This window comes from Eupeodes corollae, chromosome 3, assembly GCF_945859685.1.
Source record: "Eupeodes corollae chromosome 3, idEupCoro1.1, whole genome shotgun sequence".
Classification (NCBI taxonomy): domain Eukaryota; kingdom Metazoa; phylum Arthropoda; class Insecta; order Diptera; family Syrphidae; genus Eupeodes; species Eupeodes corollae.
Window position 1 is genome coordinate 29,962,295 of NC_079149.1, and position 121,896 is coordinate 30,084,190.

A 121,896-nucleotide genomic window follows, 5' to 3' on the forward strand; every position below is an offset into this window, starting at 1 on the left:
TTCCACTACCACCAGTAGCACCATTGCCTCCAGCACTTCCGTCATCGAATGAGTCATGTGAAGACGACGTCCTTCCAATTCCACCAGTTTCTCCTCTTCCACCAGTTCTTCCACTTCCACCAGTAGCACCACTGCCTCCAGCACTTTCTAAGATAGAAGAATCATGTGAGGATGATGTAATTCCACCAGTTGCTCCCCTACCACCAGCACTTCCACTTCCACCAGTAGCACCACTGCCACCTGCTGTTCCTCTTCCACCAGTTGCTCCCCTACCACCAGCACTTCCACTTCCCCCAGTAGCACCACTCCCTCCAATTGCTCCTCTTCCACCAGTGTCTCCACTACCACCAGTAGCACCATTGCCTGCAGCACTTCCTTCATCGAATGAGTCATGTGAAGACGATGTCCTTCCAATTCCACCAGTTTCTCCTCTTTCACCTGTACTACCACTTCCACCAGTGTCACCACTGCCACCAGTGGCTCCACTTTCACCAGTAGCACCACTGACACCAGCTGTTCCTCTTCCACCAGTTGCTCCCCTACCACCAGCACTTCCACTTCCCCCAGTAGCACCACTCCCACCAGTTGCTCCACTTCCACCAGTTCTTCCACTACCACCAGTAGCACCATTGCCTCCAGCACTTCCTTCATCGAATGAGTCATGTGAAGACGACGTCCTTCCAATTCCACCAGTTTCTCCTCTTCCACCTGTACTACCACTTCCACCAGTGTCACCACTGCCACCAGTGGCTCCACTTCCACCAGTAGCACCACTGCCACCAGCTGTTCCTCTTCCACCAGTTGCTCCCCTACCACCAGCACTTCCACTTCCCCCAGTAGCACCACTCCCACCAGTTGCTCCACTTCCACCAGTTCTTCCACTACCACCAGTAGCACCATTGCCTCCAGCACTTCCTTCATCGAATGAGTCATGTGAAGACGACGTCCTTCCAATTCCACCAGTTTCTCCTCTTCCACCTGTACTGCCACTTCCACCAGTGTCACCACTGCCATCAGTGGCTCCACTTCCACCAGTAGCACCACTGCCACCAGCTGTTCCTCTTCCACCAGTAGCACCACTGCCACCAGCTGTTCCTCTTCCACCAGTTGCTCCCCTACCACCAGCACTTCCACTTCCCCCAGTAGCACCACTCCCTCTTGCCCCGACTGCTCCTCTTCCACCAGTAGCACCACTTCCACCAGTTAATCCTCTTCCACCAGCAGTGCCACTCCCACCTGTAGCACCGCTCCCACCAGTTGCTCCTCTTCCACCAGTACTGCCCTTACCACCAATCGCACCACTAACACCAGCTGCTCCCCTGACATCTAAGGGGGACGCTTGTCAAGATCTTTCCATCGTCGCAAGTGATGATGCCCCTTGTTCTGCCCAAACTGATTCATCTGACGAAATAAAAATCCCGAAGTTGAAAATAACAGCCATGGAACCTTTTGATCTTGTTGTTAGATTCTGTACCTCCAAATGCGGAGCTGATCATAAGCACAACGTTCTAAGTGGTAAGTAAAATTATTAAGATCAATCATATGTTTTTATATAATTATATATTTGTCTTTTTTTATTCCTCAGGCAATAAAAATAAGGGTATTTTCATAGATTGGATAAAACCTAAAAAATCTACTTCAAGACTCTCAATTCGATCTTAATTATGACCTAGTATAGCTTAGGATTTCTTATGACTGGCGCTTTGGTTTCTCAACTCCAAAACAAGACAGTTAGACAGAGTGCGACAATGTTGCGTTCTACTGGTGAATCTATTTTATATTGTTTTTAGGAATGAGGTACATTGAAGGTACTTTTACCTGGCCATCATTTTATTGAACATTTGTGATACTACATTTAATATTTCCTTTTTTAACTAATTTTTGTATACCTAGTTTTAACAGTTTTTGTACATTTTCAATTGTAAGACGTATTTTATAAGTCACTTAATTTTAAACACGATACTAAAAATTATAATGATCCTAGTCCCGTTGCTTATCATGTTAACTTTAAGTACAGCTAGAAGCTTGAACAAAAAGAGAAGCCATGTATAACTGCTATGGTTTTTCCTTATGCCAATTCCTTAAATGACAGTTGATATATTTATTATTATATCAACTGTCAGTTTCCTATTATTCCTTTCCTTATTTCAATCTTTTTTTAGCTATGTATTTTTAATATTTTTTAATTTGTAAAATTAATAAAACCTAATAATTTTGTTTATTTTTCAAACAAAATAAAAGCTTCACTTTTTGATTTTTTTTTTTAATTTTGTAATTGTCTGCCTTAAGATTGTGCACTTATAATAATTGCATTCAAAAATTACACTTCTATTTATCATTTTTTTACTTTAAGATTAAGGCTATATCAAATAAAAAATAATCAAACCAAATATGTTTTCTTTTTATTTAACACAATTGATTTCTTCATTTTTCATACAACACCTCTTGATTGGTAGATCTTCCAATAACAATATATTTGTCAAACTATATCATTTATAAAAACTATCTACCATATTTGGTAAAGCAAATTATAAAAAGTGTCAGGCAACGATAATCTAAACTGAAAGTAAATTGTATCTGTACCCCATTATCAAACACCTTAAAATTTATATCATCCTACAATTACATTCAGATACATTTTCTTTTAAATTAATTCTATCACTACACCTTTGACCTACTGACAAATCAGCATTTTTTTCACTGACAGATCTGACAACATTTTAAGATCAACCAACCGTGTATACTCACCTTAATCATTGAATTTTCTGATAAAATATATGAGAATTGGACAGCTGTCATAAAAAGTTGAATGGCTTTAACTAGCATTTTGATACGTTAAGTTTTGTTCCATTTGAAAACTTTCGTGTATAAAATCTATCACACGTAATACGTAGTGAAAATGTATATGAATAACAAACTCAACGAAGAAGAATCACTGCCGATGTAAGGAGAAGTGAAATCCTGCTGTGTACAGAAATTTGATTTTTCCGACGAATATCTAAAGGAATTTTTCATTCTTACTTAGTAATCAAATTAACTTTCCATTTTCTTTGCACCCCTTTCGAATCAACATGATTATGTCATTTAAAAACTCAAAATGAATTTTGCATTTGCAATAAATTATTTATATGTAAATGAGCTTGAGTTGTGTTATTGATTTTTTATTTTGGGAAGAGTTAGTGTCAAAAATAACACTAGTTTATCACCGATTGCGCCATCTATTGAACTTGGATATTTACACAACATTTTACATAGACCATAATTAACGACCAAAGTCTTTTTTCAGTTCATATTTTATAAGAATCTTTGGCCTACTATCATTGACATACTATACATGGACTGCTTTTTCTGACATTGAAAGTATTGACATCTAGTATGATTTGTTGATGACAAACGATGCCATGTTTTTTTTTTTTGTATGTTATTGAAAAATTTTGACAGTTCGTGCAAAATGAAGCAGAAGCAGGCTGTGCGCTGTGCTGTAAGTATTAAATGTAAATTTTACACAATTTTTCCGCACAGCCCTCTCTGCGCTATTGTTTTGTCCGTTAAAAGTGGAACCATCGTGAATTGGCTACTAGCAGTCCATGTAAAGTATGTCAATGCCTACTATATATGCACATCGCTACTAGCCCCTTTATAGTTTTAGCGGAAATATTGAGAAACTTCTTAACTTTATGTTTGTATTTTGTTAAATTTTTTACACGAGTTATTCTAAGTTTCTTTGAATAGAATGAGGCAAAGAAATAAGAGTGGGCTTCTAAAAATACTATTCCTATTCTATTTTTTTTCCACCAAACCTTCATAAATGAAAGTATAGTGGAACTACTTTTATGAAACTTTCTATGTGAATGAGAATCAACCAGATGACTTTATCTAGTCTGTCAATTACTATATTCTATTATCGGGAAGACTCTACGGACGACACCAAGTAACCTTTGTTTAAACCTCAAACCACAACAGTGAAAGTAAATAAAAATTCCTCCATCCTAATACTACGGTTCTTATACATAAAATCAAAATTTAATTTTCAAAGTGGAAAACGGTAGAATCTAATCGAAATTAGTATTGTAAATGTCATGCCTTTCTCTCTACAATGAAATAAACATTAATTAATTTATTTTTTTGATAAGTCAATTCGGATTTCATTTAAAATATTTCTCCGATTGCATGAAAAATGTCATTTCAAACAAAAAGACCATTTATGTTGAATATCCTCGGTAACTAAAAATGCAATTGAGTGCAAAACAAACATACCTACTTTTATGTTTGCTTCTGGTCTGGCAATTCTTTTACTTGTGACAGCAACTTGACTTTGACATGCGCTAGCTTTCTGTCAACAAAGCAAAAAACATCAACAAAACGAAAACGTTTTGAAACTCAAACTTAAATCTTAACATTTCTAATAAATGGATCAAAAAATTAAAATGTATGTAAATAAAAAATAAAACTATAAACATTTTACTTTCAATAGAACCCATTTTAGTCTAGTAAGCGGCGATGTCAATGGCAATTTCAAACAACTATTTACCCGAGTCGAATCAATTAACAAAAAAGCGGGACCTTTCGATTTGCTTTTATGTTGTGGGGAATTTTTTAGTTCGACAAATAATGATGAATTAATTGCTTATAAAAATGGATTTAAACATAGTATATGATTGAACTAATTTAAGTGTTAAAAATGCTAATAAGAACATTATTTTAGTTCCTGTGCCAACTTACATACTCGGTCCAAATAATGAAGAAACTGCAAAGTCCTATGAGGCTATCGAAGAGGATGGCGATATCTGCTCAAATTTAACTTATTTAGGTAGAGATGATAACGTTCTTTTGTTGGCCATAGATGAGTAAATTGTATTAAATCCCTTTTAATAGGCAAAAGAGGTTTGTATACCCTTTCGTCGGGAGTTAAAATTGCCTATTTAAGTGGGGTTCAAGGGTCTGGGCCGAATACGTTCAACAAGGAAGATATCGTCGCTGTGCGTAATTCATGTTTGGTTAATAAGACCACCGCCACTGATTACAGAGGAGTCGATATTCTTATCACATCCCAATGGCCTCATGGAATCGACGAAAAACAAGTAAGCAACTATTGTTTAGTTTGAAAGTAAAATCATGACAATAATCATTTTATTATGATCACAGGAAAACACATCAAAGCTGATTTCATATCTGTCCAAAGAAATAAAACCACGATATCACTTCTGTGCTCTAAATGGTGTTTACCAAGAACCTAAACCCTACAGGTAAGATGGATTTTCTATCTTCCCCCGAACCTGAAGCTAAAAATATTGTTTTTTTTTTTTTAAAAAATAGAATTCCCGGTGATAGCACAACTCAATACGAACTTTGTACGAGATTCATCGCCTTAGCTAATGTCGGAAATGCGGAAAAACTTAAAGCAGTTTACGCCTTAAGTTTATGTCCAGTTGAAAAGATGAGAGTTCTTGATTTGATACAAAAAACCACGACCGAGACACCATGTCCTTTTATAGGCATGAATTTTGACGATTGTAAAGGAAAACAACAATTGGAAAGTTTTAACATTTTTCACCGCTAATTTGAAATTATAATAATTTAATTTTTTGAAATCACAGGATGATGGAAAACAATATTTCTATGACCTGAATTCAAATCCGAATGATAATAGAAAACGAGGACGGAAGGGTTTTGGACACGATGGACAGGAAAAACGACAACGACCCACATTCGATCAAGGTACACATTTAAATACAAAAAAAAGTCAAGGAATAATTTTGATTGATTTCAGAAAAATGTTGGTTCTGTTTATCATCGCCCGATGTGGAAAAACATTTGGTAATTTCTGTGGGTGATAGTTTCTATCTTGCCTTAGCTAAAGGACCAATCAATGATTATCACATCTTGATACTCTCCATCACTCATATACAATCGGCTGCTCTCCTGGCCGACACTGATTGGGCAGAGTTGATGAAATTCAAGGAGGCCGTTAGAGAATTCTTTAAAGAGCAAGGTCATGCGGTATGCTTTACAGAACGCAATTACAAATGCTCACATTTGCAAATTAATGCTTTGGGTATCGATGATGGATATGCGTGGAAAATTAAACATGGTTTTGAGGTTGAATTTTCAGAAATTTCATTAAAAAACAAAAGTAAACAATCTATAATTTTTTAAATCTAAGGATAAAGCTGAGGAGTACAATATAACCTTCGATTCGCTTCCCGAAATTAAAGAACCCACAGAACTTCCACAACGTGGACCATATTTTGTCGCTGAACTTCCCGACCGAACGACACTAATGACACAAAATATGAAGCAATTTCCAATACATTTTGCAAGGTAAATTATCTTCTAACATTATTATCATCTACGAAATGATGATCTATTTTCTCTTTCGTTTTTTAGAGAAGTCTTCTGCTCAGAGAATCTGTTGAATTGTGACGAAAAAACAGATTGGAAAGACTGCAGCTTAACAAAAGACGAAGAAATTGAACTTGTTAAGCAATTTCGTGAGAAATACAAGAAGTTCGATTTTACTTTATAATCAAAATCAACAAAAACAAATAAATGTCGTGTTTTGAAATCAAAAACCGCAATTTTGAGTTTTTGGGGTTTTGTGTATATTAAATATGCCAAAGAAAAATTGCAAGCATTTGGAAAATAGGGAGGGGTTTGGAGGGAGATGTCGGCTTACATTGCTTTTGAATTCTCGTACAATGCAATGAGCTTTGTTCAACAAAGTTTTCTTCACAGCTGAGATCCCATCCTCCTTTAAAAAGTCTGTAATATTTCCTATTCACAAAAAAGGACCTTTTGACGTTGTGGAAAATTACAGAGGAATTTCTTTTATGAATGTAATATCGAAATTATTCTGTGGCGTTCTTGTAGAGAGTCTTGAAAAGTGGGTCGACCGGAAAACTATTCTATCTGATCTTCAAGCTGGCTTCAGAAAAAAATATTCAACCATTGATCATCCATTTTCAAAGCGTTTCATGCCAGTAACAAAAAAGTTTACTCATTTTTTGTTGACTTTAAAGCTGCCTTCGACCTGGTTAACAGAAATGCGATCTTCTATAAGCTCTTACAACTCGGCATATCTTCCCATATATTGTTATATGTAAAAGACCATTTCATACTCTCTGAATTACCAGAACATATGCAATTAATGATTAATCGCTTATCGTGCTACTGCAAAAGATGGGGACTAACAATTAATACAGAGAAGTCAAAAATGATGGTGTTTGCGCGATATCCAAGAGTTCAATGGACTTATGATGGTCATTCTCTAGAAACAGCTAAAGAGGTCAAATATTCGTGAGTTAGACTAAATCCGGCTTTAAATTTCAACAAACACCTAACCGAAAAAGCCAATAGCTCTCAAAGCTTGCTTAATCTATCATTTAAAAATGTGTTTTCCAACAAAAGACTAATTTTATCTGCAAAATATGTATAAGATATTCAATGCAGTAGTTAAATCAACCCTTTGCTATGCTTCTCAGGTTTGGGGTCATATTACTACGAGGAAATTGAGAAATTCCATAGGAATTTCATAAAAAAAAGCTCTTCAAGCTACCCCAAAATACGCCTTGTTACGCTCAAGTCACAGGCTGACTTTATAATAAAGGTATGCTGTCATTATGAGGAATCAATGCTTTCAAGAAAACTACTTTTGTATAAGAGTATGTTTCACTTCCTTTAAAATAACGGTCAAAAAGGGTTAATTAAGAAATTGTACGACGATGTTCGAGTGACGTATGTAGATGAGTTGATGTTAACGTCACCAATCATTTTAGAAGCTCTTCTTTGGATGCTGTCCAAGCGGCTTTAGCAATCGACCGTTTCAGAAATGGGAATTACTCAAGTTTTAGACGTATGCATGTACATACATAGGTTTCGTAGCTTGTTACCAGATCAGTAGCTGAGAAAATTTCTTGAATTGTTTCAAACATCTTGCTGAATATTTGTGATCGTCGCACAGTGTCGTATTTTGACCTGAAACGTGGCCATAAATCAATTTTGTCAACTTTTACTCTCAGGATGGAGCATGTGTCCCATAACAGGTATTATATCCAGGCTACTGTTAGTCAAAGCCCTATTAATGATTTTTTCGAAAACTTTGCTGATGCTCGGAAGAAGACTTATCGACTGAAGATATGACGGGTTGGAGTTGTGATTTCCATTTTTCGGGAGAAGATGAACCACAGCGGTCTTCCAATGCACTGGATAACATGCATTATTCAGTGCATTATTGAAGAGCGTGGTGTAAATGTCAATTGCTTCCATCTGTAAATGTCTTAGTACAACGTTGGATATACCATCGGCACCTGCTGACTTTTTATTTTTTATTGAGTTGAAGTTTAGCTGAAGCTCAACCTTCGTCACTAACAAGGGACTTGGTCCCGATTGCTCGGCGATTATGGCATTTGCCAAGGAATCGTCATTGAACCGCATGAAACCGCGGTTCTCAGATCGCCGATGTGTCTTATCATTTCGGATGTAAAAGTGATTAAGTAGGGCTCTGTTTTCCAGGTCGTGGTTGGGGCGAATGCTAACATTCACCTTGTACACTTGCTGTAGCAGCTCCCACCGCCTCCACTTCGGATTTTCAATTATGTAAAAGTTATCGTCAAAGATGGCTTCCTCTGGATCTATTTGCGCTGTCATAAGTATGTCTCTGTTCTCTTCAGTTCTTTGGAGTTTCAGACATGGAAGGGGAACATACTAAGGTCACTGGAATTAACTGACCGGATCTTGCGGTCCCAGTACTTGGTAATTGATAGCCTGTAGTTCTCCTTAATCAACAGATTGACATTTTTTATTGACGACTTCAGTGTCCTAACCTCCAAGTCGTGTGGGTCTGTAAGTCGTCTGTACAAGTGCGTCAATAGTCGTGTTTCTGTAAGCGTCCATTTGGTGCCGTTATTTGTACTTTGGTATTGTCCGTTCCATCGTTCGTTTTATTGTTTCGTCCATCTGTTGTAAGTGTTGGTCAATTTCTGTATTTGTCAGGTTTCTGTTGGGTGTTCTTTCGCTCGTTCGTACTCGACAGTCTGCAAGCAGTTTCGAGGGTGATTACCCACTTTGTCTGTTACTGTCAGTCTGGTGTCGTACAGCAAAAGATCCAGAAAGGAGCCGTTTATTGGATACGATGGCTTTTCGGTAGCCAGCAGGTCGACGCCATATTCAACGCTGTAAAGATTCATCAAATTAAAAAGATGATTACCTTTGGGATTACTATGTTGATTTCCCTAATCTTCATGTTTTGCGTTCAAATCACCGGCCAAGATGAAATAGTTTTCTTCCAGGCTCAGGACGCCACCTCCACTGGGCTACCGATTGGTTATTATAAACGGCTGCAAACTGCCTCCTTAATTCTCAAACACTACAAATGCACTTTATTTAAATAACTATTTATTACTTCTTCTCACTTTGAAAGTCAATGAACGGCTGACAATTCAACGCACTAACTATCACGCTGCAGGTGCTAGGATATTCGTCGATGCTAATTTAACTGCTTGTCAAAACGAAGTGATTCATCAGACCAGCAAAGATATATATCCGTGCTATACCTACGTGTATAAAGCTAAACAGGATTGTTACCCACAAAAAAGCGTAAGTGAGACAGTTGCCGAAGTGAAGCTCTAAGATTTAGTGGATCACACAACATCACGTTTATATAAATATTTGGCACCAAAACTCCAACAGTGCCTTGAGACCAGTGAAACAGATTTAGAGCTCATATACAAGTGGGGATGCGATGGGTCTACTCAAAGCCAGTATAAGCAGAATTTTGAAGTGATGCAAATATATTTTTGAGTTCCCTTGTACCTCTTCGTCTCAAGTATGGGAGTCAAATCTTATATCAAAACATTCACTCTTCACCGAGATGGTGCAGACCAATGCGGATTCGTTTTGTAAAAGAAAGTTTCAACGACTTGGATTCTACAGAACCGGAGAATTCAGATACTTTAAGATTTGGGCTATCAATATTACACGCCAGGATTAGGTTTTTTGAATTTCTACTGCATCTGTCGTACAAACTAAAAGCGGAAGTGCAAAAGGGTGCCGTAACAAAAAAAAGTGACTGGGAAAAAATGCAAGCAGCCAAGAGACAAATACAAAAAGAGTTCCACGATAAAATGGGCTTACTAGTGGACATTCTAAAGGCTGGGTATAGGTAACACTAATGACGACAAAACCTCGCGAAGATTTTTTAATAGCCAAGAAGATTTATCATTGTTACAAAAATGTAAGCAAAATATTTGAAGTGATATCCTCTGGTTATGAGATAGATCTTCAAAAATTCACAAAATTTACGATGGATACTGCTACATATTTCGTAAACTTGTATCCATTACAGCCTATGTCTCCAACAGTGCATAAGATTCTAATTCACTCTACCAGTGCCATACCCCATTCATTATTGCCAATCGGCCAGTTGTCCGAAGAAGCTGCTGAAGCTAGAAATAAGCACTTCCGCCAATACAAGGAAAACTTTTCACGAAAATTCTCCAGGACAGATTAAAAGTTGCAAACAGAAGATCATTTATGAAAATAAGGAATAGAGTCAGACATAAAACGGAGCCCTGCGGTACAACATCATTTATATTGTATGTTTCAGACTAGATAACGTCCGAAACCATTTCTAATCCAACAAAGAAAGGTTTTTTCGATATCAAAAGCACTCATATTTGTTCATGTATTATGAGATCTTTTAGGACTCTCGCCACAGTACGCCTACGAAAACGAAAATTGGTTCCATACAATCATTATTGAGCCCAAGAACTGGGGAAGCCATGACACTACAACAAGCATATAGACCAAAGAAGAGTAAGGATTCCTCATACTTTTTACGAATGACAAAAACTTTTACTATCTTTGGGACATTGTAGTATTTTTTTTTTTGTAATTTTTGGTCATGCAAAATGTTGGTATTTAGAATATAGGCGTTAAAGATATTCTCTAGTTGGATTGGATCTAAAGCATTTGATGCTCACATTTCATGCATCTCAAAGCTAACCATAACCAAGTCTGGGGTTTGATACTATTAACCCAATTCGGGATAAAGGTTTCATTTAAAGATCCAGAAGAAATTATTGAGACCCTCCCAATTGGTGTCTCTTACTGCCAAACGGTTTTCTGTTGAGCTATTTCTGTAACTTGATTTATTTGACATGAGAAATTAGTAGATATTTCACTATGGCCTAGAGCCGTCAATACAGTGATTGTGAATTTACCAGGGACAGAAGTGAGAAACAAGCCTAGAGTATTGAAATCGCCCGTAGTAACGATATCAGTGTGAGTATACAGGGAGACAATTCTTTGGATGAAGTCAGACAAAGCATCAAATTCCTGAGAAGTCGAAACTCTGTCCAGAGTTGAGCTCGATAAATGAAACATTAGAAAAACAAAAGTCCAATAAAAAAATAACACAAAATATAGTTTCTTTTTTTCTTTCACATTTTTTTGTAACATTTTACAATGAGATTATTTTTTTTATTACAGAAAAAATTAAAAATAAATCTAAACAAAAAAATAAAGTAACTTAAAAGATAAACAAAATAAAACTATTAAATACATATTTAAAAATAAAACTCATGCATATGTAATAAAGGTTTGCTATTATATTATTTTTTCTTAACTATAAAAAATATCAAAAGGAGAAATTACAACTTATGTTAAGGTAATTTTTGTTTTGTTTCCTTTTTCATTTCAATCACAATTCAATTTCGTTTCATTTTTCTTTTCTTTAACTTTTATATTTTTTTTTTAAATCTAAACCCTTTCCTTTCTTTGTGTAATAAGTTTGATCCATGCAAGACTATTACTAACTTTTAGGATAAAAAATGGGAATAGAATAAGACTAAGATTATTTATGAGCACTTAAATTAGTGGGGGTGTAATACAGCTTAAATTCCGCCTCTTCTGCTGCTGTTTTTATTTATTTTTATTCATAATTATTTATTTATGAAGATTTTCAGTCTTTTTTAAGTTCGAAAATGTTTATGAATCCCTATGATAGATCTTGTTGAGAACTTGTAAATAGAGCTCGTGTGGCACTCCACGTGATGTTTGTTGAATATGTGTTTTGATCATGTTGTATGATTCTTCTTCGTAAGTCGCATAGGTGTTTGGTAGACCAAGTTCCTTGTATAGTTGCTTAACTCGAGCAATCTTAGCAGGATCTGAAAGAGAATACAAAAATTTCAAGTAAGTTAAACAATTCAACTCAAAATTCAAACAAAATTCTATTCTTACCATTTTTACCATAACATTCAGCCATGATTTTCTTTTGATCGTCGTTTGCTCGCTGCATGCAAACCACAGCTAACCAAGAACATTTATTGTCTTGAATATCAGTTCCTAGTTTGCCAGTTACTTCGGGATTACCAAAGCAATCGAGGAAATCATCTTGAACTTGATAGAAGTGTCCCATTTCAAGAAGAATTGTCTTGGCCTGTCTAAATGCTTCAGCATCTTTAAAACTATTAAAAAAAAGAAAAAAAAAACAGTCCTGATGAGTTTTCAGATCTTTAAATAATAGAAAAGACAAAAAAACTTACCCAGCTAAATGCATAGCCAATGCAAATGGCAAATAGAATGAATAATAAGCAGTCTTATTAGCCACAATCGACTTGTATTTGTCCATTGTGAAGCTAGAAATATCTTTATTGGCTGTTAGAAGATCCAAGGATTGTCCACATGTTGTTATGAATATCACTTCATGGAAGAGATCAAGCAAATCAGCATAGGCTTCGGATTGACGGAAATGATTCTTTAAAATCGTAAAAATAGCATTCTCAATCATTAGGGAATCATTGATGGCTGTCATGCCAACATCATCAAGTTTATGCCAACAAACTTGGCCACGTCTTGTGGTGCTGCCGTCCATGATGTCATCGGCAATGATGAACATGCTTTGAAGCTAGAAATAAATTAGAAAATTAAGTTTTTCCTAGAAACAATCAATTTTGTTTTGTAATTACCATTTCAACACACCATCCAAGATATTGTGCATTTTTTATGTTCTCCGGTGTCAATTGATCCTCGCTTACTAATTTCTTGTATGTTAAAACTGTCAAAAGACCACGATTTTTCTTTCCACGTGGCACATTGTATTGTAGTGCCTTGGCAAACCATTTTGAAGCTTGTTTGGCATTGTATTCGTTTGCTTTTTCAGTGAGCTCACGGACAAGATCTAAAATAGAAAGAAAAATACAAATTAATTGGAATTGAAACTTTCATAAGTTTGTGAATGGTTTTTGTACAAAAACAGTTAAAATTACAATACTAAGACTTCTAAACATGCAACATAAGTATAAGAAACTAAACAAGGTGGTTTGATTACACGTCAAGGCCTTCTTTAACTGTAGGGACGATTAAGAGTAGGAAACAATTCATCACCTTCTCTGTACGTGTACTGGTCTAGTTGAAAAAAGTAGGAATCACTTAGGGGAATTTTATGAGCGATTTCAATAATCTCAAGCACACGCGGTAAAAGATATAGATGGTTTCATGCTGGTCTCGAATGAGGGCTAACTTAGAAAACGTAAGGAACATTTTCCTTTCGTTGTAAACCATGTATTCTACAGCAACGTGCAACTGCCATGAATGAAGAATTATTTATGATAACGGGTCACGAACCCATTGAAACTATTATACGAAAGCGTAAGTGGAAGTGTATTTGACACACGCTTCGAAAAATTGAATACGCTCACTCAAGAAGGCCGAAGATTTGGGAGATTAGAATTACAATCCAGTCAAGAAGGCCGAAGAGTCGGGAGACTAGAAGCACAGACCACACAAGAAGACCGAAGACTCGGGAGACTAGAAGAACAGTCCAGGAGATATCGTCGAGATAGGGAAAGAGCTAAATGCAGCTCACACACATCGCCGGAAACAACACACAATGGAGGCGTTGGAGTAGTAAACCGACAGACTTTATAGGTCTGATGACCTAGTAGTAGTCATTTGAGAAATTTCAATTTCAGAGGCAAGTCCAAGAAATCCTACTGACTCGAACCCAATTCTGAAATATTGGTAGGCATCTCTTCATATGTATGTATGTAGGAATTAATCAATTCAGTTTTTGGGTGAGTGTACTGCTTGTTGTGCCTTTTTTATGCAGCTACCAAAAAATAGCTTTCTAATTGAGTCAACTTAATTGGATATTTGACTGAAAAGTTAGCCAAATCAGTTCCTCCTCTAATTTTATTTCTTTGCCCCAAGTTTTTCCTCCTTTAGTACATGAGTACTTTAAATTTTCTCAAAATGTGATCAGGACCTAAATTCTTAAAAAAATGCGAAACGAAAACGATCGTACGTTATTTTTGTTTAAACTACGGAAACTGTGCGGTAAAGAAGTATGAGATTCTGTTACATGTGCGATCGAATTAGGTAATTTTAGCTGCCTTACATGAAGCAAATCGCTGGCACAAGTTTAAACGTTCCTTGGTTTTTCCTTTACAGAATGTCACCTATAGCTGTGTCCAAAATAATAGGAATGCTTTTACAAAATTTGCTCAAGTGTTGATAAAACAATGAACTGGTTTGTAATTCATAACCGTTTACATTTGTAACCAGATATCAAAAAATCGAATATCTAAACGAGTTTAATTATTTAGTGGGCCGAAAAAAGCACTGCACCGACGAAAAACGGGAAATCATAAATAAGTTGCGAAATGAAGGAAAAACGTATAAGGATATAAAGTTGATGTTTTGTTGCTCTGACTCTGATCGCTGTAAAATATGAAAAAAAAAGTCTCGAAACGCGGGGAGGGAAACGAGAAACAAGTGAAACAGTTGTTACAAAACATACAACTTGTTTCTCTAACGTCAATGATGTTGTTTGTCTTTTTGTTGTTGACCTAAGGTTATTCAAACTTAAAATTAGGCAGCTTCTTAAACGTTTTTAGTTATAGTGTTTTATCTGCCATATTTCTGGGAGTTCTTTCGAGATATTAATATTTTTGTCTCTTTATCATTTTTGATTTATTTGTTTGCGTTTTCAACTATTCCACATTATTGTTCAGATGCTATAAGTACTTTAACATTTTCCTTAATTCCGACATGACAAGCTTACTTATGAAGTGTGACAAGAATTTTCTTCTCAAGTTAGCTCAAAGTGTTAGTACACTCCCACACTATTTTCACGCTATTAGAGCAGGAAGTAAGCGCGTTGAGTGCGACTTGACTATCTGACATAAGTTTTGGCAGTACATTTTTTTGAATGTTAGTCAATATTAATTGTTTCCATGCAGGATGGAAATGGGGAGGTTCAGACAACATAAGGGACTTGAGAGTAAGGTAAGTATCAAATATCTGCCTTCCAATTAAGGCAAGTTTATTGGAAAGTCAAAATGACAGCTAATCATAGTTTTCGATTCAACTAAAAAATGAACTTTATTAGCCTGTTTATTTATTTTCTGCACAATTCTATTTGATGTTTTATGTACAAGGGTTCTTTGTCAAATTGTAAAAGATATACATAAGTAATATTTCTTTAAAATACAAAATTAAGGAATTGTAGCTTGCCAGAGAGGAGTTTTGTAGACAATAAAGTTTTTTTTTTATAATAAACGGTCACTCAAAGGGTTGTTAATACCCTTAACATGTTTAAAATTTAAACACAGTGCGAGCATACCGATGCACATTGGTCTTAAAGTTTTGAATATCAAAATGAAAGGGGAAAAACAGAGCTGGGTAAAGCATTCTACATTCTCGATGTGCGGTTAAAAAAAGAATCTCTATTCTTGACAGCACGTCCGAAATTGAGCTTAAGGTTAAACTGATGTGCATTCCTAGAGGTACGAGTATTACGTCTGAATTGTTTGTTGGGGGGGGGGAAATGCAACTGGCTAATTCGACAGAACACTGTTTAAAAAAATATCGGTAGAACAACTATAGGCATGAAACATTGCGGCGGTGTTCAAGTGACGTAATTGTTTAGGTTATAGTTCTATCGCCTATCATTTTCAAAGCTCTTTTTTGGATCCTGTCCAAAGTACTTAAACTTGTTTTAGGGGCACCTGCCCAAATATGCGACTTATATTCAAGTTTTGGAGGCTTTTTTAATAACAGCCAGATCAGAAGGGGTGCAAAATGTCTTGCACCGTCGACAGGATTTTTGGCAATATTGTTTATGTGATCATTCCAAAGGAGGTTATGTGTGATACACATACCGAGTACTGAAAGTTGATTAGTTTCCTGGATGCAAGTGCCGCTCATGGATAGCGTCATCGAGGTGAGTTACGCTTTAACGACAGGAGACAGCATTGACTTTTCGAAGCATTCAATTCTACACGGTTTTTGATTCCCCATTGTACAATGCTGTCGAGATCAGAATTTATTGAGCTTATCATACGCTGCCGTTGAAGTTCCACATCCGAAGGACAAGGATGAGAATCTAAAAACGAATAGGAAAAGCTGAGGGTACTGTCATCAGCGAAACAATTTAGTGGGTTAGAAGTTTCAAACAAAAGATCATTTATAAAAAATAAGGAAGAGCGTCGGAGACAAAACGTAGCCCTGGAGCACACTAAGGTTTATGTTGTGAATATCAGATTCGAACCCGTCTAATACAACTTGAATTGAACGATCCGAAAGGTTTTTTCTAACCCAACAAAGAAGAGATTCATCAATACCAAAAGCATGCATTTTCGATAAGAGAGCTTGGTGCCAAACTCTATCAAATGCCTTGAAATATCAAGTGCAATGATCTTACTTTCTCGAAAACGATGAAAAGATTTGTTCGGTGAGATGAACTATGAGATCACCAGTGAACCTATTGCTACAGAAGCCATACTGCCGTTCATTAAGAAGCCTCCGTTCTTCGAGATATTTTTTAAGCTGATAATTATTCAGCGTTTTCATGACCTTGGAAAGAAGGGACGTGAGTGCTATTCGACGATAGTAAGAGGGAGAGGAGGATTTGCCTTTTTTAGGAACAGGCTGTACAAATGTTGTTCTCCATTCGCTCGGAAAGTTGGAAAAGTTTACGCAGTGGTTTTGCCAGTGTTGAAGAACACCTCTTCAGAACAATGGGGGAGATACTATCCGGACCAGCGGATTTGTGTATGTCAAGGTGTTTCAGTGCTCTTGCAACTGCACGAGTTCGAAAGAAGATTCTTCCCATAGAATAATTTACGCTCTTTAGAACAGGAGTACTCATGGCACTTTCCGGTAGCGTCGCATTAACAGCAAACTGCAAGCAAATTGGCTTTATGAATCGAACTAACATAGGGAGTGTCATTGTGGACGATCGTTGGAACCGAGGATGACGTGGTGTTTCCTACGTTTTTTACAAATGACCAGACATTTTTACTACCTTTGGGACATTGTATTTTTTGCCTTAATTTCTGATCATGCACAAATTTGGTTCGTCGAATGTGGCCGTTGCAAGTTTTTTTAGCTTGTTTAAACTTATTCTGGTTTTCCTCAGTGGGGTTGGCTTTATAACAACGGAAACTTACATCTCTGAACCTAATAACCTCTTTACAGCTCGTATCAAACCATGAGTTCTCTTTGGGTTTGATAGATTTTACCCAATTCGGGATAAAATTTCTCATTCCACAAAGAATTAAATTTGTAACCATATCTGCGCTGGAAGCCACGTAACTATCGACAAAGCATTCATTGAGACCGTTTCAGTTGGCTTTCTCATATTGCCAAACGGTTCTCATAGAAGTTTTTTCTTTAACTAGGTTTTTTTAGACAAGAATTTTGCAGATGCGATACAATGGTCTGTATGCCTTATAGAGGCGGTAATACACTGATTGTGTATTTATTAGGGTCAGAGGTAAAAATCAAGTCTACGGTGTTGGAGGATTGACCTGCAACGTCAGGGATTCGAGTTAATTGATTTAACTCAGCAAAGATCTCAACATACCTTCCTTCTGGTGTTGACTGGCCAGAATATCGAAGCTAAAAAGAATTGTGTACATTGAAACAGTAAGACAGTAACTTGTGAGTTTTAATATGTTACGAGCCTTACAACGTTTAAATGAGGTAATCTGTCAAATGTCATAAATCTTACAAATGAAATCGATTTAATTTTTGTTAGATTTGCCTTAAAACTATTTTGCATACGATTTCTAGCAAAAGCTCAAAAATTATGAGATCTGAGGCTGAGATAAAACTATTCGAAATACAATACATACGTAATTCTCATAACAACGCGTCCCTAACTAATAATTCATCTTGCTAATGTGTTCAGTTCAATAAGCTCACAAAAACAATAACCTACTGTAGTCAATCATAACATCCACTTGTCGAGTTGACTTCAATTATAAATAGAAAAATAAAATAGAAATGTTTTCCTACGAGTTACATGAGATTGTTTATCTCAATTTATTAACTTGCCTACAAAAATTGCAATATAGCAGTAGTACCATCCATCACACTATATTTCATTTGTTTCTCTATAAATAACTTTTCATCAACTAAACTATAATAAAATAAACTATAGGTACATTCGTACTGTTGTTATGTAAACTAAAAAACACAACAACAAAAACAAATCAACAACAACAACAACAATAACGATTGCAATTTCAACTAATTTACCCTCGATTTTTCTCGCACATTAATAAGAACCAACGATGCAAATAACAATTATTGTTATTATTTTATCATAGACTAATCATCATCGTGGTGCAGAGAAATGATTTCAACATTTTACATTATTACATTTTTGTAATTTAGATTACAACATTAGGCAAAACAGAAATAACAATAATAATATGAGAAAATACAAGCAATAAAAAAATGCATTTTTAACAAATAAAATAATTTCTGTATATTTGAAGTTTTGTTTTTGTTTATTTAGAAATGCATTTTTGTTGTTAACTAATTTTCATAGATTAGTTAATTTTGTATTCAAATAATTTACCTGGAAAAACAGCCATAAAATCTCGACTTTCATCCTTGGATACAGTTGCACGCGCTGCTAATGGCATTGAATAATTTAAAGTTGACAAAGTTCTAGAAAAAATAAAGAAGAAAAATAGTGTTATAAATATCGTTTTTAAAAATATCTTTTAAGGTAAAATGTATGTTAACTGAATACTGAAATGATCATCTGATCTCATTTTAAATGTAAATTTTAACCAGAATAGAATGAAACACGTAATAAGAGTGAAGTCTTTTAAGGCTTGACTTTTTTTTTTGGGTCGTCTTCTTTCTTTTCTTTCAAATTGACCCTGGGATGGTTGTAGAACAAAAGTAAAAGAGAAATTCAAGAATGTCTTCACACATTGAGAAATTGTATTAAACATTCATATAGAGCTTAAATAGTTATAATAGAAATCAATTTATGGAACTTGTTCTTCAATCTGATAATAATCATTTGATTTGTTGCAAAATAAGAACTGCGCCATTTATTAATTGAATTCTTTATAGTTTAGAAGAATAAGTTTAAATAATTAATTTTTTGTATTTCAAAAGAACAATTTATTGGATATCTGAGACATAAAAGATCGAGAGACGTACTTCATGTTTGTGATTTAAAGCTACCATTCTAATAGAAACAGGTAGAAGGTATGAAGGTAAAAGCTGATAACCGACTTTCAACTACTATGGAAATTATATCGGAGTCTGAGTTCTTTTAAGAGAAAATCTGATGGCAAGAACACGGGAACGATGTTATGAACAAAGTATGGTGTCAAAAACCTTTCGCGGGCTTTGAGAAGGAACGATGATGATAAAAAGACTCGATGTCTTCATTAAAACTTTATCATAGACAGGGCAAGGTATTTGTCTTTGACAATAGATGATTTGTTCATCAGCTTAAACTTCCTATGTGATTACAACAACGCAAACCTATTCGAACAGGTCTGGATCACAGAACCAGACCAATAACAACAGTACCGATATCAAAATGGAAATAAGTTTGGCCCAATTGTTGTGCAGAGTCTTATGGATGATTCGATATGTTTTTGGGTAATTTTTGATTTGTTTCGTAGAAGTAAAACTGAAAGGTCAAGAAAAGTTTTCAATTTAAATTCTAGGGGACAAAGTGTGTGGAGCATTAGTAAAAATTGTAACTCAGGGGGACTCTTTTTAGTTTGGAAGGATCCCGAATACCTAGAGAAGTTTGTTAATGGAACTTCAAGTTCATATAAAAAAAAGTAGATGAATTTCTGAAGGTCTTCAAAATGCAACATTTAAAAGTCAAAACCTTTACCTTTAAAGCGACAACGCAGAACAAGATCATGATTTTTTCGTTTTCCAAAATTGCAAGTAAAGAAGATGATCTTGTTGAGGCAATTTTTAACAGCTTTTTAACGAAATACGATGGGATGGGCCGGGCAAAAAGAGGATGAAAAACTGCGATATCTACTATGGTGACTGCTACCACGAAAACCAACAGCGCTTATTTGGATGCGGATTCGTCATCGGAGCCAGACTTAGGCAAGAAGTCTTGAGCTATAGGTGCATCAATGAGCGCCTCATGACCATACGCATCAAGGCTAAATTCGGCAACATTAGCCTGATATGCGCGCACGCCCCCACAGAAGAGAAAGACGACAACACCAAAGATATGTTTTCGAGCTCTTAGACAAAACATATGAGCAGTGCCCTAGCTACGATATTAAAATAGTCCTGGGCGATTTTAATGCCAAGCTAGGAAGGGAAGACATCTTTGGTGGAATAATCGGGAAGAACAGCCTGCACGACAACACTTCCGACAATGGATTCAGGCTCATAGATTTTGCTGCGGGGCGAAACGTCATGGTAGCCAGTACGCGTTTTCCACACCTCAACATCCACAAAGGAACTTGGACTTCTCCAGATCAATCTACCGTCTACGCCAGACACGCTTCCAGCATTATGGATGTACGAACTTTCCGAGGAGCTAACATCGACTCGGACCACTACCTCGTTGTAGTCAAGGTAGCACTTCGGATTTCCAGACCCAAGGCAAGACAGGGAGGTGCTGGGAGAAGATACAACGTCGAACGGCTACAATCGCCAGAGATCACCAAATCCTTTTCCGACCGAGTTACAAGTAACCTCTCTCGAAGTTCTCTGCCGCCAACACAATGTATCGAAAACCAGTGGCAACATTGCCAAGATGCAATCAGAGAAGCCGCCTCTGATGTGCTGGGTTTCAAACAGCCAATAACAAGGAACCCCTGGTTTGATGAGGAATGTCGGCAAGCAAATGCAGCCAAACAACAGGCACGCAAAGCGGCGCTGCATAAAAGGACGAGAGCTGCCCGTGAGCTCTATGAGCAGAAGAGGCGAGAGGAACGCCGACTTCTCAGAAGGAAAAAGAGAGGGCATGAGAAGCGTGCGGTCGAAGATGTTGAGAAGTATAAAAGCAGGAATGAGGTTCGAAAGTTTTATGAACAGGTGAAACGAAATTCACAGGTACATAAACCTAGAACCGAAGGCTGCAAAGACGAAAGTGGAAACATCATAGTGGAACCGCAGTCAATGCTGCTCCATAAAGGTTGGAAACAACTTAACAGAACCTTTTGATGTCAAAAAAGGCTTTAGACAAGGTGATGCGCTGTCATGCGATTTTTTTAACATCGTGCTCACGTCACGTCAACACTAGAGGCACTATCTTTCAAAAGTCTGTCCAATTACTGGCATATGCTGATGACATTAACATAATCGGAAGAACTCAGCGTGATGTCAATGGGGCTTTTGTGAGTATTGAGGCAGAAGCGGCGAAAATGGGTTTAACGGTTAATGAGGGCAAAACAAAGTACATGCTGTCGTCTAGAAAGGACACACAACACCCACGTCTTGGTCAAAACGTCACAATTGACAGACGTAACTTTGAGGTAGTCAAGGACTTCGTCTACCTAGGCTCCGCTGTAAACGCAGAAAACAACACCAGCGCTGAGATCAAACGCAGAATAACTCTTGCTAACCGCTGTTTCTTTGGACTAAGAAAGCAATTGAGTGGTAAAGTCCTCTCTCGAGGGACCAAAGTGTTGCTATATAAGACCCTTATCATCCCCGTCCTGCTATACGGTGCAGAAGCATGGACTATGACAAAAGCGGATGAAAGCACCTTAAGTCGCTTCGAGAGAAAAGTTCTCCGTGTGATCTACGGTCCCGTATGCATCGAAGGGGAGTGGAGGAGAAGATGGAACGACGAACTGTACGGGCTGTACAGCGACGTAGACTTAGCCAGAAGAGTAAAAGTCCAACGACTAAGATGGCTAGGTCACGTAGAGCACATGGAAACCAATGCTCCGGCCCGGAAAGTCTTCGAATCCGCACCCACAGGACAGCGCAGTAGAGGAAGACCGCGGATAAGGTGGCGCGCACAAGTGGAAGGTGACCTCACCCAACTTGGAGCGCGAAACTGGAGACATCTAGCTAGGGACCGAGCTAGATGGAGAAGTTTGTTGGGTGAGGCCCTAGTTCACGCAGGACTGTAGCGCCACCTTAAGTAAGTAAGTATAAACCTCAAACTCGGAACTTTACCTCACTGAAATCTACCTTCAGTTGATCATGCAAACATTACCAAAAACATAATTTTCTTCAAAACACTCCTCAAGAATGCTACAAGTCTATCTTGACTTATATTTAGTAAAGAAATATTACTTTACTCTGTTTTACATAAAACATCAAATAGATTTGTGCAGAAAATAAATAATCATAGGAAAATAAAGTTCAGCTTTCAGTTAATTGAAAAATTATGATTATTTGTCACTTTGACATGAGTCAAATTGACTTGATAATAAGATAAAGTTGTCTTAATTTAAAGGTGTTTTTTAGCAGCAAGTAAATTAGATCAGAGAAACTTTCCTAATTTTAAAGTCCTTTATGTCGGCGGACCCTGCGCAGTATTTTGGGAGCTGTCCAATCAGATGCTAGAAGTGTGCTTTACATTGGCTGCGTTCAATCTCAGACATATAGGGTATCCGGATACCTTTTTGTTAGTGTTTTACGTGTAAGATAACAAATAACATACTGATCAAAAACAGCTGAGATGTAAAAAAAGGAATCTAAAGGTATCCAAGAGTTTCTGGGGTATGTAGGTATCTGACAGAACAGCTGATTCAGCACATGGTTGAATTTCAAGGAACTTGGAAATTGATTTCAGCTTTTTGTATTTGTTGGTTAACAAAACGATACAGAATGTTAGTTAAAGTTGTATTTGAGGATGTTCTGTACATATTAGACGACGAAGAAGCTATTTGCTTCAGAATTTTAGAAGGTAATTATGATCTAGCAACTCCTGCTCATTCGGAAATGAGATCCATATTCTTCCAAACTATATCTAGGTATTGTCGCTTAATAGTAGTCCTCGTTTCTGTTAGGATAGTTTTCTGTTAAACGTTAATTTAAAACCGGAGATTTCGCAAGAATTCCAATTGAGCTAAGAGGAAATTTAGCATTGATTACAGATTAAGGTTATCTCTTATTTATTTAATTGTTACGCACCTATCAATTCATCAATATTCGACGAACCAGTTGAATTATCCATGTCTTATCTTACAACAATTTTGACTTCGAATCTTAAGTGTTTCTCTGCTTTTTGTAAACAGCTGAAAGTTGTTTTGGTTTTTTGACAGCTATCTCAATACAGCTATCCAACTCGTTCAACAAGGCATCTAAAAATCCACCTATCCAAGAAACCCTATCAAACACAAGATTCAGACGACATGAGGGACTTGAAAGTTTAGGCAAGTTTAAAGTATCTGATTGGCCAGCTGTCAAAAAATTACCTTCCAATTAAGTCAACTTTAATGGACTCAAGAAAAATCTCCCTAACTATTAAGTCAAGTTCTCTTCTATCAAAATGACAGTTGATCATGTTTTTTCATTCAACTGAAAGCTGAACTTTATAACTCTATGATTTATTAATTTTTCTGCACAACTTCATTTAATGTTTTCTGTAAAAAGGTTCCTTGTCGATGTGGAAAAGAAATAACTAATATTTCTTTTCAATACAAAATGCAAATCGTGATGGACTTTTAGCTGGCCTGTGGAGTATTTTATAGACAATAACTTTCTTGGTACTTTTTGTACTATGAACTTAAAGTAAAGGTTTACGAAGTAAAGTTCTGCATTTGAAATTCATGACACTTGAAAAACTAACTAGTTGTTCGCTCAAAATTAACGTTCAAAGAATGAAGCTGACTGCAAATGAAGTCCTTTACGTTGCCTGAACCTGCCCAATGACTCGATAATAAGAATTGTTCAATAAACTGGCTTAAATTGAAAGGTATTTTTTGGCAGCTGGTCAGTTAAATAATAGAAACTTGCCTTCTAGTAAATTCCCTTATGTCAGCTTTACTTTTACGTCAAAATATTTTCAAAGTTAATCGATACATTTTTCCATGCGTTTCCACCAATTTTGGCAAACGAAAAATTGTTTTTAAGCCATTCCCAATTGACTGTTCTACACGCATGTGTTCAACGAAGAAGACATATTATTTTTCGAGGACAAATAGCGGTTTTGATCAACAAAATGAGAGATTAAACGACCTTAAAAATTATGCAGTAAAAATAAATAAATAATAAATTGGGTGACGCAACAGTCCGTTTGAAAACTAGAGCCTAGTGACTGACAACTCTCAACCATTCCTGTGTGCGAGTACTGTTGTCAAGGATGGAAGGTACCTACAGTTTTAATCTGAATCCGAACGGCAAATTTGAAAAAGTACTTTTCATGACAGGAATTACTCTTGGAGAATTTGTCAATACCCGTGAAAAAAAAACAGGCAGGGATCGAACCCAAGACCTCTCCACGACAGTCCATCGCACTAAGCATCATGCAGTTATTATAAGTATATTCAGGCGCAGTGTCGTTTGTAAACCATATATCAATTAAATCCAATTTCGATATAGATCACTAGTAACAGAGACTGATTAACCAGTCTTATTTTATTTTCCAATTATGCCTTCAGTTCAAAATCCAAAACAATCAGTGACACATTGAGGATGGAAAAGCTTCAATTTTGAATGTTACAAACCCATCAAGGTGAAAATGTGCCACACTTCGCGACCATATTTTATATCTTCATATTCTTGAACTGCGCCGAAAAACTTTTAATATTTTTGAAATATTATTCGATAAAGAAGACACGCTTTTTTACCATTCAAGGCTTAATTTTGAATAACTCTAAACTGCCAGCAGTCGATTTTTAAATGGTGGAAATTTTAAATCTTGCGTTTATTTTGTTACATCCTTTACAAGTCTTAATCTCCCAGAATTAACATTTTGCATTACTATATCTATTGTTCCAGTTTAAACCTTTCTTCATTGCCGGGCCATAGAGGCATTCCAGGTAACTGTAAGGCAGATGAACTAGCCATAAACGGTACAGTGCAGCCCATACTGGCATACCAATTGCTCCTTGTAAACTATTGCTAATGCAAGACGCTATGAAGAAAGCAAACACGAGGTGGAACAACATCACCACTTGTCCGGTCACAAAATTAATCTGGCCAACACTAGATTTAAAGCTATCACGGTGCTTGCTATCATCTTCTCTGTACATGACCTGCTCTGGCTCAAAACCGCAAGAATTTTCTAGGAGAATTCTTCTTAAGCGATCTAAATCATATCTGCATAATCAGCTTCTGACGTTTCGTAAGGGACTCAAACTGGTTCCATATTGAACTTAGGAGGAAGCCTCAAGTTTCATGTGGTATCATAATGGCCCCTTAAAGTGGCCTAAGTGTGTCCAGTGTAGTACCCGTGGCATGATGGTTAGTGCGTTGGACATTCTCAATTAAAAATGGTCTTCAACAGGGAGCGGTGAATTCGCCGATTTTCTTCAGCATTTACACCAGCGATCTGATAGGTAGTCTTACAAAGGCAATTGCGTACGCCGACGGTCTAATTGCGTACAGAACGGCCCGAAAGGTTGAAGTTATTAGAATTCTCTTGCAGCGTGATTTCGACAAGATCCAGCGATATTGCGACGACTGGAAACTGAAAATAAATGTCCAGAAGTCAGAGACAATTCTGTTCCGGACTCCGTTGGCTAAGGCCACGAGGGATACGTGCAAGAATTGGCGCAAGATGGTCATCGTTGATCTTCACGGGCAGCCATTGGCGAGCAAAAGTGTAGTGAAGTACCTTGGTATCTGGTTAGATCAGTATTTATATTTCGACAGACATATAGTAAATGCTGCTCTGACCAGGGCCAGAGGAGCCTTCGCTCTGACGAAACGGCTGTTTTTTAGCAGTCGGCTTGACCCCAGAGTGAAGGTAATTTGCTACATGGCCCTTATACGGCCAATGATCGTTTATGGTTGTCCTGTGTGGTTCAACGTTGCCCCTTCCCAGATGGAGAAGTTTCGGGTGTTCGAGCGGCAGTGTTTAAGACGCTGTACCGGCTTATATCGAACAGCCGAATCTGCTTATGTGCATTACTATTCTAACGAGGTCCTATACAACAGGGCTCGAATCAACAGAATTGACAATTTCGTGATAAAACTCGTTCGAGGTCACATTGCAAGAGCTATGTCTTCGACCAACAATTTAATTTTCGGGGCGTTCTATCCGAACGACGAGTATTTTGAAAGTGCACGCTTGAGCGGCTTTATTCCACCAGAGGCATTCCTCTTTTTAGACAAATGCGGTCTGATACAGGATAGATTGGCAGTTCCGTTAATCTACCACGTCAGACGAAGAACCGTGGATAGGCGACTCCTGTACAATCGGGACGTCATGGCACAAGGTGGAGCAGAGCTCCTTCGGTTCAGTAGGGCTGTGTCCGAGCGGGACCGAACTGATAGGGTGAAGCAGGAGAACCAGTTTTGGTGGCTTCAATCGGCACTTGATAGTGGGTAGTCAGGATGGGGTTTAAGCCTTGGCCGGCTTACATACTTGTTTTATAGTTTTAGGGTTTAGTTTTAAGTAGAATAGGCATGGCACAAAAAAATACAAAAAAAAAAAATAAAAAAAAAAGTGCGTTGGACTGTTATGCAAGGGGTCTTGGGTTCAATCCCTGCCTGTGCCACCTTAATTAAAAAAAAAAAAAAATTTCGCGGGTACTGCCTCTTGCGAGGAATTGACAAATCCTTCAAGAGTAATTCTTATCATGAAAAAGTGCTTTCTCAAATTAGCCGTTCGGATTCGGCCTTAAATTGTAGGTCCCTTCAATTCCTGACAACAGTACTCGCACACAGGAATGGTTGAGAGTTGTAAGTCACTAGGCCCTGGTTCACAACGGACTGTTGCGCCACCCCATTTGATTTTGATTTGAAGTGTGTCCGCTTCCATCTTGGACAGCCACTTTAACCTAACCTAACCATCTATTGTTCCTGCTGGTCAATATTCCAATTTGTAAAAAAAATAAACTCTACCCGGTTCTATTTTTTTATGAAAACAAATCTTTTACTTATTGTAGGCAAAATAGATCGAGTTCAAAAAAGAGAAGAAAAATTTCTCTAAAATTTCAAACTTGTATGTGGAAATTAAAAAAAAAATACCTAAAATACTTAATTTTACCAAAGTCTGGAATGCATATAGAATCTTTTTTCCAATATTTCTGTTAATTTTCAAATGTACTCAAGCATTGTTTCGATTCTATTGGTCAAATCTATATTATTCAAGTTTATTCCCATAAATTGCACAGTCTAAACTTAGAAATAACCGCTAAACTAATGATCTGGAAACCAAATTCAGTTGCATAAATTTTAAAATGCTAAATTAGAAAGTAGATATTGTTGATTTTTGTTGCTAAATAGTTTTATTTACTTTTTATAAGTTCAAACGAAGCAAAAGTAAACACTTAAAGCCTATTCAGTCTTATTCACTCAATTATAAATTATAATATTCGCTATCTACTTGGCTCTATGATTCATTTGAATACAATTTAAATTATTATTCGTGTTTTGAAACTAAAAGCAATTCAACATATTTATAAATAATCAAAATTTGTTTATAAAATAAAAAGAAAACTGTGAGGAAGGTACATACAGTGAGCCCCACGACTGATCGGACACAGAGAAGAAAAATTTGAAAGGTTCAATTTATTTTTTTTAAAGTATGGAGGGTGTAGAAATTTACCTCTGATTTATTAAATAGAAACCCTAAAGTTTATTTTTTATTTATTTTATGGCCCTGAAAGGTAAATAGACATTTGTTGAAATACAAAAATTGGTTATAACGCAGTCAGGATAGAAAATCAGTACGAGAAATAAAAAAAATTGTCCAACGGAGCCATTCAACAGTTCAGGACATAATTTCACGTTTCAAAAATGAAGGTAGGATCCTTAATGTTAAAGGACAGAGGAAAAAGTTGGATATGTACGAAAAAAAGCTACTTGTTCGGCAAGTGAAGGAAAATCCTTTCTTATCCTCTGAATCTCTAAAGGTGTTTTTGAAGGAGAACAGGAGTAAGAAAGTGAGTAGCGAAATGATCTAAGAGTATCTACTGCGAAAACAAGATCTGAATGGGCGCGTAGCTCGAAAAAAGCCATTCATAAGTGAAAAAAATAAAAAAGAAAGGCTTACATTTGCTAGGGAACATTTAACTAAGGATACGTCATTCTGAAACATAAGGTTATATTTCCTGAATTTGTATTGTTTGCACATTATAACATCATAAAATAGGTTTTGTTCACGGATGAAAGCAAATTTAACATGAAAGGATTAGACGGACGAATGTTTGTAAAGGGTGATTTTTTTGAGGTTAGGATTTTCATGCATTAGTATTTGACAGATAACGCGGGATTTCAGACATGGTGTCAAAGAGAAAGATGCTCAGTATGCTTTGACATTTCATCATGAATAGACTTACTAACGAGCAACGCTTGCAAATCATTGAATTTTATTACCAAAATCAGTGTTCGGTTCGAAATGTGTTTCGTGCTTTACGTCCGATTTATGGTCTACATAATCGACCAAGTGAGCAAACAATTAATGCGATTGTGACCAAATTTCGCACTCAGTTTACTTTATTGGACATTAAACCAACCACACGAATGCGTACAGTGCGTACAGAAGAGAATATTGCGTCTGTTTCTGAGAGTGTTGCTGAAGACCGTGAAATGTCGATTCGTCGCCGTTCGCAGCAATTGGGTTTGTTATTCGACCACATGGAAGATTTTACGCAAAGATCTTGGTGTAAAACCGTATAAAATACAGCTCGTGCAAGAACTGAAGCCGAACGATCTGCCACAACGTCGAATTTTCAGTGAATGGGCTCTAGAAAAGTTGGCAGAAAATCCGCTTTTTTATCGACAAATTTTGTTCAGCGATGAGGCTCATTTCTGGTTGAATGGCTACGTAAATAAACAAAATTGCCGCATTTGGAGTGAAGAGCAACCAGAAGCCGTTCAAGAACTGCCCATGCATCCCGAAAAATGCACTGTTTGGTGTGGTTTGTACGCTGGTGGAATCATTGGACCGTATTTTTTCAAAGATGCTGTTGGACGCAACGTTACGGTGAATGGCGATCGCTATCGTTCAATGCTAACAAACTTTTTGTTGCCAAAAATGGAAGAACTGAACTTGGTTGACATGTGGTTTCAACAAGATGGCGCTACATGCCACACAGCTCGCGATTCTATGGCCATTTTGAGGGAAAACTTCGGAGAACAATTCATCTCAAGGAATGGACCGGTAAGTTGGCCACCAAGATCATGCGATTTGACGCCTTTAGACTATTTTTTGTGGGGCTACGTCAAGTCTGAAGTCTACACAAATAAGCCAGCAACTATTCCAGCTTTGGAAGACAACATTTCCGAAGAAATTCGGGCTATTCCAGCCGAAATGCTCGAAAAAGTTACCCAAAATTGGACTTTCCAAATTGACCACCTAAGACGCAGCCGCGGTCAATATTTAAACGAAATTATCTTCAAAAAGTATATGTCATGGACCAATCTAACGTTTCAAATAAAGAATCGATGAGATTTTGCAAATTTTATGCGTTTTTTTTTTTTAAAAAAGTTCTCAAGCTCTTAAAAAATCACCGTTTATGAAGAAAAGCAAATGAAGAATTCTCTCATAAACATACACGGGCAGCTGTGAAACATGGCGGTGGGTCGATCATGGTGTGGGGATGTTTGTCGAGTTCTGATGTTGGAAACTTACACTTTGTGGAAGGTAAAATGGATCAAAAGGGCTGCATCAACATTTTACAGCAACATTTGGTGTCAATTGTCAGTAAGCTTGGAATAAGAAACAATTTCAACTTCTACCAGAACAACGACCCCAAGCATATGTATATCTAAGACAGTAAAGTCGTGGTTGTTGTATAATTGTCCCAAAGTGCTTATAACACCTACACAGTCCCCTGACCTTAATACAATCGAGCATATTAAGAATTAATTGGGACATTGAGTCGCTCAAAAGAATTTTTGACATACATATCTAGGAGCTAAAGACGGGTTTTCAAGAAGAATGGACAAAAATGCCCCCTGAAGTTTGTTCAAAACTAGTTTCTTCAATGCTTCGACGCCTTGAGGCGGTAATTAAATCAAAAGGATACGCCACAAAATACTAAATGCAATGGGTCCGATTATTTGTAAGACATGAAATTATGCAGTTCTTTTAGTTTTTAGTTTCCTTGTTTTGAATAGTATTTTAAAATGTTGTTTTTGTTTATTTAAAATAAATATGAGTTCCCTTATGAAAAAATATGATGTTTAATCATAACACCCCCATACATTCTCTTAGAGAAATTGCCCTGCGAAAATTGTTCTTTTTTATGTCCGATTAGTCGTGGGGGTCACTGTACGTACGTACACAATTTAACCTACACATTACGCAATTTATTGTTACAACAAAATCAATCGAATCGAAAACATTTTATGCACGTGCCATTTTTGTATGCATAGATAATAATGTAACAACTTTTGTTCGTATTCATATATTGTTATGTTTAAAAATATTTGAAATGACGTGCAACACATAAAAATAGTCCGGTTCATTGTTTCCATAGGTCACAAAGATTTTCGAGGAATTATTCTCTTTATGAAAAGACGTCAAGACGTCGCATCTTATGAATAATTCGTATTGAAAAATATAACTTAAGATCTCCAACTTGTAAATAAAAACAAAAGCAAAAACATTTCCTATATAAGTGTGGTCATTTAACTCTTAACCTATTTTCAAAGAAACAAGTCCAGCTCCAAAAAGACAATAAATTAAGAAATTATGAAAATCATTTCCTACAAAAATTGCATAGCTCAAAATAACAATTCCATTAAAAAAATGTTTTCTTTTATTGTTTTTATTACGCTTGCCGCCTTCCTGAATTGTCACACCTTTTAAATGAATTTTTGTTTTCTTTTAAACATTTTCCTCGTAAATCGTAATAATTTTTCATTCCGCACAAGATCCCAATTCCAATTCAAAAACCTCACAAACAGTGCCTCTTTTCAGTGCCCACGTTGCGTTGGGGGCAAATGAACTTTATTTGTTTGAAAATTTCTATTTATAGAGACTACAACCAAGAAGAAGACGAAGAAGCCTCAAGACGTCATGCGTGGAATCAGGAATGCAAACCCAAACCTATCCACAATGTTCAATGATCACTTATGTAGCGCATGCAGAGTACTTACTCACTGCAAATACATTTTTCAAGATCATTAATTTCGAATGGAAGTTTTCGGCCCCACAATTAAAAAAAAAACACATAAATATTATAAATAAAAGATTATTTAATTTGTAATTGAATTTATAAATAAACAATCAAAAACAAAAAAAAGCATTGATAACAAAAAGTATTGAGTTTTATAAATAGAAGCTTGTTTGAAGATAAAATCAGAGATATTTTAATAAATGCAAACAAAAATTGACACCGAACCAACGGCAAGGCATGGAACTGATGGTTTTTATTAAGGCTTAAGTAGGAAGATAACAGTTTGAATTAGATTAGAAATACCCAATTAATAAATAATAAAGTGACTATAACTCGTGATTTAAACGTGATAAAACAAATGATTGCTTTAATTGCTTTGAATTGCTGTCCCTATTTAATCTTGTTTATTTTTGTACATTTTTATAATCAATTTAAAGAAAAAAACTTCTATCAGCATAGTTACCAGTTTTTGGAGCACTTATAAATTGATTGTACTTTCTCAAGAGCTTGCTTGTGGAAAGTTTGCAGGTTTTAGTTTTTTTTTTGTATTCACTTATCTTAAAGTTAGCATTGGATACTTTTAGTGCTCAGATTACCTTAAGACACTTTTAAGTGGAGCTTAGTCTTGGTTTATTTAGATCAATTTATTTTGTGTATATCATTAAGAAGACTAACATTGCTAATTAAAAGATCAGAAAGTTGCAAGAAGAAAGTAAGAACTTATGGTTTCCAAAATTTCACTTAAACCTAAAAACGTAATAAATTAATACCGTGTGTTTTGGCATTCTATAAATAGTATAGTAGAAAATTCCCAAGATAACGCAACTGAAAGAAGGGCTGAGTTCAAAAATGCAACTTGTTGCACAAGCCATGCCGACAAAATTCATGCAATGCATTAATGAACAGAAAAACTACTGCAAGAATGCGGCAGGTATACAATATCAAAAGCCAGTTCGTAAATGTCATGAAATAATTAAGTTTTTCCTGTGAGTTACGCGGGTTTTAGTTTATTAGTTCTAACAAAATTCTTTCAAAATGTCCAATAAAAATGTTTTATTAGAACTTATTTAAAATGCTTTGAATGGAATAAATTCGTTCATTCATTCATTTCTATGAAGTATAAATATTATATTTCAACTTATTAATAACAAATCATTTTATATTTTGCCAAAAATTGAATAAATATGCAAATATTTTACATAATCATCTTGTTCTGACATTTTACTACAGAGCGGCAACAGAAATAAAATGACTGCAGGTTTGATAGCACTTCAGCTGTCAGACTGTTTTTTTGAACAGAGTTACCGACTGCAGTAATGCAGTGTATTTACATTTATGAACGCTAATCTTGCATTACTGCTGCATTTTAACATTAATGAACTTACCCAAGATCTGTCAGAATAATAATAATAAAAAAAACACAAATAGAAGAAAGTTTTGTGAAAATCAAAAATTAAAATTAATTTAGCAAAAAAACTAATTAAAACTAATAAAATGGACAATTTTCAAGAAAAAATGTTAAGAAAATATTTGGAAATTGAGATTCCATAAAAAAAAGTTAACTCAATTGCTTCAATGAAGGGGTTTGTTGGTAGACTACTATATTAACATGTGGTGTTGAAGCGAGCTTGAAGCTTGCCTCAATTCTTTATATACCTGAAATGAACTTGATTCGACTTGATTCCGGTCGGGGTTTGGAGTCGAGTCGAAATTTGTGAAGAAAAACCTGTGTGGAGGCTCCCGGAAATTACGCCAGAATTTTTGTTGGAAAAAACGACAGAAAATTCTGGCTTTTTTTCCTAGGAAAAAATCCCAAATTTTTCTGGCAAAATTTCGGTATTTCAGGCATTTTTTCCTAAACATTTTCTGGCGTTTTTCCATTTACAGAGATGTAAAAAAGGCAAAAAAAAATATTTAGAAAAAAAGGCAGAAATAAAATTTCTGCCGTTTTTTCCTTTTCACGTTTAGGAAAAAACGCCAGAAAACTGTATTTTGTATAAATTGTTGTAATAAATAAACAGTTTTACTACACATTCTTTGTCTCTATCATCTATTGTAAGAATTATTGCTTAGTTGCTTTCGCGAATTCATCATTGACACTTGACGTTGTGAAATAAAAACACACACATTGTGTTGTTGCCGTGCAGACATATGAAAATATGCTCGGAGTGCAACTTAAAGTTGCAAGCTCAAGCAGTTGCAGATTCAAAGGAAAATTACAAATGTCCATGCTGCCGGGAAATCGTAGCAGACACTTTGCAAGTTTACATTTAGTAAAAATATTTTGTTCTTTTTTATTTTTTTTAAATAAATTGTTACAAATTAAAAAAATTATTGAAAAATTTAGTAATTTTTTGCGTGGCAGCCATAACCGCGCCGGCCCGCGCCGCGTCCGCAACGCCATGGCCACGCGCGCCGCCGTGCCCGCGACCGACCACCCCCCCCCCCCCCGGATGCATGTCAGGGTCTGTTTTTTCCTTTTGTGATAAAATGTCTACAATATTGACGAAGTAGCGACTTTTAAAATGCAAAACATTTTCTGGCTTTTTTTCAAAATTGATATTAGGAAATTAGGCCAGTATATATCAATTGGTTTTCTGGTCTAATTTCCATATTGGTTTCTGGTTTTTTTCCGTTTCTGTCTGGCACAATTTCTAATGTTTCTGGCTTATTTTCCACAAAAAATTCTGCTTCTTTTTCCAATTTGGAGCAGAAAACATTTTCTGGCGTTTTTTCCAAAAAAAATTCTGGCGTAATTTCCGGGAGCCTGTGTGTAGGAGTTGGTTTTACAGATAATGCATTATGGTCTATTTATTTGTATGTTTGCTACAAAAATATAGTTTTGTTTTAATCAATAAAAAAATATGTAGCATATTCTTACATGGTGCTGTTCAGTTCTTCATTGTTATACACCAATCAAACTATCTCACTTGCACTTCATAAGAAACATCGAAACACCATTTGCATTTTAGAAAGTGCAGTCAAACTTAATCATTTTTAAATCTTCCTGTGCGGTGAAAATACAATGAAGATGTATTTAATCTTAACTGAGATAAACCTTTAGTGGAAACATAGAAAAACTTAATTACCTTTTCTATTGTTTTCTCTTGCAAAATAATCCCAGTCAGTCAATTTACACTAACAAAACTAAATAATATTAACAGTAATATATTGATTTTTCCCCAATGGAAAACACACATGATTCTAAATGCTTAACTACTCAACGAACACAGCCAAAGAGGTACGAATGGAATATCAATCCTGCAAACATTTGAGAACGAAATCACATAAGATCCATTCGAGACTCGTATAAATGTCAAAAACCCATCCGTAGTGGGATTCTACTTTAACTTTTATCGATAGTATTCATACTACGGATATTGTTTTTGTTATTCGTGTACTATACTATTGATAGATTTTCCAACAAAACACGGGTATTAACAAAATAATTTATTTTTTAGTTGTTGTAGTTTTGAATAATTATTGATTGATGAGATATTGAAAAAATTGTATTTAAATTATAATTTATTAATCAAATTTTACGAAATTAGCATGAGTTGCATGTAAATAATTTGTATATTATCTTTCTTTATAACACTATAAATATCATAATCATTAAGTGTAATTATTCAAATTTTTGTTAATTAATAAGAACTCCACAAAGAGAGCAAAATTTGTTGTTTTACTGATTGACACGCAAATATTAACAAAATTTATTAGAATAGCGTTTTGTTGATTGCTTTATAAACATGAAATTTAAAATAAGAACTTTTTGGAGCCTTAAACGTGATCGACTAATTACGTATTGGAAGAAGGCACCCAATCGATAAGGATCCCCATGTAGTCGTTACTAAGCAGTTTTTTTTCTAAAAAAAACAAATACTGATTTTTGAGAAGTATTGGGGTCCTACGTAACTCGATTCTACAATGAAATTTCTCGAATTCGTCAATTTGGTACTTTGTAGAAAATTGAATAGTTCTAGTATTGCCAACTATAGCTGTTCTTATGAACTTTCGAATAAACGTGGAACTATGCAATTCGAAAGTAGAATTCAAAACAAGGCAAAATCGAAAATAATCACTCTGCATCAAATGTGTTTGCGAGCGAAATTTTTTTTTGTCAAATTGTAAGAGATGCTCACTCATAGCCGGGCGAATCAGTTGAATATGAGTTCCATCTACCAACCAAATTACACCGGGAATTCGGTGATTTTTGCTAAAAATAGCGTTTGGGTTTTCGTTTCTTTTGCTCTTTCATTTCAAAATTCATCAATCATTCAAAATTCATCAGTGGGCACATGAGTCTTTTGATTGAAGTCAAAACTTCATAAAGTATTTTTGACATGGTTTGCTGTGCAAGTCCAGCGTTCTTGGTACCACCGATTTGGTGTTGCCAAAAACTTCAATGCTGCTGGTAATTCCTTTGATCTCAGGGACCCTTGAGCACTAAAAGCTCTTAACTTCGCATATGTTAGATCGGTTTTGAAATATTGCTGCGTAGTGTGAAATGTTCATATTTCAAGAATAGAAAAGGTAAAAAAAAACTATGATGGAACATTGAAATTTATATTAATGTAAATAAATAAATAACATTAATAAACAACTTTTCTCGTACTCAAAGAACTTCCAAAGAAATGTTTGTCTGTTTCTTTGGCATGGCCTGCCCTGTGAACATCATTCCACATGAGTCTTTGATTAAAATCATTCAAAGCATTGATTGGTATATCATCCGCGTTACTGCTTCACATCTAACCTCGAAAGTATATTTCTTGGGCAACAATTTTGTATGCTACAATGTTTAAAAGTTAAAAAAATGCACCCTGTATCACACAATCAGTGATTGCTAATTCATAAATGTACAACACAATGCTCAGATAAAAAGAAAGCCTCATTAGCTGATGGTCTATCTATCGTAAAGTATTACAACTTTAAACATCCCTAAACTGAATTATAAACTGAAGAAGAAAAGATGTTTGTCGATCTTTCATAGATTGGTCCTAATTAACTGATGGTTTTAGTGCCTTACACAACTCGGTATCGATTATCCTCGATTTTTTTTTGAAGATTTAAATTGGATAGAAACAAAATATTTTAGAGGCCTTTCTCGTGAAGTAATAACAATTTTTCCAAAAAAAACCCTTGTTATATTGTGTAGACGGTCGATTAAAAGGTAAGACTCTTTGTGGAAACATTTTAAAACTTAAAACCTTAACATCTTGGAAAAAGCTACTTTTTTGTACTTAATGAGTTTTACCTTTGAAAGGATTATGATAAGGATATGGATTTTAAGTTCAATTAACACGCTTCTCTAACCTAACACTCCAAGTCATTAAAAGTCCTCAACTACATATCAATGCAAGAGCTTCAACTGGGACATAGTTTTTACCACTGCGCCATACTTTGTCCGCTGAAATTGAGTCTATTCACCCTACATTATTGTTTTACTCTAATTTTCTTTGATCAATTTATTTTTTCGGTTATGTTATCTAACGTAAAATGTGATCGTGTTGAACCTTTCTGCAACAGTATGATCAGCACGTATAACTATAGCGTCGATAGCCTAAAAGGTAACATTAGCAAATTCTGAAATAGATCCAGCTATGCCTTAAGAAGTTGCAAAATACGCGGTGCAACGTGCAAATAGGTAACAGCTCACCTCAGCTTTTCCACACATGCACAGGGTTTAGGCAAGTAGATAAGCTATCATGTGATTTCTTAACAACTACGTTGCTATGCGGACGACATCGATATCATCGGTTGCTTAAAGCAAACTGTTTTAGAAGCAGATATAGATAAACTTCAAAGCGTTGGCTTTGAAGTTAACAGGGAAGCAACAAAGTATGTTCTATGAACAGACAACGTCCCATCTGTCCAATGCCTAGCACAAAACGTCACAGTTGACGTAATAATAATTTGGAGGTAGTCAAGGAGTTCACCTACCTCACAAAAAAAATATATCAATTTCACGAATGACATATTAATGGAAATCCAAAGAAAAATCACCCTAACAAGCTACTGCTAATTCAATTTGGCTAAACAAATGCGTTCAAACTCCTTTCTCGAAAAAACAAATGTACACATTATACAAAATTGTAATTTTGCCGGTTCCATTCTACGGAGGGCGCTGATTGCTGGACGATAAGTAAAACCAAGGAACTGATACTGGGCACTTTCGAGAGTAAAATTCCTTAATGGATATTTAGAAGAAGAAGAAAATTCCATCGTGAACTGTACGAGCTGTATCAAGATGTGGATGTAGTCTAAAGATTCAAAATCAAAATTTTTGAATCCCAGCCCTCTGGTTAGAGACGACGACGACGAAAAACAAACATGCGGTACAGGGACCAGAAATATTACTGACGCAATAGCGCTTGGTCTCTGAGACCCAATGGATCGGGAGAAATTTTCACAAAAGGAAAAATTCAAAGAGCAATTCTTTAACATGCAATTATAACTTTTTCGAAAAAAATAATTCTTAAAACGTAGCAGCGCCGGTAGCGTTATTGTTAATGTCAGGCCATAGGTCTTGGGTTCAATTCCTGCCTGTGCAGTTTTTAAACAGTTACTGTTTCTTGCGACAAATTGACAATTTCTGCAAGAGTAATTGATGTCATGAATTTGACATAAGAAACTGTAGGTCCCCTTCATCCCTGAAATGACTCGCACCAGGGGAATGATTCAGAGTTGTAACACACTTTGCCCTGGTTCTTTACGAGCTGTTGTGCCACCTAATTTATTTTTAGTTGTTAATACGTATTCAACTGTTTTTCCACAATCATCCTTCGAGAAAAACAAAAAGATCTGTACATTAACACTGTATTCAATGTTTTTGTTTTCAACAACAATGAAAACTTGAATTAATGCATATTGTTCTTCTGTACAATTGAAATAACCAATCCTGAGATCAAATGTTAAATACTCCAGATCGTAAATCTTTTTGCATAACAAACAAATACAGTGGCTCACAGCTTATTTGACCCACCCATTATATATAAATTCAACTGAGTATAATATGTACTTGCTAAACAATAAAACTTATTAAAAAAGTACAAACGCAGGAACTTTAATTAAGATTTAATCTTTAAAATAACAATGCAACAGCTGAATCAAAAGCATGGGAATAACGGTGTTTATTATGTTAATCTCTAAGTTTTTTTATTTTCAAATAAAACTATTAGTTTTAGTTATTTATCATTAAGGCAGCACGTCTTTTAAACATGGAAAAGCGAACAAAAATTGAACAACATGAAAGTGTCCTGTTTCATCAAAGGAATGGACTTCCTCCGTTTTGTTTTTGAAAACCGTGTGAAAAAATAAGGGAAGAAATGCTCCGAATAAAATATTTACTGCATAAAATGAAAGATACATTGTGCGCCAAGTGAAGCTAAATCCCAAATTATCGGCACCAAAACTGACTAGTGAGATGGAAACGATCTCGGAAAGTCTTACTTTCCCAAAACCATAAGACTCATTTTGAGGAATAACGAGTTTAATGTAAAATTAACAACAAAAACCGAGATAGTCGTTTAAGGTTTATAAATGAACAAATTAGAAAGGATGCTAGCTTTTGGGAGCAAGTTTTATTTGCAGACGAGCGATCTTATGTCTGGCGCAAACCAAATACAGAGCTCCAGGAAAAAAACTTCAAAGCAACTGTGAAACATGGAGGTGGTCATGCAATGGTTTGGGCCTGCATGTCAGTTGGGGAGTTCATTGAGATGGATAAAATGGTGTATCTCAATATACTCAAAAAAAAAATTGCAGAACTATTGGGCATAAAACGCTAGTTTCGGTTTTATCAAGACAGCGACCCGAAACATTCATTAGGAATTGTCTAAACATGGCTGATTTAAAACTGTTCATCACAGTCTCTAGATTTGAATGTTATAGAAAATCTGTGCTCCATTTTGGATACAAAACATTCTAAAACGCCACATTTCAAACAAAAATTAACTCAAAACTGCATTGACTGAAGAATGGGCAAGAATCCCTCCAGAAACAACAACCAAATTGGTGGATTCTTATCAAATTGGCTGAAGGCAGAATTAGAAGAAAAGGGTGTTTTTTAGTGTTTATTTAAAATGAGTCAAATAAGCTGTGACTCTGAATAATTGATTTAATTTTGTTTTTGTTATCTTGTGCAATTTTAAGCTTAATAAAACAAATGAAGAGATTTTGTTTACTTTATAAACCTACTGGACCTTTTTGCGTTTATATTTTTCTGGTAGCTTTCCTCGCTTAAGAACTATTCTCTCATAAACTTGTTAATATACGATGGGTAAAATAAGCTGTGAGCCACTCAGGGCCGGCCAAAGGCAATCTTGCGCCTTGTGCAAGATTAGTAGAAAGCGCCCCATTTTTTATATTTTCACACATAAACTCATACACAAACATAAGCCTTTCCTACATTACCCAGGACGTAGACTTTTAGTTCCCAAGTAAGTCTAAACCATAAACTAAAACGCAGCGATTTAAGTTTAGTTTACCGTGACCGGGATACTAAATGCGGAGCAAAATCTTCAAGGTTTGAACTAAAAATAAAATTTAACACATCTAAACTTGAGCTTTGTGGTGTTAACAATCGGGGATATTACGGTTAACTCTTGAAACAATTCTCCTTCATCTAAATCTTTAAAAAGTACCTAATGTTATAACTTTCAGCAAATTAAGGCATGAAGCACGTACATTATTATTTTTTAAACATTCGCTTGTAGTACATAAAAATGAAAAATTGATATTTATATGTATCAAGCTGTTCAAACCTTTCTGTAATTGATTGAATGGCTTCATTAAGAATTTTGAAAAAAAAATCTACTTTAAATCTTTGTCTTTTTCTCCGTTCAAATCGCAATGATGAAGCTTCAGGGAACATATTTAGTATTTCTAGGGAACTAGCAATACGCTCGGTTAATTGAACAAACCTACCCATTAAAGTTTTCATCGGAACGCATTCAAATTAAACTGTTTTTTTGCATTTTCTTAAACTCTTATGCCTGTTGACAGATTAACGGACGGAATTAGCAAATATTTACTAGTTTTTTTTTTTATTTTCTAAAGCATCAAAACAAATTTACAGGCAGCAAATAAATGTAAAATCAAACATTTTATTTCCTAACGATTCTGCAATGTTTTTTGCCTCTTGATTTCCTATTTCCGTAAGGGCTTCATGTGTTTCTTCTAAATTTGTTTTAAAGACCTTAATGCTGTACACAGCCGTAGTATGTCTAATCTTAACATATGGTTTGATTGCGTGGTAGCCTGCTCTTAGCAAAGCCTATAATATTGATAAGCTAAAGAAGGTTCAGAGAACAGCTTGCGTGGGCACCACAGGGGCCATGCGTACTTGCCCAACGGACGCCTTAAACGTTATTTTGGATCTTCCAACAATCGACCTTTTTATTATATACATAGTTTCCTGCAGCGCTATTAGGCTGAAGGAATCAAACAGCTGGTTGCCAAAACCTTATGGTCACAGCAGCACAACGAAATTGATTCCCTAAGATATTATCTCGGTAGACACTGACTACTGCACTCCTACTTTGAGCCTTAGTAAGGGTTTTAAGGTTATTTTCCCATACAGATAAGATTGGGAGGATGACCTCGTATCGATAGGTTTCGACACAACCATCTTTACTGATGGCTCAAAGATGGAGTTGGTTCTGGGATCTTTTCTGAGTCCCTAAATGTAGTCAAATACTTTAGGCTTCCTGACTTTGCTAGCGTTTTTCAGGCTGAACTGCTAGCAATAAGGGAGGCATGTAATATACTTAAACAAAACCCAAACCAAAACCGAAATGCGGCTATCTTTACAGACAGTCAGGCAGCTGTCAAATCCATTAACTCGACCATATCCTCATCTAAATTGGTCCAGCAATTTCGCGATGAGCTTGCGAGCCTGAATATTAACATCGGTGTCACTCTGATCTGGGTTCCGGGCCATAGTATTATCGAGGGAAATGAACGGGCTGACGAGCTAGCCAGGCAAGGATCGGCCCTTCATAGCTCAATTGCGGAAATGGTTAACATTCCTCTTGGTGCTATTAAGGGTAAAATCTTTTCTATCTACCAAACCGAATCAAACCGAAGTTGGAGCTATTTACCCAACTGCATTATATCTAGAAAGATATTGCCCACCTAAAATAAAACCCGTACAAACGATCTTCTATGCAGGCCAAGGCAAGACATAGCCAGGATTGTAGCAGTTTGTACCGGACATCGGCCTATAAGAGTTCATGCGGAGAAGTTGGGTATCTCCTACAACACCTTTTGCCGTAGTTGTAGTGAAGAGAAAGTAAAACGATTATCCATTTCCTCTGCAAATGTCCTGCTTTGGTAAACACTAGAATGTTATACTTTGGAAAAGCATTCTTTCACGAACTTGATGAGCTATCTGAGACAAATATTAGAGACTCAATCTTTTTTCTCAATGCGACAATATGGCTCTAACATAATCGCTATGAAGCTTCTCAATTAATCTATCCCTTTCAATCAAAGGTTAAACCAGTTTTTGGTATCGAAACGGCGCACTACAGCGCTAATTGGATCTCAGGCTAGGTTGCCTTGAGATCGCCATTTCTACCTGCCTAATACTTCTAACCTGCTCTACCATCTAGTCTCCGAAAGGGGTTTCAAAGTAAGACTTGACATTTTTTTCTTATAAATATCCCACCTCGTTAAAAAAAAAAAGTTATACAAACATTGAACTAGATTACAGTTTCTTGGTCCTGGTAATGCGCTCCCAGAAATGTGCGGCCCGTGCATTTGCACATCTTTCACATATGCTTTGTCCGGCCCTGGAGCCACTGGATATCACAATTTAAATGCGTTGGTATTCAAAGAATGTTATGAATTTAATTTAATATACATAAGTTTTTCAGTTCAATTTGCATAATGGTTCAACGCTTTCTTGTGATAAATACAAAACATAATATTGTTACCTTTATTTTATTACTTTTTATCAATCAACAATAACAAAAACAAAACAAAAAATTCTTCAATCCACGCGCGCTTACAACTACGACTTAGAACGTAGTTGATTTAAAAGGCACCTACATAAAGTTGTTTTCATAACTATACCTAATCTCTATTTGTGACACATTACTATTTGGATCAGGTTTCTAGGAAAGAAATTAAGCAGTGTGTCTTCATAAACACACAAATGTAAGACGAAGATGATTTTCACGTACCTATAAGTCAAATTAAATCTATCAAGATGTTGTTGATGGGTCGCAATAAGTTTTCTCGCGAATGAATATCAATCAAATGTACAGTCACTATCAAAAAAAACCTAGGAAACATGTGTACGTATGTTTTTTGATAACTTGTCAATTTTAAAATATAACTAGAGTTGAAGTTAATCCTCTTCGGAATTTACCTAGAAACTTAGATTCTCAAAGAGGAAATACCTAATCCATCTTCGTCTTAAAAACTCCCTTTTTTAAATCTCATTTCATCTTCTTCTTTTATTACACCATGAGTAGTTATAAAACTATATTATTACATTGACAATAAAAATGAAAACAAGTAATGATGTGTCGCAGCTGTGGTTGGTTGTGTTTGGAAAAACAACACTTCGATATATTCTATTTTGTAAACAAAAACAATCCTTGAACTATAACGACATTAAACCTAGTTTGAGGAAAAATAACAAACAGAAGAGAGAAGAATAATAACAACACCATAGATACTCAAGTTATTACTTATACAAAACAAAAAGCAGGTAGGCTAAGGTACATAGAAATGGAGATATTTTGATTTTTTAAAACAGGTAGATTGTGTTTACATATTTACAACAAAAAACAGGTTTTATATTTCATCATTCCGTCTTTGAAAAAGAAAAACACGAAAACCAGACAAAACTGACAGATAGAGAGTGCGTTTTGTCGGTATTTTACTTTCCCAAGCCGGTCAATAACTTTGGTCAAAATACTTCAATCAAACCTTACCGTTCTGATGAAAAGACACATTTTCTGTGCAATATTAAATTGGTTTGGATTTAAGGCATAATAAAATAAAATATAGATAGCTGCCAATAATTAGTACAAAGCATTTGTAAAGGTTTTGTGTGTTCCACAAAACTGTTAGTCCTGAAAACAAGACATAATAAAAGGACTAAAGTTCCCATTAATATAGGGGAACTCAAACTTTTAGCTTTTCGTCCGCATAGGTATGTTAATCGAAACTCTTATGTTTTCTTTAATTATTTTAGTTTGATATTAGAAAACGTCCCCATATTTGTATTTTCATCAATAATCAAGATTTCAATAGAACAGACAGTCTATAAGTCTAAATAGTTGATACCACTTCTATCTCTCTATTCATTGTCCTTTTTTGTGTTCTACTTTTGCTAAAAATACGTACGAATATCAAAAACACATCCAACCAGACCAAGAACAAGAAGACGACGGCGACCATAAAGATGTCTATGATAGTGCCTTCCAATGATGAATCGATATGCTCAACCAGAATTCGGCGCACATCATCCGATTATTATTATCAACCAAGAAAGAAGAAAATAAAAAACAAAGAAATTGACTCCGTTGTTGCTTCGAGATTCATTTTGTTTTTTGTTTTGGTTGGGTTTCTCCTACAACACCACTGTCTCAGTGTCCCCGACTGTGCATTTCATGTCAGTGGAATTGAATATGCCATGGATAAAATATGGAATCTCGAATCTCTGTGTGCAAAACAAGCCCATGCGCCCAGCTAGGTATGAAGCGGCGTACGTGACCGCTATCAAGTTTCAAATGGAGGGATTTATATTTATTTAATATGAAGGAAAATATACATTTTTGGGATGATAATCAAATTTTGTATCTCTTAAAAATATGAATTATTTTAAATAACAACAAATAAATTAATAATAATATAATCAAAGAACTTACCTTAAAGTTGTCTTCATTTTCTTCTTGTTGACCAAATCACTTGGTAGTCCCCCAATTTTATCAATTTTCGTCATATGTTCCGAGTTTTGGGGATTCTCGGTCGTTGAGATGAGTTTGGTTGCTGCTGCTCCTGCCGTTGGAGCAACAGAGTTATTGACAATTAATGGACGAACTACTTGGCCCATTGGCAATTTACGGATTATTGAAAACATGTTTTCTTTTTGTATAGTTTTTGTCTCTTTGTGTATTTAAATTTTTAAGGAATTTCAAAGAAAAAGTGTTATGATGATTTGTTTGTATTAATTTGATTTTTTTTTAAATCAAGAATTTTAACTCATTTCACTTTGACCTCACACTTTGTTTAATAAGTCTTTTCACTTTTTGGTATTTTCTTTTTGAGTCTTGACTCGAAATTCAATCTTAAGAATTCAAATTCAACTTGTCCAACCAACAAAAACCAAACCGAACGATTCGACAGACAAATGATTTTTGTTGAAAAATTGAGGAAGGTGCGCTAAAGAAAGTTAATTCTGGAATTTCTATTTATTTTATTGTAGTTTTCTGCCGCTGCTGTCACGTAAACAGAGAGAGAGAGTGAGAGAGGTTAGTGTAACAGCTGTTTGTGCAGGGATGTTTTTTTTTTAATGTGAGGTTGATTAAAAATTGTAGTAGATTACTGATCCACGATTGATTTGTTAAAGGTGGCTGCAGACTTGCAGTTTTTGTTTATTTTAATCAGAATTATCTGAAACATTTAGTATTTTCTATTATATAAGTGGTATTTATGTAAGGACAGAAAACTTGTGCAGTCTTATTGTGGGTTTCAAACGGAAAACCATTCACAGGGAAAATGTTCGTTTTCACGGACTTTCAAAAGCTATTAGGAGTTTCACTCGAATAAAATTTCACATCGAATCGGAAATGACAGTTCGAAAAATAGACATGTTCAAAAAACTGAGACCTAAATAAATTTCCCTTCTCTATGATGGAAACAGAGACTGAAATCTTAATCATTTCTTCTTATAAATGAAAAAAATTCAAGAAATTAATGTGGCGCTACAATTACTTTTTAAAACTGTGCCCACTGAGTGCAAAAACACTCTTTAAATTCAACACTCATCGACTTATATGCAAACAAAAGTAACTTAACGACCACGTATACAAAATTTCCCTCTCCGTTTTAAAACATATGTGCACTGATGTTTTTAAAATGAACAGATCTTATTGCATGTTTATTTGTTTTTTGAAGACAAGTGCGAAACAAAATAAATTTAAGTTGTATTTTGATTATTTAAAACTATGAAAACCTTGTAAACACCTCAAGCAAGATTCAACGATATCCATTCACGTTGCCGAAATATCATTGAAAGAACAAATGGCGTCCTTAAAAACAGATGGCGTTGTCTACTTAGTGCGAGAGAATTGCATTACACACCGGCAAAGGCTATTAAAATTATAAATGTTTGTGCAGCGTTTCATAATATTTGCATACATTTCAAAAACGATTTAAATGTGCCTTGTGAAGAAGTTGAAAATACACAAAGTACCGAAGTAGGTTCTACTTATCTAACTTCAGGTCAGCGCATTCGAACTAGTATAACCAGTAGTCTTTAGTTTTGCAATAATTGTTAATCAAATAAAAACATGCAAATAAACAAAAATTTCTTAAATATTTTTTTTTTATTAAAAATAGGTTAAAATCAAAAATACACTTCATTTTATAACTAAGAAAATAAAAATAAATAAAACCTTATACATAAATTAAAGTCAATAAAATAATTAAAATAATTAAGTCAATAAAATAATTAAGTGTATAATGTTGAAAAAAAAATAAAAATAAATGCAAATGCACAGGTTTTTAAAATTATTGTTCACAGCTGAGGTCTTCACATCACAGATGGGTTTTCTTATCAGTTACACCCCAGTTTTCAGTTTTTTTCTTTCCATAACTCGAAGCTTGCACTCTTTGAGCTCTAACATTTTGGAATTTTTGTCTATTTTAGCTGCGAGCTCCGACTTGCGGAATTTTTCCATCTCCAAATTGTGATGCTTTTGTTCTTTAAGACTTTCCTTTTTTAGCTCAGTAATGCGGTCCAGTGAGCGGTATAACTTTTTAAAGCTACTTTGAACTTCTTTGTTATGCTCTCGCATTACGTAATTCCCTGCACTGAGCTCGGAACAATTTTTTTTTTGAATTTCCAGCTCCTCTGCGACGAATTCGCTCGTGCTCATTTGGACAGCCATTCTTTTTTTATTGATTTGAGGAGTCGGAGGAGTTGGTTGGTCATTTTCGTTTTAAGGAGTGACTTCAAGGTCATAATTGAATGGATCTGAAGATGAACCAGCCGCAGTTGGACAATATTCTTCATTCAAAACCATTTCTTCAGATGCAGACAACCCAAAACAGCGTGATTTGGAAACTCCTTCCACTGCTTCACTCATTCCAACCAGTTGGAATATAGTCTCTTCCGATGGTGAACATTTTTGGGTTTTAGGCGACTTTTCATTACTGCAGCATAAATTCCCTTCTGATTTTATTATTAAAGTTAGGTAGGGGTCTCAATAGAACCCTACTTTATTTGTATTTCGTATTTTGAGCCTAAAACAAGTTTTTTTGAATTGATAGTGCGGCGTACTAATAGCTAGGTATGTATGGGAGGAACATGATGCCGCCTGCAATCCCCCTGAAGGTATCACCATAGGATTTGGGGTAGGTGGAGTTTGGGTATATGCAAAGTCCTTTTTGCATTTAAGCACTAAAATCAAAGAAATCCAAAACAAAAAAAAAAACAAACATGGCAACATTGAATAAAAAACGGAAGAAATGTCAAAATCAAACATTTTTGCGTGTGTTGTATGTGAAAAAGTGAACTTTGAAAATTAACTTAAAATAAAATAAAATGTTTCCTCGCTCTAAAATTGCTATAATTATTCAGCCTAATCAGGAGTTTCACCCGAAATTGTTCCCCCGGATTTTAAAAAAACTATCAGGAGTTTCGCCCTAATAAAATTTCGCTTCGAATTTAAAACTGACAGTTCGAAAAATAGGAATGTTCAAAAAACTGAGCTCTCAACAAATTTCCCATCTCTGTTATGGGAACAGAGAATGAAATCTGAACCTAACTTTTTTTTTTAATATAAAAAAAGTATAAAACGAACGAGGTTGAGAAAGAAGAAGAGGCAACACTGCGTCGAACTGCTCGGAGGCAGGAGATCACTCTAATCCTTTGGTGTTACATGAACCATTGTAGAATTGAATTACATTTTCAGCTTTATTTAATCTCTAATAACAAACAATCTTTAGACTTCAACAGGTCTATAGAGAAAACAAGCCAGCTTTTACGTACTTCCTAGAGATCTTAACTAACGCATTCTTTTTAAAAGTACAATCCTTTGGAATACCATACTTCGTTAACCTTGCCACTTGTTTGTGTTTTTTTTTCAGAGGGTGGATACCAAAAATTTGTCGGTAATGATTACCACGTTGGATTAGCACAATCCTCTATGAGTGCCGTACTTTCCAAAGTTCTCGATATATTTGAAGAAGAACTTTGCCCACACTGGATTACTTGGCCAACACTGTATGAACAACGACAAACAAGCCAATTTTTTTAATACAAGGTGCCGGGATTTCTTAGATGCATCGATGGTATCCGTGTGAATATAATTTCACCTGAAGTTGATAAATTTCGTAGAAAAAGTTACATTTTAACGTTGTTGCCTTAATCTTCGCCGCCAACATTGAAGTGAACATTTTAGCTGTCAAGTGTGTGATATTTCGCGTGCATTGAATGCTCCTGATAAGGGGAATTTTTCGAACATAATATTTTTTTCGGGTGAAAATCAAAGTAAGGAAAAAGAAAAAGGGATTTTTTTCGGGTGGAAAGACATTCGGGCGAAACTCCTGATAGGGCTGATCATTTATTTGCAAATATCTATCCAATAAAAAAAACGCGTGTCGAAATTAGTGCTTCGCTAATGAAAAGTTGACCCAATTTGAAATGTTTAAACAAAAGTAAAAGCTTATTTAATTTTTCACAACATTTAAATAGCATTTTCAAACCAAACCGAAAACCAATTTTTTAAAAAATGGAAAATCAAACCTGAACATTTATACGTTTTCGTTTGGTAATTTTTCGCAACACCGACTGTCAAGTTTTGTATGGATGCAAAATTTGCTAAATGATGAGTATTTTAAACAACATTTCAGAATGAACCGCAAAACTTTTAATATGTTCTGCAATGAACCAGGCATTGGAAATGGAAGATACAAACTTTAGGAAAGTACTTCTCGTCTTTTTGTTTCTCTTCCATGTTTACTAGTCTATTGTTAAACATCAATTGTGTTCTTTACATTTAATTGAGCGCTGAATGCTTCGTAAGGTTTGTTTGTTTAGTTCATATTTAAATTGCTTTTATTTTATGATCGGTTATATATAAAACTTGTGGTTCGGAATTGTATGGAAAACTTGTGTTTTCGATCCCAAACCGATAATTCACTTAACACCGTTTTGAGGTTGGTGTGAAAAGTCTATAAGAATCATGTACTTTCTCAGACCTTTCATTTCTTAAACAAATATTGCTTTTTTTGACAAACAAATATCGTATTCGCCTGCCAAAACTGTCAATAATTCGAATATGTATCATTATTTCGACAGCTGTCACTTCTGTTATTATTTGACATTATAGTTTTCTACTGTTAGTATACTACTTATAATAAATCATCTATCGATTTCTCTTAAGAAATAATCGTTTTTTTAATAAAAAATTAGAATTCTTATTGAAAATCTCTATACTGTTGTTTCTGGGCAAAAGCACACTGCGGTGCTAAGGTGCACATCTACTTTTCAGATTGTATTCTCTTCCAGAAATGTCTTACGATGGTTATTCAAAAAGAAAGAAAGAAAGGGAAAGTAGAGCTAATTTTATTAGTTCTATTTCTATCCCATTTTCCTGCTCTGTCAATCTGAATAAGAACATTCTGACAAAAGTCTTAGAAATATTTTACTAAATATTTTTAATTTTCCTAATGTAAAATTTATGATTGTCAAGATAATGAGTACAATGCGTTTTATTAACATTTATGATTTTTTTTGCATGGCATTTGTTTATGAGAACTTAATATTTCCCGCAGTTTAACACAAATAAATATCAAAATCAGATTTTGTGTGCGATTGTTTAATATCACTTGGATTTCTTTTGAAACAGCTAAATTGATGACAGAGAAATCCTAAAATAAACTATGTTCTAAACAAAAAAAAAACACTTGGATCCACTTTATTATAATGGAGATTCCATTGGTACAACTAATCAATTTATCTTTCATCTAGATCTGTCAAAACACAAATTCAACTCTTTTTTTGTATTCCATGGGACAAAGTAAATTTAAGATTTAAGATCCAATCTACAGAACTGGATTTCTTGGCAGATTTACCCCACTAGATACTAATATTAATACAATTATAAAAAAAGTTTTAATGCGAAAGCTTTATGACACATAATCACAAAACATAAAAAAAAAACAATCCCAATAGTGTTCCATGCGCCATGAAAAAAAAATCAATTTTTTACAGAAATCTGAACTTACCCATTGAAGATCTCAATATCCAGGCTTTTGAAAATCTAAGCTTAATAAGAGATTTACACCTCCTTGCATAAACGTCTCAACTCAATTATACAATTTATAATATCTGTCACTTTGAATGACGTGTCAATTGTTCTATTCTAGAAAATTGCATTATAAGTTAATGTAAATGAATTTGTTGGCGCACAAAGCTCATTTTCTTCTTCTGTAGTAAAAACAATAGTTTTACCAATAGCATGACATCGTGTTCCATTGACATCGAAACGTTTTAGTTTTTCAATCTTAGTTTACAAATGAAAAACCATATTTGATTTGTCTTTGATTATTTTGTCAAACTATAAAATTAATATTAAAAAAAAACGTTAAAGTTTCAATACTTACAATTTCTCTTTATTTCTAAAAGACATATTTTTCAAAAAGTATCTTTTTAATTTTTGTTTTATTTTTTATTCTTTAGGTACATATAAACATTTATAAGCTTATTCTAAATCTTGATTATTTTTGTATTACAATTTTATTAATATTTACATATGTAGATATAGAATTATATACATGGGCTTTATTTTTAAAACTAAGCATTATATCCTACATTATAAACGACATTCCAGAACTTTTTAATATTTACAAATGTTTGTCCTTTATTGGGCGTCTTACGCTTGGTTTAGAATATATTCTACCTGTTTAAATACATCGAATACTTTGAACAACGGTTTTAGTTGTTTTATTTGTTCATTTCAAATAAATCATTAATTGAAATAAATAAATAATTGATTTATACTGCATTGTTAGCTTATTCACATTCTGAGACATTTAATGAGGACTTGATTATTTTTTTTAACTATAGTAACTTTGTCTTTTCAATTTTAAGATTTTTTTTAAAGTATCTCTAAAGAAATAACTTTTTTTGTTTTAAACTAAGAAAATTAAACTTAAAATTAAATATTCTGTAAGAAATATATCACATTCATTTAGTTTTATGTAGCATTGTTATATAAATAATTAAATTAGGTAAAATACATGTTTTTTTATCAATCATTTAATTTTTAAATAATATACTTTAAAAGAAATTGTGGTAGTCATGTTATGTACTTGTAAAGAAGTTTGCATTTCTATATAAATTATAATTTAAATGTAACAAATGTTAAGTTACCTGTTTGTACAACATTAAAGTTTCCTTATTTCAATTTGTATTTATATACACACATTTTTAGTAATCTCATATTTATTTTTTTTTCTTGATAACTAAATTATATATTTTTCATATTTATGCTTGTTATTTAACTAGCTGACCCATTAAACGTTTCATAGGCCTTTTATGTTTTTACCTAGGTGTGTGGCAAGGCAGGTATAATACACTTAAAGGAAAAATCAAGCGATGATTGGACATGCTTCCTACAACCTCTTTAAACGGTATTCATTTCTTTTTTATGTTAGCGTGAGAAGAATACAAGAAATTATTAAGTAGTTTCAATTAACCTTCTTGTTACAGAATGTTAAATACTTTTCTTTTAAAAAAGTCTAGTGTAAACGCACCCTTTCAAGTGTTGTTTAAATTTGAACAGACCTAAATTGTCAATTTGACTTTTGCTTCATTTCCTTTTTCTTTTATCAAAAGATAGACACTAAAAAGGGGAGGGACGCACAATAGTGTAAGAATATTTTTATTTTGCTTGAAATTGTCATAAAATACAATTTTTTTAACAAAAGTGATATAAAAATGGACATCAAATCAGAAGTATAATTACATCAGCATTTAAATTGCATTCTTGGAAAGCGTGTGGTAGCAATCATCTGCTAACCGCGCCGCACAGTGGTTCCGCCCCATAGGCCAAAACCTCAAGTCGTAAAAGTAATTTTTTTTAATGCAGTTATTATCTATGATAACGGGGCAACTAAGTGGGACTACATTTTTTTTCTAAAATTAGTTGTTAACAGTCAGGCACGTGGCAAAGTTGAGTGTTTTTCGCAATTTAAATAAAAACGTTGATTTGAAAATCGGACATTGCATTTTAGCTATTTTTTGTGTGTTTTTAAGGTTTTTTTCTGAAAAAAAGTGGTAAACACAAAAGAACAATGTATAAATATAATTATTACATATATATTTTTTTTTACATGCTATTATTTTATTATAACTGCTGTTGAAAGAAATGAATTTTAGTGATTTTTAAAATTTTGTGTTTTATTGATAAGCCAGAACTTTTAGGGCATCCATTTGCACTCAATAATTTTAGTGGATTAACGTAGGCTTATCTTCACTGTTTAAGGATATATACGTTTTTTTTTGCGGAAATTTGTGGAAATATTAAAATTTTGACTCTAAGTGAAACCATATTTTCCTTTTTTTTTCTAAGTGAAACCATATTTTCTTTTTTTTTTGTAGATTCAAGTAATATGATCAAACGCATTGATATTTTTCATTTGTGGCGGAAGGCGAAGAAAGGTCGCAATGCTGGAAAAATTGATGAGACATGGGTACTTTTTAAGGAAAAATATAACATTGAAAGCTTAGATTGTTTTGCTATGCAAGCTCTTCCTAAAAAAATGGAATTTATGTTCTCGAAGAGATGATGCCTTTCTATCAACATATAGTGCTTGGCTTGAAGAAGACTTCGGGCCTTACCAAGAAGAAGAATTAATTTATTCACCAGATAATCTAGGAGGTAGGCCAAAGAAGTCATTTTCAGATAGCTCTTCTCGAACTAAGCGGAGACGAATTGCTACAATTGCTGCAATAGATGAAGACATTGCTTGTGCTTTGAAGCATTGCCAATCAACAGACAGCCTCAAAGCAAAGCAATTGAATTCAAACGATGCTTTGAAAATTTTGGTTGAGGCAAAGTTAACAAAACACCAGTACCAAGTCATTAGGAACTTGGTAAACGAAAAGACCGAAGTTTTTCCAAGCTATGCTAAGGTTATAAAAGCGAAAAAAGATTGTTACCCGGAGCCTGAAAAAATATCAATATCCGATACTTCGGCTGAAGTTTCCCTTCAAGGTCTTCTAAACCATACAGCCCAAAGAATCGTAGAATCCCAAAAAGAAGTTTTTGAAAATTTGGAGATTGATTTAGGTAATACCATCAAATAAAAATCTTTTGCCAACAAAGCTCTCTGTTTCATTGTAACACTTGTCCTTTCTGTGATGTCTGTAGGTATGGTAATTGTGTATCGTATTCGTTTTAAAGTCGATAACCTTAATAATTTCAGTGTGACTTAAAATAATACATTTTTGATTTAGGTAATCTTACCCTTATTGGAAAATGGGGGTTTGATGAGAAAGTAATTGAGTTGCTAGATTTAAATCAAGCAGTTGATGGGATGCAAAGGTCTCTATGCTTCGGTGTTGCACATGAAACAAATTCAAATAGCCAGCTCGAAGACTATACAGAAAGTGTAGGAGCATCCGTGGTGGGCATTGAAAATGCTGATGAAGAATGTATATTTGATACTGCCGTCGACTTTGAAACAAGTCTGAATACTCAGAGGACTGAAAAAGAAAATATACCAAGACAAAGAATTACACCAAAAAAGCGACAAAATGCATTACTTGAAAATCAAATAAGCCATCAAATCGAATATCAGAACAATATGTTTATGGCTATGAGGGAAGTTAATGATAACTTAAAAAGTATGGTGAAATATAAGAAAAGAAACTATGAACTTAATGAAAAAAAGTACAATGTATAATACAAGTAAAATGTATTAAAAAAAAACTTTTGAAATAACTTCAATGGCACAACCTCTTGTCGCTGAGCTCCAATATATTGGAATTATCTCGTATCCATCTCCTTTGTATTTGTTGAACTCTTTCCTCATTTTCATTTGACTCCTCATCAAACCAAATTCCTACACTATCCATATTTAATTAACAAATAAAAAACTATGTTGGAATAAATTTCGCGCTTTGAGTTATTAGTTTTTCTCTTTTTATTTTTGTTCATGTAATGTCAAATAAATTCGAGCCTCGTTCGAAAATCGCAATTTTTCTAGCAATTCCTTGGCATTACTGGCATTCGATTCTACTTTCATAGGTAGTGCCACTTAAAAGTAGAATCGCAAATGATTTTCTAATAGAATCAAAAGTAGAATCGAGTTACATAGTAGGGCCCCTGGACTGATAGTTGATAAACCAAAACAAGGAGGTGGAAATTCAAATGACGGGAATACTGCGCGTAGATTTTTTGCTAATCCTACTGTATCTTCCCAAATAACGGGTGTAAAAAAATCAATAATCGAAAGATGTGCAGTCATTTTAAAAACTTTGGCTAGTTCTTTTCAATAAATCCGGACGTTTTCGAAAAGTATGCCCAAAATACTGCACGTGAAATTGTAGAAGAATATCCGTGGTATCCACTGCCAGCTTCGCTACATAAAGTTCTCATTCATTGAGGACAAATTGTAAAACATGCAATTTTGCCTATAGGCCAATTAACGGAAGAGGCAGCAGAGGCAAAAAACAAGGATGTCAAAATTTTCAGGTCCCACAATACACGAAAAACGTCTAGAGTCTTAACAAATACCGTTGCTTTCTAACGAAAGAAATTTAAAAAAAACCCACAGATGTTTTAAATTTATTGCAATAAACTTTGATTAAATTTGATAAAAATAAAAAATAAAGATTTTTAGTAGTGTTTTTCTTTTATTTTCAATCATTCTAAATGCAAATTTGAGTTTTTTTTTTCTACACTTCAGATTCTATGTTGTAGAGAGTATGAAACAATGTCAATAACTTCTTTTTCTGATAATTTTTTTCTTTACCTAATTCTTAATTAATATGTATAAAACTAATCTCAATCTGTGTGCCAAGTTTTATCAAAATTCGTTCAATAAACCCAGAAAATTTTGAAAAATGTCAATAACTTTTTTTTCATCATGTTTTCTTAACCAAATTTTCAGCAAATATGTAAAAATACAATTTCAACATCTGTACCAAATTTCATTCAAATCCGTTAAGTAGTTCAGATTTTATAGGGTTTTGACCACCTCTCCCATACAAACGGAACCACTGTGCGCCGGTTTAAACCCGCTAATAGAGATTTTTAGGGATCTTCCTTTTAAGGCTCTTTCTGTTGACTTTGACTTAACGTGTTTAGATGATGGTTCCTAACCTTTATAAAATTGTTAAATTATTCAAATAAATAAAACCCCTACATCGCCAAAAACTTTTAGGGACATGTCACAGCGACATCTTCCTGCATAAATTTTAACTTTTATTATTACAGCCCTTCTGGCAATACTTTATATTATTTTTGTTAAGTTGAAACACTGGAATAATAAAGCAATTTCAATTTTAACGGGATCCTAAAATATAAAGACGTGTTTTTCTTAGTTATCCTCAAATAAATCTTTTTTTCGTAGAATTCCTCTCACAGGACATAAAAATTAAAGTTACAAACTTTATATTAGGGAAAGAATAAGATCCAAATGGAACGTCGATGATACCTGGCGCCATCTGCTAACAAAACAAGAACTAAACATATGTTGCCACCTTAAAATTTAGCAACATATGTTCAGCACATCAACTTATTAGAACATCAGCAGTTCAGCAGTCAGCACAATCGCAGTTAAGCACATCAGCAGCTCAGCGACTCAGTATCTGTTCTTTCTTAAATTATCCATTCATTCGTTTCGTACACTTTATTCAATAAACATTAATTTATATTAAACTGCGTTTATTTACTACAGCTTCCAAAATGCAAGGTATTGGTGGGATACAATGCAAGAAGTTTGTAGCTCGTGGACTCAGTTGGCAGAAGGGTTGAGGGTTAATTTTCTTCAAATAAGCGAAATTGACATTCACAAACAAAAAAAAATAGATACCACAAACTTAAGTGTTCAGTGTTCATTTTTTGTGATTTAAATACACGAATTCTCATAGAGATTAGTTTGATATTAATTGATCAATAATTATTGTAAACAAGAAGACAGGCACTTAGAGCAGTTTACAGCTTACAACATTTGGTACCTTGGATAGCTGTTAAAGATCAATTGGTAAGACAGTTTGGTGTTAAAAAATCTTATCTTGAGTTAGTTACTGATATTACACTATAAGTTAAAGCAACTATTATTTAAAGTTAAGTAAATAATATTTTAAAGCTTTTGATATCCTAAAAAGCAATAATATAATTAAAAAAAATCCTGAACAAAAAAATACCGAAATGTATCAAAATTTGTTTTATTTTAATAAAAATTAAAATCATAACAATATTTTAAATGCAAATCCCCAAAACAGAACAAGACAAAATAATGTTGACAGTAAAATCTCGCTATGATTCCAATAGAATATCATCAGAACAGATAAGGCAAATTAATAACAGATTATTTGGAAACATATAGATATATACAGTACAGGACAAAATAAAGTACGCAAAGTTAGAATTTTCATGATTATGCTATTTTCGCATAAAATGTGTTAGGTAAAACGCCAAAAAATGTGTTGGAACATTTTTTTTTTAATTTTTCGACATTCTTCAAGCGCTTTAAATACTTTACCATTAAAATTAATTGGAAGGAAAGTAATTCCTTCATCAAAGACTCATTATATACTAGGCAAAAAAAAGTACGCACTTCAATTTTGTTATAATTGCAACAATAACAACAATTCTATTGCAACAAAAAGTACCTTATAAATTTGCCGTTATGTTGACAAACATCTTGGCACAGTTTTGGGACAGTTATCAACATTGCGTAAAGAGCGTGGGTGAAATAAATCGAAATGCCAAAAATTTCAATTCAAGTTAGAAATCTTGTTGTTTTAGACAAAAAAAAAGGCATTTCTAATAGGGAAATTGCTAAAAAATATTTAATTAGTGAAGCCTCTGTAAGAAAGATTCAAAAAAAATTTCAAATACTCGGTTCGGTAAATGATAAACTTGGTCGCGGTAGAAAGAGAAAGACTAGTTCCTATGATGATCGCAAAATTATACGGGAAGTAAAAAAATATTCAAGAAAAGACTGGAGTAAATGTTTCACAAAAAACAATACGAAGGCGGTTAAAAGAAGCAGGCCTCAAAAATAGTTTTGCTCAACGACGCCCTTTAATTCGAAAAGCGAACAAAGTTAAACGATTAGAGTTTGCAAAAAAACATATCAGTAAGCCGATTTCGTTTTGGAAGAAGGTTATTTGTAGTGACGAGAGCAAATTTGATCTTTTTGGACATAAGCAGCGCTCACGTGTTTGGTGTAAGCCCGGCGAAAAGCTTAACGACAAAAATGTTCAAAAAACAGTTAAGCATGGAGGAGGGAGCATTATGGTCTGGGGGTGTTTCGCATGGTCAGGAACGGGAAAATTGGTGCGAATCGAGACAACAATGACAGCAGATGTCTACATTGATATAATCAATGAAAATCTGGAGGAGTCGTTGCTGATGGTGGGTCTGGAAGATGACTTCGTCTTCCAACAAGACAACGACCCTAAGCATACGGCTAGGAAAACATAGGATTTCTTTCGTTCTTCCAAGATCAAACTGCTCGATTGGCCGGCCCAATCACCAGATTTGAATCCAATCGAGAATTTGAGGTCTATTTTGGACTCCAACCTCGAAAAAGGGGAAGTTACGAATCGCGACAACTTATTTGACACCATGCGTACATCCTGGGAAAATATTGATCCCCAACATTTAAAAAATCTCGTGGAAAGTATGCCAAGGCGTCTACAAGCTGTTATCGAGGCTAAAGGAGGGCATACGAAGTACTAAATAAGTTCAATTCCAATCTTTTATTGATTGCGTACTTTTTTTTTGTCCTATACAAAAAAATGAAATTTTTATTGATTTAAATATTTCTATATTTATTTTAATTTGTTTAACAAGTATTCAATTGGAAAACATGAAATAAAAAAATAAATTTTCGATATTTTTTGTTTTTTTATTATTAGCTTATTATTTGTCATCCATTATAGCACCAACACAAAAATTACATCGGTGCGTACTTTATTTTGTCCTGTACTGTATATATAGATTCGGATTTAATTATAATAATAATCAGACATCATAATTTAGGACATAAAACAGCACCAAGATACAAGTTTGACAAACTTTAGAATCAACACTCAAAGAACATTCTTAAGCCTAGAAAGATCAACCATACACTTGTTATGCAGATGTGCTATTTTGCTTTGCAGATCATGAACAAAAACAAAATGTTTATACCTAAATACATGTATTTGTATTCTTGTTCCCGAAACTAAGGTTTTTGTAATTCTTATTAACAGATCTTAACTTCATCGATAAACATAAACAGATCTTACTTCATAAATATAAACATTCCTAAATGCAGCTATATAGCTCTCACTTTTGGTACCAAAGTTTGCACTCTTCACATTGGAAATGTTACACCGCGGCGAACGAGAACGACAGATGCGACGATCGGTGCAAATTTTGTCCTCTAGTTAGTTGCATCCAATTAGCAAGCGAGGAAACACACTACACAGTGTAAAACAAAAAAGTGTTTTACACTGTGAAAAGTAGAAAATAATAATTAAAAATAAATCATTTTAAGAATTCGGAGCAAAATTAATAGAAGAGATGGCTGATAAAAAATTTGCAGAAGCAAATCTATCTGCAAACAAAAAGAAGGAGTCTTGGAAAACCGCTGGAAAACAAAGCCAGGAGTTGGGACACAAGCTATTCCAGTCAACAAAATCGCAGGAGGCGACCACATCATCCCGAGATGGAATACTACTGCGAAGTGACAGGCTGTTAGTTATGGGAGAAGGCCAACGAGCAGTTCCGGGCCCTAGTGGAAACCGCAGAAAAGGAAGCTCTAATGGAACTGGAGGAATTGATGGAGGAGTATTACGAGACAGCTGAAATCTTACGCCAGCATTTGCGTAAGACAGCCGAGGATGGCCAGAATACAGCAGGACCTACCACAGGAAGTGGAAACGGAAATACCCCACAGGTCAACGTAAGCCTTACACTTCCAATGGAGCAGCATGACCTAAGGCCTACATGGGGGAAGTTTGGAGGAGCTCTGTCCGATTGGTTGAGTTTCAGAGACAGATTCAAAGCTGTCATCCAAACCGGAGGTGTCTACAGCCTATAAATACTCATATTTAAGGAATTTAAGGCCTGGGAACGGCTTAACCAGCTTTATCACAAGCCGTACCACATTGCCAAGAAGCAATTAAGAGGCGTGGAGATGATTCAATTTCAACCCTTTTTTAAATCCTTTCATTGCAGTGGTGAGAATGAGGAAAAAATGAACGATAATCAACAATAATTAAAGAATGAAAAATAGAAAATAGTGTTTAATAAAACATTGTCGAACGCATCCAATAGAACACATCCCCATGAAACACATCACACAAACATGGAACGCACCTAGTGTGCATTTTATTTTTATCAAAGCAAATTGTATCTGTCTCATTATATCTATCTCATCACTCTTTTCAAATCTTTTCTTCAACTAACAAGTCACTTACATTTATTTGCTCAATAAAATACTTTATACTTTGTTGTAAACTTTTTCTTTTATTTCAACAGATAGACTCATACGAAAGTATGAAGGAACGAACAACAGCACCTTTGAGAGGTGTAGAGATGATTCAATTTAATCGGTTTTTTTTTTTTTTACAATCGATGAAGTGGAGAGTTGAGAATGAGGAAAAATTAAACGATAATCAACAATAATTAAAGAATGGAATATGGAAGATAGAATTACACAAAAAACCAGATTAGATAGAGGAGTGTCTCTCTATTATATTATGAAGAAAAACGAACAACGGGGGTTTTTAGAATTTAAGAAAGGACTCAATTTAATTGGTTCTTTTTGTTTACAATCGATTGAAGTGGAAAGTTGAGAATTAGGAAAAATTTAACGATAATCAACAATAATTTTTGAGCTTACAGACTTTCATTTCAATTCTAGAGCCCACAGAAGTGGAAACCCTTTGACGTTCACTTATATTTCTGATTATTGCTAAAAACAAAATTATTTCGGCTCAAATTCAAAGAATGAATATTATTTTCTATGCTATTTAACGTTTTTCCTAAGGTTGGTTGCCCTTGAACTAACTTTCAACATAGCGTACTCACAGCCATGCGAAAGCTTCGGGGAGTTCATAGACGTATATTTTTACCAAACCAACAAAGCCGCAACCAACTTCAAGATTCGTTCATTGTTGAAATTCCTGAAATCAGCCGAAAATGGCAATAAGCAAGTTAATAATCCGTAGTCTGCTATTAAAATATACTACCTACATATCTTTATTTAGTAGATATGGTAATCCTAAAAAAATTTATAATATAATATAATAATATATATAAATATATACATAGATTATAACCACAGAAAATACCAATAGAATTTTTGAATTCACTTTTAATTGCAAACAAAAGAAAAAGAATCAAATTCATATTTCACAATTGAAATTTCATTTGATGCCATTTCCTGTTATAGTCATTAAGATAAGTTATAAAGAGGAATAAAATGCTGACCATATAGATTATACAAAAATTAAATAAAGGTAATAAAAAGAAAGTACTTAAATGCAGCTGGCTGTGCTTCAATGTTCATTTCTGCAGTATGCCGAAGTTTTTGAAGAGGGAACGGTCGTCTGTCTTACGGTAGTTACAAAGACTACCTGGGTTCCATGAAACCATCAATATATTTCCGTAACTTTTTTTTCAGTGACTACTTTTTTTTATTGAAGATATTTGTGTGACCATGAGTCTAACGGAGAATTATCTGTAGTAGTAGTGGATATTTCTATGGAAAAAATAAATTCAAATCAGCAAAAACACCACCTCCAGAAAACTCCCGCGCTAAGAGCCATAACATAATTCGATTACCTTGCACGACTTCGCGCTCAAATTCTATTAAACGGTTCGATGGCATTCCAAAAAATATTTGATGAAGATATAAAAAAGTAGATTGATTGTTAAATAATCAAACAATGCTAATGTAAACAGATCTTTATGGTTCGGAAGGTAGTTCTGCTTCGGTCGATCAAGCAGATCTTTTCAATTGACAGATAAATTGGCGCGAGCCTTCAATGTAGGAATACATCTTATATTTTTTACTTTTATGTGGTACTACTTTCGCTTGGCATAATTTTGCACTTTTTGTAAGAACTCCGACCGGAGCAGGAGCCGCCTACCGCAATTTGCTAAAAATAGTGAGTATTTTATTTTAATATTAACACTTGTTATTTATTTGTTTTTAAACAGAGAATAAACATCGAAACTTCAAAATCTACGAAAGTTGTGATACATTTTTTTGCAAACAATACTCTTGGCCCGGCGTTTGCCTACAAATGTGAAGTTAGCAAATTTTATAAGGAAATACTCCACAAGAGCTTGACGCTTTTTTGGCCTTAATATTTTACTCATCTATTTTTAAGTCCAACCATGAAGCTATTTTATCACTTTTTGAGACCGAGATATAATTCAAAAGTGTATGTATTAGTAGCAGTAAAAAAAAGACCCCAAAGATGAGGTTTTTTTTTAAGGACTACCACAAATGTTGTGTGAGCCGCACTTGAAGGAGAGATACTACAACCGAAGTCTACCAGTAGGACGAGCATTAGAGCAGTCTTCAAAACTGCTGAATAGAAAAAGATGCTTTTTGTGTCCACCCAATAAAAGAGCAAAGAAGATAAAAATTCCGAAAAATGGACATCAAACTTAATGTACGAAAGTACAAGTACAAAAAGAATCGAATTTACGGAGAGAGGACAATTCGACACTTGAAGGAAACAAACCTATTACAAATATCAAATACATTCCACAAATGAGCTACAATATTTTCAAGTCAAATATCTAATTAAATGATTGTACGATCGAGAATACATCAAGTCTTATGACTAAAATACAGTTCAAAAGATTTCTTACAAAGTGGATTGCGTTTTTATTTCTTTGTCTTTTTTTTGCTATTTTTTGTATAATAAAAAACTTAGATGTTCCACAAAGCTTTTGTGCTTTCTCTTTATATCAATACTGGCACTTCACTCAGTATTATCTTGATGAAAAGGAATCAAGCAAAAAACTAAGAAACACAGGGCTGAAATATAGAAGTGTAAAGGGGTAGATAGTAGAAGAAAGATGAAACAACCATGCTATGAAAACTGCAAGTACAAATGTATATTTAAATTTTCGGAAGCAAAAAGACTTCATATTATTTTCAAAACAAACTGAAGTCTGGTGGGTTTGCATTGAAACAGAGGACCTGCCACACAGATTTCCTAGATTTAAGAGAGATGACTGATAAAACCTGTGTTAATTTTACAAAAAATAGTATTGGTGAAACATATAAATTCAATCATGTCTATCACAAGATACCTTTGGAGAAATTTTTCGATTGAAAAATTCCCAAATGAGTATGTTTATTAATGGCCTGGCGGCACTGTCCTTTCTGTCAGATTCATTCAGTCAAATTCATAATTGTCTTTTGTTTGTTAAACTAAATTTGAATTTTGAATTTTTTAGTTGTTTTTATAAATGGATACCATTGGAATTGTTATTGCTGCAGTTGATAAAGAGGCAGTGCAGCAACAGGAGATGAAAATACGAATAAGACGACTTAGGAACACATGCAATCCCTTTGATTTGGATGCAACTTTGTAAGTATTCAACTCCAATTACTTTAATTTTTCCACATGATATCTGTTGGAGATTTAGAAAGAACTTCAGGCTCAACAAAGACGCCTTCAAATACGTGTTGAAAGAACTTGAAGCAGAGCTGGAGCCAGATGTGTTATCAATATCGATGACAGCAATGTGCGTTGTTAGGATTTTTGGCTGAAGGTGGCTATTAGCTTGGCACTAGCAATGATTTTAAGATCGCAATAGCACATTCGAAATTTTCTACAAATCTCAAAAAAGTGTTAAACATCTTAGATAGAAAATAATTTAACAAGTGTATTAAGCTGTATATGGATGACGTTGTAACGATAGAAGCAAAGGGGAGTTTTTTTTCCAAGGCTAGTTTTCTGAGCGTTGTTATGTGCGTCGATGGAACCAACATAAACATAGTAGCGCCTGCTCAAGAAAAGGTCTTATTTTATAATCGTAAATTAAATTTTAGCCTTAATGTAGGGTAGGATGGTCTAAGAGTGCGCGGTCGATAAGAGTGCGCAAAGCAATCTACTACAATTTGAGAAGGCAAAGACGACTGAATGCACTCATTTTGGAGAGTTCTTAGTTAGGTTGGCCATCTGTTGAAATGTCATCAAAATGTGATCGTAAACAGAGGTGCTAGGTAGGTTTTAATTTTTGAGCTCTTTTTTTTGTTGATTTTTTTAATAAAACGAATTTAATTTTCAGTCAAACTTTAAGTTAAAACTATAAACAAAGTACAGATTGTTAAAAAGGCGAAAACAAATAAAACATTAGAGTAACAGGTAAGTTTAGTTATCATGGATGAGTACGCGTGCGCACTCTTATACGACATGGTAAGTTTTTTTTTTTTTTTTAGTTTAAAGAAGATTTTAATTATTTTCAGGATGTCTAGAAGGCAAAGGACATCTGAGCGAAAATTGTGCCTTGATCAGTAATTGAAGAGGTCCGAATTCGTATACAACAAGGGGAAAGTAAGAGGTCTGGGGCCGATCACTTGAAATTTCGGACTCTACGCTCAGAAAAAGACTAAAGTCCTTGAAACCGGCCACAAAACTGGGAAGGTTTGACAAAACTTTTACAAAATAAATGGAGCAAGACCTATGTAAATATATCAGGATGGTTGACGGGATGTTTTATGGCTTGACAACAAAAGGTATCAGACAACTCGCGTTTTCTTTCGCAACCTGTCTGTAAGCTAATAAAAAATAACATAATTTATATTCCAAAGATAATGCAAAAATGTACAAACCTTTGGCATAAGGTTAATAGGCCAAAAACCTCAGAGGAAATCATTGGAACTTTAGGATCACAACTGAAATTTCCTGTAGTGACAAGATGGAATTCGTTGTACGATTCCGTACGTGATTTGTTAAAGCACAAAAATAAGATCAACGACTTGTGTCAAAAGTTGGGAGTACAAAGCTTTTTTGATGTAGAATTTCAGTATTTGGAAGAGTTTTCCATAATACTGCAACCCATTGCCGAAGCTATTGAATTTCTCCAGCATGAAAAAGGTATGCTTTTGGATTTTTGCTACCAACTTTGGCAACCATTAGGACCAATCTGAGAAAATTGCAATTAAATACCAATTTAAAGGATTATTCCGATGGAAATTTTAACACAATTAGAAAGTTCTTTGGTGAAAAGATTCAAAGAATACTTCGAGTTATCACCACAAGTTAATGATGCCATCGTTGCATCAGTATTATGTCCCTCTGTTAAGCTGAGGTGGATTTCGGCTTTAAATCCTAATTTTAAAGAACCGAAAATTTGTGAAGTGAGCTCTATGGTATGATCTAAAACCAACGACCTTGCTTCTAAAGATATTCACAAACAAAAAACTTCAGCAGCACCCGAAAATTCGTACTTCGATTTTTTCGTGCCAGGTAACATTTAAAATTTAGATTTCATATAATTTGTAACACCATAATAATTAATATGATGTAACACTATAGTAATATGATATGAAAATTGACTCATGTAAATGTCCTATTATTTTTGTTTCGAATTCGAACTGTCAAAAAGGATCCGAACTATCCGACCAATGAGATCGCTCGTTCTATCTCCCAATAGGATAGCTCGTTGTATTTGATTCAAAAGAAATTGAAATAACGAGGGCATTCAAAAAGTGGAAGTCGAGAAGAAAAGTCATCTTTTTCATTCCTGCCGATGTACTATTTTTTTGTATAAAATAAAGGAAAATAAAAATTAAAATAAAATACTTTTGGAAAGTATTAAAAATTATTGATTTAAAAACTAACATTCATTAATAAAACTTACAGCTGATGTAGAAAATGCTTCATTCAGTAACATGACTGAACGAAATGAAAATGTTGACCTCTACCTTGCTCAGCAATCAACATCACTGGAAAATCTAAATAAATACCCAAATATAAAAAAAAAGCATTTATAAAATATAATACTCCGGTACCATCATCGGCGGCTGTAGAGCGCTTATTTTCGATTGAGGGGTTGTTGAATGCTCCTAGGCGAGCACTTTCAGACACCAATTTTCAAAATGATGCTCCTGAAAGTTAACTCCTCTAAAAATTAAAATAAAGGAAGAATTAAAGAATTTTTCCTTTATTTTTTAATTTGTTTTAATTCTATGAATTAACTTTTGTTGTGTTTTTGCAATGTTTTATTTATTTATTTATTTATTGTTGGCAATACTGCCACCACATCAAAAACGCCACCAAGCAGCGAACTTTTGAACCTCCAGCTGATATGAGGAAAAGCGACAAAACTTACCAGAGAAAGAAGGAAAATACAAAAATTGGTCCAACGATCTTGGCTGTTTCGATTTTGATTCTTTTTGTTTGACGAGACCACATGAGCGGAAGAAAATACGAAATTTAAAGTCTTCGTTTTTTTGTATTTTTTCTAAGGTAAATAAATAAGTCAAAGGTACAATTGCGAGTTCTATTATTTTTGCTAATTTATGGAATAGATTTTCAACATTTATGATATCCACATATAAATTGTTTTCGTTTCATTTATTTATATAATGTATTTTTGTATTTTTATTTTACATTTGGACATTTTTTTCAAATTAAACAAATCAATTATAAATTTTTATAATCATTAAGTACAAAACAAATATGAAACACACCATGGAACTCGCCACTTGCCACATGCCACACGGAACACGCCACATGTCAAATGCAACATGCCAAATGCCACATGCATCATGGCATATGCAAAAAGCAATGTGCCCGATTTAAAATGTTGCCTTTTGCAACAAACGCATATCATGCTTAATAAATGTTAAAAATTTTTGTATAAATAAAAATTTAATGCATTATGTACCTAGGTACCTATGTATGTATGTATGTATGTATTTTTGTATCCCACACACTCCGCCGTCTTCGAAGACTATCTCCCTCCCACCAACATGATTTATGATTTTTGCTCATTTTCTGTTAATTTGCTTCGATAAAAATATTAAGCCAACAAATACTTTCACGTTTTTAGTATGAAATTTTGAACGCATTTTAAAATTTTCTACAATATGTATTTCTATCACCTGTATGATTTTTAGATTTTTTTAAGCATTCATTAAAGATACACATTTTAAAATCCTTAAAAAAAATTACAACAAAAATTTGAATGATAAGTTCCATGAATAAATGAGTCAGTGGTCGACTTTTTTTTTTTGTCTAAGTATTTTAGTTAAAAGACTAAAAAAAAGTTAATTAACTTTGTAATGTATTTATTTGTACTATATAATGTTATTTGTTACTAATTTATTTTACTAAGAAATGTTAAATGTAATATGAGCCTTAAGCTATTCTTATACTTTTATACTTGAAAAAAGAAGAGCTGAAAAACCAACCGCCGTTGTGAATAGAAGCTTCAATAAAGAGAGATAATTAATTTGTTAAAACGAAAGTATAGTTTCATTTAGAGTTTCATTTTAATTACTCCATTATAACTTAAAGTTAATTAACTGCAGTTAAAAGACTTATTGACTAAAACCAAAACTGACCCTGAAGACTTTTAAGTGACTAAAAGACTAAAACCAGTTAAAAAGTACTGCAGTTAATTAACTTTTAGTCAATTAACTGCTTGCATTAACTGCACTGTTAAAATATTAGTACTGACTGCGACTGCCCGGATTACAGTTAAAGTCTTTTTGTAAGTTAAAATACTTAAGAAAATTAGTCTTTTTAGTCAATTAACTGCAGTTTTTACAACTCTGCTTCAAAGTGACTGGAATTTGTCTATATAATCACGATGTTTTTACAGAAGAGGATTTCTTACCCACAACTGTAACGGAAAGGCCGCTTCCGGAAGAGCAAGCAACATCTAATGCCGATACACTCACACCATCTGTCGTAGAATCCGCTGGGATAAGAAACACTTCACCAATCTTACCACCAGAAGATGGGAACTTTTCACCAATTCTGGAGCCAGCTGAGACAGTACCTAGTACATCAGCCTTAGAGCCTATGTTTTACCTATCAATTGATCCTGTGGACAATGCTGCAGAATTAGTCATTGGCCCACTCACAAATAAGCCTAGCGGATCCGAATCAATAAACGATCCCTTTTTATCGGTATTCGAAGTAGCACCCCTACCCCGTGGTGATCTTATAAAGTCAAACAGAAAGAAAAAAAGATCTGACATAATAAGCAGCTCTCCATTTAAGCAGCAGCTGGAAGAATCAATTCCTACCGAAAAGAAAGCAAAGACAAATTCGACAAAAAATAAAAAGCCAAACATAACGCCAACTAGAAGCAAATGGAACTGTCCAGGATGTCTGGAAATTTACTCCGAACCTTTAGTCGATGACTGGATAGAATGTTCGTCATGCAAGGAATGGTGGCACGAAAAATGCACTGTTTATTTTAAGACAGGCATTTTCATTTGCGATTTTTGTGATAAATAGCTCCCGCGCACTCTTACAAATCAAGCTGCGCACTCTTACGCAATACCATGAATAAGAGTGCGCAAATATACTATTATGATTTTTTGTTTATAACTAATGAATTAATTTTTTTTTGTTACTAGTTTTAAGTTTTTTTCGTTACTTAAATAATAAAGTAAAAAAATAATTTTAAAAAAAATGGAAAAATTCTGTTTGTTATTATTTTATTTGATGTTTTGTCTAAAGTGCGCACTCTTATACCATCCTACCCTAATGCTGGTAAGTTAAATGTTAAGTCATGTACGAACAAATTAGAAATAAAAACGCCTTATTTTAGATTTGCGATCATAAAATGAAAATAAGATGCGTTGATGCAAAGTACGCCGGAAAAAAAAAACTACGATGTCTAGATTGTTTTTTTTAAATATTCTCATTTTAAAAATGATATATTTTAAACTTAGATTTTAAAGTCTGAATTAATTTTAAAGTGACAATTTTATTTTGAAAAGTAATGTTCCTTTTTTAATTTTATTTTACTACCTCTAAAATTTTTAATTTTTATGTTTAATAAAAAAAAATTAAGCAGGCTTGCAAACATTCCGCAGGAATTGTGTATTCATTAACAGCAAAGCAGCAAATCATCAGAAAGGCGATTGTTCTAAAGATGTTTGACATTTTTTACCCTTTTATATCAATTCTAGACTTAAGTGAAAATTTTCTCATCAACCTGAGAGTTCAATAACAAATTTAATTTTTTTGAACATATTTTTATTGTAAACTTTTACAATACCTACTTTGGTATATAAAACTAATAAACATTTATACACAAACAATTGATGGTTATTAGCAGATGTCAGGTGTAAACATACCCGTTAAAATTATTATATCCACCCTGTATTATTTTTTTTCCTTGCTTATCGATTTTCTTAATTTACTAAATGTCAATCCAAGCACATGCTTAAATTGAACTTTTCCCGGTTTGCCATTTTTAAGTTTATTCTCGAATTAATTAAGTAATCATATTATAACCCAGACTCTATTTTAATTAAGGATTTTGTAACTTGAAAACACAAAAGATTGTTTCAGTTAACAAAAAGTTTGGACGTTGGCTCTCAGACCAAAAATGAAAAGTGCGCACTTCCTATGCTAAAACAAAGTGTAAGAATCAAAACAACAAAAATTTAGGTCAATAAAACAAAATTCTGTTCCTCCTAAAACGATCATAAGTTACATCCTTCAACAAAATTTTAAAAAAAGAACAACTAATTAATTTTCAATTTTAGTTTGAACCGGAATAAATTAACTCGAGAAATAAACAAATGCCCGATGATTACAGAATAACGATTTAACAGTACCAATAGTCTACTCTATATTACGAAAACAACCTGACATTTTGATAATGTTTTAGTTTAAAGAAAAAGACATTTCTATTTACTTTGGTTTTGTTTAAAAAGGTTTCAAACTTTTTACTTCACAATAAACTCTATTGAGTATTTCTATTTTTAGATCATCTTGCACATTCAAAGGCAGCTGAAGCATATAACTATCAAGAGTTTTGTAATAGTTTTCATTTCGACTTCTTATTGGATTATTTATCTCCGGATGATTAACTTCAAACCTGGTTTTAAAAAATCATTGCATTAGTCTTTAATAATTGAATTTGGCTTGATAACACTAAATTGATTGAATTTGAAAATTTTGCGTTACCATAAAGTAAAACCAACCTTTCATCCAAATCTACCGAATCAGTTCTGCTTTTCTTTTCATCATTTATAAACTGAACGAATGCCATAGGATTTGATGATGATATTTCGTCGATTTCTACATCCGAATCTTCTATCACTACCTGCGTTGGTTCTTCTAGATCTACTACCACCTTCTCTTCGTCCAATTTCGAAATTGGCGTTTCCGAACATTCTTCCTTCGGATATGTTTTGTTCTCTTCATGAGCGATAGTAGTATTTAATCCTGAGTTATTACTACACGACCCTACGTCGTCGTCGTCGTCGTCATCGTCATCCGTTATCGTTATACTGCTATTGTCATAACTACTGTTTCTAGGTAAACAAATTATTGATACATAATAATAAATAAGAAAAGAAAAATTAAAATATAAAAAATTTAAATCAAAATTACCGTGAATTTAACTGAGGATTGAGAAATGAAAGAAGACTCATATATTTCCATTTGCAATTTTTTGATTTGGATCTTACTTCCCTCACATATCGGTCACGAAGAGATCGCCAACGATGTCGACATTCATTTACTTTAAACAGGTAAAAATGCATATTTTCACATAAACAACAACAACAACACCAACAATAAAAGAAAATAATATTTACCATCGGTTCCCACATCTTCTGCCACTTTATACCATGCATTCCTTTTGATTGATTTTTTTCGATACGAGAGTGATTGCTTATTATAAAGACAGGTATGATTTTGTATCGCTGTGATTAATTTTTCTTCAAAACTCATTTCACTTGAAATATCTGAAACTGAATTATGCATTTTGAAATACTACTACGACTGTGAATGTGATTGTGAACCTTCTGAGCGCGTATCGACTTCAAGACTAAAAACATAATTTTCCATGACGCCGTCATGTATTTACTCGCAATGTAAGACCGAAACGTTTCATCGGCCATCGCAATAATCGCATCCGTCGACGTGATAGAAATGTATGTGTTCTTTGTTTTTATTACCGTTGTGCGTCTTTTTTAACCCAAGAGAGAATACATGCGCATTTTAATCAAGTTTTAAATTGAATCACAAGAAAAAAGAACTTGTGTATAGCAGATACAGTGAGGCGCAAAAGTAAAGTTATTTTTAAAAATACTGATTGAATTATATTTTGAGGGTAGTTAAATAATTAGAAAACTTTTTCAAAGTGAATTTACAGATTGCACTTATTACAATTTTTGTCTTCACTGGGGCCTATCGTGAATTTCCCTGGAAATTTGATTTCCCTCAGAATTTTTCTCTTTTTTGTCACTGGAAACAAATATCTCTCCAACAAAAATTCTATGCAACTACAGCTCAATTTCCTTGGAAAATTTGTTCCCGATAGAAAATAATTCCGAGGGAAACTTGTAATAACTGTGTACGTTCCCAATGTGCGAGATAGAGAAACTTTGCGAGGGAAAATTGTATACACGACAGCCAACAATTTATTTGCGTATCGCTTAAATTACGCGCAGCTCGTGTTTACACTTTTTCTAAAAAATAATTTTAAAATCAATACAAAACTTAAGCTTAAGCAAGGACAAACATTCTCAAAGACAATTAAATGTACCTTTAGTATGGTTTGACACTGTTGAAGCATATTTTATCTTAAGAGCACATTTTTAATATACGACGTGTTTGAAATCAGTTTCTTCTTTATAAAGCTCAAGGGAGCGTTCTGATGGAAATATAGTTTCTTATCCGTAAAACAAAGTTGTGTTATATATTTGTTTATTACATACATATTAACATGAAAGCGAACTGTTCACGCAGGCCTTTACTGCCACTAACAGCAGTTCTATATATGAACGTAGACAAAAAATAAAGCGTTGTATAAAATGATACCCTAAAGTTATGACAACGACGGCATTGCCGACAACGATGGACATGGTGCAGGCATTGAATTACAACTTGATGATCAGTAAGAATTACAAACAAACGAAAAATGTACCTAGAAATAGGTGGTTTACTTAAAATCATCCCTTAAATGATACAGGCAAAATTATTGTCGATTTTGATTTTTACCATAATCGGGACTTCAATTAGATGTAGCTGCAAAAAAAAACGTTCCAAGTAATGCGTCATAAACACCGTTGTTAATGTCGTGTTTGAAAGATCTATTTGAATGCAACTCAAAAACCAGTCGTCGCTCCTTTCACGGGTAGTTGTCCCTTTATCAAAAGCTGTCAACAGTGTCAAACAACCGAAAAGATATATTTGAGTTTTGATACTCACATTTTTTTCGTTTTAAATTGTGTAAATAATTACAAATTTCATTAAATTTAAGTTTGATATTATTACTACAAGATAAGTATTAGTACCAAAATAGCAGAATTCTTGTTTTTCGAAAAAGCACTTTTGACAGAAGGTGACAGTTCAATTGTTTAACACAAAAAGAGCACATATTTTCTAGTTCAAAATAAAAACTGATATAGGTAATAGTAAATAAGGTTTTTCAATTCACAAATAAAGACTCACAGGAAAGGAACAATTTTAATATACATTTTATATGTATGTATATTTATACAATTTAAGTATAAAATGTCTTTACTTTTGCGCTTCACTGTATTTACTTTAAACAAGTTTTTTTTGTTTTTGTTACACCTTTAAATAATTCAATATAATATAATGCGCAGGTATTCTCTTTTTGTATACATATATAACGAAGATGATAATAAAACAAACAAAAAAAAACAAATACATACAATCGAATTTCCACACAACGTAGAATGTTGCTGTGTCGACGGATGCGATGGCGACGGGCGACGCACGGCACGTCGTTATTTGTAGTATATAAAGTACACATGACGGCGTCATATTTTATGTGAAAATGTTATTTAGTCTTGAAGTCGATACGAATTAAGAAGGGTCACAAGACAAATATTGTTTTATTTTTTCCCATAGTATCTATTAAAATAAAATATGAAGCGACTTTCAACAAATTTCGATGAATCAACTGAAATAACTTTTGAAGAGAAATTAATCGCTGCAATAGAAAAACATTCTTGTCTTTATGATAAGAATGCAGTAAATTATCGAAAGAAATCCATAAAGCAGAATGCATGGGAAGAGGTTGCAGCAGATGTTAGATCAAATGGTAAGTTAGCATAACATTTTTATGAAAAATTATTAATCATTGATTTAATTTTTAATATTCACAGTAAAAGAATGTAAATATCGTTGGAGATCTCTTCGTGATCGATATGTAAGAGAAATAAGAGAGAACTCAAATTGCAAATGGAAATATATGAATCGGCTTTCATTTCTCAATCCTTATTTACGGTAATTTTGATATAAAATTTTATTACTGAGTTTGTGTTTTTATAATTTCGTTACTGTTTGTATTTTTGTTTTGAATTTAATTTAGAAACAGTAATATCAGTAGCACAGAGGAAGAAGTATCGTGCAGTGCTTTAGAATCATTTACTCAAACCATCGAATATGAAGAAGAGAACAAAAATATGAATCAGCAAGTAACTGAAACATCAATTCCCAAATCTGAAGAAAACACAGTGATAGATTTAGACGAAAATGTAGAACTAGAGATGGAAGACACAGATGAAGATGTCGAAGAGATACCAGCACCAGATCCGAAGGCATTTGTTGCGATTTCTTGTAGCAGTCAATTAACACCATTAACAACAATTCCAACAACATTTCAAAATGACGCAGCAGCAAAGAGAAAAAGAATGGATTCGGTAGAGAGTAGTGGAAGGTTTGTACACAACTTAAAATTTATAGATTTTTCTAAACGAGTAATTTGTATGGTATTGAATTTTAACAGGATTAGCATTGTGTCGGAAGCAAATAGTGCAGATATAGAATGCACAGCAAAGAGCCGAAATGAAGACTATTACAAAACCCTTGACAGTTATATGCTTCAGCTACCGTTGAATTTGCAAGATGATCTTAAAATTGAAATACTTAATAGAGTTTATTGTGAAATAAAAAAGCAAAAACCCTTTTAAGGGTCAATCTTTATATACAGCTGGCGTTCAATTTTTTCATTGATGATAGTTTTTTTCAAGAGAGTTTGGAAAGGGCCTTATATTCTTTTCCTTTCTTCGTTGCGAATTCAAAATATTCTTAGAATTCAATTGAATTCTGGGGCTCTACTCTGTAATGCGTCTTGAAAGCCAAACCGATTCGAATCTGATATTCGATTCGTTTATGAATTGGTACTCTGTAAAATGTTCGAATCGAACAAAACAATCATCTAGTACTTTCTCTATTTATAGAATAGATTTGCCGAATCTCGAAGTATTTCTCATGAGCAAAAATACAAAAAAAAATCAGGAACAAGACGAGGAAGTTGAAATTAATTTTTAAAGAGAAAATATAAAATTCAATAAAAAGTTAATAAAATGGATTCGGTTACGCTGTGGATGGATGAAGAAAATAGAGAAGATCGAGTTGAAGGTAGAACAATACGCGATAAATCTAATGTTTTTGAAATGTATGATAATGGTGGATTTACATTCGTCTTTATTTGCAGATCTGCGTGCAAAAGGGATATCAAACACTAAAAATGTGTGTGTTTTATAGAGAGAGAAGATGAAAATGCAGACATCTTCATTATAATAAAGTTATAGCAAAGATGAACATGTTCGTATCGATGTTATTTCCTATAAATTGTTTTTTTTTTTTCGAATGTCAAAACTGAACAAATCGCCAGATCATCCGTATTTACTAATTTTCAATCGCAAAAAAATTAAACTAAATCTTATTGACTATGGACGATGGTAAGTTGTTTTTATTTGATTTATCTAAGCTAAGGTATTCTATTTCATAACAGATTTCACGGACTACGAAGTTCTACATAATTATTATGAGGATGAAGAAGAATTTGCCTCAGCAACTCCTTCACCTTTTCCCGAACCAGTTGCCAATTCCTGGGAAGTTTCACAAGTCCAGGAGAAAGACCAGAGATCATTTCCCGAAGAAAAAACAGGTATGCACCAAACTAATTATGTTATTTTTTTTCTGAATCAGTCAGTTTATATTTAACAAAAACATAATCAATGTGAAATAAATTTAAAAAAATATTTGGTCACAATTTCATTCGTCGTCCAGAAGAATTGGGAACAACCTGACCAGACACCAAATCCACTTGTAACCTGCAGCGCAAAAGCAGATAAAATGGTTTGGAATTTTGGTAATAGAAATCTTCAATGTATTAATAACATAACCATTTTCATCAGACATATTAACATAATGTTCATATCTACCCTTGAACTCACCCAGGACAAAATCTATTTGATTAACTATTTATCATTTATTTTATTTCAATTTTTCTCAAATTCTCTAAAAGCACGTTTGCTTTGTTTTTATTTCCAAGAACTCTTAATTGAGACAATAAAAAAGTACCCCTCTCTCTGGAATATAAAGGATAAACGTTATCGGAATCGTGTCGAAAGGAACAGTGACTGGACTAAAGTATTGGTTGAAATCGGTAGGTGTTGAGTTGAGTTGCATCCATCATAGTCATTAACATTTAAATAAAAATTTTAGGATTAACTCACAACCATAAGGAATGCACTAGAAAAAGATGGAATTCCATTAAAACTAATTACACCCGTTCAAAAAACATTCCGAGTGGATCAGGGGCGCAAAAAAAATACAGGCAAGCGATTCTGCTTGCATTCCTTGATGACACTCAAACACCAAGAGCGTATGTTGTGACGATCTATTTGTATTTTGTATTTACTTAAAACTTTACTTTTTTGATCATAGGACAAAAACTGTAATGAATGAGGGCCGGGTAAACAAGGTGGTCGAAGGAAAAAAAAGTAAGTTATTAAATCATTATTTTAATTGCCATCATTGTAAGTTTCGAATCGCCACAACAATGTTTGCTTATTGCGCGAAACACTACTGCGAATTGATATTGAATTTCTACCTTTAACTTTGATTGTTTTACAAACTTTTATTTCTATTTTACAGATTCTTCTAATCAAGTTCAACAAAAGCTCCAGTCGGAAGCGATTTCTCTATTAAAAGAGATAAACAAACCTAGAGAAGAAAAGACATACGCAATTCTGACGTGTGAACTTGTGCGACAGGATATGGAGTCCTTGCCGGATTTAGAGCAGCGTGCTTTACGCAAAGAACTCTTTGAACTGGTCGATCGATTCGTTGCCCGAAATCGTGAGTTATTTTACTTTTTTTTTAAGGATTGCTTTTGTTAAGTTTTGTACAGAACTTTAGACTATCAAAAACTGCTTTGAATTATGTATTGAATGCTATTCGAGAGGAACTGTCCTGTGCAATGATTTTATGTATATTCTGATATTGAAAGTGTGTAGTTTAGGTGTTAAGGATTTTAATTTATTATATCATCATCATCATCACTCAGCTTGGACTTTAAGATGAGGTCATTGAAATGTACATAAAATTATCCATGTTTGTGACGTGTTACATCGTCAGATTACCTTAACCGTAATAATTGAACTAATAATTATGATTAGATGTAATCACAACTGCACAAAATCAAGGAAAAATTGACAAATTTAATTCTAAGACAAGTGGAGCCGCAACAAAACAAAGGATATTAATTACACATGGAAAAACCAAACCGTGTGGCCAGCTTTAAATCATCCGTCGACTCATAATCGTTAACAGCAGAGATGTTTAAAAGTAAAACTTTAATCATTGATTGATAATATTACAAAATAAAACCGTTTGAAATAAATATAAAAATTATTTTCATAAATTCCTTTTTAAAAACCTCTTACGGTACGAAAAAATTAGTTCACACTCATGAACTTGTGTGACGGAGGATCGACAAAAATAATAACCAAGAATTGTTGAGAAGTGTTATATGCCACAAAGATAAATCAGTTTTTATTATCCTTACATACAGGTCGTAAAAAGAGAACTGCAAAAGAAGTCTCGAAAGACCCAAAAGAACCGAAGGCAAAATGCCGTGGGTCAATCAATTTTTGCATTCTACAAGCCCGAAATTGCTGCTGTTCGTTGGAATGATAATTCAAAAGTGACAATTTTATAAAATCATTTTATTAATCAGCCAATCAGATAAGCACAAGGGTGAATTTTCAGGGCAACTAAAAACTATGTCAGTGTTTAAGAATGCCAAACATCAGTTAAATCACTCTTAATTATAATAAGAATACATTGGGCCTTACTAATAATCAAATTTAGTGTTAAGGTTAAAAGAAAATCTCCAGACTTTAGAAAATTCACATACCAATAACGAATTTAATATCCAGTTTAGGCGTTAGCAAAACGTCAAAATTTAATACACGGAAATCCATGTTTAAAGTCGAGCATTAAAAAAAAGTGTTGCCTAAGTGCTGTTTCATGGTACGTAAATTTGTATTTAATACTTAAATCTCATCTCAAGTTATCTAGTCGATTTCCATTGGTAAAGGTATATTTGAGGCTGTGAATGCAAAAGTGGTGTATCCCACTTTTTGTAATTGGGTTTAAATCGACTAAACCAAGCACATAAGGTTTGAAAATATTAAAGTTATATTTTTTTTTTTGCAAAAAATAGATATTCAAGAATATAAAACTATGTTTAAAATAATGCATTTCCCTAAGACAAAAATATGAGAGACAAAATAAGGTTATGCCACTTTCAGATTTTTGTTCTAGTACGCAGATCACGCTAAATTATAGCTTTCATACAAAATTATCTCAAAAATGTAGGTAAAGAATTTTGTATGGGAGCTAAAATTTAGCACGATCTGTGTTCCAGGCTTAAAGTAAAAATGAAGTACTTAATTTGGAAGTACTTTATTTATTAGGGGTATTCACAATTCGATGCAATTAATCTAGTATCATTGCAAAAGTGTAACGTTGAAACATTTTTTTCCAAACTGACAACGACACCAGACAAATATTATACTCCATCTTGCTAATCGAAAAGAAGTTCTCGGGACAGTTAAAAGGAGAAGTTACCCATGTTGTATACTCTTTTTTTCATTCCTACTGGAACTGAACAAAAAGCAACGAAACGCATCATTTGACTTAACTGTATTCGCTTATTTTCGTATTTGGGGCTTTACACTGCAGTATGTAATTTATATATTTCAAATGATCGAATATGATACTAAAAAAGGGCTATGGAGAGATTATGTAATGTTTGCTTAAATATTTAGTGCGTTATAGTATTACGTTCGTTGATTTTACTTTGAATACGTGGCTAATTTTTTGATTCCGTTTTATATATTTAAGAAATATATTTCCTTGTGAAAAAGATGGTGTTATAAATTAAAATTTAATTTAAAAGTCACTCCGACACTTCAAATCAATTGTCGTACCAGAATATAATACAAGTACTAAAATACTTCATGTTAAAAAGAACACGGCAATAGTGAACTTTGACAGTTTCTTCTTTTTTTTTGTTTTGTATTTTGTGCCTGTGGTTCTGAAATTTGTGCAGCGAAAAATAAATTGTTTTAAGAAAATTATATATATGTTTACTATGAATAAACAAATAAAAATAAAACGAGCCAGCAACTGGACACGTGAAATGAAGGAGCTCTTAGTTTCATGTGTAAGATCCCTCGGTCAAATAATCGACAGCAAGCTTAACAGCCTGCCTATGATTAAGGAAAAAAGTGAGGCTTGGGACAAAATTAAACAAACCTTCCAATCAAATGGGCATCAGTGTTTAATCAAACAATTGAGGGATCAATGGAACCGACGAAAACAATTATCGCGGAATAAAATATCATTGTTCAAAAGGGCGCAAGGGCAGACTGGTGGTGGATCTCCTTAAAAAGAACAAAGTGAAATGGACTACGAGATAGAGGAGATCGCAAAGGAAGACTTCTTAGAAGATTTTTCAGCGTACGACTGCGATGCCGATTATGGTTATGCACAGGAGGATATGTATGTATTAAATTTATAATATTACTCTTAAAAAATTACCTAAAGCATTTTCAATTACTTCCAGAGAAAACGAATCACCAAATAAAGTTAAACCGTTGGATGGTTTGGTGTTTGAGAAATTGTAAGTACTATGTTATATCCGATGGTTAGGAGGAGCATTAGGAGGATGATACAAAAATCTGTCGCTTGCATTATTTAATTATATTAATACTTTTTCTCTTTAATGCTTTAGGGATCTGGAAACACCAACAAAAGCAGATGAAAGCAAGATGGATAAAGTGACAGCACCGTAAAAACCAGTCGCTAACAGAAAAAGAGCCTTTCCGACCGTTGCTTCATTAGAAGAGTTGCTCCAGAAGAGGATACTTCAAATAGAAGTTGAAACAAAGTATAATAAAACTATATTCCAACTTAAGAAAAAAAAAGAAAGGTTAAAAATTCTTCTAAAAGAGGAAACTATCTCCTGAACATGCAGGTACGAAACTTTAAAGAAAGTTATCAAATAACTTGTCTGCATAACCATTTAATAATTTTTTTTTTGATTTTTCATTGTTATTTTTTTCGATGTTATAATTGTTTTTGAAGTCTTATTTCTTAAGTTTCTTTTGTTCGTTAATCATTTACTTAGTTATGTCGTTTTCCATTCGATTTTCATTCTGTTTTAGTTTCTGTTTGTTTGTTATATAAAACAAGGAGTGAAGGAAGTGTTCAAATGAATTTGAAGTCTGATTTTATGTTTATTTATTATTTTGTTATTTATTGTTATGTTTATACAAATAAAGTTTTGAAATAAGAATACTTATGAATAAAAATGTCTTATGAATTCGGTTCTATACCTAGTCCCACGTAAGGTTGTTGTTGAAGGAAATGTTTCTTCCTCAAGCTCGGAAGTATCTGGTTCTGAAGAACTCACAATTAATGCGTTGTCGTTTAAGAACCCTTTATAAGTAAGAAAATTTTTAAAATATATATTTTGCTTTTACTAAAAAAAAATGTAAAATCACCGTTTGAACCATCCTTATTGCGATAGCAACAATTGTTGCTTTGGCTGTTTCATAGTTGATGTTGATGCCATTAAAACACGCACGAAATTTGTTTTTGAGCTGACCAAATAGTTGTTCCACCGTTATTCTTGTTCGAATATGCGCTTTGTTGTAGCGCTGTTCTGCTGGACTTAATTCAGCCGATATTCTGAATGGTGTCAACAATATTTTCGAACATGCGTACCCACCGTCTCGCCCAAAACAACTCCTCCCCTTAAATCTACATTTTGCAACCGGTTTGCTTTAGCAGATTCACGCCATATTCTTGAATCATGAGCTGAATTTTGCCATGCGCGTCACAAACAACCTGTAGGTACAAAATCATTTTTTGAAAGACTTTTTTCAGAAAAATGAACACCTACCTGAACGTTAATTGAATAGAAATTCTTTCGGCATCTATGGCGAGAACCGAACTCGCCACCTGTAACAAACTTTCTCACGCAATTGATCACAGATTGTTGAGAAATGTTATGAAGATCACCTTTTTCAAAACTTATATTTTTGCTTTTGCATAATAACAAAAAATTGATCTTTGACAGTTCTGACAGTTCAAGCAATTTTTGTTCTTATTTGTAGTAGATTTTGCAATAGATTCAAGGAAAATCTTGAGACTAGTTAGTGAGAGGGTTAAATTGTTTATTGGCATCATTTTATTAAAACTCAGAACTTTGTTTTAATCTTCCAGTTAACTAATAGTCGACATTAGCGTTTGATTATTAGTAAGGCCCATTACGTTTTATATATATTTAACTTCTCTTTTTTATAATTTTATTTACACTTTATATTATATACATATATACGTGCATTTGATTTGCTTTTACTAACAAAAATACTGTTTTTTTGTTGTATTCTCTTTCCCTACGTTATTTGTATAAGAGCAACTAAGCTCAACAAATCTTTTCTTATGCATTCTGAATTCAATCGCCAACGAGATCGGTTGGTTTTTGCATGTAAAACACATATTCAATCACAATACAACATTTAACAGATAGCAAGTCACATTCTATATCAATTACAAATCACAATACAGTTACAATTAAATACAAATTAATTATAACGTTGTTTAAAGACAAGTGTTTTTATTTTAAACAAGAACACAACACAGAGGAGGCACAAAGCAGTTACATTAAATTAAATTGGATCAATTATCAAAAAAATCCACCTTAGCTGAGAATAAAATGAAACTTCATAACATACTTACGAACAACAAAGACTTCTTGTCGTAAAAAAAACAGAAAAAATCATGCAGAAAGTACAGGCGCACCCTAAAATTGCAATGCGAACATTTGCCCAACTGCAATTCGTCAAGTTTTGACAGATTCAAAATTAGTTGAGTATTTTAAAAAATTAAGCAAAATAAAATGTCTGCTATTGGCGATTGTAAATCGAAGTCAAAAAATATATGTGGGGTAGGAACACAGACAGACGGATGCGTACATAGTCACACGCACATACGATCGACGAAGAACAAAAGAACGAAATAACGAAAGAACGAAAACCATCCCAGCGTCCAACGTAGATTTAAGTTAGTCATTAACTCCTGTCGAAGAGAACAGATCACGTCTGAATAAAGTTAGCTAAAGCTATGTTTAAAATTATAATAAGAATACATTGGGCCTTACTAATAATCAAATTTAGTGTTAAGGTTAAAAGAAAATCTCCAGACTTTAGAAAATTCACATACCAATAACGAATTTAATATCCAGTTTAGGCGTTAGCAAAACGTCAAAATTTAATACACGGAAATCCATGTTTAAAGTCGAGCATTAAAAAAAAGTGTTGCCTAAGTGCTGTTTCATGGTACGTAAATTTGTATTTAATACTTAAATCTTATCTCAAGTTATCTAGTCGATTTCCATTGGTAAAGGTATATTTGAGGCTGTGAATGCAAAAGTGGTGTATCCCACTTTTTGTAATTGGGTTTAAATCGACTAAACCAAGCACATAAGGTTTGAAAATATTAAAGTTATATTTTTTTTTTTGCAAAAAATAGATATTCAAGAATATAAAACTATGTTTAAAATAATGCATTTCCCTAAGACAAAAATATGAGAGACAAAATAAGGTTATGCCACTTTCAGATTTTTGTTCTAGTACGCAGATCACGCTAAATTATAGCTTTCATACAAAATTATCTCAAAAATGTAGGTAAAGAATTTTGTATGGGAGCTAAAATTTAGCACGATCTGTGTTCCAGGCTTAAAGTAAAAATGAAGTACTTAATTTGGAAGTACTTTATTTATTAGGGGTATTCACAATTCGATGCAATTAATCTAGTATCATTGCAAAAGTGTAACGTTGAAACATTTTTTTCCAAACTGACAACGACACCAGACAAATATTATACTCCATCTTGCTAATCGAAAAGAAGTTCTCGGGACAGTTAAAAGGAGAAGTTACCCATGTTGTATACTCTTTTTTTCATTCCTACTGGAACTGAACAAAAAGCAACGAAACGCATCATTTGACTTAACTGTATTCGCTTATTTTCGTATTTGGGGCTTTACACTGCAGTATGTAATTTATATATTTCAAATGATCGAATATGATACTAAAAAAGGGCTATGGAGAGATTATGTAATGTTTGCTTAAATATTTAGTGCGTTATAGTATTACGTTCGTTGATTTTACTTTGAATACGTGGCTAATTTTTTGATTCCGTTTTATATATTTAAGAAATATATTTCCTTGTGAAAAAGATGGTGTTATAAATTAAAATTTAATTTAAAAGTCACTCCGACACTTCAAATCAATTGTCGTACCAGAATATAATACAAGTACTAAAATACTTCATGTTAAAAAGAACACGGCAATAGTGAACTTTGACAGTTTCTTCTTTTTTTTTGTTTTGTATTTTGTGCCTGTGGTTCTGAAATTTGTGCAGCGAAAAATAAATTGTTTTAAGAAAATTATATATATGTTTACTATGAATAAACAAATAAAAATAAAACGAGCCAGCAACTGGACACGTGAAATGAAGGAGCTCTTAGTTTCATGTGTAAGATCCCTCGGTCAAATAATCGACAGCAAGCTTAACAGCCTGCCTATGATTAAGGAAAAAAGTGAGGCTTGGGACAAAATTAAACAAACCTTCCAATCAAATGGGCATCAGTGTTTAATCAAACAATTGAGGGATCAATGGAACCGACGAAAACAATTATCGCGGAATAAAATATCATTGTTCAAAAGGGCGCAAGGGCAGACTGGTGGTGGATCTCCTTAAAAAGAACAAAGTGAAATGGACTACGAGATAGAGGAGATCGCAAAGGAAGACTTCTTAGAAGATTTTTCAGCGTACGACTGCGATGCCGATTATGGTTATGCACAGGAGGATATGTATGTATTAAATTTATAATATTACTCTTAAAAAATTACCTAAAGCATTTTCAATTACTTCCAGAGAAAACGAATCACCAAATAAAGTTAAACCGTTGGATGGTTTGGTGTTTGAGAAATTGTAAGTACTATGTTATATCCGATGGTTAGGAGGAGCATTAGGAGGATGATACAAAAATCTGTCGCTTGCATTATTTAATTATATTAATACTTTTTCTCTTTAATGCTTTAGGGATCTGGAAACACCAACAAAAGCAGATGAAAGCAAGATGGATAAAGTGACAGCACCGTAAAAACCAGTCGCTAACAGAAAAAGAGCCTTTCCGACCGTTGCTTCATTAGAAGAGTTGCTCCAGAAGAGGATACTTCAAATAGAAGTTGAAACAAAGTATAATAAAACTATATTCCAACTTAAGAAAAAAAAAGAAAGGTTAAAAATTCTTCTAAAAGAGGAAACTATCTCCTGAACATGCAGGTACGAAACTTTAAAGAAAGTTATCAAATAACTTGTCTGCATAACCATTTAATAATTTTTTTTTTGATTTTTCATTGTTATTTTTTTCGATGTTATAATTGTTTTTGAAGTCTTATTTCTTAAGTTTCTTTTGTTCGTTAATCATTTACTTAGTTATGTCGTTTTCCATTCGATTTTCATTCTGTTTTAGTTTCTGTTTGTTTGTTATATAAAACAAGGAGTGAAGGAAGTGTTCAAATGAATTTGAAGTCTGATTTTATGTTTATTTATTATTTTGTTATTTATTGTTATGTTTATACAAATAAAGTTTTGAAATAAGAATACTTATGAATAAAAATGTCTTATGAATTCGGTTCTATACCTAGTCCCACGTAAGGTTGTTGTTGAAGGAAATGTTTCTTCCTCAAGCTCGGAAGTATCTGGTTCTGAAGAACTCACAATTAATGCGTTGTCGTTTAAGAACCCTTTATAAGTAAGAAAATTTTTAAAATATATATTTTGCTTTTACTAAAAAAAAATGTAAAATCACCGTTTGAACCATCCTTATTGCGATAGCAACAATTGTTGCTTTGGCTGTTTCATAGTTGATGTTGATGCCATTAAAACACGCACGAAATTTGTTTTTGAGCTGACCAAATAGTTGTTCCACCGTTATTCTTGTTCGAATATGCGCTTTGTTGTAGCGCTGTTCTGCTGGACTTAATTCAGCCGATATTCTGAATGGTGTCAACAATATTTTCGAACATGCGTACCCACCGTCTCGCCCAAAACAACTCCTCCCCTTAAATCTACATTTTGCAACCGGTTTGCTTTAGCAGATTCACGCCATATTCTTGAATCATGAGCTGAATTTTGCCATGCGCGTCACAAACAACCTGTAGGTACAAAATCATTTTTTGAAAGACTTTTTTCAGAAAAATGAACACCTACCTGAACGTTAATTGAATAGAAATTCTTTCGGCATCTATGGCGAGAACCGAACTCGCCACCTGTAACAAACTTTCTCACGCAATTGATCACAGATTGTTGAGAAATGTTATGAAGATCACCTTTTTCAAAACTTATATTTTTGCTTTTGCATAATAACAAAAAATTGATCTTTGACAGTTCTGACAGTTCAAGCAATTTTTGTTCTTATTTGTAGTAGATTTTGCAATAGATTCAAGGAAAATCTTGAGACTAGTTAGTGAGAGGGTTAAATTGTTTATTGGCATCATTTTATTAAAACTCAGAACTTTGTTTTAATCTTCCAGTTAACTAATAGTCGACATTAGCGTTTGATTATTAGTAAGGCCCATTACGTTTTATATATATTTAACTTCTCTTTTTTATAATTTTATTTACACTTTATATTATATACATATATACGTGCATTTGATTTGCTTTTACTAACAAAAATACTGTTTTTTTGTTGTATTCTCTTTCCCTACGTTATTTGTATAAGAGCAACTAAGCTCAACAAATCTTTTCTTATGCATTCTGAATTCAATCGCCAACGAGATCGGTTGGTTTTTGCATGTAAAACACATATTCAATCACAATACAACATTTAACAGATAGCAAGTCACATTCTATATCAATTACAAATCACAATACAGTTACAATTAAATACAAATTAATTATAACGTTGTTTAAAGACAAGTGTTTTTATTTTAAACAAGAACACAACACAGAGGAGGCACAAAGCAGTTACATTAAATTAAATTGGATCAATTATCAAAAAAATCCACCTTAGCTGAGAATAAAATGAAACTTCATAACATACTTACGAACAACAAAGACTTCTTGTCGTAAAAAAAACAGAAAAAATCATGCAGAAAGTACAGGCGCACCCTAAAATTGCAATGCGAACATTTGCCCAACTGCAATTCGTCAAGTTTTGACAGATTCAAAATTAGTTGAGTATTTTAAAAAATTAAGCAAAATAAAATGTCTGCTATTGGCGATTGTAAATCGAAGTCAAAAAATATATGTGGGGTAGGAACACAGACAGACGGATGCGTACATAGTCACACGCACATACGATCGACGAAGAACAAAAGAACGAAATAACGAAAGAACGAAAACCATCCCAGCGTCCAACGTAGATTTAAGTTAGTCATTAACTCCTGTCGAAGAGAACAGATCACGTCTGAATAAAGTTAGCTAAAGCTATGTTTAAAAGTTATTTGTTCAATAAATAATACGCTATTATTATAATTCGATCCGAATTAAACGTGTTTTCTTTAAAAATAATAAGTGAACTCTACATTTGGGGGCTCGTCCGGGATTGGTACCAGACGCGAGTGCGTGGTAATTGACTTGTTCGGTTTGTTTCCGCAAACGAAAAAAAAAAATAAAAACATTTTGAGACACACGACGCCATTCGTGCTGTACTTTTGTATTACTTTTATTCGCAGTGTTAAATCGTGCTCATACGCGAACACAAGCTGAAGAAAAGAAGGGGTAACAACACGAAAGACGAACGGCATCAACCGTTTCGTTGTTGTACACTCAAATGAAAATAAAATAGAGAGAAGAAGAACGATAAAGTCGTGTGTGTGTGCGCGTATGCAAAAAATATTAAAGATTCAATCATTCGGGTGTGCGCACCATAGAAAGAAAAACAATTGTGTACGATACGAAAGACAAACAGTAAAGGGCTTCATCCTAAAGCGGTGCTAGTGTGTGAGCAGAAAAAACAATTTGGTGCATACACATGAAGACCACCGTGGTTGCTTGCCCCAACGAGAACAAAAAAAAAAAAAAAAAAAAAAACAACGATCTGTAAGCGAAATAGAAAAAAAAAAAACAAAATAAAAGCAAAAAACGAATGTATAAATGTAAGATCTCTTTCCGTTATTTGAACTAATACATGTAAAGGGCTGCTACTAGAATAGAATTATAGTATTTAAGTAAAAGAGAGAGAACAAAAAAGCACGCCAACCGAAAATAATAACAAGTCCTAAGGATCAAAAGTAAATAAAAGACTAGAAGCGAGCATCATCTTGAAATACAACGATACAAGAGTAAATAAGAGACTGGAAGGACGACTGAAAGCGAGCATCACGGGGAAATACAACAATACAACATACAAGTAAACGTGTATACAATTTTTATCGTTCTCTGTTTTTCTTTTCTTTGATGAACAGTAACGTTCAAAAGTAAATGTTTTGTTTTTATTTTCTCTCCCGAGAAATTTTAGTATAATACACTGTAAATTATTTATTTTAAGATTTGGATACTTTTGTTCAATATTCAATATTTTTATTATAATTTTGTTGTGATGGACGCGGGGGAGATTTTGAAATTAACGGTAGAAGGATTGAAACAAAAGTTGAGGGACGTGGGACTTCCGACGGACGGACTGAAACGGACGTTACAAGACCGACTGCTAGAACATTTCGGTTTGTCCAGACCTGGGGAAGTAGCCGAGGGTATCGTTGTTGAGGACGAGGATTGGGTCGATGCAGACTCAGGGGCGATGTTGGAAGAGGAGGTAGTTAGCGAGTTAGACGTTGAACGTAATAATGTAAGGGAGAAGGCGAGACAAAATATCGAAGACATTCAGAGAGAGAATAAGAATTCTTTCGATAAAACTCGTTTCTTTCAAACTTCATGATTATCAGAACATTTGTCTTGTGTGCTAGTGCGACAAAGCTTCCAACGTAAATTAACTCAAAACTTATATCGTCATTAATTAGTGTAATAAAATACGAAAAGAATAGCCACAACTAGCTATATTGGTGACCCCGATAAAGGACAATTGTGGATCGGCCAAAATCCATTGAAACCCGATCAACGGTGATTTAAAGGTTTTTAACATTTTGCCTAATTTCCATCGTTGCTGTTGCAGCAGTTGCCGAAACTTAGAGAACACATTTTTCTTCGACATCGGAGCACCATTGAATCCAGAACCACCACAGACAGCTGTACTTTTCTGAAACATATTGACAGGACACACTTAATAAAAAGAATAAAGAATAATAATAATAAATAAAAGGACCGAGTAAATCTTCTATGTATGTATCTGAATTAACCGAGGCGTGGCCCGTGGGTAAATTTTACTCAGTGGCCGTCTGTGTATTGGTAACGCTCAAATTCACTCAATACGTCAATTAAATTTCACAATTTACAATCTTCTCATTCTCTGTTCAAGTCTGGTCGAGTGCAGTTCATTGTTCGTAGTGATTAGTGAATAGTGGTAGTGATTTTCTTTTTCATATTATAAAAATAAAAAACAGTTAAAAACAAATTAAAACAATTTAAAAAAATTTACAAAAGTGAAAAATTATTAAGTGTCAAAATTATGGACGAAAATGTCGAGAGCCTCCTGAGGGAATGGGGCTTAACTTTAAGCAACCAAAAAGCAAATGTATGCTTCTGAAATTCATCATTAACTATGTTTCTATCATTTAGTTCAAAAATTATAAGCAATAAATGTCTATAATGTGCGTAAAATCACTTTTCATTGTTTATTCGTTGGTCGTTGGTCGCTCTCATGTGAAAGGCCCTTTACTGATCATAAAACCACAAAATGCGGACAGATCCAGGTGGAACTTCGATTACCATCTACAAAAAACGGTTCTTGACCGATATCTCAGACACTATGCATTTTAGGCCAAAGGTTTGCTGAATTTGTATCATTATATTGTATGCGTACATTGAAGTTTTCGACTTTACGCCCGAGTCTATTTTTACTGGCCAGTTCTTTAAATTTATAATTTTATGAATACACTAGTTGAAAAAATAAAAATTATGGTCCTACGCTTAAAAAAATCTATTTCCTAACGATTTGAAAAAATGGTTTAATTCACTTTACTTGCTTACAAAAGTAAACGTCCACTTTTGAAGCTACACCAAATCAGTTTTTAAAGTTGATAAAATTTTCTTGTATTAAGTTGAAGTCTTACTTTAATACGATGAACCGTTTCTCCGCTTTGAACAATCAAACTGAATACTACAAACATTTTTCAGCATTTCACAAAAAAAAACTTGTAATTGAAAAGTTTTTTTTTTAAATTTGTTTTGAAGTGTTGGAAATAGATTTATAAATTCAATTATTGTTTAAATTTGAATTTGCACTCATTTAACTTTGGAAAACATATATTTTTCTTTTTCCTTATCAGAAAACAACATAACATCCATGGCCATGTTTCTCCTTGGAAGTGAGGAAATTAAAGAATTATTTCCAAGTATTGGGAATCGAGTTTTGTTCAATAAAAATTTAGCAGAATACAAAAAACTCGTATATCAAAGAAATGAACACAACTCCGATAGTAGCTCTGTTAGTATTTTTTTTCTTAAAAACTATTGGGTAAATTTTTGTATTGAACAAATTTTATAAACAATTTTCAGCTTTTTGGTACATAATTATCAGACATAACGATAGATTCAGCTACAACAATTCAAGAGTATCCTTTTAATGAGCTTATTTCCTATATCAATGCAAGCGGAGCTGAAAAGCAAACTGATGACACAACAAATAATGAGACACTTGTACGGTTTTTTCTTTTTTACATTTTGTAAATTAGTTTGTTATAAAGTTTGTTGTGAAAATTCTATTCCAAAATTTCATTATTTTGCAAAAGTAGATCAATTTCAATATATTAGTGAAAATAAGCCCACTTTTCAACTGTTTTAACAAAGGGGCTGTTTTTTAAAGATAACATTTCTATTGCATGTGCAAATTTAAAATGCATCAACAAATACAATTCAAAATACTTTAGTTTCAATTCGATTCACTTTTCAAGTAGTAAAATATAAAAAAAAAATGCAAAATTAAAATGTATGATTTCAGACCTTAACGAAATTGCTTGAAAGTAGTTTGGAGGGAAAAGCTTTGCTCAGTATTCCGAAAACCAGTCCACTTGAAAACTTGTCACGAATGCGTCTTGTACGTATAATAGGAAAACACATCGTAAAAACTCATCCCGAAAGGAACATCACTGCGGCTATTTATAGTTCTTGGGCGAATCAGATTATTGAGCTGTTCAAAAAAGAGCAAAGGGCAGTGTATTTACATACAAAGTTGGTTGAGTCCACTCGTGGTATCACCAACAGGTTGGTGGGGAAAACTCCCAGACCAGATACATAACCTAAAAAGAAAATACAGGGAGTCGGGAATAATAACAAAACGACCAAAAATGGACCCACCAACAACGCCCACTTCATCTCGTTGCTCATCACCATCATCGCCAGCATTACCATCATCGCCATTAAGCCGTTTCGATGATATTGATTCTGAGGCTGAAAAAGAATGCAGCGAAAGCCTTGAGTGGCTTAAGAATTCAAGCCATCCCTGGCAATCTGGAGGAAACCTCAAGCGTTCGGTTAAGCCACCTCAAAAACCAGAGTATTGATGAGTACTTCAAAGAGTATCCAGCTCTGCAGAAACCAACAGGCTACATTTTGGTAAGTTAAATCATTTTTTATTAAAAAGCATTTGATGAATTTAAGTCTTGCATTATTTCCCTTTTAATATGTATGCATATTTATTTTTTTTTTTATTTTAACGGGCTTTTTGAAAATTTTCTTCCTACAAAAAGGAATTTTTTAAAGTTGCTTCAAACCGGCCGAATAAAGATAAATTTATTAAAATCTTACTTTCACTCGAAAATGGTTAGTATACGAAATATATACCTACACATATTTTTTATGTATGATTAACTAAAACGAATTATTTTTTATTTTCAGTCTCCGAGGAGGTAGAAAAGCTAGCAGCTTTCCTGCTAATTACATCGCTTCTTTCAGTCTGCACCATTAGATTGAGGGGCAATGCCAAGAAAGTGTGGAGGCCTTCCAAATCCGAAGTAAGAGATGGTTTTATCCTGCATGTTAGGAGTGATGCCGACATCGAAGCACATATAATAAAAAGGAAAACTAAATTAGCCGAATTCAACCTAACCCTGCAGCCACTTATAATTGTGGTAAGTGAATCACTCAAAGAAGTGCAAAGTTATATGGTTGTTGTAAACACAACAAAATACTTTTTTAATCATATTGTTGAGGCAGTTGATTCCTATTTAAAAATAATATTCACTTAAATGCTAAGTTTTCAGAAGAAAGTAAAAGTGCTTGGTTGGTGATCCAACAAGGTTTTTATAAAATAAAAACTAATTTTGACAAAACACCCACAACCACCAGCACACTTTTAACTGAACGTGGTATTTAATTTTCTTTTAATTTTCTTACGTATTTTGTTTTGTTTGCACTTCTTTTTTACACTCACTTTATCTTTAACATATTTTTCACTGAATAATAAATATAATTTATATGATATATGTGTATTTAATCATATAAATTATATAAACTATGTAGCAGTAGTAGTATTAGTTGTAAGAACGAACATGTAAAAAGGAATGAATAAAAGCTAAAATTCCAGTTCAGTTGTTGACTGGCTTCCGATCGAGAAGGTTGTATTTGTTAATTCGTTGTGACGAAAAAATAGACAAGTAATAAATAAAAAGTAAATAAAAAGAAACGATCCTATTAAAACTATTCGTATGTATAGTTTAGAATAACTTATTCATTTATTTTTATACACTTCCTTATTGTTGACTTCTCCTTGTAGCTTTTTTTATAATTCCAATTATTTTATGCTTATTTATTGCCTATCATTACAAAGTTCAAGATTCCATTATAAGAGGTCCTCAAATCTTAACTTAATTCTTTTATTTGCTATTCCAGCAGTTCTTTTATTTGCTATTTCAGCAGTGTTCGGTCAATCACCATTGCCCTCGAGAATTGGTGGTCAACGTCCGCGCTGATGCAGCACAAAGTACTTGGTGCCTCACTACACCCATCACCACCCTCAGCCGGACAGCTTCATATCACACATACCATACTGCCTCGCTATATGATCAGTCGATTGACATCAAAATGTGTCGAATTAAATGTGCCATTGATTTGTGCTTCATTTCTGTGCCCGCCAAAGCAGATACCTACCCACAGCACAGGCACATACCTAAGTATACATAGAGCTATAGGTGGTGCCTGACTTGGTCGGTCTATGGTGTGTTCTCTTCTAGTCTTCAACGCGATCAGTCGTCGGCTGCGCCAATAAATACCACTTGGTGGTTCCGTGACTTTTAAATTAGCCTTGTAAGTCAATAAAGAAAAATACCATAAGCAAAATTTGTGTTCGGCAAAGTTCCCTTTAAACAAAATATAGAACTAAGGATCTCTCCTCTTACTGTTCGGAAGTTTAATTCCCCAACATTTTGGTGCCTCCTGTGAGGAATGATTTTGTGAAATCAAGGGACATTTTGAACATTTTGTCGTGTCCCTAGTGAACTTTGTGAATGTGCTTTTGTGGACCTTGGGATCCAAGTTACATTGAATTCGCTATCGTCGTCTTCTTGTTCAGTGTAGTTGCGCTACTGTGGTACGCGGTCATAACCCTATCGTTGGGATAGGCTTTCAGTTCTCGTGAGTACAAGTTTCCGACCCTCTTTGTCCTTTTCCCGTTTAATTGTGCAGTGTGAACATGGCTCACCTAACAAATAGGTCAGCAGCATGCACCGTCTTGAAGCGGTTGTATACCGCGGACATGACCAGCTGGGATGTCCCGGATCGAGAGCGAACAACGCTCTCTAGATCAGCAATACGAGCGCTTCCAGATCGCGCATGAAGTAGTTCTGCTGGATGTCGGCAACACTGACGAATCGCGAAGCTGCAACCTCAAATAAAGGAGACTCAGCTGGGCCCCTCAACCGATCCTCAGAAGAGTCGGATCCAACTGCTGCGACGAACAACGGCGTGCACGGCACTCAAGCACCACCACACCACAATACTGACGGCTGATCTCAACGGATGGGACCTTAGCCGTATCTACCTGGAAGAGAAGGCTCTGGAGTTGCAATACCAGCGATTCCAGACTGCCCATGATGCAATACTGGAGGATGTAGGAGACGAGGACATAGAGGAGCACGGATTGCTGCAACAGACGGTGACGCAACAGTACATCGAAGCGTCGTCAGCTTTGAAACGGCGGATAGCGGTCCTGGACGTACCCAAAGAGATGAAGCTGGAGTCGATCCGGATCCCTACCTTCACTGGGGAACTCCAGAAGTGGCTGGAGTTCAAATACACCTTCGAGACGATGGTGCATAACGCCGATCTGCCCGTGCCTTACAAGCTGCAGAAGCTTCGGGGCTCAGTAAAGGTGAGAGACGTGGGTCTCGTCGGGAGTGTTTACTCCGGAGGCTACGAGGAACTGTGGGCAGCACTCAAGGAGCGCTTCGACAACCCCAGATTGCTAGCAGAGGCTCACGTATCCCGGTTTTTGGGGGTAACTGCCGCCACAGAGGAGTCACCCCCCGAGCTGATGCGTATCAGAGACACAGTAGGTGAGTCTCTACGCTCACTCAGGGTCATGGGAGAACCAGTCGACAGCTGGGACACGTTGACCCTGCATATCGTCCTCACGAAGCTTCCCCCGAAGACACAACATCTCTGGAGCATGCATTGCCCACCCAAGAAAAAAGCATCATTGGCGTCATTACTAGAGTCCTGCTGCGCAACAAGGCAAACCTTCAGGATCCAAGCAGCGATCTGTATGAATTCGTTGCAAATATATTAACTTTGCCACATAGCAGCGCCTGCGCTGAGAGAGTATTTTCAAAACTTACTTTAATGAAAAATAAACTCACCAACCGACTAAGAACTAAAACTTGCGAAAATATGTTGGCTTCTTTAAATTTAATAAGTAACTGTGATCTTACTGAGTGGAGCCCAAATGAAATCCTCATAAAAAAATATAGAGAAACAATTACAAAAAAATAAAATCTGATAAGAATTCCTAACTATTGTACCTTTTAATGAAGTATTACTTATTTATTTATTTTATGGTCTTACAATTTTAATTGTCAATTTACTGAAACTAGTTTTAAAAAATTTTGTTTTTGAAACATCAGTAAAATGTTATTTTTCTGTTCTATTGAATACCTAGTAACCTAGTATTATTTATACACATTATGTATGTATATTATATTTAAAATATAAAATGAAGTGTAAAATCTTAAGTTTCTAAGTTTGCGTTACAATAAATCATAAAAAAATGTTCGTTTAATTTGTGTGTTTTCTTCAAATAATATGATTTTGGTGTGATATTTTTTCTCTGAAGACAATTTTCATATAAATATGGTGTCCCTTCATTATTAATTTCCTTGCCACCTTTTTTTTACGAGAGCCACTTTTTTTGCCACATTTCAAAAATATCCAGCGGTAACACTGCCTTCTTTACGTTCTAGGTTCTAGTCTTCGTCGTGGTTTTGTTCGGGATTGTCGTGGTCGTCGTCGTCGCGTGGAAAAATTATAGCAACAAATTGGCGCCCAACTTGGGGCTTGTGAAGAATAAATTATTTATTTATATTTTTAACCGGCGGTAGAAAACTTTTTTCGTTTGAACGAAACCTTAATTCATTTTCCTGGTGATTGTCCCAGTGTTATTAAGGAAGTTTTTGTTTAATCTGTTTTTGTTCTTTTTACTTTCCTTGGTTTTCTTTTTTCTTTCAGTGATATTATCGGCCAATAATTGATTAAATTGGTCATCATTCCAACATAATAATATACTTACGTATATAGTGAGTGATATTTTATATAAACTAAACAGTTAGATAAGTGGTTCCCGTTTTTCTTTGATATTGGATAAAGTGTACCTACCGAACCTGCATGCAACATATGTATGTTAGAGCAGGGCATAAGATCAGTTGAGGTATACGGTAAAAGTGGGTATCTACTGAGAGCTTTCTTGAGTGTATGAGTGCCACTCTTTGATGCCAAATACTAAATAAGGAGAAGGGTCTGCGTTTTTGCATTCGAAAAGCGACATCGAAGCAGAAAGGACATGCGGGTCTCGATGCACCGAAGATCGAACAAAAAGATTAAATATCATTTAGGTCGTTACTATTATAAAATATTGTTTTCTATCATTCTCTATCATCAGAAGTGGGATAGGCCCGTGTCTGAACTCGTATTATTACTGTTCGGTAGTGCGTTCGGAATTTTTGTTTTGCGAACATAAGAAAAAGAACAAGAAAGTGATTTTTGTTTCTCCTTTTGTGGAAGCCTTACGGTACCACTTGTGCCTGGCCTGTGTCGAATTTTGATAAAGCACATTAAAGGTACAATTCGGTCACGCGTTTGGAATTTTTAAATGTGAAATCTATTGCGTGCCCCTACTTACACAGAATTTTCCTGAATCATACAGTGCCTATTTGTTGCGTTGCGCTTAATTTTGCTAAACCATACGGTACCTACTTGTTGTTGTTGTGTGCTTAGCTCGCGTCTGCATGAGTCTCTGATTTTAAACATTCGTTCCAATCGTTTTCGTGTGTGTGTATCTGATTCCAACATTTTCATTTCACTCGTTTCGTGTGTAGCCTTGGCAACACGGCATTAAAACATCTGTCTGCGAGTATAACGTTTAACTCGTTATCCATTTTAAACGAAAACAAATCTACTGTGTTGGTGTACGTGTTCAAAAAAAAAAAAAAAAAAAAAAAAGATAAAACCACATACTTACCAATCTTACCGTTTTCTCTCTTGGCTATTCCCCTCATCATGTGAGATACGATATCTAAATCCATTCGGGTCGTGTGTATGGATCTGATATTCTAACACTGCTCAATCCAATCGTTTTCGTGTGTGTGAGTCCCTGATTTGTACATTCAATTTTAAATACGAACTTAAAAGATAGTCTGCCTGTGTTTTCTCTTTTATGGTTATCAAATTCTCTTGTACGTTATATTAAGAGTATCCCCGTTCATCATACAAAATACAAATACAATAGGTATTCGACTTCAAATCGAGTTGAAGCAAAAGCTCTTTAACACCAAAACAAGGGTGAGTTTTATTTTTAATTTGTTTTGTTTGTTTCGTTGGCAATACAAAATAGAGAAAAAAAAAAAAAAGAAAAATTATGGAAAATGAAAATATTGACCGCTGTGATGCTCGTCCTAAGAGCGCAGCAGAAGTAGGTGAAAAGGCTGCCGAGAATACGTCCCATCAAAGTGGTGGTCAACAACATATGACAATAACAGCTGAAGCAATCAGTCAAATTTTGAGAGCGTCACAGCGTCAATCAAAAGACGACAATGTTGGGTTTCCCTGTTTTGACCCTGACCATTCTAGGGTGGATGTGAGTAAGTGGTGCTCTGACATTAACGCTAGAATCGAGCGGGACCGTCTGCAAAACTTTGATGTAATACCACGTGTGAAAGCTGCTTTGCTTGGTAGGGGTAAAATATGGTACGAAGAGCACGGCTATGAAATGTATACATGGAAGGAGTTTGTTACGTATGGCAACCCTGGCCATACGTGTAGTCTTTGTTAACCAATGTATTGCATTATACACGAATAATCTAGAATAAGAATAAGTTAGTTGCTCTCGACCACTAGGGAAGAGAGGTTGTTGTGCGCCATTATTCCGGAGAATAAATGTGGGTTTTTTTGATATACTTTTTCCCACACAAAAAGTTAAAGTCTTTTATTTCGATCGGATTCATAATGGTGCGAACATTATGGTCAATCGAGCCGCGATTATAAAAAAAAAAAGAAAAAGCGACCTATGGATTAAAGACACGGGAGTGAAAAAATGGAAAAATACAGTGCGAGGAACGCGGTAGTGAAAGAAGGAAGTAGACCAGTACCAGGAGGATCTATCTAGCAAAAGGAAACCATTTAGGAGGATGAAAAACAAAGAAAACCAGCCCAGGAGGAGCAAGGAGGAAGCAGGAGCGTGTAAATTTAAGGTAACATGGTCGGCTGTACAACTGGAAAATGTACAGTTTGATCATGAAGAAAATATAAATCTATATATCATACATAACGCATGAATTGGGAAATTCCGTTATGTTTTGGAGTTTATTTGCGTCTATTTTGTCCGTCTGTGTGCCTTACAACCACACAGATTGGTCAAAATATTACTTTTATTGCGTTTATTTTGTCCGTCTGTGTGCCTTACAACCACACAGATTGGTCAAGGTACTACTTTCATTGCGTTTATTTGCGTCTATTTTGTCAGTCTGTGTGCCTTACAACCACACAGATTTGTCAAAATATAATTTTTTTGCGTTATTTGCGTCTATTTTGTCCGTCTGTGTGCCTTACAACCACACAGATTGGTCAAAGTATTGTTTTATTGCGTTTATTTGCGGCTATTTCGTCCGTCTGTGTGCCTTACAACCACACAGATTGGTCGATGATTATTTGTTCTTGCGTTTTTGTGTCTTAAAATTGACCATCTGTGCATCTTACAAATGCATAGATTGCTCAATTAGGTTTTTTGTTGTTTGCGTGAGGCCATCTATACATCTTGCAAATGTACAGTTTGGCAAAATAGAATTTTGGTTTGCGTCTGGCATGGAGTGCCAAAGTATATAACATACATCACAAGGAAATACCCACGTTTCCTTGTCAGCTTGCATTAAACAAGTAACTCAACGACACATCACAAAACTAGGTGGGGGAAAACAAATTTCAACCACCAGACCACCACCACCAACAACACAAAACCGGTCGAGTGTTAATACTTCGACTTAGTATATAAAATACTAAAAACAACCACCACCATCAGCCATCCATCGCACTAGATAAAGAGAGAGAAAAACATCACGTCGAACGAGAACGACAGCAGCGACGGCGCGGCGGCGGCGTCGCTCGGTGCAAATTTTCCTCTAGTTAATTTAGTTGCATACAAGAAGTGAGCGAGTTAAGAAGCAAAAAAATAAAAAGAATAATTGAAAGTAAAAATAATTAGAAATAATTAAAAGTGGAAATAATATTTGGAAGTTAAAAAGAAAAAAAAGGAGGATCTGGAGAAAAAAGCAAAACAGGAAAATAATTGAGTATTAAAGCTATAAACAATTTGGAATTACAAGGAAAAAACAAAACAGGAATGGCGGATAAAAAAGGTGAGTGAATTAAAACAAACCAAAAGGATAAATAAAACAATGGAATTAAATAGTGTTGTGTTGTGTGGTGAAAGTGTGGTCAGGCAAATGAAGAAAAGAATTGGAGGTACACGGTAGAATTATAGGCGGGGATATGAAATTATAGGTAATAATTTGGTGTACATAAAATTATGGGAAATATTTTAGGAAAATATAAATTATAGGAAACAATGTGGTGTGGATATAGGATAAAGAAGATATTATGGTGGATAAAATAGGGATTGTGTCTAAGGAAGATGTTTTGGATGGGATAATTGTTGTCTTGGGAAGGGAATTTAATTTACATTTGTGTCCACGCTAATGGGTACAAAAATAATTTGGGATTTTTTAGGAAAAGAAAAGGGATCATATATAATTTAATTTTTAGCATAAGAAATGCAAAATGGGAAACTTTTTTTCAGCACCGGAGGTGCAGATTGGAAACTTTTCTAGCATAGGAGATGCAATTTGGAAATTTTAGCAGTACAGGATGTGCGGATTTTGGAATTTTTTCTAGCATAGGATATGCAGATTTTGTAATGTTACTAGCACAGGATGTGCAGATTTTAATTTCTCTGGCATAGGACATGCAGATTTTTGGAGTTTTTCTGACACAGGAAGTGCAGAATTTTGGAATCTTGCTAGCACAGGATGTGTAAAACTTTTTTGAATTCCTAGTACAGGATGTGCAGAATTTTATGGAATTTACCAGGAGGACTTGGCTGCAAGATAAAAGGAATATAACAGAATTTGAAGGTATTTGGGATAGGACAGACACATGGGAAATTTGAAATTTTTTTTGAGGGGTCTGATAAAAGGTTCATTAGAAAAAATTATTTTGGATTTACATAGCACAGGATGTGCAATTTTTCAAATTTTCCTGGGGACGGGACATACAAAATTAGTTTTTTCTCAGGAAGAGAGTTGGATTTATTAAGCACCGGATGTGCAATATTATAAATTTTACAAATTCTCCGGGTGGACTTGGAATATACATTTTTTTTTGTTTTTCTCAGGTAGGGAAGTTGATTTATGCCACACAAGATGTAGTTGGCAGTTTTGCGGGCATTGAGAATGCAATTAGGGGAATTTAGGATACAATTAGGCAGGCGTTAATTATGCATTGGTCATAAAAAGTAATACTCGTTTCGTTTTTGTCTACTCATTTAGTTGCAGGATCAAATCCATCTGCCAACAAGAAGAAAAAGGAAGAGTCTAGGAAGACAACTGGAAAGCAAGACCAGGAGGTCGAGCACAAGCTATTCCAGTCGACCAGGAGGGGGATAGCGAGGCTAGCAATCTATGCCAAATCGCAGGAGGCGACCACGGCATCCCGGGATGGGATATTGTTGAGGAGCGACAGGCTGATACAGCTTTGGCAGAAGGCCAATGAACAATTCCAAACACTGGTGGAGACAGCAGAGGAGGAGTCTCTGACGGATTTGGAAGAACTAATGGAAATGGCCGAGAAGGAGTATTACGACACGGCAGAGATATTGCGTCAGCATTTGCGAAACACGGCCAAGGATGGTCAGGAGGCGGCAGGAGCTGCCACCGGAGGCGGAAATGGAAATGCGCCCCAAGTCAATGTGAGCCTGACATTGCCAATGCAGCAGCATGATCTAAGGCCTACATGGGGGAAATTCGGAGGAGCCCTGTCGGATTGGATGAGCTTCAGGGACCGGTTTAAGGCTGCCATCCATGACAACCCGGAGGTGTCTACAGCATACAAATATTCCTATCTAAGGAATTCTCTGACAGGAGACGCAGAGAAAGCTCTAGGACAGAGCAACTTGGCGGAAGGAAGCTACCAGGAGGCGTGGGAACGCCTCAACCAGCTATATCACAAGCCTTACCATATTGCCAAGGAGCAATTAGGCAAATTTAATAGATTGCCGTTCCTGTCAGGAAGACCAACGGCCAAGGAGCTGCAAAAAATGTCAAACGAGACATATGAGGTCATCCGACAGCTCAAGGCCCTGGAGGTGCCAGTGGAACACTGGGGACTGGTATTTGTGTTCGGTCTACACGAGCGATTAGATCCAGACACTAAAAGACAGTGGGAACTGCAACGGTCTTCGGAGGCACCGGAAGTGACCGAGATGTTGAACTTTCTCGATAAGCAAGCAGGATCGCTGGAAGACACCAGGATGGTAAGGGCTGCAGGAGCACCCGTGGCAGGACTGTCAGGAAGGCCAGGGAATACAAGAAGGACAGGAGCACCAAATTCGACGACGCCAGTGGTGCGAGCGCCATGTGAAGCATGTGGGGTAGAGGCCCATGGCCTATATCATTGTCCAGAATTCATGGCACTAAATCTGTCAGCGCGGAAAAATTTTGTTCAGAGAAGGAAGCTATGCCCGAACTGTTTAAAAAAGGGGCATAGCAAAGAGCAATGTACGGTCATACAATGCCGAAGACTACCGTGCCAGGGGGACCCGAGGCACAATAGTGTTTTATGTCCATTCAAACAGCCGGAGCAGGACATCTTCACACTGAGGGAGCCGGCCAGGAAGAGCATGAATCCCCAAATCAAGACTAGGAACCAATGACTAGGCCAGGAAGGTCTAAGGAAACGGAAGCTGGAGGACCAGGGCAGGGAGTGCCAACGAAGAACAATTAAAAAATTAAAATTTGGGAAAAATAAAAATAAAGAAAATGATATCAAAGTTGAAACATACACTATGGATTTTCAATTGTCTTTAGGTCAGAAAATTTCATTTATGCCAACCTTATTAGTGAGGTTGATAGGAGAAAATTATAATATAGGACCTATAAGAGGGTTCCTAGATACAGGGTCACAACCAAATGTGGTGAGTCATAGTCTGGTAGAGGAATATAAATTGACAGTTTATTCCACAAAACAAAGAGCCGTAGATATAGACGGAGAACCGTTTACTATAAAGCAATGGACAAAGGCAATGGTACTACCATGGTATGACTCGGAAATACAGGAGTTTACGGAGGAAATATTTTGGGTTCTTCCAAAAGAAAGCAGATGGAAACCAACAATGCCATCAGCAACATTGGATGTGTTGAGGATGGGAATCCCAACCAATGGCCTTCCATTAGCTGATCCCACATTTAGCAAACCGAATCTTACTTATATGCTATTCGGTGTCGGATTTTTTGCAAAAATAGTCATGTCAGTGATTCAAAGGAATATTGATGGTACTACCTTAATAGAGACAACACTAGGAATTGTTGTATTTGGAGAGGAAGGAGATGAGACAACTGGACAACCAATCTCATGTATTCAATATAAGAAAGAGGATCAGCTAGATAAATTATTGGAACGGTTATGGCAACAAGACCAAATCAGAGCAGGAAGTAAATATTCGGAAGAAGCATTGGCGGAAAAGCATTTCAAAGAAACGCATAGGAGGGACGAATCAGGAAGATTTATCGTAAAGATACCCATAAAAGAGGAAATAAAAGAACTAGGAAGTTCCAGAGAAATAGCGTTGAGACGTTTTTTCTATTTAGAGAAACGATTGGAAAAGCATCCGGAGATCCGGAAAATTTATATAGAAAAAATGAGAGAGGAGATACAGTTGGGTCATTTAGCAGAAGCTAAGGAAAGGCCAAAACAAGGAGAAATGGTGTATTACATACCACACCATTGCATTCCAAAAGACAATAGAATCGTTTACGACGCTAGTTGTAAAACGGATAATGGAATATCGCTCAATGACATTCAAATGCTTGGGCCGAAGATGCAGAAGGACCTGCAGGAAACAATAATGCGTTTCAGGAGACATAGAATCGCAATATATGCGGATATACGGAAAATGTTTAATCAAGTTAAACTCGCTAAGGAGCAATGGAATTTGCAAAGATTGTTTTGGAGAGAGGACTCAAACCAAAAACTAAAGGAGTATTGGCTCACAGTAGTCACCTTTGGACTAACAGCATCACCATTTGTGGCTGTTAGGTCAGTGATAGAAACGGCCAGGCTGGCAAAGGAAAATTATCCAAAGGCAGCAAAAGCAATAGAAGAGGACTTCTACATAGATGACTGTACAACAGGAGCTCATACAGTCAAAGAAGCAATCAAATTAGCAAAGGAAATCGACACAATATTAAAAGGAGCTAAATTTGAATTGAGGAAATGGAAATCAAACAGCAATGCTGTAATACAAGCTATGGATTCGGAGTCAGAAAAAACATTGTTGTTTTCTGAGGGGGAAGGGACAACCATTTTAGGACTGAAATGGTTGATAGAAGAGGACAAATTTACCTTCATGGTTAAAAATCCCAAATTTGACGGGATTATAACAAAAAGGAAAATAGTGAGCCATGTAGCTCAATTATATGATCCGAACGGTTATATATCACCGGTAACGATCATAGGGAAAATATTAATTCAGGATATATGGAGGTCAAGAATTGATTGGGATGATAGACCAGCGACTGAAATAGAACGTCGATGGTCGGAATTTTGGGATTCTATCAGATACTTAGAAAATTTCAAAATAGAAAGATGGTTAGGTTCGGGGGGAAGTACAAGTATACAGGTCCATGGGTTTTCGGACAGTAGTGAGGCAGCGTTAGGGGCGGTAGTATATTTGAGAGCGAATTATGGAAATAGAGTTATAACAAGCAAACTCTTAACGTCAAAGACAAGGGTGGCACCTTTGAAAATGGTGACCATTCCGCGTTTGGAGTTATCGGCAGCGGAGTTACTATCAAAGATGATAAAGGAAATTATGGAGTCAATGGAATGGAAAGGAACGGAATATGTGCTATGGATTGATTCAAGTCCAGCATTTTACTGGATAAGGAAAGAAACAAGGGACTTAAGGACATATGTTGCCAATAGAGTAGCATCTATTCAGGCAAATACGGAAATAAGGAACTGGCGCCACATAGATGGTAAGGAGAACCCAGCCGATTTGTTGACAAGGGGGATGTTACCAAAGGAATTGGTAGGCAATAATTTATGGCTTCACGGTCCTAGTTGGATAATAAAGGAAGAACAGGAGTGGCCAAAGAGTGGGATAATGGAAGGAATTAACAAGGAGATGGAAAACGAAATGAAAATACATTCAATTTCGCAATTTAAGGAACCAATAAGCATTGGCCTCGGGAGAGGAAGGGGTAAAGTACCTCTGTTGGAATATGTAAGCAAACTGGAGAAGGCGGTGAACATCGTTAGTTATGTAAACCGATATATAGACAATTGGATTGAAAGCAGGAGAAACCTGAAACCAAGGAGAAAAAGGAGGAAGGGGCCACAGGAAGTAATGCCACCAACAAGAGAGGAGAAGGCGGGAGCCATGGAATATCTAATACGAATTAGTCAACAGGAATATTATAATCGGGAGATTACGGCACTAAAAGCGGGAAAAGCACTTCCGGAGAAGAGCAAAATAATAAGCTTAAAGCCGATACTGGATAAAAATAATATCTTGCGGGTAGGGGGGGGGGTAGGTAGGTCAGAAATCGATTACGAGATGAAACATCCGGCAATCGTAGCAAATGGATCAATTTTAGCAGGATTGCTAATGGAATATGCACACAGGAGTACAGAACATGGAGGGATCCAAGTCATGATGCAATTCATCAGACAACAGTATTGGATACCAAAACTCAGGAATGGGTTAAGGAATTACATCCACAAGTGCGTGGTTTGCGTGCGATTAAATGCACGAATGGAGGGACAATTGATGGCGGAACTACCGTCAGAAAGAGTCCAGGTGGGGAAACCATTTTTATCTACGGGAGTAGACTATGCAGGGCCGTTCCAATTGGGGAAGCCTGGAAAATTAGGTAGGAAGAATAAGGGACAAGGGGAAAAATGGTGGGTTGCAATATTTGTATGCCTAAGGACTAGAGCAATACATATTGAGCCTGTCACGGATTTATCTTCTATGGCCTTCATAGCTACATATGAGAGGTTCATTGCCAGGAGGGGAAGATGTGAAAAAATGTTCAGCGACAACGGAACGGCTTTCGTTGGCGCATCAAAAGAATTAAATAAGGCATTAAGAATCTTTTCAGATAAGGACATGTTAGATCATTTGCACCGGAAGGGTACGGACTGGAGGTTTATGACACCAGCCGCCCCGCATCAAGGAGGGATCTATGAGGCAGCGGTGAAATCTATGAAGTTTCACTTAAGGAGAATCATGGGGCAAAGGATGTTGCCACCGGAAGAATTTAGAACACTCCTTACTCAAATCGAAGCCATTCTCAATTCCAGGCCTCTTCACCCATTGAGTGAGGATCCTATGGACATTCAGGCGTTAACGCCGGGACATTTTTTGGTAGGTGAACCGTTAATTTTACCTCTTCCTTTCAGATTGGACGATCGTTCGGATTCAGTAAGAACTGCTCTGTGGAAGGAACTGCAAAGGATGATACAGCATTTTTGGGTACGATGGCAATCAGAATACCTCACCACCTTGCAGGAGCGGAAAAAATGGAGAAGAGAAAAGGAGAACATCAAAGTGGGACAACTGGTAGTACTCAGGAGTGAGAACTTCCCCCTACGAGTTGGGCTATGGCTCGAGTATGTGAATTGCTGCCTAGCCAGGACGGTTTAGTACGCAATGTTGTTGTACAAACGGCCACCAATAGGCTCAGGAGACCTATTCAGAAGCTGTGCATCCTACCAACGGAGAAGAAATAAAATCTTAATATATGAAATGTAATGATATTTAAAAAACCATGTTTTTTGCCGGGACTGTTACGTATGGCAACCCTGGCCATACGTGTAGTCTTTGTTAACCAATGTATTGCATTATACACGAATAATCTAGAATAAGAATAAGTTAGTTGCTCTCGACCACTAGGGAAGAGAGGTTGTTGTGCGCCATTATGCCGGAGAATAAATGTGGGTTTTTTTGATATACTTTTTCCCACACAAAAAGTTAAAGTCTTTTATTTCGATCGGATTCATAATGGTGCGAACACATGCTGCTTTCCTCCTCATTCTATCGCTGCTCTCTGTGAGCACCATAAGATTGAAGGGCAGCTCAAAAAAAGTTTGGCGGCCTTCGAAATCAGAGGTGAGGGAGGTCTTTATTACTCACAAATTTATCAAATGCTGGCATCAGCGAGGCAATACAGAGCAGAAAAACAAAACTCGAAGGGTATAATCTCACCCTCCAACCATACATTTTGGCAGTTGGTGAGCCCTTAAGCAATATTACATCATATTTTGTTATAGTGAATGAAAATAAATATGTACTTAATTCAATAGTGAAAGCAGTGTCTACTTGCTTAAAATTAATATTTACACTCAGTGCTAAGTATGAAATGGAAAAGGAGGAAGACTGCGACGATCTACAATTGAAGCACCCAGTGCAACAACCAGATAACTCCACTTTTTTTCGAAATATGTTTTTTAATGCAGAAATACTAAAAAAAAAAATCCTGCATCGTTCGGTGTAAAAAAATTACAAATCCATTGACTCTTGGATAAGGAAACTCGGGTTTGGAGTTATCACTCTATTCAAAACGGAGCAAGAATAAGACATCTCCTGGAGTTGTCTTGTTTTTGCACCGCTTTTCAACACAGTTAATGCTTGTGCACCGCTTTAACAAAGTAAGCTTTTGCACCGCTTTCATAACAGTTAACGAGGTTTACAGCTATGAGTGTATAACAAAGTTTTTGCTTGAATCTACTGTATTGTTTTGAAATGTATCATTTGGTTCAGTTAATTCTTGGTGCGAGGGTACGTAATTAAAAAAAATGAGTGATAGTGAATCAGATTTTTCCATATCGGGCTCCGAATATGAAAATGGATCTCATGATGAAGAGACATCGAGTAGTGCTGATGCCTTACCTGTTCAAAAAGGTAATAAATTCATTCGAATGTTTGAGTTTTCAGTGTAATATTATTGGTTTGTATGGCTTCAGGTAAAAAGCGTGTGCGCAATCAGAAAGCGTGGAAAAGAAACGTAGCTAAAAGGAAGAGAGCAGAAGGCAAAAAGTACACAAATCGTAAGGGAAATACCGTAGCAGCAAAAACAATGGGCCAGCCATGCAGTTGCAAGAAAAAATGCTTTGACGCTGGACGCCAGAATCTGTATGCAAAAGTTTTTCATGAATTCAATAAGCTGGGAAATAAAGAAAAACAAGACGCATATTTGTGTGGATTGATAAGGCAAAATGCAGTTAAGAGGCGTCGATCTGCAAGTGGAAATGAGGTGAGGAGATTCCAAAATAAATATTTTATACGGGGCATTAAACATGAAATAGAGGTATGTAAAAAAGCATTTTGTTCGGTTCATGGAGTCCATAAAAGTCGAATCGAAAGACTCTCAAGCTTTTTGGTTAAAAAAGTAACTGGGCCCTCTGACATGAGAGGTCGTCACACCAACAGAGTGAATAAGATTCCAGAAGATGTTGTCCAAAATATTGACAGCCACATAAAAAGTTTCCCAAAACGATCTTCTCACTACAGCCAAAATAAGGAATCGAAGTACTTACCTTCCGAATTAAATGTAAGGAAAATGTATAATCTCTATTTAGAAAAGTTTGAGCCAAGCGTTTTTGCATTGATGACTGAACAAAATGGTAACCCAAAGCCAAAAGTTACTTACGATTTTTATAGGGAATACTTTGCAAAAAATTTCAAGCTTTCTTTTGGATCACCTAGATCAGACACTTGTCAGACGTGTGATAGTCATGAAAAGAAAATAGCTGCAACTGATTCCGAGGAAGAAAAACGTGCACTCAAGGTTGCAAAAGATCTTCACGAAAAGAAGGCTAAAGCGTTCTATGATGATCTACGCGAAAGAAGCTCCGAGTGCCTACAAGACTTGACAGTTGAGTGCATTTCTTTTGATTATCAACAAAATTTGCCACTTCCACTAATACCATCCGGTGATGTCTTTTATAAAAGGCAGTTATGGGTCTTTAATTTTTGTATCTTTCAATGCAGTACCAAGAAAAGCTACATGTACATGTATGATGAGACCATCGGGAAAAAGGGTCCAAATGAAGTCATAAGCTTTTTGCATCATTTCATTGAACACATTTTAAGTGAAACTGTGACAAAATTATATTTATTTTCCGATAACTGTGGCGCTCAAAATAAAAACAACACTCTGGTGCAATATTTATATGCTCTTGTAAAACACAAAAATATAAGCCTTATTGAACATCACTTACCAGAACCGGGACACAGTTTTTTGCCCTGCGATCGCTCTTTTGGCGTTATAGAAAAACAAAAACGACGAGTAGAACGTCTTTATCTACCAAAGGACTGGCAGAATTTAGTGGAAAAGTGTTCCAAAAAGTTTAAAGTGATATCAGTGAGCAATAAGGACATATTTGATTTTAAAACGAGCCTGGCTCCGTTTTACAAGAAAACTGTGACCAACAAAGATCGTATTAAGTGGACCATCTCGAAATATCGAAAATTTTGCTACACAAAAGAAGAAAATATGGCAAGCGTTTCAGCTTCCATTGGTCACCATGGGCCATTTACGACATACGACATAGAAATAAAAGCAAACTTGCATGGTGACCCCTTTAAGCCAAAACTATTATATACAAATAATCTTTCCCTCAACCCCAAGAAATATGAGGATGTCATAAACTTGGCGCAAAAGTATGTTCCTCCAGCGGATATGCCTTTTTACAATAACTTGATGTCGCAGCAGTCAGTTCAAGAAGCTGAAAACTCAGACTACGAAGATGACAACGAGGTTCCCTTTTAATTCATAATAAAATCGGTGCAAAAACAGGACAAGTCCAAAAACAAATTTAGTTATTTTTTTACTTAAATGTACAATTTTTTGATATATCTTGAATTAAATAAATTCATTTTGATGATTTCATTTCAAAATTAACTAATATTTTGCAATAAGTTCGATTTCTTATTTTTGAGATAGTTTTTTTTAATTTGCTCAACATTTCAAAAAGTGGAGTTATCTGGTTGTTGCACTGGGTGCTTCAATTCTTGAAAAGTTTATTACCGTTTATGAAAAAAATTTCATTATTGGACAAACTGGAAGTAAGGGGAGACATCCAAAAGATTATTTTGGAAAAACTTAAAACTAACGAACAAATTTGAAAAGTTGAGGATTCGGCAAATCTTTTGAGGCAGTGGATTGAACTTCAAAAAAGTTTTTATGTAAAAGTGAAAAGTTTTATGAAAACCAATCAAAAGTGGCAGAAGATGTGGCATATAATACTAAACGGATGTATAGAGCTCTGGATAAGCTTTCTTATATCAAAGTTAGACAAGTTGCCGAAACAATCAGACATCAGACAATCAGCTATTTGAACAAAAATTCGATATCGATTGCATAAATTACTTAATTGAATTCGTTTTTTGTAATGTTTTTTTTTGGTTTTAAATAAATTAAGTTATCGTATGTATGGTTATCTTTTTATTTTTCATAACTTATTGTGCAAATGTATTATTAATGTTATCTCTCATAATTTGTGCTGCATTCCGGCGAGTATTTGTCTCTTCTCTGGCCTACTGGTGGGTCAGATGGCAGTCAACGTGGTAATGACAGTTATCGATTCACCAATACAAAAAGGTCCCGAGTACGTCCATCAATCAAAAAATCAACCGCAACGTTTTGAGGTCATACTTTTTGGAAGACGAAAATACTAAAGTTGAAGCAAACAGTACTTCACTCCAACTTAAACATCATTTGGTACCTTCAGAAAAAGAAGAGAAATGAAAAAAGACCTTTAACCTCAAACATAAATAAAGATTCCATGATAGTTTCATAAGCAAAGAAAAAACAAACAAAAAATCCTTCCAAACAAACTTCATTATGTATTTAATTCACATTTTAATGAGAATTAACATTTTTAGCAAGTAACAGTTCAATTGTACCGAAGAAATCGATGATAATAATTTGTATCGACCAAAAATATTCCAAGTGTACGCATTAAGTCGTTAGCGATATGCATGCGCATTAAGCTTAACGCCATTGTGATGAGGGCCAAAAGTTTCTGAGGTGCGTTTAGGAAATACAATGTTTCATTTCGTCCCGTACCGATTTGGCCATCATATCCGTTGTTCATCCCATTCCATTAGTTCCACATAAAAGGAATTGTACTTGACCGCCGTCGCGGTGGTAAAAGTTTCTGGATAGATTTTTTTCATCTGCGTGTCGTCGGACAAGTTGGTACTAGGATTCTTAAAACCAAGGGGTACGGTTAATACTTCAATTATTTTCAAAAGATTCCAGAGTTTGCAAATGGGTAAGTTAATGCTACATTTCTATAATGAGGTAGGATTAGCTTAGATTTTCACCCTTAAAGGATTATCAAATAAGAAACACAGCCACCGAGCTCATTGGAGTGGTAATACCAACGAAAAGTATTCGTGGCAACAAGCGACGTCGCGGTAGTGTCGTCGGCGCAACAGGATCACCCCAGCACGCAACCCTTTGTTGACCGACGGTACTTACAAGTACCACAATGTTTTGCTTGAAATAAAAACTCTATATGAGTAAAATATGCTACTGATGCCCAACGAGACTTTTAAGTACCATTCAATCTCTATGTATTTTGTTTGTTCGGTCAATCACCATTGACCTCGAGATTTGGTGGCCAACGTCCGCGCTGATGCAGCAGAAAGTACTTGGTACACGCAGAAAAATAATTTTTAACCGAGTGCGTTTTTCGGTGGGTTAAAAAAAAATGTGTTAAAAATAGCGTAGTCTTATTTAAAAACTACGTAGTTAGTTTAGTTAAAAACAGTGAAGTAAACTCGGTTAAATGAGATTATTTAAAATTACCGTCCGAAAAGGTTATTTTAATCGACAAACTTTGTTAAATTAATCGAGAAACTCGGTTAAGATAAGAAATGTTCTAAATTTTTCTTTTAACCGAGTAACTTGGCTTATTTAAACAATTAAACTTATTTAATTTAGCACATACCTTATTAATATTAAACAACCTTCTTGTTTAAATCCACCTAAAATGTAAGTTGTTTAAGTTTACTGAGTACGTCGGTTGAAATAACCCACAAGATTTATTTAATTTTACTACTTAAATGGGTTAACAATAAATAATCGATTCGTTTAATTTAACCGAGTCATTGTTTCTTTTTACTGAGTGATATTTGTTCTAATTTGCGGAACCTATTTAATCGTTTTAATAGGTTACATTTACCGAGTAAATGGGTTATATTGACTAAGTACATAGGTAAACTAAAGTGCATGTGTGCGAAATCTATTTAATCGTTTTAATGTGTTATATTCACCGAGTAAATGGGTTATATTAACCGAGTAAATGGGTAGACTACAATGCATGTATGCGGAATCTATTTAATCGTTTAAATGGGTTATATTCACCGAGTAAATGAGTTATATTCACCGAGTAAATGGGTTATATTAACCGAGTAAATGGGTAAACTACAGCCAACTGTTACATGTGTGAGGAATCTATTTAAACGTTTTAATGGGTTATATTTACCGAGCAACGCTGCTCCAGATACTAATACTTATATCATATGGCGTCTCCCATATACATTTAACCCTTTTAATGTGCTAAATGAACCCTTCAAGTGTGCTAAATGAACCGAGTAGAGGGTTACATGTACTTTATGTGCATCGTGTACAACGCATTTCATTTTCTGAACTCAGTTCATTCTGTGATGTGAAGTTGAAGTGTTAAGTCGCGTTTTGAACTCTTAAGTGTTTTAATTAAATATTATCTATTCGAACCAAGGTAAAGTGTTGTTTATGGAAGGTCAATTTAAATAAAAACTGTAGAATTGTGTGTGAAACAGTGTTTTCTAAAAAATCAGAACAATAATTAGAAGTGGAATCCATTTTCAATGGACGAGGATGTGGCATGCCTGTTGCGCCAGTGGGGCCTTGAAGCATACATTCCAAAATTTGAAGGTAAGTTTATTTTGCATTACCTAATTGTTTAAAAAATAAAATAATCGACTATTTACAATAACAATATGTTAAAGTACAAAAAAGTTTGATAATTAACCGAGTGATAGTTTATTTTAATCGAGTAAATGTGTTCACATAAGTTACCCAGTTTCTTATTTAATTTAACCGAGTTGCTCGTTTACCATAACCGAGAGAGTGTGTAAGTGCGGTGTTACACGGCTCATGTATTTAACGCGCAGTTGTAGTTTATTTTGTTTTGAACTCTGATTCAGTGATACGCTCATTATAATTGTTTTCAATTATTTTTTGTATTGCTTTTTCTTTCGCACTCCATTCATGCAAATAAAACATGCGTCGTGTAATACCGCAATAACTGCACTGCAACCAGAAAAAATGAATCACTCTAGAAAATAAACTAGCAACGACAATGTTCTGGTTGTGCTACACCAAATAAGTATTTTGAAAGTTTGTTGTGATTTTCTGATAATTCGAAAAAAAATCAAACACATAGTAAAACAAACAGTTTCTGTTCCATAAAGAAACAACAATTAAGGGATATGAAATACACATATAATTATTCCAAACCAGTTCTGAAAGTATCATTTTCAGACACAAAGAGGTCCTTATGTTTACGCATACATTGTGTACACATACTTTCTGTGTGTGGCATGAATCTAGTATCACATTTCTCAAAAAATTCAAGGACACAAAATAAAAACAAATTTCCTGTCAATTTGTTTTTGTAATGAAATGAAGAACAAAAATAATTTTTTCGAAATAAAAAACAAGTGTGCGAGCACAGTTGCCGTAACAGTATTTCAAAATATCTGCACATGAGACGAAAAAAGTCCTCAATGTAGATATCTTAGAAAATAAAACGCATATCTTATTCCACTTTTTTTAATTATTAAAATGCATAACTTTGTAAATAGTGTTAAATAGGGTAACTGTACCAGTCTCCGGCGACTTTGAACCCACTTCGTCAAACTTGATTGCTGCTTGACTGACACCTAATTTCTTCGAAATAATGTCTTGCAAGGCTTGCTTTTAAGTTGCCTGCATTCATCTTGAATAAAAAATATAAGACTATTCGTATCCTCTCTATCTACGCTACACAACTAAACCATAGCAATTTAATGCATCTGAAATACCTACTTACTTGTTTCAAGGTTAACTAGTTATTGTTTCTTTTTTCCAAACCCGTTTTCAGGCACTTGGAATCTTTCAACACTTAACTGATGCGCTGTTTTTTATGCACATCAGATTCAAATAATATGCCTTCGATAGGGTGGTTTTGGTTGGTTTCTTTTTGTGTTTTTTGTATGCATATGCATACCAGTGAAGAAAATCATCGATTTAAATCATTTTGATTTCAAAATATTGTGTTTGTGTGACAGAGAATAAAAAATGATAATATAATTTTTAGAGTTTTTTTTCTTCATTTTTAATCCATTAGAGGGATGATAATGAAAAATTTTAATTCTGGATATAAACCAGTACCTTTAACAAGGAAATTAAGGGTTTCAAAAAGAATTTGAACATAAATAAAAAATTAAGTAAAGGCTTGGAACTGTCCGGAGACTAGATTTTCGCTTTTTTTGTGCAAAAATGCAAAACTCAATTTATTTTCTTTGGTTATTGGAAGTTCATTATACATATTTTCTTTGGAACAAACACCATTTGATTACAAAATCGCACAAGATCAACTATTCCCAGCATTTTTGTCAAAGGTCTGCCACTATTTTTTTGCTAAGAAAACAGCAGAACAGCAGCGGCTGCTGCTTCAATCACCCATAGCTTTTCCCTTACACATTCGATCGGTTTGAAACTTCGTATGTATATGTGGAAAATGTTATTGATTCTGTATTTTGTTGTTTTTTTTGCAAATTCTGTGCTTAGTTTTTCTTTTATTTCACATAAAGGCAAAATCGTCCGGACACTGGGGCCTGTTCGGAGACTGGTGCAGTTACCCTGCAACTTTACTAAATTTGTTTGCGTTTGAAACAATTTCACAGAGTCAGTTAAAAAAATAAAGTTTCTTAAATTCGTTGAAGTCATTATTCATTTAAGAGAAAGTTGAAAACAAATTGAATATTCTAAAAGTACACCGTTATCATTCTTATACTTGTTATACACTTATAAGTTTAAAATTTTTAAGATAATTGCGCACTTCAAAATGCTGTTAATGGCAACTCTCGGCATGAACTATATGATGAAAATAACTACAAACTAAACGTCGAAGTTTTTTACTAGGTCTTTCCTTCACAATACTTTTGGATTCACGTTAAATAAAGTTATTTTATTGATTTCAACGTTATATTGTCTAAAATTCAATATTCTCATTACTGACACAAATTTCAATCTCATCTTAGAAAACAATATTTCGTTAATGACATTGGCTCTTCTTGGACCGGAAGATATAAGAGATATAATTTCTAGCATTGGACACCGAGTTTTATTCTCTAAAAACTTGTCGGAGTATAAAAAGTTAATGTACCCAAGCACTGAAAACGATTTGGTTAGTTTTGTTACATTTATTTTACAGTAGAATTAATCATTCGTCATTGAAAGGTTTAAATAATGTGTTACAGGTTTTTGAAACACAGTTATCTGATATAACTGTAGAATCAGCATCTGCTAACATACAAGAATTTCCATTTAATGAGCTGATTTCCTTTACTCAAGGAAGCGGAAGTATGATTGAAAAGCAAAGCAAAGAAAAAACAAATAACAATTCAACCGAGGAACTCGTACGTTTGTATATTTTTCACTTTTACTTTTTCCCAATCCAATCCTACATTGTACTTAAATCAATACGGCCTCTAGAAATAAAACATTTCATAATACATACAGTAGAATTTCGCTAACTTGAACACATACAAAGTGAGGCCTGTTTAAGTCATTGAATTGTTACTGGACAAATATAAAGAGTTCTGGGTTTATATATGTTTTCATTATTATTAAGGGCTTTTGTTTGAATGTCAACATTCTAACTTTATTGTCCAAATTTCCAAACACTTACTTCCCGCACTTCAAACTCTTGCAGATAATTACTTGAGGATAAATAACGCCTCAGGAACATACACATTCCGGAAAAAAATAAAAAACGTTGAAGTTAAAGAGTTTCAAAAAAGTATCTTTATTTTAACTTGAAGGGACAGAAATGAAATTGTTCAAGTCATTTAAGATGCCTGATTCAAGTTAGCGAGTATATATTACTTTGATAATTTAAGAGTTTGAAACTTGACTTTATTTTAAGATAACCAAATAGTTAACTTTTATTAGGGGTTAATAATTTATTCCGTTTCAGAGCTTGACAGAACTGCTTGAAAGAACCTTAGAAGGAAAAGGTTTGCTCTCAGTTCCTAAATCTACTCCTCTAGACAATAAGTCTCGATTAATTCTTGTCCGCTTAATCGGAACCCATATTTTACAACATCATCCGGAAAGAAATATCACAAACAAAATTTATTCATATTGGACAAATGAAATTGCCAACCTATTTACTGCGGAAAAAAAGACAGTTTATTTGATCAACAACATAACTGAAACTAGCCGTGGAATTATAAGCCGCTGGGGAGGAAAGCTCCCAGATCAAATTCATAATTTGAAAAGGAAATATAGGGCATCTGGCCTTATCCCAAAGCGATCAAGAATATATTCTTCTTCTCCATCTCCTTCAACTTCAAGTTCATCGCAATTGGAAATTTTCCAGGAAACAAACAATTTGCTAAATGATGTAGATTGCGAGGATGCCCTTCAGTGGCTGAGAAATTCGAGTCATCCCTGGACTACGGTAGAGGAGAAGTGGGTGGCCACCACACCGGCACGTCTGCATATACTTAAGCAAATGACCATTGACAATTACCTTAAGGAGTTCCCTGCTTTGAAAAAGCCAACCGGATATCTTTTAGTAAATGTCTCACTATTTAATAATTAACACATATATAATAATATTAACTTCTCTTCAAAATTTGTTTAATCAAATTGAATACGTAATTTAATCATATCCATTTTTTTTCAGCTGTTAAAGGACTTCGAATTTCTGTATCCCGAAAACTACAACGGGTTCATCGAGTCCTTCGCAACATATAAAACACAAATATTCCAATTAGCTGCAAAAAGGACAGGAAGGGATAAATGCGTCCAGAACTTGCTGTCCCTTGAGAAAAGTAAGTAAAATTACAAATTACGATTTAACTTATCAATTAACTTGTTTTTGTGATTTTTTTTCTATATGCATTTACTGACTAAAGATGTACCTTATATTTCATTTCAGCTTCCGAGGATTCAAGCAACCTTGGAGCCTTACTCAGTATTCCTTCATTACTATCCGTAAACACTTTTAAGCTCAAAGGAGCTACTAAAAAAGTTTGGAGACCATCGAAAGCCGAAGTGCGGGAGGCATTCATCACTCACGTTAAAACCGATGCAGAGATCTGTGAAGCTGTTTCTGCGCGGAAACACAGGCTTGAAGAATACAATCTAACATTACAACCTTTCATCATTGCGGTTGGTGAGTCACTGAATAGTGTCAAATCGTATTTTGTAATTGTTAATGATCATAGATATTTCATTCCAACAATTGTTGAAGCAGTTGATGCGTGTATAAAAATAATTTTTACCCTTAACGCTAAATATCCTGAGGAGTGTTCCTGTACGTGGATGTTTATTCAGAACGGTTTCTATAAAATAAAAACCCGTTATGATAAAACATCCACTGCCACCAATACTCTCCTCTCTGAGCTAGGGATGACGGAGTGAATACCAGTTTCAGTTTCATTTTTCATTTTATCCTCTTATCGAAGTTCGATAGTCTAAGCACACTTATCTTAGTTTTGAGAGACACTACTGTTTTTTTTTTTGTGGTCTGAAACAACAGTCGTTTGTCTTCACAAAGCTAATAATAGTTTTGATTTCATTTCATTTTTCATTTTAAGAAGAAGAAGTCGTAATGTTTTTCGACTCATTTCCAAGTCCCATTCCTAATACCAAAACCATCCCTTTGTAAGGCTAAGGCTTAAGCTAAATAGATTTAATTCTGTATGTTAATTGATCATTTTTGAAAAATAAACAACTGAACTATTTTTGTATCGAACTGAAAGAGAATAGAGCTTTCAGGTTCGATGAGAGATGCTTTTGCTTTCCTGCGAGTAAGCAAAAGGCTTTTATTTAGTCAGTTGCACGAAAGAACTCGACCGAGTCGGGCTAACGAGAGGGAACGGTTTCGTTTTAGGTTTTAATTTAATTGAATAAAGGAAAGATCGTGGTTTTTTGGGCATTGCCTTTTTCCACGTTAAATGATTGTGTTTTTATTTATTCTTGTTTCGGGTTTATTTATACAGTCCACTGCCCCAATGGCGTCGAAACATTGGTCCTTCGAGCCGGATATGTATCAGTGTCGGGAATCAAAAAAAAAAACAATAGAATTCTATGGAAAGAAATATACATACATGTATATAGGTATGAGGCTACGCAAAATCACGTACGCCGCAAAACAGCGACAGCATTTCTATGGAAAGAAATATACATACATATGTATATGGATAAGAGGCTACGCAAAAATCACGTACGCCGCAAAACAGCGATAGCATTCGGAGCATTCTATGGAAAGATATATACATACACATATGTACATGGGTAAGAGGCTACGTAAAATCACGTACGCCACAAAATATCACATCGATAGCATTTGGAGAGAATCGGTAAGTCCGTTTTTTTATTCTTTTCTATTTAATGGACGAAAGAAAAAACCCAATGATGCAGCTGCAAAACAAACCCCATTAGGTATCTTTTTTCCTTTTATATTTTTCCCCTTTAGCATATAGAACAACAAACTTGTGTGCGGTCACATGACATAAGCCACACCCCGAACGAGAGATACACAAAGGGTACAGTGCTCGTACGCGAGACTAAAAACACACAGAGAGATACACATAATGTATAGCGCAGACGGTTCACGCAGTGGTGAATGAAAATATTCATTCAATGTGCGTCGTTCTGCGGTGTAAGTTGGATTTTTTGTGTGTTCCTAAATTTAAAAACGAATAATCAGTGTTATATTTACAAAATATTTTTGATCGAAAGAGATTAATAACGGGAAAGATTTGATCGCAGCGATTCAGCTGAACAAAGACGATAGAAGAAAAAATAAAATAAGTTTTTTTTGAGAAAATTAAAGGAGAGGTGAGAAACAATATATTTTTCTTTGGTGTACAGTTTCGGGTGTGTTGTTGCTGTGTGCCGACAAATTGTCGCCGGTCGATAGAGGAAAGTGTTTTTTTTTCGGTTTGGGAAAATAAAACAATGGAAAGAAAATGTGACAAAAACATTAAATTATTAAGAACAACGCTCTCAAAGCATGTTTATGCGAGGCGTTTGTGCGAGGGGGGAGAGAACAACGTTTTTAAAGCATGTTTATGCGAGACGTTTGTGCGAGAGGGGAGAGAACAACGTTATCAAAAGCATGGTTATGCGAGACGTTTGTGTGTGAGAGAGCTTGCAAGCAAAAAAATGGGGGAAGGCACAATTAAAACAACACTAGCAACAGCACACTCCAGGAGCGGATTGAGTCGCGACCTTTTATTTATAGCTTATTTTTATTTTGGATTGAGTCGGGTCCTTTTCGTTAGTCTTTGAGAAACATTTTTTTTTTTTCCTTTTTGTATTTATTCTTTATGTTCTCGCTTTTTTGTCTTTATATATTATTTTAAACAAGAAAGGTCCGACCCGATTCTCCTATATATATATATGATTTTCAGCATTTATTCTTTCAGCAATTAATATGTCCACATAATAATGACATATGTTTTTTTATAATTAAAGGAAAGAACGAGAGATGGAGCCAGTTGAGGAAAATTATGGCTACCTTTTCCAGGCGGCTGTTAACGCCATCGAGAGGATGGTGTCATTTTGCCGTTCCGAGAGGTTGGGCGTCTGTCCAAAGGAGGGAGTTGCCGTAAGACTGGAGGCCTTGGGAGAGTCATGGGCCCAGCTAAAGGCAATGGAGAGGGGGCTGGTGGCAGCGGACGATCCGCTTAAAACAGCCGAAGTCGAGAGGAAGGTGGCGGAGGCCGAGGAGTCGTACTTCAACGCCTCAGCCATCCTTAAGGAGAGGGTCAAGGAATTGACGCCGAGAGAGGACGTGGACGCGCCGCAGATCGCCGTACAGGTGTCGATGCCATTTTCGCAGCACGATGTGAAAAACACCTGGGGCGAATTTGATGGCGTCATCACAAAGTGGCAGGGATTCCGAGACAGATTCCTGGCGGCCGTCCACGAGAACAAGAACATCTCGCCTGCGTATAAGTTCGCGTACTTAAAGGGCTCTTTAACGGGAAAGGCAGCTCGGACGCTGGGAGAGTGGCAGCTCACAGAGAGCAACTACGCTGAGGCATGGCAGCGCCTCAACGACGTATATAGTCGACAATACGCCACCTGTAGGGAGCTGCTTCGGCAGTTCTTCAGGCTACCATCGCTGATGGAGCATCCGCGAGCTGCTGAGCTGGAAAGAATGTCAAATGTAACCCATGAGACAATGAGGCAGCTGAAGGCCCAGGGTATCCCCACGGAAAGCTGGGATATGATTGTGGTCCACATGCTCCATGAAAAGATGGACAGAATTCTGGAAAGAGATTGTCTTCTTGGAGGACATAAGGATAGATCGATGGATTGGAGCAACCTCAAGAGTACGGAAAGAGATCAATGGATTTTCAGACGCGTCCGAGAAGGCGTATGGAGCGGTTATTTATGTTAGAACCGAACAGCCAAATGGAGAGACATGGTCCACGCTATTGACAGCAAAAACGCGTGTGGCACCATTAAAGACAGTGACAATACCACGTCTCGAGCTGGCTGCGGCGGAATTGCTAGGAAGACTGGTCGTCGATGTAATGAAGACGATGGAATGGAGAGGGGTGGAGTATCACCTATGGACAGATTCTCTGGTGGCATTACACTGGATCAATAAAACGCCATGTGAATTGAAGACATTCGTCGCAAACAGAGTTGCATCCATACAAACAAATACCGAGATCGAAAGATGGAGACATGTTGGGACGAAAGACAACCCAGCAGACCTTCTAAGTAGAGGAGTGAAGCCGTCGATGTTAATCAAGAGTCGACTATGGCTGCACGGACCAGAGTGGCTCATACAACCCAAATCGAGTTGGACATTTGAAAATTTTGTGCCAAATGTTTCAGATGGGGGGAGGGATGAGATGAAAGTGCTTACGATAATGAAGTTCTCAGAACCATTATCGATGCGTACGAAAGATGGAAAGAGTGTGTCTATAATTGAATATTCACACACGCTCGAGAAAGCGATAGGTATAATAGGGTTTATTTTTCGGTATGTCAATTCACTAAGAGCAAGGGTGAAGCGACGGATAGAGGAGGAAAGAAAATATGGAAAGAATTATAGGCGCTCTAAGCGTCTGAGGGAAAGAAGCGAAAGAACATGTATTCAGCTGACATCTGTTGAAAAGAGTCAGGCAATGGATCATGTATTACGGAAAGAACAGGAAAGATATTTTGGGAAAGACATTTCATGCTTAAAGAAAGATAGGTGTTTACCGGAAAGAAGCAATATAGAATCCTTGAAACCCATACTAGATGAGAAAAACATTCTAAGGGTTGGAGGACGTCTGGACAGAGCGAATATGAGATACGAGAGGCGACATCCAGCAATCGTACCTAGTGGTTCACGGTTGGCATGGCTGATCATGGATAGCGCTCATACAGCTACAAAGCATGGAGCTGTGCAGGTTATGATGCAACATATACGCGAAAGATTTTGGATCCCAAGACTCAGAAGTGAATTGAGAAGATTTTTACACAAATGTGTGGTGTGTGTCCGATACAACCATCGTTTCGAAACGCAACTGACTTGCCGAGAGAGAGAGTAACACCAGGAAAGCCATTTCTGCATTCAGGGGTAGACTATGCAGGACCCTTTGAAATCAAAACGATAGACAGAGCAGGCGAGCAGATCGTAAGGCAGAAGTGTTGGGTATCCGTTTTCGTATGCCTGAAGACGAGAGCCATACATATTGATGTGGTGTCAGATCTAACATCAGTAGCATTTATCGCTTGTTACGAAAGATTTATTGCCCGGAGAGGAAGATGCGAGAGAATTTATAGCGACAATGGCACTGCCTTTGTTGGTGCAGCGAAAGAGTTGCGAAAAGCAAAAGAGCTCTGGCATGGAAAGGAGACGCTCGACTTTGTCGGCGCAAAGGGGACAGAATGGAGGTTCATGACTCCTGCGGCACCGCATCAAGGCGGGATCTATGAAGCAGCAGTCAAATCGATGAAGTTTCATCTCAAGAGAGTAGTGGGCCTGCGGGTCCTAGGGTATGAGCAATTCGTGACTCTTTTGGTAGGAATTGAGGCCATTTTGAACTCAAGGCCGCTGCAAGCGTTAAGCGACGATCCAGGCGATTTGCAGGCGCTAACGCCGGGACATTTTTTGGTTGGCGAACCATTAGTCCTGCCACTGCCGTTTTTGACCAGCGAATTGCCGAATTCTCATGGGGTAAGGCTTTGGAAAGAACGAAAGACAATGCTCGCACATTTTTGGACAAGATGGAGAGAGGAGTACTTAGTAACTCTGTTGGAAAGAAAGAAATGGAGAAGAGAGAAGCACGGTGTGAAGGAGGGACAACTATGCGTGATCAAAAGTGAGAACTTCCCACCATCAGCTTGGGCTTTGGGACGAATCCTGAGGATAATAAAAGGGAAAGATGGTCTTGTCCGAAACGTAGTGATCCAGACTGCAACAAATCAGCTAACGAGGCCAGTACAGAAGATCTGCATATTGCCAACGGAAAGAGATGACGAAAGATAAACATAATTATAATATGTAATCATGTAATATTTAAGTTAGTTATAAGAAATTATAAATAATATACAGAGTAGTAGAAAACCTTAGGTTTTCGCCGGGACTGTATCGAACTGAAAGAGAATAGAGCTTTCAGGTTCGATGAGAGATGCTTTTGCTTTCCTGCGAGTAAGCAAAAGGCTTTTATTTAGTCAGTTGCACGAAAGAACTCGACCGAGTCGGGCTAACGAGAGGGAACGGTTTCGTTTTAGGTTTTAATTTAATTGAATAAAGGAAAGATCGTGGTTTTTTGGGCATTGCCTTTTTCCACGTTAAATGATTGTGTTTTTATTTATTCTTGTTTCGGGTTTATTTATACAGTCCACTGCCCCAATGGCGTCGAAACAATTTTAATGTATTTATTTTTACTTGTAATTTTAATTTCAAAATCTTGTACAGACAATAAATGAATTCATAAAACCATTAAATTTATTTTTAAGTATAAAATTAATGTCGTAAGCAATATAAAACTATTAATTTAAAACTTATAAAAAATATTTGTATATTTATACTTATATATATGAATACACATATAATACATGTATACAATTATCTAAAAACACTGTAAATATGATGTTATGCTAACTTTATTTGATTAATAAATATTTTGTATTGCTATAATGCTTTAACCATTGAACAAAAAATGTTTTTTTTTTATATATTATATATGATTCAAATAAGCGTAATGTACTGTAAAATCACAGGTAAGCTACATACGTAGCCCATCAACTCGGTTAAAGTAGGCTATCACTTGGTTTACAGAATTCAACTCTAACCGAGTAAAAAGGCTAATCCAACCGAGTAGATAGGCTACTCCAACCAAGTAAATGGACTATTTTAACCGAGTAGAAAGGTTACTTCAACCGAGTAAAATAGCTACTCCAACCGAGTAGATGGGTTATTTTAACCGAGTAGAAAGGTTACTTCAACCGATTAAATTGGCTACTCCAACCGAGTAGATGGGCTATTTTAACCGAGTAGAAAGGTTACTTCAACCGAGTAGATTGGCTACTCCAACCCAGTAGATAGGCTACTCTAACCGAGTAGAACGGCTAATCCTACCGATTAAATTGGCTACTCCAACCGAGTAGATGGGCTATTTTAACCGAGTAGAAAGGTTGCTTCAACTGAGTAAATTGGCTACTCCAACTGAGTAGATGGGCTATTTTAACAGAGTAGAAAGGTTACTTCAACGGATTAAATTGGCTACTCCAACCGAGTAGATGGGCTATTTTAACAGAGTAGAAAGGTTACTTCAACCGAGTAAAGTGGCTACTCCAACCAAGTAGATGGGCTATTTTAACCGACTAAAAAGATTACTTCAGCCGAGTAAAGTGGCTACTCCAACCGCGTCGATGGGCTTTTTTAACCGGGTGGAAAGGTTACTTCAACCGAGTAAATTATCTACTCCAACTGAGTAGAAAGGCTAATATTACCGAGTAAATTGGCTATTCCAACCAATTAGATAGGCTACTTCAACCGAGTAGATTGGCTACTCCAACCGAGTGGATAGGCTAATTCAACCGAAATGGTTTGTTATTTCCATAAGTTCTAAAAACTATAACCGAGAAAATAGGTTGCTGCAACTAACTAAGTTTGTAAATTTAAACCAGTTAATAGGTTATTTTAAGCAATTCAATATGTTGCTTTTACAAACTTCTAGGCTATTCCTACCAAATAATTTTAGACCAATTTTGACAAATTTAACCGAGAAGTAGGCAAATAAAAATTTAGAACACTTCAACCGAGGACGTGGGTAAAATTTACCAATTTTTTTTAATCGAGTAAGCTCGTGTAAATTTAACAGATTGAGTTTGCAGGTGCTATATTAGCAGGTTCACTCTGTTAATTTTACACGAGTTTTCTGGTATTTTTAACCGATCATTTTTCTCCGTGTAGACATCCAAGCGGCTAAAGCTGCAAGTCAGCATCCTGAGCAGGACCAAACGAATGAGTTACTTGATTTGCTCAAATCACAAATATCTAGTCGTGCTTATAATGTAACTTTCAAAATAAAATCTTTTTCAAATGGGATAGAGATATGCAATTGTCTGAAACTAAATTGTCAAAGGCTTCGGCCTTTACAAACTGTTCAAGGAGAATTATTTTCCTCAAATCAATTGCCGAACGAGAATGTTCTCAATTACGCAAACAGACTAATTTGAAAAAAAAGAAGGCTTTGAAAATTCGAGTGAAGTAGTTATTTATTTCATTTTTGCGGAAAATGCACTCAGGGAGTTTTCATAGAATGACTACGAAATGCTTTATAAGCATAACGGCTCACTACGTAGAGCAAGCAAGAATGAAAATGTCAGTTATTTCTACGTCCGAATTAGAAGTGAACTGAATGGCAAATAGGTGCTAAAGTCGTTTCCCCATCTAATCTGGATTTTAACGAATGGATTTTGATTGAGGAAATAGTTAAGCTTTTGCGACCAT

At 35.0% G+C, this 121,896-nt stretch overlaps 9 protein-coding genes and 1 long non-coding RNA gene across 12 annotated transcripts in view; 8 read left to right on the plus strand and 2 right to left on the minus strand.

The window, feature by feature from the left end:
* Positions 1–2,380, plus strand: part of LOC129950392 (nascent polypeptide-associated complex subunit alpha, muscle-specific form-like) — a 13,752-nt gene extending 11,372 nt beyond the window's left edge. The window contains exons 8-9 of the mRNA XM_056062334.1: positions 1–1,515; positions 1,586–2,380. The exon at positions 1–1,515 is cut by the window's left edge and continues 8,172 nt beyond it. Coding sequence (XP_055918309.1) covers positions 1–1,515; positions 1,586–1,662 — 1,592 coding nt within the window. The 3' untranslated portion in view covers positions 1,663–2,380. The remainder of the gene's footprint in view (positions 1,516–1,585) is intronic.
* Positions 2,381–4,290: 1,910 nt separating this feature from the next.
* Positions 4,291–6,572, plus strand: LOC129950095 (CWF19-like protein 1 homolog). Its single transcript, XM_056061902.1, has 10 exons — positions 4,291–4,429; positions 4,487–4,650; positions 4,706–4,810; positions 4,876–5,081; positions 5,146–5,246; positions 5,317–5,532; positions 5,597–5,718; positions 5,771–6,099; positions 6,164–6,321; positions 6,388–6,572. The coding sequence occupies exons 1-10, from the start codon at positions 4,410–4,412 to the stop codon at positions 6,524–6,526; spliced, it is 1,560 nt and encodes a 519-aa protein (XP_055917877.1). The 5' UTR covers positions 4,291–4,409; the 3' UTR covers positions 6,527–6,572.
* A 5,014-nt stretch (positions 6,573–11,586) lies between these two features.
* LOC129949687 (farnesyl pyrophosphate synthase) lies at positions 11,587–44,885 on the minus strand. The gene is made up of 6 exons (XM_056061283.1): positions 44,381–44,885; positions 18,872–18,963; positions 12,969–13,180; positions 12,546–12,907; positions 12,241–12,467; positions 11,587–12,167 (listed from the first exon to the last, which is right to left on the minus strand). The coding sequence occupies exons 1-6, from the start codon at positions 44,590–44,592 to the stop codon at positions 11,986–11,988; spliced, it is 1,287 nt and encodes a 428-aa protein (XP_055917258.1). The 5' UTR covers positions 44,593–44,885; the 3' UTR covers positions 11,587–11,985.
* A 23,885-nt stretch (positions 44,886–68,770) lies between these two features.
* Positions 68,771–70,041, minus strand: LOC129951147 (uncharacterized). 2 transcript variants are annotated; one of them, XM_056063161.1, is made up of 4 exons: positions 69,738–70,041; positions 69,532–69,661; positions 69,120–69,446; positions 68,771–69,013 (listed from the first exon to the last, which is right to left on the minus strand). In XM_056063161.1, the coding sequence occupies exons 1-4, from the start codon at positions 69,904–69,906 to the stop codon at positions 68,842–68,844; spliced, it is 798 nt and encodes a 265-aa protein (XP_055919136.1). In that variant the 5' UTR covers positions 69,907–70,041; the 3' UTR covers positions 68,771–68,841. The 2 variants fall into 2 exon arrangements, with proteins under 2 accessions (XP_055919136.1, XP_055919135.1); XM_056063160.1 differs by having other exon boundaries at positions 68,800–69,013; positions 69,120–69,452.
* A 1,703-nt stretch (positions 70,042–71,744) lies between these two features.
* LOC129951166 (uncharacterized) lies at positions 71,745–73,103 on the plus strand. Its single transcript, XM_056063194.1, has 4 exons — positions 71,745–72,217; positions 72,282–72,402; positions 72,488–72,835; positions 72,905–73,103. Exons 1-4 carry the CDS (start codon positions 72,043–72,045, stop codon positions 73,086–73,088), a joined length of 828 nt encoding a protein of 275 aa, XP_055919169.1. The 5' UTR covers positions 71,745–72,042; the 3' UTR covers positions 73,089–73,103.
* A 737-nt stretch (positions 73,104–73,840) lies between these two features.
* Positions 73,841–78,272, plus strand: LOC129950393 (uncharacterized). The gene is made up of 8 exons (XM_056062335.1): positions 73,841–74,071; positions 74,194–74,275; positions 74,459–74,572; positions 74,632–74,791; positions 74,854–74,909; positions 75,064–75,267; positions 78,025–78,100; positions 78,212–78,272. Exons 1-8 carry the CDS (start codon positions 73,949–73,951, stop codon positions 78,270–78,272), a joined length of 876 nt encoding a protein of 291 aa, XP_055918310.1. The 5' UTR covers positions 73,841–73,948.
* Positions 78,273–90,173: 11,901 nt separating this feature from the next.
* On the plus strand, positions 90,174–90,948 carry LOC129951868 (uncharacterized). Its single transcript, XR_008782247.1, has 2 exons — positions 90,174–90,280; positions 90,502–90,948. It is a non-coding gene; the product is annotated as an uncharacterized LOC129951868 (long non-coding RNA).
* Positions 90,949–96,243: 5,295 nt separating this feature from the next.
* On the plus strand, positions 96,244–99,474 carry LOC129952482 (uncharacterized). The gene is made up of 2 exons (XM_056065073.1): positions 96,244–96,728; positions 97,917–99,474. The coding sequence occupies exons 1-2, from the start codon at positions 96,713–96,715 to the stop codon at positions 99,296–99,298; spliced, it is 1,398 nt and encodes a 465-aa protein (XP_055921048.1). The 5' UTR covers positions 96,244–96,712; the 3' UTR covers positions 99,299–99,474.
* Positions 99,475–99,667: 193 nt separating this feature from the next.
* On the plus strand, positions 99,668–103,294 carry LOC129950394 (uncharacterized). Its single transcript, XM_056062336.1, has one exon. It carries the CDS (start codon positions 99,668–99,670, stop codon positions 103,292–103,294), a length of 3,627 nt encoding a protein of 1,208 aa, XP_055918311.1.
* Positions 103,295–109,197: 5,903 nt separating this feature from the next.
* Positions 109,198–114,577, plus strand: LOC129952043 (uncharacterized). Of its 2 annotated transcripts, none has more exons than XM_056064469.1 (3): positions 109,198–109,577; positions 113,602–113,749; positions 113,857–114,577. In XM_056064469.1, exons 1-3 carry the CDS (start codon positions 109,521–109,523, stop codon positions 114,339–114,341), a joined length of 690 nt encoding a protein of 229 aa, XP_055920444.1. In that variant the 5' UTR covers positions 109,198–109,520; the 3' UTR covers positions 114,342–114,577. The 2 variants fall into 2 exon arrangements, with proteins under 2 accessions (XP_055920444.1, XP_055920443.1); XM_056064468.1 differs by lacking the exon at positions 109,198–109,577 and adding an exon at positions 110,972–113,490.
* Positions 114,578–121,896: the final 7,319 nt, after the last annotated feature.

Coding starts and splice junctions, on each gene's coding strand:
- LOC129950095 (XM_056061902.1), top strand. CDS start 4,410: ATGGATCAAAAAATTAAAAT. Junction 4,430..4,486: donor ATGGATCAAAAAATTAAAAT/GTATGTAAATAA, acceptor AACCCATTTTAG/TCTAGTAAGCGGCGATGTCA. Junction 5,247..5,316: donor CAAGAACCTAAACCCTACAG/GTAAGATGGATT, acceptor TTTAAAAAATAG/AATTCCCGGTGATAGCACAA.
- LOC129949687 (XM_056061283.1), bottom strand. CDS start 44,592: ATGTTTTCAATAATCCGTAAATTGCCAATGGGCCAAGTAGTTCGTCCA. Junction 12,468..12,545: donor TTGGCTATGCATTTAGCTGG/GTAAGTTTTTTT, acceptor TTTTTTTAATAG/TTTTAAAGATGCTGAAGCAT. Junction 12,168..12,240: donor TGAATGTTATGGTAAAAATG/GTAAGAATAGAA, acceptor ATTCTCTTTCAG/ATCCTGCTAAGATTGCTCGA.
- LOC129951147 (XM_056063160.1), bottom strand. CDS start 69,906: ATGCATAATTCAGTTTCAGATATTTCAAGTGAAATGAGTTTTGAAGAA. Junction 69,662..69,737: donor AGAAGATGTGGGAACCGATG/GTAAATATTATT, acceptor ACCTGTTTAAAG/TAAATGAATGTCGACATCGT. Junction 69,014..69,119: donor TCGGTAGATTTGGATGAAAG/GTTGGTTTTACT, acceptor TTTTAAAACCAG/GTTTGAAGTTAATCATCCGG.
- LOC129951166 (XM_056063194.1), top strand. CDS start 72,043: ATGAAGCGACTTTCAACAAATTTCGATGAATCAACTGAAATAACTTTT. Junction 72,218..72,281: donor AGCAGATGTTAGATCAAATG/GTAAGTTAGCAT, acceptor TAATATTCACAG/TAAAAGAATGTAAATATCGT. Junction 72,836..72,904: donor TCGGTAGAGAGTAGTGGAAG/GTTTGTACACAA, acceptor GAATTTTAACAG/GATTAGCATTGTGTCGGAAG.
- LOC129950393 (XM_056062335.1), top strand. CDS start 73,949: ATGAGGATGAAGAAGAATTTGCCTCAGCAACTCCTTCACCTTTTCCCG. Junction 74,276..74,458: donor TAAAATGGTTTGGAATTTTG/GTAATAGAAATC, acceptor TTTATTTCCAAG/AACTCTTAATTGAGACAATA. Junction 75,268..78,024: donor TCGATTCGTTGCCCGAAATC/GTGAGTTATTTT, acceptor AATTACCTAAAG/CATTTTCAATTACTTCCAGA.
- LOC129950394 (XM_056062336.1), top strand. CDS start 99,668: ATGGTACTACCATGGTATGACTCGGAAATACAGGAGTTTACGGAGGAA.
- LOC129952043 (XM_056064468.1), top strand. CDS start 113,428: ATGACCATTGACAATTACCTTAAGGAGTTCCCTGCTTTGAAAAAGCCA. Junction 113,491..113,601: donor AGCCAACCGGATATCTTTTA/GTAAATGTCTCA, acceptor ATTTTTTTTCAG/CTGTTAAAGGACTTCGAATT. Junction 113,750..113,856: donor CTTGCTGTCCCTTGAGAAAA/GTAAGTAAAATT, acceptor ATTTCATTTCAG/CTTCCGAGGATTCAAGCAAC.